Below are 144,179 nucleotides of genomic sequence, written 5' to 3'. Positions count from 1 at the left end.
CATAAACTGACTGACGCTACTCACATAAACTGACTGACGCTACTCACATAAACTGACTGACGCTACTCACATAAACTGACTAACACTACTACAAAAACTGAGGGGAAAAATTGTCTCCGACGAATCCGTTTAACACGGTGTCATGGACGCTGATTAGAAAGATAGAGTCCATTTGTTAATTTCCAAAAGATAAAAGAAATCTACCCAGTGGGTAAACGAGGGAGTTGTGGACATGACTTTACGTATGGACAAAATGTTTATGATAATATTAGCTGATATATGTTATGGGAGGAGGAAATACATAAATCTATAAAATGTTTTATATTTCTAGGAACCACCTGCAAGCTGTGCATCTATATGAGCAGCGTGATGTATGACCTGAAATGATCTACTTTCATTCATCATTCACCAGTCGCTGCATCTGTTAGTTTATTTACCGAGGGTTTCTCCCCAATAATGCCTGGGACTTGTGTGCACTTAATCGTCTGTACATCTGATATAAATATATCAATAAAAATGTTGCTTCCTCTTTTTTTATTGAAACTTGTTGCCTTTTCTTTTCTTTATGCCCATGATATCCTACAGTTCAGTTGGTACAATTTATAAAAAGTGAAAGTAGCTCCTAATCCCACATCATAACCTCGAGGCTGATCTCTGTACAGCAAGTATTATAAGAACGCTGTAACAATCATTATCATCGCATTGGCCTAATTTAAGCTTGTGTATCCGTTTTCAGTGATATTTAACATTAGATAAAGCATGTGTGTTTATATTGCATAATAAACGTACTTGGTAAACCCAGTAACCTCATTGTTCACATGACCTTTGCAACCCGAAGTGACTCAGCAAATTTACTATCGTGGTATGCGGAAACCGCACATTCTAGCAATCATTAGCGGTTGTGCAATACGCGCGTATAATCACGGAAGAGTTGTCGCCCGCTACAGCACCAGCAAGCATGGCTGCTACGTCTCCGCCTGGGACTTTCGCTCTCTGTGATGATCTCTTGTGGGTGAGTTTCCAGCTAGATTTACAGCATACACTGCGAAGACTGGTAGGGTGTCATATATTTACGTTACGGTTTATATCACTCCAATGACACTGAACGGGTGAGAGTTCACCGGCTATGCAATCGTTCAGGACTTTTTTTCAGGATTCAAAGCTGTTTTTGGGTGGCTTATTTTTATTTTGACAGAATTTATGGCCAAGACCTGTGACATAGGTACTGGATAATCTCAGGCAAAATTGTTTCACATGTTTTGTGAAAAGCTGATGTGAAGAAATATGTTTAATCTTTGTTTTCCTTTGTGTCCACTTGAACATCGTTCTGAAACATGTTCTATACACCCCGGATTTGAACCTTATGATTATGATTATGATTATGATACGGCAACAAGTATCCTTACTTCTAGTTTGAATCCCAGGGCTGGTGATGGCTAAAGTGATAAAAAGTGTCAAAATCGACCAAAAGTGGCTCCATTCTGTCGGGAAAAACCGCACTAAGAAATTCCCAAAAGAAGCCGATAAGCACCCTGCTGCCAACATCCAACCTACTTGACCGGCAGATGCATAGAAAAAAGATTGGAGTTTCCTGTCTCTTAGCGAAAGCAGAGCTGTCATTGGCTCACTCTTCAACTTGTTTAGCTTACTGATGTTCAGAATAATTAATGTCGGTCAGTGATCTGATAGTGCCGCTCAGCTGTTATGTCATTTGCCTTGTGTGTCCTGTGGAGCATTTATGTTTGCATAGACCGGTCACAACAACAACCTGTCAAGTATTGCAAGCAGTACATGTATTTCAGCGTTTCGCAAAATAACTCCTCACAGATTTAACTCACTGTGAGAGTAAAGAATGAGTCAAGCAATAAGATGGAGATAGATTTGTATCATGTTATATCCTCACTGATCATTTCTGATGTAAATAAACCACATATGATACTGTTAAGCGGATCATGCTCTCAAATGTTATACTTAAAGTGCATGGTATGTTTATGTATAGAATTGGCACCCATGTGCCCAACTGACACATAATTGATGTGTCAATGACTCAGTGCAGTGGTATAGAACAAACACATGGCTTTATCTATGGTTCGTCTATATGGAACAAATTTGAAATGATATATGATGGTTTAACTTTAAAATAGATCACAAATACACACATTAACTTTATAGGATCTGATTAATATTTTTGTACTTAAACATATTTTATTTTCCAAAACGACAATGAGATTGGGCACAAGTGCAACACTTATTGCCACTTTCCCACTATGTGTGTACATTCAGGGCTTCTTTTTGTCAATATCTAGAGATCAAGTAAACAATTTGATATCAAAATTAAGAATGAACAACCAGTTTCATTATCATTTCCTGCATTTGTTAAAAGTAAACCATCTACCGTATTCAACGTAATAAGCGCCCAGGGCGCTCTCTAAATTAGAAATAGGGGGCTCTTATCAGCTTATTAGAATATAATTTTGGTGAGATTAAAAACAAGGTTGAAAGATTGTTAATTTTGTGGTTAATGCTGACAGCCTGGAATGATATGAAAGAAGAATCTGTGTGTATTATACGATAGATATATTTTTGAGAATTAAATTGCCCATAATTAAGGGTGCATATAACAAACGAGTGCGTATTATACACGAATAAATAAGTCTTGTGTACATTGATCAATCAGAAAGGGTTTTAACTGGGATTGTTCACTAGCCATTATATTAGCAAATATTGCGGTGGGCGCTTATTACGTCAAATACGGTATATCACGAAAAACATGATAGAATAAGTTGGTTAATTAAGGGAATAATTCAACGTAAACAGCTCCAGAAAACCTTTTGAGCCATTGAGTTTTTACTCAAAGGTTTCTAATTCAATTGGCTTATGACATTTTTCATTGGGTAACCAATATTTTTTCATTCATCTATTCATCACTCTATTGTGTTTTTCTCAAAATGAGTAAACATTTTGAGATTTCCCCCAAAATGAAATAATGTTTTAGATGTATATAGATCTAATGGTTCTTAATATGGGCTTGACTCAGAAAGTAAATTAGCTCGTAATTGTGTTCTGGAAATTAGCTCTGTTGTACGCATGCTGAAAAATTTTCATTCAGTGTTTATGTGTGCTGTTTTTATACATTTGAGTTTTTCATTTAATGCATGCGTTTCTGTATGCAACTTAAATGAAAGTAATTGGGTTTTGAATATTTTTGGGGAGTATTTTATGCAAATACGCAGCTAATCTGTAGCTCTGTTACAGGCTGATTCAATTAGTAAACCCATCCTACCTACATTATCTTAGTACATGACCTGAGCTTTACGGTGCAGGAAGCTGAAAGTCAGTTCTCTAGCTGTAGACACTGTAGTTAATGACGTTGGTTACAAAAATACTCATAGAAATGGAAATTTATATTGGAAGCAGCAAAAATGTTCTTTGTCATTCTTAATAGCTGAATAGGGCTAGGGGGCACGAGTGGCCTAAGGCGCGGCGATTTGCTGTGCAGAGTTGTGTCCCTTGGGCACGCCAGAAACCTATGATTGTGGGTTCGAATCCTGGTTCGCCTCGATTTTGTTTCTAGGTTTGTCAGCACCATACCTGTGCTCGTGGGTTTCACCGAAGTGGTAAATGTCTGAGACCTGCATCAATTCGGGCTTTCCTCCCACATTAAGCTGACATGCCGTGATATAACTGGAATACTGTTAAAATGAGTGTTAAACCCAACCCACTCACTCACTGAATAGGGCTGTGTATTGTCATGAAAATACTGACTGATGTACTGTTAACGTTCCGCATGACTGTTGAAAATAAAAATGGATTAGGACCAGTAAGCATTCATTGATATTTATTAGGGCTGCAATGAATACCCTATGAGGCGAATACAGGGATAGGGTAATAAAGGGTAATGAATACGAATATTAATTCATGAATACAATAAGTCAGCAGTTGATGTATTATTTGTTATATTCAGTGAAACATTAACAACATAAATTATTTGACATGGTTTGTTCATTATCTATATTATACATTTATATGCCTTGTCCAGGTACTTCGTCTTAGTATCTGCTCAAATTCTCAATGACCAGTGACCAAATTCCTGTCAAATTAAATATTATAAGAGTGTTGTCTTTAAAGAAATCTATGCATATCATATGTTCTTATGGATGGTTTAGAAACAGGGTATGTAAATGCACATATTGCATAGTCATAAATATTCGATTCTAGTGGCCACCAATACCGAATTCAATTCATGAATGGATACGCTTCAATTCACCGAATACGCGAGTGGATTGTAACGGCCCTAATATTTATCATATGTTAATAGGTCCGGATGCAACATCAGATTTCAAGTCGTACGCAAATTTCAATGCTGCACTCAGATTACTGGGTGTTTAGGGGTTTATTTGCCATGTGTGAAAAGAACGGTAACTCTTCCTCAAAGGGACCTAATTCTTTATTGGCACCTTTACCTTGATTTCTGTGATGCCTTCAAATTACAAGGCATATTATTATCACACTCAAATCGCCATCCACCTTGTCATCACAAGGCAAGGGAGGTAACTGGTACTAACCCATGGTGTATTTTCAAATGACAGCAATATTACTAGTGCTAGAAAACTCTCAAAAAATGTTTATCTGTTTAAACTTTAATGCAATAAACTTTAGAAGTTCAAAAATGGAAAGTGTTCTACATTCATCTCTAATGTTATTTCTTTCCTTAAAACTTCTCCCATTTCAAAAATGGATTGTACCTTGAAGTTTGAATACTGCAGCCGATGACTGGATTCCCTTGTGATGTGATGATTTATCTGGATCCTCTGATGTCATATTGCAATGAACTTTACGGTATTTTGTAGATATACAAGGTGTTACGTGGTGATTATGTTCAAGCCTATGGCAAACCATAATGATACAAGAGAGTAGTGGTCGACATGACAAATGCCCAATAATTTGAGGATGGCACTGAAATTTATGTACACCTTGAAATCTGTGGTTATAAGGTTAATGGGGGGCATGGGTGGCCCAGTCGTCTTAGGTGTCGCGGTTCGCTGTGCAGAGTTGCGTCCCTAAAGCATGCCAGAAACCTATGATTGTGGGTTCGAATCTCGGTTCGCCCCGATTATGTTTCTAGGTTTGTCAGCACCATACCCGTGCTCGTGGGTTTCACCGAAGTGATAAATGTCTGAGACCTGCATCACTTCGAGCTTTCCTCCCACATTAAGCTGACACGCTGCGATATAACTGGAATACTGTTAAAAGCGGCGTTAAACCCAACTCACTCACTATAAGGTTAACGGTGGGATTTTGTTTTGTGTGTTTGTGACATATGGGCATACAGATATGATGAAGACTTTCCTGAGTTCAGTTCCTGTTTTGTTAGGCAGCAGTTATACAGGGGATATTTAGACCAGGAAATCACAGGAAGTATTACACAATACCCATAATGAATGAATGTGGGAGTAGTCCACCAAATGTGGCAGTATTCCAGCACTGCAATGGACTCCCAAAATGAGCTTCACATTTTGTACCCATAGGGAGATCTGAACCAGCATCTTTGTCATGACCAAAGATTTGTGTATATAACTGTAGGCCACCTCACTGGCACCCACATCAGATGAGAAAACTCACATACGTGGTAAATAATAAAATATGAGGCCACGATAATAGGTTCATGTTTAATTTATGGATTTTTGGTAAATAATTTTGAAGAATTTATAGTCCTGAGCCTGATGAATGATTATGACATCCATGTAAAACATGGTATTGGTGATGCTCAGCACCATTTTGTTAGTCTTAAGGTCTTTTCTTCATTATTAGTTGATTCACAAGAGGTGACTAATGACTAATGGTATCGGGTGGTCGTGTGACGTGTGGTCCAGTTGTCTAAGACGCTGCGATTCGTTGTGCAGAGTTGCGTCCCTTAGGCACGCCAGAAACCTATGATTGTCAGTTCGAATCCTGGTTCGCCCCGATTATGTTTCTATGTTTGTCAGCACCATACCCGACGACCCGTGCTCATGGGTTTCACCGAAGTGGTAAACATCTGACACCTGCATCACTTCAGGCTTTCCTCCCACATTAAGCTGACACGCCATGATATAACTGAAATACTGTTAAAACGGCATTAAAACCCAACTCACTAACCTAATTGCGTGGATCGGTGCTAATGGTGTCAATCACTGGTTCCAGACTTGATTATTTACAGACCACTGTCATATAGCTGGAATATTACTGAGTGCGGCGTTAAACAACAAACAAAACAAATCACAGAAATGGGAATTAAAACAAACTTAAGATTCTTCAGGTTTTTTTGTTGTTGTGAGAATATAATATTGTAGTCCATTGTGTTATGTAGCCGCTTCATTCACATGCACTTTTACTGGAGAGCATGCAAACATACAGAAAAAAACAGTGAGACTTGTAAGGTTCAGACATTTCTTACAGGGCCATGGTACTAGTGATGTCACACTGGACACAGTAGTAGTCGTTGCCTAGCAGTGGGCGATAAGTGTGGCAAACGTTACATTCTTAGAGCTACTTATAGATTAACATCACATGTTGTAATTGAAAATATTTAGAATATCAATTTTTTTGCATTTTGATATAATGTGACATGGAATGTAATGTTTTGTATAATAATTGCATTGAAAGTATAACTAAGTGCTGTTTGGAGTAACAGTGATAGTTTATTTGTTTCATGTTTAACACCATAATCAGCAATATTCCAGCTATATGATGGTGCTCTGCAATTAATCAAGTTCTGGACCAGGCAGCCAAGTGATTGACATCATGAGCATCAGTCTACGCAATCTGACAACCCGATCCTGTTTGTCACCTCGTATGACAAGCATGGGTTGCTAAAGGCCAATTCTAGACCAGATCTTCACAGGGCAGAGTACCATTGAGGCTATGATAGTATGGAGAATAGTATTTGGGCAAACAATGATGGGTCATTGAGCATTCACTGCTGGTAAAAGTCAGGCAAGGGAACAAGTTCTGAGTAATATTCAAAAGTGTTATATGCAAGCACAGCATTACTGTATTCGACGTTAAAAGCGCCCCGCTCTAATAAGCGCCCACGGCGATATTTGCTAATAAATTGGCTAGTGAACAATCCCAATTAGCACCCCTTCCGATTGATCAATGTGCACAAGACTTATATATTTGCGTATAATACGAAGTCGTGTGTTATATGCACCCTTTATTATGGGCAATTAAAATCTGGAAAAATATATCTGTCGTTTATAAACATTTCATATAAACCACAAAATTTATCCTTTAACTCTGTTTGTTTCACCAAAATAATATTCTAATAAGCATGATAAGAGCCCCCTATATCTAATTTTGAGAGCGCCCTGGGTGCTTATTACATCTAATACGGTAATTAAAAAAGCTTTGAGTTGGAATCATATTTTTTTAATTTATGTCTTCCTGATCATGCTGATTGTCATAAGCCAACATGGAAAGTGAATGTGGACAGTATTATCTTCCTTGTCATGTATCTGATCTGTGACATTGTGGGTAAATACAATTCTCTATTTCCTTTGTAAGCCATCATATACGTTGAATGATCCGACTTTTAAACCTCGGAATACACCATTCCTTCTGCTGATGCAGAATGCTGGAACCTCTTTGAAAACTATTCACATGAACTGAGGATAATTGTTTGTTTGTTAGTTGTTTAACTTCGCACTTAGCAATATTCCAGCTATATGAGGGCGGTCTGTAAGTAGTCGAGTCTGGACAGACAATCCAGTGATTGACAACATGAGCATCGATCCACGCAATTGGGATCGATGACATGCATCAACCAAGTCAGCGAGCCTGACCAGCCGATCCCGATTGTCTCTTCTTACGACAAGCATAGTTGCCTTTTATGGCAAGCATGGGTTGCTGAAGACCTATTCTATCCCGGATCTTCACGGGCCTAAGGATAATTGGAAACTTCTGGATCTGTTGGTACAAATTGAAAACTGTACAGATTAAAAATGCCGAAGCTGGTTCTAGAACAAACAGAAATTACATTACTAGGACATGGTGAGTGTGGTGATATATACATTGCCAGGACCAATGCATCCATGTTTTAATCAATAATGCTAATTGTCCTAGCCCAATACATATGTAAATTAATCTCAGCCATGCATGCCATGGAATGCACGGTGACAATAAACTGATATGACCACACCATTGCAGAGTGGAGATATCATGACCTGGTCACATTGCTGCGTGGGAATATAGTGACCTGGTCACACTGCAGAGCAAATATGTCGTGACCTGGTCACAATGCAGAGTAGAGATATTGTGACCTGGTGACACTGCAGAGTGGCGACATCATGACCTGGTCACACTGCAGAGTGGCGACAACATGACCTGGTCACACTGCAGAGTGGCGACATCATGACATGGTCACAGTGGGGATATCATGACCTGGTCACACTGCAGAGTGGCGACATCATGACCTGGTCACACTGCAGAGTGGCGACATCATGACCTGGTCACACTGCAAAGTGGCGACATCATGACCTGGTCACACTGCAGAGTGGCGACATCATGACCTGGTCACACTGCAGAGTGGCGACATCATGACCTGGTCACAGTGGGGATATCATGACCTGGTCACAGTGGGGATATCATGACCTGGTCACACTGCAGAGTGGCGACATCATGACCTGGTCACACTGCAGAGTGGCGACATCATGACCTGGTCACACTGCAGAGTGGCGACATCATGACCTGGTCACACTGCAGAGTGGCGACATCATGATCTGATCACAGTGGGGATAGGGGCGGTCGGGTAGCCTAGTGGTTAAAGCATTAGCTCGTCACGCCGAAGACCCGGGTTCGATTCCCGACAAGGGTACAATGTGTGAAGCCCATTTCTGGTGTCCCCCGCCGTGATATTGCTGGAATATTGCTAAAAGTGGCGTAAAACCATACTCACTTCACTTCACAGTGGGGATATCATGACCTGGTCACAGTGAGGATATCATGACCTGGTGACACTGCAGAGCAGCGATATCATGACCTGGTCACATTGCAGAGTAGGGATATTGTGACCTGTTTGCAATGCAGAGTGCTATTATCATATATTCACTCTACAGAAACTATGATGTCAAAAAACATGGAGTGATATCAATAATGGTGTCATGTGCTGAACAAACTAGCTTGTGTGTTATGAACAGATTATTTAAGATAATTGTATTTGGCAAGAAAGAATGAATGTGAATCTGGTGTAGGTCTTGAGATGATGTCCTGGCATTATGGAACAAACCAGAAACCTCAGTGGTTGAGACACCCATAGGACTACTTCAGGGTAATCCACGAAGATCCATGGTGAACAGGTCTTCAGCAACCCATGCTTGCTGTGAAAGGCGACTATGCTTGTCGTAAGAGGCAACTTACGAGATCGGGTGGTCAGGCTCGCTGACTTGGTTGATGCATTTCATCGTATCCCAATTGCTTAGATTGTTACTCATGATATCAATCACTGGATTTTCTGTTCCAGACTCGATTATTTACAGACCGCCATCATAAAGCTGGAATATTGCTGTGTGGTTTTAAACAAGCAAACAAAACTTCAAGGAAAGTCACTTTCTCTTATACTTATACTTTCTCTTATACTTTTGTTAATGTCTATCATTGTGTGTCCAGAGCAGGGAACACAGCATTTCGGGTCAAGATAAATGAGTTTCTTGCATATTGTCAAAGCTTAAGGAAACTATTCTGTGTTTGTGACAAATAGGGAAGTTGTGGGAGTCCGTGTTTACAGAATACAGTCAAGTCTCGTTAATCCGACAATTGGCTTTATCCGACACTAATGATGGGAACCGATTAAATGAGTGCTATTTAGACCCGTTAATCCGACAGTCTCTCACTCCAACTCTGACACACCTAATTTGCAACGAATTACCGAACTCACTCATTAATCAGTCTCGTTAATCTGACACAGTGATGAGCGTACTCTGTGGTTATCTGCCCGCGAGTACACAGCCCGTGTTTTGATGCAAGACGATTTGGCTGGTAGCTGCATATTACAACTGCTGCAGAGATAAACTTGCTTAACAATAAACAATTATGCTTTAAAAAAAGAAAACAGGATTAATCACATGTTGAGATTACCTCAATCTAAAAAAAAATCAGATACAAGTTCTCGCTATCGGCAAGGACATCCCATTACAGGTCACGCCAGAACAACCTTTTGCGAACTATGACCGACCAATGAAATGAATAAAGTCAACGTGAGCCACTTAGAGAGCAGCTTTCTTAATTAAGCTTTGCGGTAGCAGTTTCAAAGTTGCGACCTCCACTCCAGACGTTAAACTTTAGAGGTTGCATGATTAGAAAACATATTCCGCTGACAATGTAACATAACAATATAAATATTTATTTAATATTTTTTCATTATGTGTTTGAATCGTTATCTATCGAGTAGTTGACCGATTTGATCACAAACATGGATACTACTTAATTTTGGTTACCCGACATACTCGTTAATCCGACATGATCATTATGTCGGATTAACGGGACTTGACTGTACATGTACCATGTTATTTAGTAGACTGCCACAACAAGTAAAGCAAAATGAATGTCCTCTTGTTTTATGGATGAACCTGCCCAATTGCTCACCCAAATTAAATCTTTTTTTGTTGGTATTATATACCAATTAAGTCAACTAGTTTGCAGTAATATCTGGGTGACAGATGTATTAAAATAACCAGATTTCGTGTGATCATTCTTCGATCTTGGCCATGTTTATCATGATTTTGTTCACTTGTATACTTTCTTATTTACGAAGTAACTTCACTCATTACACTGTCAGGGATGTTCAGAGTGATTGGTTCACAACCTGTATATCTATTGATTATGGTTAAACCTCTTTTAAGAATCTTGCAATTCCATTGGTTAATCCGTACCACGTGTACTACTCATGTGACACCAAAGAGCACAGTCTGTTGCTCCAGAAACATCCTTGGGTGATTCTAGGAATCAAACCCATTAATGTGAAGCCCATTTCTGGTGTCCCCCGCCATGATATAGCTGTAATATTGCTAAAAGTGGTGTAAAACCATGCTCGCTCGCTCACTCACTCACTCACTCACTCACTCACTCACTCACTCACTCACTCACTCACTCACTCACTCACTCACTCACTCACTCAAACCCATGACCATAGGATTCTGTCACACCTAAGGGATGCTAAACTGCACAGCAAATTGCAGCATCTCAGATGAATGGGCATCTGTTGTCCCTATTTTTTTAGGACATTGACAATAAATTATTGTCATTAATATTCTGTTAGAATAAGTGAAATTGAGCAGAATCCTTGCTGTGATGACCAGTTTCATGTTATTCGTAAATTAAACTCTTTTCAACATGTTCAGTGTAATTATGAGCTATTCATCATGTTCATGTAGATGGTGATGTGTGATGGTGGTGCCATGTGCGGCTCTCACTGCACACTGACAACATCAACTTCACCATTGATTATATATGTGTCTCATAATGCACACACTAATGCATGAGTTTCCATTGAGAACCCAGGGATCATTATTGTGGTTTCCCAGATGTACAGACCCGTGAAGATTCCGGGGTAGAATAGGTCTTCAGCAACCCATGCTTGCTGTAAAAGGTGACTATGCTTGTCGTAAAAGGCGACTAACAGGATCGGGTGGTCAGGCTCGCTGACTTGGTTGACACATGTCATCGATCCAAATTGCGTGGATCGATGCTCATGATATTAATCACTGGATTGTCTGGTCCAGACTCGATTATTTACAGACCGCTGTCATATAGCTGGAATATTGCTGAGTGCGGCGTTAAACAAAAAAACCAAATCCCAGATGTACAACTGCACACATATTCATGTCATGCCAGATTACTTTATGCGAAAGGGATATGTTTTTCAATATGTCACATGGCTCGTGAAGATCCGGGGTAGAAGAGGTCTTCAGCAACCCATGCCTGCCGTAAAAGGCGACTATACTTGTCGTAAGACTCACTGACTTGGTTGATGCATGTCACTGATCCCAATTGCGTGGATCGATGCTCATGATGTCAATCACTGGATTGTCTGGTCCAGACTCGATTATTTACAGACCGCCGTCATATAGCTGGAATATTGCTGAGTGCGGCATTAAACAAAAAAACCAAATCCCAGATGTACAACTGCACACATATTCATGTCATGCCAGATTACTTTATGCGAAAGGGATATGTTTTTCAATATGTCACATGGCTCGTGAAGATCCGGGGTAGAAGAGGTCTTCAGCAACCCATGCTTGCCGTAAAAGGCGACTATACTTGTCCTAAGACTCACTGACTTGGTTGATGCATGTCATCGCATCCCAATTGCGTGGATTGATGCTCATGATATTAATCACTGGATTGTCTGGTCCAGACTCGATTATTTACAGACCACCGTCATGTAGCTGGAATATTGCTGAGTGCGGTGTTAAGCAACAAACAAACAAACAAATAGTATTAGACATCATTGATGGAAGTTAATGTGTTGAACCCTTAAAAAAATGGGAGTCTGTCATTTTCTGCAAGGTGGTTTTAGCTTTAATATACTAGATTGTGTTATTTATAGTATTTGGTTGGGAGAGGAGAATATTCAATCTCTTGTTTGTTATACTGCTCTTTTACAACTTTGAACATAAAACACAGGGGATGCATAATATTCAACCATTTGAAGGGGAAAAGATGGTAATAATAGTCTATGTATATAGTGCTGTTATCCATGCATAAGCATGCTCTAAGTCTTTAGAAATTACCGGTGACTGACTATAAAAGTCCAGGTTCCACCCTTGCCAAACAACGTTGGAATTTCTTGGCTCGATCATTCCGCCACCATTGGCAATTATGAGTTATATCCCTTCTATGTCCCTCCTATTGACCAATCAGATTCCACCTCTCATATCACATTTATTGAAATGAACATCCAAACTACGAACTCGATCCGTGTCTAGACTAAGGGTGAAACGATACACCGATATTCCGATGCATCGCGATACTTGACCAACGATAGGATATACGATAAACGTGGGCCCATTTATCGATACGCCACGATAAGGAACGCAAATCTCAAGTACAGCGTTTCCTCGGTATTGTGCCTTTCAATAAACCGCTAACTTGGTTATAGCGCGCGCTGACGCATGGCTCCCAAAAACGTACTTACATTTTTAATAAGCTTAGGTTTTACACCGACAGATGTTTTTCCCCATCTCATAAAACATTATCGGCTGATCACCGCAAGCACATAACACCGAAAATACCAGTCAGCAAATCCGAACTGAAGTACGCAATTCAATACCATTATTATACTATCTTGTTATTAAAAGGTGTTCATTGTATATCTGGACTTGTGTTTGTAATATATTTTATTAATTTTATTCAAAATTTCATTTAATATTGTTTTCATTAAGTTATGTGAAATAGTGTGTGAAGAGATACAGCAACCACGGTCAGATTACCGCTTTTGACGCATTGAAATGAACTTTAGTTGCTAGAGAATGGATACATATATTAAAAATGCCATACTTTGACTCGTTTAAAGTCATATTTGTTGCAATTTGGCTAATATATGTCAACATAACGTTATGGCAATCGAAATACATGTAGCACGGGAAGTCCCTAGAGTGAATGGTCAAATTGTTCCATACGTAAAAATATCCTGTAACAGCAATCACCAGTACCAAAATGCTACACTTGTTGTTCTTATAATTATAAATATATAATTATATAGTAAAAGCTGCAACTAAGGTAACACAATATTTGAATAAATTATTCCTGATAAAACAATAATTTCAGATACAATTTCTTCGACCATTGCATCAAAATTCTTTGAAGTTGTATCACTGGTGGAGTACATTAATTATTTTCTGGTGTTTGAACTTTTAATTGTTTTGAAGGAAAGTTGAACAACTTCAGTAGTCTTGTTATTATAAAATAATTTTGACTGTTCCAAAATCATGAAAGGTTCAATCTTAACATGCTTTAAGTCTTGTTTTTGTATCATTGCGTATCAAGATACGTATCGTATCGTGACCAGAATATCGAGATGCGTATCGTACTGTGACCTTCCTGTATCGTTGCAGCCCTAGTCTAGACTGACAAATGACAGTCTACAGCAAATTATAAATTAACCTTGGTGTCTATCTGACACATCTTTTTAATCACATTTTAATGATCAGCCGATTGATCAATGATGACTAACACTTGTAATCACCACAGGTTCATGAACAACTTTGGAAATCTCTCCCGTCAAGAGTCTTTATTATCAGAATGAATGCCTTAATAATTACTGTCATATATAATTTGACATAAACCAAGTCATGTTTATTGTCATTTGAAAATCGTAAATCAATCCATCACTTCGTGGGTGCTCCCCATTATGAGACCACAAGTTGGTCAATATCAAATGGTGACTTGTCAAGCTGCTCCATAAGTTTCAAAACTAATCAGTGATATGTAATCAGGTATGTATTTCTGGGTCCTTTTATGCAAATCACAAAGAGTCTAAGGTTTCCTTTGTGGTACAATAATGGCTGGTGATTAACTTTCAATCTTTGCGCTAAACAATTACTGAAGTTTTGTTTGTTTGTTTAACGCCGCACTCGGCAATATTCCAGCTATATGACACCGGTCTGTAAATAATCAAGTCTGGACAGGGACAAGCCAGTGATTGACATCATGAGCATCGATCTACGCAATTGGGATACGATAACATGCATTAACCAGGTCAGCAAGCCTGACCAGCCGATCCTGTTAGCCGCCTCTTACGACAAGCATAGTCTCTATTTACGGCAAGCATGGATGCTGAAGACCTATTCTACCCCGCATCTATCTGGTTTGCCATGTGACGTTAAATAATAACTCACTCACTCACTCTATCTGGTTTGATAGCCATTTGCAGAACCATCTGGTTGCTGGTTGGAAACAGCTTGTATTGTGATGACACTGCTCGACAGTGCTCAGTAGAAAGTAACTCTCAATGTTTCAGCCTCATTTACAGTTTCAACAAGGCAGCCCATGGTAATCACGGCAAGTGATAGAGTGTCCTCCAAATGTCAGACAGTGATGTTATGGCAACTTCGATACACCTTGACATTCACTGCAACCACATGTATTTAGTGTTTGCAACAACAGTTTAACTGATCAGATAGACAAGCACTGTGGAATATGTCAAAAGCAGACTTGTGTCGGACTGAAAGTTTCATCTTCCCGAGGCAAAAAAGTTACCGTATATGTCCGCAGGTAAGCCAAATTTTGAGGACCAGAAAAAAGATTCTGTAGAAAGGGGTCGGCTTATCGACGGGATACACTTTCATGATAGTATTTTTCAGATCTTGATCTGTCAGAAACATCTCCTGAATGACGGTCTGATAGATTACAACGTCCTGAAAGTTTGGAAGTTGCCACGACTACAGCCATTATTGTTATAAATGTTCAATAATGTTATTATAATACGCCAATGCTGTCATTATTAAAAACAAATTATGCATGTTGCTATTTACGATCATAAGTTTTCAATTGAATGTTCAAAGTGTATCGTTCTTCATAAAGTCCACGATCTTACACATAACAAGATAATCTACAGATATAATATATAATCCTCAGATGTAATCGCCAATAGCTATTACATACATTTTGCAAAGTGCATAAATTGATAGTGAACAAGTATCTACTTTTATTGAAAGAGGCAAATAAACAACAGAAACGGTGAGTTATTCCGTTCGCCATTTGCAAAAAAACCTGTGATCAGCTGTTTCCTGTGACGTCACAAACGTTGACCACTGCATGGGGGTATAAAAGTTGGTATGTTTTTACTGACTGACATTATCATCAGGAGTTTGAAATGAAAACGCCATGCTTACGAAGCTGCATTCAAACTGCGAGTCGTCGCTCTAGCTGAGACATTTTCTCACGAGCTCATAATTCTATATACACTGATTCACAAAATGGCGCTTCGTTGTTGATGGCAACATTACGATCATAATGAGATTAAAAAAAGACAACAGAAACAGTTTCTCACATTAGGGGAGTAAATCTTTATTAGAAATTATAATGACTTTTTCAATATCATTACAACGTTTTCCATCTTATATTATTGAATATCTGCTAATACCAGCACAGTCTTGCAGTCTGACTTCATGGTGTATCTTTGCCTTTCACTTCCTGGTTCGGCTTATCTGCGGGTCATATCATTTTCTTTCATATTTCAATGCTCAAGTTAATACCTCAGCTTATCTACGGGGTCGGCTTATCTATTACCCTGGTCAATGGATCAGTGTACACTCGATATTCACCCTCAGCTCCCTGGGGAGTATACGACCCAAGCTGTCTGTGAGGTGCAAGAAGGTTAACGATCACTTTACCATCTCATCCTACTGGGTACCCATTTACTGCTGGCGAACAGAGGCATACTTTGAACAAAGTCCCTTGTCTCAGGAAACACCACATGTGTTACATGTGCTTCAGGACAGGACCAAAGCCCTAGAAACTCTTAGGAGTAAATCTGGCGAACACGATCAACCATCTTTGCATGATGTGTGACCCATGAGCTCCATTAAGACTATCTATCCTCAATCCTCATCTTCCCTCATCTTTCCTCATCTTCCCTCATCTTCCATCATCTTTCCTCATCTTCCCTCATCTTCCCTCATCTTACCTCATCTTTCCTCATCTTCCCTCATCTTCCCTCATCATTCTTCATCTTTCCTCATCTTTCCTCATCTTCCCTCATCTTCCCTCATCTTTCCTCATCTTCACTCATCATTCTTCATCTTTCCTCATCTTTCTTCATCTTCCCTCATCTTTCCTCATCTTCCCTCATCTTCCCTCATCTTTCCTCATCTTCACTCATCTTCCCTCATCTTTCCTCATCTTCACTCATCTTCCCTCATCTTTCTTCATCTTCCTGCATCTTACCTCATCTTTCCTCATCTTCCCTCATCTTTCCTCATCTTTCCTCATCTTCCCTCATCTTTCCTCATCTTCACTCATCTTTCCTCATCTTCCCTCATCTTTCCTCATCTTCTCTCATCTTTCCTCATCTTCCCGCATCTTACCTCATCTTCCCTCATCTTTCCTCATCTTCACTCATCTTTCCTCATCTTCCCTCATCTTACCTCATCTTCCCTCATCTTTCTTCATCTTCCCTCATCTTACCTCATCATTCTTCATCTTTCCTCATCTTTCCTCATCTTTCTTCATCTTCCCTCATCTTCCCTCATCATTCTTCATCTTTCCTCATCTTTCCTCATCTTCCCTCATCTTCCCTCATCATTCTTCATCTTTCCTCATCTTCCCTCATCTTACCTCATCTTTCTTCATCTTCCCTCATCTTACCTCATCTTTCTTCAACTTCCCTCATCTTTCTTCATCTTCCCTCATCTTCCCTCATCTTTCCTCATCTTCCCTCATCTTTCCTCATCTTCCCGCATCTTTTCTCATCTTCCCTCATCTTTCCTCATCTTTCCTCATCTTCCCTCATCTTCCCTCATCTTTCCTTATCTTCACTCATCATTCTTCATCTTTCCTCATCTTTCTTCATCTTCCCTCATCTTTCCTCATCTTCCCTCATCTTTCCTCATCTTCACTCATCTTCCCTCATCTTTCCTCATCTTCACTCATCTTCCCTCATCTTTCTTCATCTTCCTGCATCTTACCTCATCTTTCCTCATCTTCCCTCATCTTTCCTCATCTTTCCTCATCTTCCCTCATCTTTCCTCATCTTCACTCATCTTTCCTCATCTTCCCTCATCTTTCCTCATCTTCTCTCATCTTTCCTCATCTTCCCGCATCTTACCTCATCTTCCCTCATCTTTCCTCATCTTCACTCATCTTTCCTCATCTTCCCTCATCTTCCCTCATCTTTCTTCATCTTCCCTCATCTTACCTCATCATTCTTCATCTTTCCTCATCTTTCCTCATCTTTCTTCATCTTCCCTCATCTTCCCTCATCATTCTTCATCTTTCCTCATCTTTCCTCATCTTCCCTCATCATTCTTCATCTTTCCTCATCTTCCCTCATCTTACCTCATCTTTCTTCATCTTCCCTCATCTTACCTCATCTTTCTTCAACTTCCCTCATCTTTCTTCATCTTCCCTCATCTTCCCTCATCTTTCCTCATCTTCCCTCATCTTTCCTCATCTTCCCGCATCTTTTCTCATCTTCCCTCATCTTTCCTCATCTTCCCTCATCTTTCCTCATCTTCCCTCATCTTTCCTCATCTTCCCGCATCTTACCTCATCTTTCCTCATCTTCCCTCATCTTTCCTCATCTTCCCTCATCTTCCTCATCTTCCCTCATCTTCACTCATCTTTCCTCATCTTCCCTCATCTTTCCTCATAGTTGTGACCCATGAGCTCCATTAAGACTATCTATCCTCAATCCTCATCTTCCCTCATCTTTCCTCATCTTCCCTCATCTTCCATCATCTTTCCTCATCTTCCCTCATCTTCCCTCATCTTACCTCATCTTTCCTCATCTTCCCTCATCTTCACTCATCTTTCCTCATCTTTCTTCATCTTCCCTCATCTTCACTCATCTTCCCTCATCTTCACTCATCTTACCTCATCTTTCCTCATCTTCACTCATCATTCTTCATCTTTCCTCATCTTTCTTCATCTTCCCTCATCTTTCCTCATCTTCCCTCATCTTCCCTCATCTTCCCGCATCTTACCTAATCTTTCCTCATCTTTCCTCATCTTCCCTCATCTTTCCTCATCTTCCCTCATCTTTCCTCATAGTTGTGACCCATGAGCTCCATTAAGACTATCTATCCTCAATCCTCATCTTCCCTCATCTTTCCTCATCTTCCCTCATCTTCCATCATCTTTCCTCATCTTCCCTCATCTTACCTCATCTTTCCTCATCTTCCCTCATCTTCACTCATCTTTCCTCATCTTTCTTCATCTTCCCTCATCTTCCCTCATCTTCACTCATCTTCCCTCATCTTCACTCATCATTCTTCATCTTTCCTCATCTTTCTTCATCTTCCCTCATCTTCCCTCATCTTCCTGCATCTTACCTCATCTTTCCTCATCTTCCCTCATCTTTCCTCATCTTCCCTCATCTTTCCTCATCTTCACTCATCTTTCCTCATCTTCCCTCATCTTTCCTCATCTTCTCTCATCTTTCCTCATCTTCCCGCATCTTACCTCATCTTCCCTCATCTTTCCTCATCTTCACTCATCTTTCCTCATCTTCCCTCATCTTACCTCATCTTTCCTCATCTTACCTCATCTTACCTCATCTTCCCTCATCTTTCCTCATCTTCACTCATCTTCACTCATCTTCCCTCATCTACAGCCGGGTGGCCTGGTGGACGTTAGAATTTACCTCGAGTAAACCCAAACCAGAAACATTAACCAATAAAACCCTAAAATAGGATTGTATTTGTTTGATTATTTGTAGTTTAACGCGCACTCAGCAATATTCCAACTATATGACGGCTGTCTGTAAATAATCGAGTCTGAACAAGACAATCCAGTGATTGACATCGTGAGCATTGATCCACGCAATTGGGATACGATGACATGCATCAACCAAGTCAGCGAGCATGACCACTTGATCCTGTTAGTCACCTCTTACGACAAGCACAGATGCATTTTACAGCAAGCATGGGTTGCTGAAGACCTATTCTACCCCGGATCTTCATGGGTCAAATAGGATTGGAATAGTGAGTGAGTATTTTTTTACGCCATTTTTAGCAATATTCCAGCAATATCACGGCGGGGGACACCAGAAATGGGCTTCACACATTGTACCCATGTCGGGAATCGACCCTGGGCCTTCGGGATGATGAGCAAACGCTTTAACCACTAGGCTACCAGACCTCCCCGGATTGTAATAAAAAGGTTGTGTGATATTGTGATGTAACAGTTATGAAGTGATATTTTCATTCCCTCTGTCTGATGTTATCTTCCATTTTGAAAAGTAAATATAAATTTCTAATTTAGGATTTAAACGAAAGAAACAAACTGTTTTTAAGTCCACTAGTCCTTATAATGATGACATATAGTGAAACCCTTAAAAAGGGAAAAATTACTACTGGTCCTTATGAATCCAGTTAGACAAGGACTATAGGACTAGTACCAATTTCTAACACTGGGATTTGTTAACTGATTTCTGGTGTGACCAGAATTATCAGTGCTTAAAGTTAACTGACTCTATCCTGCCAGCCTGACGTCAGTAGAAGTTGCTAGTGGAATGTAGGCCATGCTCACAAAAAGCCATATTATATTGTCAGTCACTTCAGTTTCAGGAGTGATTATACTGAGTAATTTCCACACAGATATTTGTGATTCAGCACACACTGTCGTCATCTTCCCGAGGCAAGGGAGTTCACTGACTATAAAAGTCCAGTTTCTACCCTTGCCGAACTAGGCTGCAATTGTGGAGTTAAATTTTGGCTGGACTAATGAGTCTATGCATAGTTCAATCAGAATGGCGTAACGAAATCAACATCCGGTTTGTAAACTGTAGTTCAGACTTTGCAAAACCTTTGTACTTAGCGTCAACAGATATTTTCCAAATCTTTTCCTGTTTTTAATCAAAGTGCTCACCTGATTTGATGACAGACTAACTACAGTCACATGACAAAATCGGGTAGATCTAAATAATAGTATTTGATTATTTAAAATATTTGGACCATGTCAGTGTTTTTGATAAGCCTGCATATAAAATCGGGTCCTTGCCATAACCCTAATTCTAAATGTATACAATTTAGGGTGTCACTAGATTCAACGCCTTTTGCAGCAAACTTCAAGGATTCCATTAATTTTGAACACTGCACATCCATGACACTTGGATAGAACAGTCCAATGTAAGTATTCCGCGGTAATAGCTGCAAGATTGTTGATGCAGCATTAAGCAATAATCACTCACTCACTCTGACATAAGAAAACATCATTATTTCTATTCGTTCGTGTGCATATTCTTTTGGCAAAATGTGTGTTTGTGTGTTGATTTAAAATTCATAGTCATAAAAGTAAATAAGTAAATATATATTTTAAAAAACTGTTTGCAAATGACATCCTATACCGTCGACATCAGAATCGTATCGTGTGTGTCACTTTGTATTGAAGATTGGCCACATACGTTTGTTTTTCAGTTTTTATGAAATCGTAATTGATTCTTTTAACATGTTTAATACCACTTTGGTGTCCTGTTACTCAAGATAAAACTTGTGATGAATAAGCCACTATACATTATATGATCAAAACATTGAAGCGATTATTTGTCCTTAACAGTGGTAATCTGTCATGTCAGCTGTTGTACGTCATAATGGCTTCACGTCCGAATTCATTAAACAATCATGAAAATAGCTTACACATCCTTTCGTAAAATCTATTCAATATATCAACATGTGTGTTTTCAACAAGAGTAAGCAATTTCAAACAAAACAGCAATACCCCCAGAGCGTTTCTAGTTTAAATAACTGACTAATGCTGCTCTCCCTTCCCATGTCCCCAGGAGAGTAATTATTGCTGAGTGTAAAACCAGTTTCTGATCATCCTGTGTGTAGGCGTGAAACATCCACAGGATTTTATACAGATTTACAACTGAGGGAGTAGCTGGCTTTCATTTCATCGGTATTTGTTAAAGGCTTGATATGTTTACATGCATAATTGTAACATGTTTAAGTGTCGACCCAGCTACCTGACTCAGTGTTGTGTATAGTTCGCGGAAACTATTTCCAGGGGCATATGTGCAGCAACGAAATTAATAAACAACTGCTGGCGACATGAGTATGGCAGTGATGAAATGTGTCAGCAGCTACTGTCAACAGGAGGGTGATTGGCATGTTGTGTATGCTGTTGTTCTGGTTCAACCTAACACTTACTTCTGGTTCATCCGATTAATTTTACTATACTGAATGTGAGAGTGATAGTTTTGCATTTTCATTATAAGTTACTCGGTATGTCTGTTTAGTGTTTATGAACTCCCCCAGATATTCCAAGTCAGGATAGGCCCCAGTAGCTGATGTGGGTTGGATGGTCAACATGTATGAAGATTCTAAGTGTGATTCGTATTGGTCACATGACCATAGACATTATAAAAGATTGACTCTACTGTTTGCACTAGCACCCTGGACAACTGGCAAAGAAAAACATGTTGCTTCTAGTGTTATAGTCCTGCACCATGACCGTGGAATATATTTATTTAATGAAAACAAATAAATCTAGAAACACATACAAAAGCAAGTCTAGCCAGCTCTAGCTAGCTCTATTCCACATATGAAATCAGCATAGGGACATATTTTTTTTTTAGAGTCAAGAAGGATATTGTGTAATATAAGATTTCAGAGACTAAATGTCTACTAGAGTGCAGACTATTTGCATATCATGTGATCATTGCCATGATAGTCTTGTTTCAGTAATGAATTCATGCCAGTACATGTTCATCATTTAATCATTATGTAAATATTACCACTTTACCATGGTTACTATTTAACCGATTTAAGTTGCGGATGCTCTTTTCAGAAATGAATATGAATGCTGATTGTGACTTGCATGGATTTGCCTGTGTCTATCTCTTTTCAAGTGCAGGTGACTCTCACTAATGATTTTGGGGGTCCAATGCATGGTCATGGGGTTAGAGACTGGCACCCTTCACTTGATTTCATAGAATCATTCTGATGCCATATCTTTGCACATGCTCAGAAGCCTTAAACTTATTTAAAATTGGGCTTTCATTGTAAGAGTAAACTGTAAGGTAAATCAGCCACTGACACCTTGAACTTGAAGTGTATTTCTTACCAGATTACCAATGTCACTTAATGACATGGCAGCATGAAATTTACTATTTTGACAAATTTAATGATTCAAACACAGCCTTATTTTTTTACGCTCCACAAGATTTTCCTGGATAACTAACACAACATTGTGTATTGGATGGCACTAGCTACGGTTGATTACACACAATCTGTCTGGACTTGTTACTGCCAGTGTGATCCTGCTGATACCGATCCTGCTGATACACTGATGGAGCCAGCAGAGTTGGAGAAGACATGCAATTGGAAAGCTGCGCAAATCTCGCCTCATTGATGTTGTTCTCAACTATTCATTTATCATTGTTTATAGCCTGTTTAAATGACTTCAGTGTGTCACCATGGCCGTTGAAAAGGTTCAGCTAGTGCTATTTGGCAAACCTCTTTTAAGTAAATAATTATTCCGTTGCAGCCATGACAATATCAAGGTGTGTTGGCGAACAAATGTTCATGGCTATGTTTTATTTCAGGATCCTGCCGTCTCGGTGAACACAACGGACCCCGACCTGACACAATGTTTCCAGAGAACCGTCCTCCTGTGGGTGCCGTGTGGCTTCCTGGCGCTCATCGCCCCTTACAGGATCTTCTCCCTCAGGAACAGCAGCAAGGGGCCCATATCATGGTGGGGCTACAATATTGCCAAACTTGTAAGTTTGCAGATCTTTGGGGTTGAAATATTTTCTGGTACAGCAAATTATATCACTGGGGGGCACGGGTGGCCCAGTCGTCTAAGGCGCCGCGATTCGCTGTGCAGAGTTGCGTCCCTTGGCCACGCCAGAAACCTATGATTGTGGGCTTGTATCCCAGTTCGCCCCGATTATGTTTCTAGGTTTGTCAGCACCATACCCGTGCTCGTGGGTTTCACCGAAGTGGTAAACGTCTGAGACCTGCATCACTTCGGGCTTTCCTCCCACATTAAGCTGACACGCCGCGATATAACTGGAATACTGTTAAAAGCGGCGTTAAACCCAACTCACTCACTCACACTCATATATCACTGGAGGCGCGGATGACTCAGTCGTCTAAGGCCTCCATAATTCGCTGTGCAGAGATGCGTCCCTGGACACACCAGACATTTATAATTGTAGGACGAATCCAGGTTCGCCCGGATTATGTTTCCAGGTTTGTCCGCACCATACCTGTGCTTGTTGGTTTCATTTAAAAGGGTCACGTGACCTTTTTCGATTTTATCATGTGTTTGATGTTTCTGCTAACCACTTAGCACTGCTCTTTGGACTTTTTTTTAATTGAACTTGTAGTACTTGCAGTACAATATACATTCTTTGTGATTCTTTTGTAATGTTTTGTAGGTATAGTTTTGAGAAAGATGAAATTATTATTATCAATTTTTTATAACATGTACCTGCAATCATGGTGAGGATAATATTTAACTTCAGATAGTTTTAATCACAGATAATGGCAATAAATTTGATGTTGTGAAATTGTAATTGCAGTCACCATGCAGTTGAATATTACAGGTCCTGGCCAGCTTGATCGGGGTCATCGCTTTGGCTGACATTTTCCGCAGTGTCCATGAGATGACGGACGGGAAGTCGGTTCCCCCTGTCTACTTCATATCCCCTCTTGTCTTATTTCTAACAATGGTAAGTATGGTTTCCATGGCAACAGTGATCATACCATGTAGAAATTTGATTGGGCAGTGGTTCATTGTGTCACACAGACAGTCTGGGTTTCGTTCTTCGATAGGCCGCCTATCATCACAAACATGAAACACATTTTTGGCTTCCTTTGTCGTAAGGTATTTGGGTATAAAACGAGGACTGGTCAACTTGGAGTATGTATACTGTTGGAGTTGGGTATCCTTGTTAACAGCAGCATGATAACTCCTCAGTAGGCTAGCTCTATTAATCCGGACTAGTACAAGCAGCCACACACACATGTGCATGCACGTCACTATAAAAGTGCAATAATCTTAAACGCGTTGTTAAACCTCACCTCACCTCACCTCACCTCACCTCACCTCACCTCACCTCACCTCACCTCACCTCACCTCACCTCACTACTTCTGAAAGCAGCTTTATACCCAACTCATTCACACTGATATTTCCAAGAATGGATGAAAGTTTTCGTACTCATATTCTTAAATATGTCTCACCATGATATATAGTCTTGCTTGGGCAACCTCATGAGAAGGTGAAGGACAATTGTGACGGTTTTAACAGTGTACTGTTCTCTGTTCCAGGTGTTGTTTTGCTTCCTAGTCCACTTTGAAAGAAAGAAAGGAATCCGAACATCCGGGTTTCTCTTCAACTTTTGGCTGCTGCTGCTCCTGGCAGCCATCTTGACGTATCAGTCGAATATACGACATGCAGTCAGTCAGGTGAGTCATAACCTGGCAGTACAATACATGATACACCTTCCCATGTATCCAATCAGGTTTTTTGTTTAGGCCAGCGTTGCTGCCTGTCTCAAAAGTATATTGACATTGTAAAATACTTAAGTTTATATCAATAATTTTCTGTACCACAGTCATTCAACATGAACTGTCATAGTTAGTTGTTAGCCATAATAGGCCTCCTGTTCCAATAAGCGCCTGTGACTTAAGTTTAGACCAAACTAAGTAATCTTTATGAGCACCCCCTACTAAGACTAAAAAGTTACATGATAGTCCATGTTTTCTGATGTATATGACAGAAAACAGTATGATACACATCTTAAAAATATATTCACAAATGACCTGCACATCAGATGGTCTACAAAATGATGATATTAACAGTTTTGCAATGTATTTTCTCCATAAAGACCCGAGGTCCCCCTCATTTCGAGCACAGGTCCCCTGGTGGGCAGTTCGTCACACCATCGACCAGGGTTTCCTGGTCAACCTGCCTCAATTACTAATGTTCCACCTTCATATGGCTACAACAACATTGTATGTTTTTCAGGGTGTAGATGACATGTTCCGGTTTGTGACGTATAAGATCTACTTCCCTCTAGTGATAGCCCAGTTGATACTAGCAGCTTGTGTAGATAGAACACCGGCTAATGCAGATGCCACAAAGAAGACGGCGGTATGTCATGTTGTCAAGTATGATCTTGGTGTACTTGATACTTTGTCATGTCAAGAATATATAATGGATCACCATCTTGTGCAATAATTCATTCACATTCACAGTGTTGAAATAACTGCCTGTCCGTAGCTGGTAACTTTTGTGTCAGGCTGCATGAAATCTTCCTCCACCTGCCGGGGCGGTCGGGTAGCCTAGTGGTTAAAGCGTTCGCTCGTCACGCCGAAGACCCGGGTTCGATTCCCGACATGGGTACAATGTGTGAAGCCCATTTCTGGTGTCCCCCGCCGTGATATTGCTGGAATATTGCTAAAAGCGGCGTAAAACCATACTCACTCACTCACTCCTCCACCTGCCTGACTGTCTGGCAGAAAGTTTAAAGATTATTTACGTATTCAATTTTATTATAAATTCTTGTAGATTCTCAAGTGATTGTTTGAATTATTTCAACTGAATCAAGATGTAATTTGTCTCTAATTGTTTTTGCAATTTTTCAATATTTATTATGTCTGAATGCAGGCAGGTAACTTTGAAGATGGGCAGGCAACACTTATTGGGCCCTGCCCGACTGTCTTGTTGGGTTTAAAAATATTTCAAACACTGCACATGAATGGAAAATGAGGTTAGTAAACATGGTAAATCATCGGTTATGCTGCGTAGTTTCTGGAGATCGATGAATGATATATTTTGTGTTGCAGAACCCATGCCCGGAGATGAATGTGTCCTTCCTGTCCCAGATCACCTTTTGGTGGTTCACAGGGTGAGTTGTAGTCATCACTCGGCCATCTCACCTTTTGGTGGTTCACAGGGTGAGTTGTAGTCATCACTCGGCCATCTCACCTTTTGGTGGTTCACAGGGTGAGTTGTAGTCATCACTCGGCCATCTCACCTTTTGGTGGTTCACAGGGTGAGTTGTAGTCATCACTCGGCCATCTCACCTTTTGGTGGTTCACAGGGTGAGTTGTAGTCATCACTCGGCCATCTCACCTTTTGGTGGTTCACAGGGTGAGTTGTAGTCATCACTCGGCCATCTCACCTTTTGGTGGTTCACAGGGTGAGTTGTAGTCATCACTCGGCCATCTCACCTTTTGGTGGTTCACAGGGTGAGTTGTAGTCATCACTCGGCCATCTCACCTTTTGGTGGTTCACAGGGTGAGTTGTAGTCATCACTCGGCCATCTCACCTTTTGGTGGTTCACAGGGTGAGTTGTAGTCATCACTCGGCCATCTCACCTTTTGGTGGTTCACAGGGTGAGTTGTAGTCATCACTTGGCCATCTCACCTTTTGGTGGTTCACAGGGTGAGTTGTAGTCATCACTCGGCCATCTCACCTTCACGTCAGTCGTCACACCATCACTCTGATTGAAGCTGATTGAGGATGTAATTTATTTGTTACGTGTCCTGAAATTCTAGTTATGATGTGAGAAACAGATTTTACAAATTGTCAGTGGGAAATACACTGTCATAGTTTGAAAATCATAGTGCCGTGATATAACTGAAATACTGATTGAGTGAATGAGTGAGTGAGTGAGTAAGGTTTTACGCCGCTTTAAGCAATATTCCAGCAATATCACGGCGGGGGACACCAGAAATGGGCTTCACACATTGTACCCATGTCGGGAATCGAACCCGGGTCTTCGGCGTGAAGAGCTAACGCTTTAACCACTAGGCTACCCGACCGCCCCGAAATACTGATTGAATGGTGTCAGCTGAAGTCCCTGTCAAGGGAATCCTGATTGATGTGTGGCTGCTGGTGTTGAAGTCCCTGGAGTGGGAATCCTGATTGATGTGTGGCAGCTGGTGTTGAAGTCCCTGGAGTGGGAATCCTGATTGATGTGTGGCTGCTGGTGTTGAAGTCCCTGACAAGGGAATCCTGATTGATGTGTGGCAGCTGGTGTTGAAGTCCCTGGAGTGGGAATCCTGATTGATGTGTGGCTGCTGGTGTTGAAGTTCCTCGAGTGGGAATCCTGATTGATGTGTGGCAGCTGGTGTTGAAGTCCCTGACATGGGAATCCTGTTTGATGTGTTGCTGCTGGTGTTGAAGTCCCTGACATGGGAATCCTGTTTGATGTGTTGCTGCTGGTGTTGAAGTCCCTGACATAGGAATCCTGATTGATGTGTGGCTGCTGGTGTTGAAGTCTCTGACATGGGAATCCTGTTTGATGTGTGGCTGCTGGTGTTGAAGTTCCTGGAGTGGGAATCCTGATTGATGTGTGGCTGCTGGTGTTGAAGTCTCTGACATGGGAATCCTGATTGATGTGTGGCTGCTGGTGTTGAAGTCTCTGACATGGGAATCCTGATTGATGTGTGGCTGCTGGTGTTGAAGTCTCTGACATGGGAATCCAGATTGATGTGTGGCTGCTGATGTCCCTGACATGGGAATCCTGATTGATGTGTGGCTGCTGGTGTCCCTGACAAGGGAATCCTGATTGATGTGTGGCTGCTGAAGTCCCTGACATGGGAATCCTGATTGATGTGTGGCTGCTGAAGTCCCTGACATGGGAATCCAGATTGATGTGTGGCTGCTGGTGTTGAAGTCTCTGACATGGGAATCCTGATTGATGTGTGGCTGCTGAAGTCCCTGACATGGGAATCCAGATTGATGTGTGGCTGCTGGTGTTGAAGTCTCTGACATGGGAATCCAGATTGATGTGTGGCTGCTGGTGTTGAAGTCTCTGACATGGGAATCCTGATTGATGTGTGGCTGCTGATGTCCCTGACATGGGAATCCTGATTGATGTGTGGCTGCTGAAGTCCCTGAAGTGGGAATCCAGATTGATGTGTGGCTGCTGGTGTTGAAGTCCCTGACATGGGAATCCTGATTGATGTGTGGCTGCTGAAGTCCCTGAAGTGGGAATCCAGATTGATGTGTGGCTGCTGGTGCTGAAGTCCCTGACATGGGAATCCTGATTGATGTGTGGCTGCTGGTGTTGAAGTCTCTGACATGGGAATCCAGATTGATGTGTGGCTGCTGAAGTCCCTGACATGGGAATCCTGATTGATGTGTGGCTGCTGGTGTTTTTCCACAGGCTTGTGATCCAGGGCTACAAGCGGGCGCTGGAGAGGAAGGACCTGTGGGCACTCAATGACGTCGACACCTCAGCCACTGTCTTCCCCAAGTTCCAGCAGCATTGGGACAAGGAGGTGGCCAAGGCAAAGGAGTAGGTGCCATATCCATCCATCCTGTCCATGTATCCATCTGTCAACCCACATATGCTTCCATATAATTATCTATCATTTCAATCAGTTTATCATTACTCCGTCACACCAATCCATCTATTCAGCAATCAATTCCCACTATTCATCCTTCCATCTATTCTCAGCAATTTTTTCCATCAATTCCCACTATATATTATCCATCAATTCCTGCGATTCCATCAATCGATTCCAACTATTCCATCCATCAATTCCCACTTTTTCATCCATCAATTCCCACTATTCCATCTATTCATCCATCAATTCCCACTATTCAATCCTTCCATCTATTCTCACAATTTTTCCCACTATATATTATTCATCAGTTGCCAACATTCCATCCATCATTTCCCACTATTCCATCCATCAATTCCTGCTATTCCATCCATCAGTTCCCACTATTCCATCCATCAGTTCCCACTATTCCATCCATCCGTGAATCCCATTCCATCTGTCCCATCTTGATCTTCACTAATTCAATCCATCTATGCCATCAAGCTATTGTCTGTTATGTGTACATGCTAATCAGATAACAGTACATGCTAAATGTGAGGTGGTATGAATATCTGTGTAACTGTTGCCCATTATTCACAGACATAATGCACGACTCATCAAACCTGTTAATGGTTTGAAGACTCGATACCAAGATGGTGAGGTGTACACGGAGGTCAACCCGGATGTCAAGGTCACAGATGGAAGCAATAAGGTCCTGAAGCCAAGGCTACTTCATAGTTTAGTGAAGAATTTCATGGGGTTCTTCTTGATGGCAGCAGGGTACAAACTCATCCACGACATCCTGCTGTTTGTCAACCCACAGCTGCTCAAGTAAGTGAAAAATGATGTGCATGGGTATACAAACTGAGCTGAATATTTGTACATCTTGAAATTAATATGTCAGCAAATTATTTTGAGTGTCCCTGGCCTAAAATGCATCATGAGATATAATTATAAAACGATATCACCAAGTCTGTCGACATAGACTTCTATTATGTGGGATGAGATGAGAGCAACTGATTGAATGATATCATTTGCTATCTTCACTAACATAACTTCAACTGCTTGACATGTGATACAACATCCATGAAATCAATGCAGGAAATTCCCAATATTGCATATGCTAATGAGGTAGCTTGGGTCACAGACAAAGATTGCCCAGGCTCCAAGTGTTGATGCGAGACCAGTCGGCTAGTAGCTGCATATTACAACGGCTGCAGAGATAAACTTGCTTAACAAAAAGCAATTAATGCTTTAGATATAGAAAACAGGATTAATTACATTCTTTGATTACCTCAATGTCATTAAAATCAGATACAAGTTCTCGCTGTCGTGTATGTCATTGTTTCTGCCCATGTGCAGTGAACCTGACATGACAATAACCTCCAATATGTCCGGATGAAAATATGTCACTTTTTTAATACGAGTAAGGGACACTCGCATTTTGACAATAGTTTCATGCTTACATTAATGTCACGATTTTCAGGTGAAAATTATGCAGACTTGGTGAAATGCTATAGGAACCATTTCTGCAGATTTGTTATTTCTCACATCTGACATTATTGTAGAAGGGTGAATTAGAGCTTCGATTTGTTTGACTTTACAGGGAGTCGTAGTCTTGTATGTCTTTCCAAGCAAAGGACGGGGGCACGGGTGGCCCAGTCGTCTAAGGCGCTGCGATTCGCTGTGCAGAGTTGCGTCCCCTGGACACGCCAGAAACCTATGATTGTGGGTTCGAATCCCGGTTCACCCCGATTATGTTTCTAGGTTTGTCAGCACCATACCCGTGCTCGTGGGTTTCACCGAAGTGGTAAACGTCTGAGACCTGCATCACTTCGGGCTTTCCTCCCACATTAAGCTGACACGCCGTGATATAACTGGAATAATGTTAAAAGCGGCGTTAAACCCAACTCACTCACTCACTCCAAGCAAAATATTCTTAGTCTGCTAACAATTCAGCAGTCATGTAATGGTTACCCTACACCTTGTTGACTGTGGCTAAAATTGGGAAGTAAGACTTAGATATATGGATGAACAGCTTCTTTATTACAAATAGGAGCGACATCAAAAGACTCCAACCATCAATCAACCGTGATCAAAGCTATTACATACCCCCTCCATACCATCAACTCATCAAATCAGTCTTAATCCTTTTGTTTGTACTACTGGCTTTGCCTGTTAAGATGTTAACCTTATATCACCCCTTTTTGGTGTACATAACAGGCTTCTCCACTCCAGTGTAACTACATCCCAATCTACTCAACTGTATAAACACTGCATCATGCCTGTGTATATGCTTGTCAGTCATACCCTGTACATCACTTGCTTGATAACGGTGTTAGAACTGACACCGAAACGTTGCTCCTAATTGTAATGAAGAAGTTGTTCACCCATATATCTTGTCCTTACTTAGTACTCCAACTTCTAAATGCCACTCAAGAAGTTAAGATTGGGAAGTCTCACTGTTGAAATGTTTGCTTGTTAATGAGAATAATCTGTTTTTGTTTCCCACATGCATTGCAATGTGTAAGGCCCATTCTTGGTGTCAGAAGGTGATGCTGTTTCGATGGAATCAACAGCAGACCCTCTCCACTGTGATGTATTGATAGCTGAAATAAGCTGTGCAGAGTTCTTGTAGAGTTCTTGTAGACACCTATGATCATTGGTTCGAATCACCGATTTGCCCCAATTATGATTCTAGGTTTGTCAGCACTGTACCCATGCATGCGAGTGTCACCAAAGTGGTTAACATCTAAGACCTGCATCATGTCAGGCTTTCCTCGCTCCCTCGCTCCCCTTGCTCGCTCACTCACCCACCCACTCACTCACTCACTCACTCACCCACCCACCCACCCACCCACTCACTCACTCACTCACTCACTCACTCACTCTTCCAGACTCCTCATCAACTTCACCAAGAACAAGGATGAGATGCTATGGAGAGGCTACCTGTATTCAGTGTTGCTTGTATTAGTGGCTCTAGTTCAGTCCCTCATCCTCCACCAGTACTTCCATGGCTGCCTTGTCCTGGGCATGAGGCTCAGGACCGTCATCATTGCTGCAGTGTACAGAAAGGTAAGTCCTTCTGAGGAATTCAAATGTGGTCGTCATTGCTGTGGAATCTGGAAAGGTAAGTCCTCATGATGAAGTCAATCATGGTCATTATGGCTGTGGAAACCGGAAAGGTAAGTCCTCATGATGAAGTCAATCATGGTCATCATGGCTGTGGAAACCGGAAAGGTAAGTCCTCATGATGAAGTCAAACATGGTCATTATGGCTGTGGAATCTGGAAAGGTAAGTCCTCATGATGAAGTCAATCATGGTCATCATGGCTGTGGAAACCGGAAAGGGAAGTCCTCATGATGAAGTCAAACATGGTCATTATGGCTGTGGAAACCGGAAAGGGAAGTCCTCATGATGAAGTCAAACATGGTCATTATGGCTGTGGAATCTGGAAAGGTAAGTCCTCATGATGAAGTCAATCATGGTCATTATGGCTGTGGAATCTGGAAAGGTAAGTCCTCATGATGAAGTCAATCATGGTCATTATGGCTGTGGAATCTGGAAAGGTAAGTCCTCATGATGAAGTCAATCATGGTCATTATGGCTGTGGAAACCGGAAAGGTAAGTCCTCATGATGAAGTCAAACATGGTCATTATGGCTGTGGAATCTGGAAAGGTAAGTCCTCATGATGAAGTCAATCATGGTCATCATGGCTGTGGAAACCGGAAAGGTAAGTCCTCATGATGAAGTCAATCATGGTCATCATGGCTGTGGAATCTGGAAAGGTAAGTCCTCATGATGAAGTCAATCATGGTCATCATGGCTGTGGAATCCGGAGAGGAAAGTCCTCATGATGAAGTCAAACGTGGTCATCATGGCTGTGGAAACCGGAAAGGGAAGTCCTCATGATGAAGTCAAACATGGTCATCATTGCTGTAGAATCCGGAGAGGTAAGTCCTTATGATGAAGTCAAACATGGTCATCATGGCTGTAGAATCCGGAGAGGTAAGTCCTCATGATGAAGTCAAACGTGGTCATAATGGCTGTAGAATCCGGAGAGGTAAGTCCTTATGATGAAGTCAAACATGGTCATCATGGCTGTGGAATCCGGAGAGGTAAGTCCTCATGATGAAGTCAAACGTGGTCATCATTGCTGTGGAATCCAGAAAGGCAAGTTCTCATGATGAAGTCAAACGTGGTCATCATGGCTGTGGAATCCGGAGAGAAAAAAGTGATTTCTGAGTACTTGAATATTTTTCTACTTGAGTGATGACTTGTGCCCAATTCATAAGACTCCCTCCTGGTTAGTTAGTTTCTCATGCAAGGAAAAATCAGCTGTTGGTCGTGCTACTAGACAGTGTAGGAGATTATTGTTCCTTTCAGACGTTGAAGTTGTCCAATTCTGCAAGGAAAACATCCACGGTCGGTGAAATCACAAACCTAATGTCTGTGGATGCTCAGCGGTTCATGGACCTGACGACCTACTTCCACATGATCTGGTCCGCCCCCTTCCAGATCTCCGTGTCTCTCTACTTCCTGTGGCAGACCCTGGGGCCGTCCATCATGGCAGGTGTGGGCGTCATGGTCCTCCTCATCCCCGTCAACGCTGTCATCGCCAACAAGACCAAGAACCTTCAGGTAGGAGGAACCACTGGGTTTTTCACAGGTTAACACAACCCAGTAGTGGGGGCACGGGTGGACCAGTCGTCTAAGGCGCCGCGATTCGTGTGCAGAGTTGCGTCCCTTGGGCACGCCAGAAACCTATGAATGTGGGTTCGAATCCCGGTTCGCCTTGATTATGTTTCTAGGTTTGTCAGCACCATACCCGTGCTCGTGGGTTTCACCGAAGTGGTAAACGTCTGAGACCTGCATCACTTCGGGCTTTCCTCCCACAATAAGCTGACATGCCGTGATATAACTGGAATACTGTTAAAAGCGGCGTTAAACCCAACTCACTCACTCACTCACTCAACCCAGTAGTCCATGACTAGTGAGTGAGTTCAAATCTGTTGTCGCAGCGGCAGTGTCTCAGCCACACAACAACCAAAACCAGTGAAATGTAAGGATTGGTGGTTTCTTTAAAAATTAAGGGGCGGTGGGGTAGCCAAGTGGTTAAAGCATTTACTCATCACGCTGAAGACCAGGTTTGATTCCCAACATGGGTATAATGTGTGAAGCCTGCTTTTGGTGTCCCCCGCCGTGATATTGCTGGAATATTGTTAAAATCGGCGTATAACCATATTCACTCACTCACTCACTTACTGACTCACTTTAAAAAATATAGTGATTTTGTGTAAACTATTGATCTGAGTGAGTGAGTGAGTTTGGTTTAACTTCTCTTTGAACAGTTATGTTATTTAAGGTCTAAGATGTTTACCACTTTGATGAAACCTATAATTACATGTATAAAGTGACAGACAGAGGAACATGGCCAGGGCAAACCTATCATCTTTGGCTTCTGGCATGCCTAGGGGAGACAACTCTGCACAACAAAACCTGGCACCTCAGACCACTGGGCCACCTGTGCCTCCAAACCACTCAGAGATAATTTAGATGATAAGTAGTCATGACAAGTAGTTTTGTTTTTTTTAAACTATAATAATATTATGTAAAGAATTAGTGTGAAATAGTTGTGGTACAGATGTATTTTACTGATGGTGTCACAGTGGTCTTAAGGTGCTGCTGTCAGCTGTGTGGAGTTCCCTCCCTTAGTCGTTCAAGTATCTGCTGATGATGGGTTTGAATCGAGATTTGTTTATTTGAATCCAGATTTGTTTATTTCAGTCCTTTTTTATTTAGTGCATAATAATTTTGGAGTTTTATTAAGTACTGGTTCCTTGTTTGCCTTTGTTGATATTTGTGTTTCTGTATTTTAGGTTCAACAAATGGCGTTGAAGGACAAGCGGATCAAACTGATGAATGAAGTCCTCAATGGAATCAAGGTGAGACTGCCCGGCTTAGTAACTGAACAAGAACCAGCTTTCTGTCATTAAATAAGTGTCCCGTGTAGATCCGGGGTAAAAAAGGTCTTCAGTAACCCATGTGTGCTGTAAGAGGCGACTATTCGTGTCGTGTCGTAAGAGGCGACTATTCGTGTCGTGTCGTAAGAGGCGACTATGTGTGTCGTGTTGTAAGAGGCGACTAACTGGATTGGGTGGTCAGGCTCACTGACTTGGTTAATGCATGTCATCATATCCCAATTGCGTGGATCGATGCTCATGATATTAATCACTGGATTGCCTGGTCCAGGCTCAATTATTTGCAGACCGCATAAAGCTGTAATATTGCTGAGTGCGGCATTAAACAACTAACGAACAAATCATTTAATAGGTAGTGCTTTGATGATTGCTTGTGGAGACAAGTCAACAGTGTTCATTCTAGGGGTAGGCATTGTGGTGGTCCAGTAGTTAAGGCGTTTTCTCGTCACACAAGTGAGCCGGGTTTGATCCCCACATGGTTACAATGGTGTCTATTGCACTCATAAACATCTCCTTTACCATAAAAAACATTCTTGAAACATTGTAAAAACTGTTTTAGCTCCTTTTATCCATCAAGTATATTTATCATCCCAAACTGGCTTCCACTGCAGATATCACTTGTAGTGTATGGGCTAATGTAAAAAATTAAAGGTTTAGGAAAGTTTTAATAGAATCTTCGCAACAAGATTTAAAACCATCAAAATATGTCTCTGTTTAAGAAAAATTATTTTGCAATGTTTCCAACGATATATGTGGTGGATATGTTACAATGGCTGTCATTTCTCATCTGTTATGTCATATTTCAAAATATGACTGTAAGTCTTGGTGTTATAAACTTTATATCATGATAAATTTGATAGCAAAAGACAGGTGAGATTCTTGATGTGTTTCCCGTGCAGGTGCTGAAGCTGTATGCATGGGAGCCATCGTTCCAGAAGAAGATCCTAGACATCCGGAACAAAGAGCTGGATGTGCTGAAGAAGTCGTCCTACCTGCAGGCGCTGTCTTCCTTCACCTGGACCACAGCCCCCTTCATGGTCAGTCCACATGCCGGAGTTACCTCCCTTAGTCTTGCACATGACAGCCACTTCAGCAAATCATATATATCTCTCTCTCCAGTGTTAGGTCGCCTATATCTGTGTGCAGGTTACTTACATGACTGCTAGGTGCTGTAAGAGGCAACTAACGGGATCGGGTGGTCAGACTCGCTGACTTGGTTGATGCATGTCATCGATCCCAAATTTGTGATCGATGCTCATGACAGTCACTGGATTGTCTGGTCAATATTTTTTACTGACCTCTGTCATATGGCTGGAATATTGCTGAGTGTGGCGTTAAAAAAGAAAGAAACAAACTAATCTGCTTAGTGAGACAGTTTATCCCACAGTGTGTTGCTTGTGGTAGATGTCTCCAGCTGACGTAAGTAAGGATAAGAATTTATAGATGAACAACTTCTGTATTACAATTAAGAGCTGACGAGTTCTAGCCTGTGTCAGTGATCCTCCGATTTCTGGTTAATGCTGCTTGTTAACCTTGCCCAGGTTTCCCTGACAACGTTTGCTGTCTATGTGATGTCGGACTCCAACAATGTCCTGGATGCGGAGAAGGCCTTTGTGTCGCTGTCACTGTTCAATATTCTCCGATTTCCTCTCTCCATGTTGCCCCAGGTCATCACCAACATCGTCCAGGTCAGTCATAGCACCAGAACATGTCAGTCATAGCAACAGAACATGTCAGTCATAGCACCAGAACATGTCAGTCATAGCAATAGAAGATGTCAGTCATAGCAACAGAACATGTCAGTCATAGCAACAGAACATGTCAGTCATAGCACCAGAACATGTCAGTCATAGCAATAGAAGATGTCAGTCATAGCAATAGAAGATGTCAGTCATAGCAACAGAACATGTCAGTCATAGCAACAGAACATGTCAGTCATAGCGGCAGAACATATCAGTCATAGCAACAGAACATGTCAGTCATAGCAACAGAACATGTCAGTCATAGCAACAGAACATGTCAGTCAAAGCAACAGAAGATGTCAGTCATAGCAACAGAACATGTGGGTCATAGCAACAGAACATGTCAGTCATAGCAACAGAACATGTCAGTCATAGCAACAGAACATGTCAGTCAAAGCAACAGAAGATGTCAGTCATAGCAACAGAACATGTGGGTCATAGCAACAGAACATGTCAGTCATAGCAACAGAACGTGTCAGTCATAGCAACAGAACATATCAGTCATAGCAACAGAACATGTCGGTCATCACAACACATGTCAGTCATAGCAACAATCCTGTCGGTTATAGCAACAGAACGTGTCAGTCATAGCAACAGAACGTGTCTGCCAGAGCAACAGAAGATGTCAGTCATAGCAACAGAACATATCAGTCATAGCAACAGAATATATCAGTCAGCAACAGAACGTGTCGGTCATAGCAACAGAATGTGTCGGTCATAGCAACACGTGTCAGTCAGAGCAACAATCCTGTTGGTTATAACAACAGAACGTGTCGGTCATAGCAACAGAACATGTCAGTCATAGCAACAGAATATGTTCCCCTCGTATCATGTCAGACTATTCCAGTGGCAAGTCATCTCTGTGATCTATAATTTAATGATCGTCATTCATTATCAGTGTTTTATGTTGAATTATCTCTTATATCACCATCAGTTAATGACATACTGTTCATTTCATGATCAAATGGTCTTCCCCTTATTGCTACCATATACATTAAGGTTGATAGAGTTATCTCCCCTCAAATTGTCAACACTTTAGTCTCTATGCTAGATAGTACTGGACCCACATTGTCTTATGTATTCAGCATTTACCCTGAGCTGGTAGCTCTGATTTTCCCTTGACAAGTGGGCTTTTGAAAAAGTATTGAATCAGTGAATGCGAATAATTCCTATTTGAATCTTTGAAGAATAGAAACAATTTACCATTTTAGACAAAGTGGTGTTTGCGACCTTTGTCTTTATTAAGGTGTGTCTTCCGAGTGGTGTGAATGTTTATTTAAATCAAGCTCCCCTGAATTACATATTCATATAAGGTGTAATGGCACCTGTAGACCTGAGCTACGGCAGTGATGTTGGTTGTAATGCTGTGGCTGTGTGTTGCTCCCCACAGGCCAGTGTGTCACTGAAGAGGCTGCAGCACTTCCTTCAACACGAGGAGCTGGACCCATCGGCTGTGCAGCAAAACCCCACAGACAGTGAGTCTTACAGTCTTATGTCTACAATGTGTTACACCACACACAGTGAGTCTTACAGTCTTATGTCTACAATGTGTTACACCACACACAGTGAGTCTTACAGTCTTATGTCTACAATGTGTTACACCACACACAGTGAGTCTTACAGTCTTATGTCTACAATGTGTTACACCACACACAGTGAGTCTTACAGTCTTATGTCTACAATGTGTTACACCACACACAGTGAGTCTTACAGTCTTATGTCTACAATGTGTTACACATGTACCACACACAGACAGTGAGTCTTACAGTCTTATGTCTACAATGTGTTACACATGTACCACACACAGTGAGTCTTACAGTCTTATGTCTACAATGTGTTACACATGTACCACCACACACAGTGAGTCTTACAGTCTTATGTCTACAATGTGTTACACATGTACCACCACACACAGTGAGTCTTACAGTCTTATGTCTACAATGTGTTATACCACACACAGTGAGTCTTACAGTCTTATGTCTACAATGTGTTATACCACACACAGTGAGTCTTACAGTCTTATGTCTACAATGTGTTACACATGTACCACACACAGACAGTGAGTCTTACAGTCTTATGTCTACAATGTGTTACACATGTACCACACACAGACAGTGAGTCTTACAGTCTTATGTCTACAATGTGTTATACCACACACAGTGAGTCTTACAGTCTTATGTCTACAATGTGTTACACCACACACAGTGAGTCTTACAGTCTTATGTCTACAATGTGTTACACATGTACCACTACACACAGTGAGTCTTACAGTCTTATGTCTACAATGTGTTACACATGTACCACACATAGTGAGTCTTACAGTCTTATGTCTACAATGTGTTACACATGTACCACCACACACAGTGAGTCTTACAGTCTTATGTCTACAATGTGTTACACATGTACCACCACACACAGTGAGTCTTACAGTCTTATGTCTACAATGTGTTACACCACACACAGTGAGTCTTACAGTCTTATGTCTACAATGTGTTACACCACACACAGTGAGTCTTACAGTCTTATGTCTACAATGTGTTACACCACACACAGTGAGTCTTACAGTCTTATGTCTACAATGTGTTACACCACAGACAGTGAGTCTTACAGTCTTATGTCTACAATGTGTTATACCACACACAGTGAGTCTTACAGTCTTATGTCTACAATGTGTTACACCACACACAGTGAGTCTTACAGTCTTATGTCTACAATGTGTTACACCACAGACAGTGAGTCTTACAGTCTTATGTCTACAATGTGTTACACCACACACAGTGAGTCTTACAGTCTTATGTCTACAATGTGTTATACCACACACAGTGAGTCTTACAGTCTTATGTCTACAATGTGTTATACCACACACAGTGAGTCTTACAGTCTTATGTCTACAATGTGTTACACATGTACCACACACAGACAGTGAGTCTTACAGTCTTATGTCTACAATGTGTTATACCACACACAGTGAGTCTTACAGTCTTATGTCTACAATGTGTTACACATGTACCACCACACACAGTGAGTCTTACAGTCTTATGTCTACAATGTGTTACACCACAGACAGTGAGTCTTACAGTCTTATGTCTACAATGTGTTACACATGTACCACCACACACAGTGATTCTTACAGTCTTATGTCTACAATGTGTTACACATGTACCACCACACACAGTGAGTCTTACAGTCTTATGTCTACAATGTGTTACACCACAGACAGTGAGTCTTACAGTCTTATGTCTACAATGTGTTATACCACACACAGTGAGTCTTACAGTCTTATGTCTACAATGTGTTACACATGTACCACACACAGACAGTGAGTCTTACAGTCTTATGTCTACAATGTGTTATACCACACACAGTGAGTCTTACAGTCTTATGTCTACAATGTGTTACACATGTACCACCACAGACAGTGAGTCTTACAGTCTTATGTCTACAATGTGTTATACCACACACAGTGAGTCTTACAGTCTTATGTCTACAATGTGTTATACCACACACAGTGAGTCTTACAGTCTTATGTCTACAATGTGTTACACATGTACCACCACACACAGTGAGTCTTACAGTCTTATGTCTACAATGTGTTACACATGTACCACACACAGTGAGTCTTACAGTCTTATGTCTACAATGTGTTACACCACACACAGTGAGTCTTACAGTCTTATGTCTACAATGTGTTACACATGTACCACCACACACAGTGAGTCTTACAGTCTTATGTCTACAATGTGTTACACATGTACCACCACACACAGTGAGTCTTACAGTCTTATGTCTACAATGTGTTACACCACACACAGTGAGTCTTACAGTCTTATGTCTACAATGTGTTACACATGTACCACCACACACAGTGAGTCTTACAGTCTTATGTCTACAATGTGTTACACCACACACAGTGAGTCTTACAGTCTTATGTCTACAATGTGTTACACATGTACCACCACACACAGTGAGTCTTACAGTCTTATGTCTACAATGTGTTACACCACACACAGTGAGTCTTATATCTACAATGTGTAACACATGTACCACCACACACAGTGAGTCTTACAGTCTTATGTCTACAATGTGTTACACATGTACCACACACAGACAGTGAGTCTTACAGTCTTATGTCTACAATGTGTTACACATGTACCACTACAGACAGTGAGTCTTACAGTCTTTTCTACAATGTGTTACACATGTACCACCACAGACAGTGAGTCTTACAGCCTTATGTCTACAATGTGTTACACATGTACCACCACAGACAGTGAGTCTTACAGTCTTTTCTACAATGTGTTACACATGTACCACCACACACAGTGAGTCTTACAGCCTTATGTCTACAATGTGTTACACATGTACCACCACAGACAGTGAGTCTTACAGTCTTTTCTACAATGTGTTACACATGTACCACCACACACAGTGAGTCTTACAGTCTTTTCTACAATGTGTTACACATGTACCACCACAGACAGTGAGTCGTATATCTACAATGTGTTAAACATGTACCATCACAGACAGTGAGTCTTACCACCATAGCATCTTTAACATAACTGGCTAAGTTCTGAAGACAGTTTACATCAGAAGAGTTTAACATTTTAACTACAGTCAAGTCTCTTATCTGACACTAATAATGGGAACTGATTAAATCAGTGCTATTTAGACCCGTTAATCAGACAGTCTAGCACTCCAACTCTGACCCACCTAATTTGCAACAATGTACCGAAATCACTCATTAATCAGTCTCGTTAATCCGACACAGTGATCAGCGTAGTACACAGCCAGTGTTTTGATGCGAGATGAGTCGCCTGGTAGTTGCATATTACAACGGCTGCAGAGATAAACTTACTTTACAATAAACAATTAATGCTTTAAATAAAGAAAACAGGATTAATCACATGCTTAGATTATCTCAATCACATTAAAGCCAGATACAAGTTCTCGCTATCGCTGAGAACATCCTGATACAGGTCACATCAGAACAACCTTTCGCGAACTGTGTCAGACCAATGAAATGACTAACAGTAAGTCAACGTTAGCTACTCGAAAGCAGCTTTCTTAGCTTTGCGGTACCAGTTTTTTCCATTCCAGGCAAAACTTTTTAAAGTATTTTGAATAAGTCATACATTCCCTAACAGTTTTTTTGTGTTAAGCTTTAGAGGTTGCATGATTAGAAAACATATGCTGCTGACAATGTAACATAACATTATGAATATTTCATTTTTCATATTTTTATGACATGTTTGTATCGTTATCTATTGTGTTGTTGTCCTATTTTTTATCACGAACATTGATACTACTTAATTTCGTTAATCCGACATAATCATTTGCAACCAACCATTTCATATTAACGGGACTTGACTGTAGTATGTCTTTACGATTATTACCAGAAATAAAGTCTAAATATGGGAAATATTTTGAGTGAATATGTTCATAAATAGGGCAAACAAGAATGAAAGCACTACACACTACAATTGACTACACTGTTTTTGTATTTATGGAGTTATAAACTTAAACCCTTTGTAAGAAACTGCTACATGGATTTGGGATTTTGTACTGTTTTTTTTATGTTCATATCATTATCTCCATAATCGCAAAAGTTTTGAAGTGAATTCTTACATATTAAAGACTTCCGGCCATGTTGATCATGTAGATTATACTTGATGTTCCAGAATTGGCTGTGAGTATTGACAATGGGGTGTTCACCTGGGACCCAGAGGCAGCCACTACCCTCAAAGGGTAAGTAGTGACTAGAGGCTCCTCACGGGAGAAGCAGCAGGATTGTCTCAGGTTGTCTGTTGTCACGGATGTCATATGTATCAGTATGTTTTAGGAATGTGTGATCAACAGGTGCTTGGGTTTGACCCTAATCCTGGTTCACACTGGTTCTTGATATGGTCATTGAAAAGTATCTCCAACTCACCATGAAAGATTTGTTAGGAAGTCTGTATACAGTAAACTATGGTTACATGTATAACGAACTCAAAGGGACCGTTGATTTTAAGCATATATATACAGCATATAAACAACAAATGACCGGGACTAAACAATAAGGTGGTTATATCGGTCAGTTCCTTATAAGGGCGGTCGTAAGAAACGTAGCTTACTGTATCTCTGTATTAGAGAGTGTGTTAACGTCCATCGCACCATTCCATTTGGCTCCTTTCTTTTGGTTCGTTTGGCTTACATATTTTTGTAACAGTCAGTGGTCAATCATCTTTTTGGAGTGATCTTGGGCGGTTGGGTAGCCTAGTGGTTAAAGTGTTCGCTTGTCACGCCGAAGACATGGGTGCAGTGTGTGAAGCCCATTTCTGGTGTCCCCCGCCGTGATATTGCTGGAATATTGCTAAAAGCGGCGTAAAAACCATACTCACTCACTTGGAGTGATCTCAGAACACAATTTTATGGAGGGGTAAAAAAAACAAAAGACCGAAATTGTTTTAAAAAGTCAGTATTTAATTCTCTTTCTTGATTGATCTACCCCCGACACATCATACAAAAAGACGTTAAAATATAGTACGTGGCCTGGCTGAATTAATGGGATAAAACAATGACTGGTTGGCTCGGAGTCGGTAAACTGTGTGGGGTATCCATGTTAAACTTCTGTTCAATAATCTTGAACTCAATATCAAACCGCATTTCACCTCTCCTCAACATTTGTCAGATCCATAGATTCAAGTAAATAAACAATTGTTGTTTGATTCCAGAATCAACTTCTCTGTGGAGGAGGGGTCCCTGGTGGCGGTGGTGGGGGTGGTAGGGGCAGGCAAGTCCTCCCTGCTGTCCGCTCTCCTGGGGGAGATGGACCGGATATCAGGCACGGTCAATGTCAAGGTCAGTGGCTTGCAGTGATAGTTGAATATTGCCATGACTCATAGACAAATCCTGCACGTTACACTATGCCCCTAAATTCTACAGGTGATAAAGAAAGACAAGTTCTATGGATGAACAACTTCTTTATTACAATTAGTGCGACGTTTCGGTGTAGATCCTAACACCTTTATCAAGCAAGTGATGGATAGTGCTGGACAACATAGGTATATAAACTTATTAACATCAATGTTTATACAGTAAATTGGAAGCCAAGGATTGACTAATGGGGTAGGGTAAACAACCACGGAAGCTGATTGGGATGATTGGAAGCCAGTGGATTAATTGGATGAATAGGGATTTGGCAATAATAAAGAAGTTGTTCATCCATAGAACTTGTCTTTCTTCATCACACCAACTTCTAAATGCCAGTGAAAGAAGTTCTACAGGTGATAGTATTGATATTACAAATCATGCATGTTACATTATTTATCCTGCCTGTGCCAAACAAAACTTTCAAGACTACTAGCCTGAATTTGGCTTTTACATCATTTTCAGGAGAATTTTGTGCTATCATGTGGACTATTATTAGCTGAGCTTACGAGACCAAACAGAATTTTACTAGACTCAGGCTTTGGACTAGTGTCTAAAGTTGCAGGCTGTTGATATCATAAGTTTTACAGTCGACAGTATTGATACAGCAAGTGTTGCATGCTACAGTGTAAAGATCCCAAACGATCCCACTAGCGTGTGAGGGAGGTTCACCATGTGTGTACATGTTCCAGGGGAGTGTTGCCTATGTGTCCCAGCAACCCTGGATACAGAATGCTACGCTGAAGGACAACGTCCTATTTGGGGAGACGTCTGATGATGAAGCATACAGAAAAGTGGTTGGGGCGTGTGCCCTGGACCCCGATATTGAGATGTTGCCGGCCGGTGACCAGACGGAGATTGGGGAGAAGGTGAGTGAATGGAAGACCAGTATTGTCCGGGAGCAACATTGTTTGTATGTAGAAGGGGTGCCACTATACAACTACCTCATGTATAGGTACTTATCTCGATTCATGAGCCACGATACCATACAAATTTGCTTTTAGCTAGTTTGACTTGCATGACAAGTTAATTTAGATTCAGTCTGTTGGCATATACAATCAGGTTTGACATTTTCTCTTTTGATTGGCAAAAGGCAAAAACGGAACACAAGCATAAATGGTTTTCAGTTCGGTTTTTGCAAAAGTTCAAAATCTTTTACCACTGCCACTGAATGTTGTAACTTGCACACAGACCACACAGACACAGGTACACCACTGACTTACAACAGATTGTCTTGTGTAACCGTCCTCTGACAACACAGACACAGACATACCATTGACTTACGCCAGATAGCCTTGTGTAACGTTCCTCTGACCACACTGACATAGGTACACCACTGACCTACGACAAATTGCCTTGTGTAACCGTCCTCTGACCGCACAGACAAGTAAACCACTGACCTACGACAAATTGCCTTGTGTAACCGTCCTCTGACCACACAGACAAGTAAACCACTGACCTACGACAAATTGCCTTGTGTAACCGTCCTCTGACCACACAGGACTCGGTACACCACTGACCTACGACAAATTGCCTTGTGTAACCGTCCTCTGACCACACAGACAAGTAAACCACTGACTTACGACAGATTGCCTTGTGTAAGGGTCCTCTGATCACACAAACACATGTAGGTACAATTGGATGCAGTATATTGTTTTCTGCAACCATTCTCTATAGTTGTGCTTTCTGGACACACTGTTGTGTGTTGTGTAAAACCCTGTGCCCACCACTGTGCCCACCACTGTGCCCACCTCTGTGCCCTGTTTCACCCTGTCCTGTCTATCCTGGTGGCAGGGCATCAACCTGAGCGGTGGACAGAAGCAGCGGGTTGCTATAGCCCGAGCCGTGTACCAGAACACCGATGTGTACTTGCTTGACGACCCCCTCAGCGCTGTTGACTCCCACGTTGGCAAACACATCTTCGACAATGTCTTAGGCCCAGATGGAATGCTTTCTGGCAAGGTAGGTATTACTAACCTGAAAGGTTTTTGTTTCTTTTTCTTTGAATTGCACATGCCAAGATTCGGGAAAAACACTTCATACTTCAGAAACAGTACTTCAAAAGATGACTCCCGTTATCTGTAACTCAGAACCAGTGCATATTTTATGATGACATCGGCTTTTTGTATGAAAGTTTATATTGCAAACTACAAAAAAATACTATGACTGATTTACCTTTTTCAGCCTTATGTTTGTCCATCCAATATCAATGTCGAGCGTGTTCAAGAGTGTTCTCGGTTTCAGACCAGAATCCTGGTTACCCACGGCATCAGCTACCTGCCAAGGGTGGACAAGATCGTGGTGCTGGTTGACGGGAAAGTGTCTGAGGTTGGGTCCTTCGGGGAGCTCATGGACCACGCAGGCGCCTTCGCGGAGTTCCTCAAGAACTACCTGACTGAGGAGCTTGGGGGGGATGACAAGGGGGAGGATCTCGGGGACATGGAAGGTAGGAACTCATACTCTTTGTAGTTAACTTTGTTGGAGATTCAGGGACATAATAGGTCCCCACTACCCCATGCTTCTAGAAAACACGTCCAGTGTTATGATGGAGTGGTTACAGTGTGTTACTGGGCTGACTGGGTCATCACACCCAAACGTCATGGATGAGTATTCATGTTATCAACCACTGGTTTGGATGGGTGGACTCCATAGCAACACTCACTACTATGGCTTGTACATTGCATTCTGAGAGGTATGAAGGGTTGCAGAAATCTTCTGAGCCTAGCTTTGATGGAATGCATTCATCATAATCCCTTCTGAGGTCCACACACTTCTGCCAATGATGCTGTTCTGACTGGATCCATCTGGTATAAAAGGCTTTCTCCTGATGGTGTAAAATGTCCCCCACAGCAGGACTGTTGTTAGTCTCTGGCTGATAGGGGGGAACCCAAGGCTCATCCATGGTTGAAAATCTCTCAAAATGAGCTTGAGAAATGATGAACCTGGAACGTTTCTGTTTCAGAAAGAAGCCTTGGAACCCATCGTGCTGAAACATGTGTCATGCCCAGTTCATTCCTCAAAATATTCTCAACTTTCTCCTGAGAAGTGCCTACTGTATTGGCATAATGTTTTTGTCAACATTTTCATTAGTGGTGGCAGTTGAAGGTCTTCCTGATCTTGGATCATCTTCAAGCACAATACCAGGTCGTTTGATGTCTGCAGAAATATGCTTTCTGGTTGTGTATTTGGTTCAAATGAAGCCTGTGAGTATGGAGAGTATGTACTTAATTCATGCAAACTGTTGACGGTGTACTGTACATCCTTTGTAGATGGGCTCACACCTCAAACGTCTTTGTGAATGTGTTGGCTGTGTCTTCTTTACAGATTTTCAGCCACCCCTCATGTGTATCTTAATTGCACTGGAATAACATACTCATGTTTGAATTTCAGATGTGAGTCTACGAGAAGAGATCTTGTCTCAACTTGGTTCAGTACTGGATGACACAAAGGATCTTCAGACGTAGGTTTGTTTCAGCAATTGTTGAAGTGTTGATGTCTTCTCTCCACTACACCTCACTATCACTTATGAAACGAATTTTACTGACGCTGTCAATGACATTAGATGACCTTTATTGCATAATTCGAAGTTGTATAATTTCATTTATGGCGACTTGATTCTGTTGCATAATTCTGTGACTTTGTTTACAGACAAGTTTCAAAGATATCGGAGCGTATTCGCACAGAATCGGATCACACACACGGCAGTAGCCATACCCTCAACTCCACTCACGATCTCCGACAGAAGTCTGACCACCATCTTGATGCCATCAGCAAAGTCAAGGTCAATGAGACTGAAGCAGATGGCAAGAAGCAGGAAGACAAACTGATACAGGCCGAGGGAGTGGAGACGGGCAGGGTAAGATGGTGGACATAGTGAGTTAGTGAGTATGGTTTTACGCCGCTTTTAGCAATATTCCAGCAATATAATGCCGGCGGACATCAGAAATGGGCTTCACACATTGTACCCATGTCGGGAATTGAACCAGGGTCTTCGGCATGACGAGCGAACGCTTTCACCACTAGGCTACCTGACCGCCTAGTGGACATAGAGTGGGTTCTTACTTGGAATGGGTTCAGTCATAATCAGCATATTTGTTTAGCCCAGTATTGATGTTATCTGGATGGTGCTCTTTCAACTGAAACTTAATATGAAGCCAGTTTATGCAGGGGTAGATTTCATGAGTTAACAGCTTATTTCATACTAGTTGCTCCTAACAGATATCAACATTTGTGGAAAAAAGTATTTTGTCCAGATTGTCTTGGGACTAGCAGACTAGTGTATGGCATGCCTAACCCGATGTGTGGCATTTTTGTTAAAGCCATCATCATGGGTACAAGTATATGGTCCAGTCTTGGTTTGCCTCCATGATGTGATGTGAATGGATGGTGTTATAAGAAGTGTGAAATCAGTAAAGTGGTTATTTTTCAAAATTTGTGTATATTTTCACAATAGTTTATTTTGTAAACCATGTTATGTACAGCAATATTTCTTGTTGCTTCATGGGTAGCCCAGTGGTAAAGGCGTTAGCTCGTCACACCGAAGACCTGGGTTCGAATCCCCAAATGGGTAAAATATGTGAAACCCACTCCTGGTGTCCCACGTCATGATGTTGCTGAAGTGTTGGTAAAATCCACGTAAAACCATACTCGCTTACTCACTCATTCGCTTCCTCACTCACCAAGATGACAAACTGTGAAATGACTGAAATGTCAGCAACATACACCCTTGGTCTTACTGGGTTAGAACTGGTCCCCACCAACCTATGTCGTAATGGCTGATTCAGTGGTCAGGCTCGCTGACTTGGTTGATGGCTTTTCATAGTACCCGAAGGTGTTGACCATTGTTGACAGTATTGATCACTGGTTTGTCTCATCCAGACGTGATTATTTTCAGGCCGTCATCCAATACTTGGAATATAACTGAGTGGGGTGTTAAACATGAAACATACAAAGAGTGGGGTGTTAAACATGAAACATACAAAGAGATGGGTGTTAAACATGAAACATACAAAGAGTGGGGTGTCAAACATGAAACATACAAAGAGTGGGGTGTTAAACATCAAACATACAAAGAGTGGGGTGTTAAACATGAAACATACCAAGAGTGGGGTGTTAAACATGAAACATACAAAGAGTGGGGTGTTAAACATGAAACATACAAAGAGTGGGGTGTCAAACATCAAACATACAAAGAGTGAGGTGTTAAACATCAAACATACAAAGATTGGGGTGTCAAACATGAAACATACAAAGAGTGGGGTGTTAAACATGAAACATACAAAGAGTGGGGTGTTAAGCATGAAACATACAAAGAGTGGGGTGTTAAACATGAAACATACAAAGAGTGGGGTGTTAAACATGAAACATACAAAGAGTGGGGTGTTAAGCATCAAACATACAAAGAGTGGGGTGTTAAGCATCAAACATACAAAGAGTGGGGTGTTAAACATGAAACATACAAAGAGTGGGGTGTCAAACATCAAACATACAAAGAGTGGGGTGTTAAGCATGAAACATACAAAGAGTGGGGTGTTAAACATGAAACATACAAAGAGGTGGGTGTTAAACATGAAACATACAAAGAGTGGGGTGTTAAGCATCAAACATATAAAGAGTGGGGTGTTAAGCATCAAACATACAAAGAGTGGGGTGTCAAACATCAAACATACAAAGAGTGGGGTGTTAAACATGAAACATACAAAGAGTGGGTGTTAGGCATCAAACATACAAAGAGTGGGGCGTTAAGCATGAAACATACAAAGAGTGGGGTGTTAAACATAAAACATACAAAGAGTGGGGTGTTAAGCATCAAACATACAAAGAGTGGGGTGTTAAGCATGAAACATACAAAGAGTGGGTGTTAAGCATCAAACATACAAAGAGTGGGGTGTCAAACATCAAACATACAAAGAGTGGGGTGTTAAACATGAAACATACAAAGAGTGGGGTGTTAAACATGAAACATACAAAGAGTGGGGTGTTAAACATGAAACATACAAAGAGTGGGGTGTTAAACATGAAACATACAAAGAGTGGGGTGTTAAGCATCAAACATACAAAGAGTGGGGTGTTAAACATGAAACATACAAAGAGTGGGGTGTCAAACATGAAACATACAAAGAGTGGGGTGTTAAGCATGAAACATACAAAGAGTGGGGTGTTAAACATGAAACATACAAAGAGTGGGGTGTTAAACATGAAATATACAAAGAGTGGGGTGTCAAACATGAAACATACAAAGAGTGGGGTGTTAAACATCAAACATACAAAGAGTGGGGTGTTAAACATGAAACATACCAAGAGTGGGGTGTTAAACATGAAACATACAAAGAGTGGGGTGTTAAACATGAAACATACAAAGAGTGGGGTGTCAAACATCAAACATACAAAGAGTGAGGTGTTAAACATCAAACATACAAAGATTGGGGTGTCAAACATGAAACATACAAAGAGTGGGGTGTTAAACATGAAACATACAAAGAGTGGGGTGTTAAGCATGAAACATACAAAGAGTGGGGTGTTAAACATGAAACATACAAAGAGTGGGGTGTTAAACATGAAACATACAAAGAGTGGGGTGTTAAGCATCAAACATACAAAGAGTGGGGTGTTAAGCATCAAACATACAAAGAGTGGGGTGTTAAACATGAAACATACAAAGAGTGGGGTGTCAAACATCAAACATACAAAGAGTGGGGTGTTAAGCATGAAACATACAAAGAGTGGGGTGTTAAACATGAAACATACAAAGAGGTGGGTGTTAAACATGAAACATACAAAGAGTGGGGTGTCAAACATGAAACATACAAAGAGTGGGGTGTTAAACATCAAACATACAAAGAGTGGGGTGTCAAACATGAAACATACAAAGAGTGGGGTGTTAAACATCAAACATACAAAGAGTGGGGTGTTAAACATGAAACATACCAAGAGTGGGGTGTTAAACATGAAACATACAAAGAGTGGGGTGTTAAACATGAAACATACAAAGAGTGGGGTGTTAAACATCAACCATACAAAGAGTGGGGTGTCAAACATGAAACATACAAAGAGTGGGGTGTTAAACATCAACCATACAAAGAGTGGGGTGTTAAACATGAAACATACAAAGAGTGGGGTGTCAAACATGAAACATACAAAGAGTGGGGTGTTAAACATCAAACATACAAAGAGACATAAACCCAGCTCAGTCACTCACTCTAAGTTGCCTTGTGTGTATAACCTCTGTCTCTGTCTTCAGGTGAAGTTAGGTGTGTTCATGGCCTACATCAAGGCTATTGGTCCCATCCTGTCAGCCATCATCCTTCTCTTCTACCTCCTGTACAATGCCGCCAGCATCGGCTCCAACGTCTGGCTCAGCGACTGGAGTAATGATGCCGAGAGGTTCAACCACACCAACACTGCACAACGGGACATGAGGCTAGGCGTGTATGCAGCTCTGGGATTTTCTCAAGGTACAATTCCATCTACCATAATGAGATCTGTGAATGTTCTGTGTTATGCTTGATCCCAGGAACCAAGGCTTGCCACAAGAGGCAATCAAGGGTCAGACTTGGTGACATGGTTGATGCGTGTTATCAGTACACAAAGGCATGGGATGTTACTCAGTCAAACTCGGGTTGTCTGAAACAGACTTGATTATGTACAAACTGCCTTCATACAGCTGGAATATTGCTGAGTGCAGCGTCAACAGAATGAATCTTAATGTGTTTTTGCATGATGTCCTGTTTCAGTGGTTTCTGTTTCTTACAGAATGTGGAAGGCTCAGGCGACCCAGTTGTCTGTGGTGCGTCCCTTGTGCACGCCAGAATCCTATAATTGTAGGTTTGAATCCTGGTTTGCCCTGAGATGTTTCTAGGTTTGTCTTCACCATACTCGTGGGTTTCACCAAAGTGGTAAACATTTAGGACCTGTATCACTTCAGGCTTTCCCCACACATCATGCTAAGGAATGCCAGGTGACATTTCAAGGTTTACCACATGACCTAACCATGTTATGTTTCAGGTGTCGCCATCTTTATTGCAAGCGTAGCACTCTACCTGGGCCATATCCGCGCTGGGCGGACACTGCATAGTGCTATGCTGGACAATGTATTCTCCTCCCCAATGTCCTTCTTTGATACTACTCCGCTCGGGCGTGTTCTCAATCGTTTTGCAAAGGATGTGGATGTTGTAGACATTTTATTGGCACCAACGACATTTTACCTCATCACCAGCATCATTGCTGTATTGGCAGTCATTATTATCATCAGCACGACGACACCATTGTTCCTCTGTGTGATGATTCCTCTCATGTTCCTCTACATGATAGTGCAGGTCAGGTGACATCCGATGACAGTGATTGGCTGAGAGGTGTAAATTGAAGTCATTAGCCTGTTTGTGATAGCTAACCTTGTAAGATTCACACACTTTCCATATGATCGAAATTGGTCAAATTTCTTCTTACAACATGACTTTGGTGTTCAACAGTCTAAAAATCTGATCATTTTTGTGTGATCAGTGAGTTTGTACTGTGATGACCAACAATCAGGGTTGCCTAAAAGTTGGCCAGGCCGGGCCAAGGCTGGCTAGCGTTATTATTGGCCACTTACTCTATTATCGACAATTGTACCTACATATTATTTATTCACAATATACACATGACATTAATGAGCCATCACGAACCACAAACATGCAACAGAAGTAAGTTATTGTGAGTAAATCGCTTGAAATCCGGAAGTTGAGCAGTTGGTGTGTGTGGCTGATCTAGGTTACATGTAAAAGAGGATTCGTAAACAACATAGGATTTGAATTGTATCATATACTTCCAACTATAGTAATATAAATTTTCATCTGTCCACATAGCTGTATCTAACTATATACGAAGATAAGATGACATTATATATGGCATTCAGCTCCTGTAAGCAAGAAAGTTAAAGAAAGCCATTTCATTTTCCTCTCACATCTCAATGATGGGAATCTCAAGTGTTTGGTCCAATTTGGTGTATGATGTATCATGAAATGTGTTATCTACAGAACAAGTTTTAATCTACCCAAACGAAGTAGACTTTAATTCGTATATAAGAAGGACTCGTTCATCAAAGTGAAACCTTATTTCCTCTATATTCGCAACATGGCCCCCGCAGTGTTTCTCACCTAAATCAACTTACACCTTACAGCTGCATCATGGAATGGGTTTTAATATAAAGAAGACTATTTAATGTACCTAAATGCCGCTTTATAGTGTCACAGATTGTAGCATTTATACAAACATGTTGGTTATGTTAATTATCAACACAATGACGTATAACATGAAATATGGAATGTATACCTCAATTTTTATATGCATGTGAATATACGAGGTAGTGATTCCACAAAAGGATTGCAAAAGGGTTTAGTATTACCCGCTGGCCCGGCCCGGCCCGACCTGACCCGACCTGACTTTACTTGGCCCAACTTATATACACTAGCAATCCCCAGCATATACACTTTTGGTGTTTTACAGATTCATCCGCTGTGTGAATTTAGCAACAGTCTATTCACAGGCTCTTTAATAGACTAATTGAAACCTTTAGTCGAACATCTCATAGCAAGGGATAAGTGGGGGAGCTCAGTGGTCAGGTTTTCTTTCGTAAAGCAGGACTTGGTTTGATTCCCAACGTGGGTACAATGTGTGAAGTCAATCTTCAAAATCCTCTGATATGTCTAATACTGCAACAAATGGCATGGCTAATTAATTACTCACCCACTCACTGTCAATACAGGACTACAGATATACCTTGAATGCTGACAGTGCTATATGCAGGCATCAATTTACACCTCTCTCAATGGCTGTCATGTATAGTTGTGTGAAGTGTGGCACCCTCCTGTGCTAGACAGTGAATAACTGCTTCATGCATTAGGTCACTAATTATGCTTTGTGCACAAGTCGGCTTCAGATTTAATGCTAGTTATGTTTAAAGTTTACAGTTAACACCAGGTGTGATGTAGGATAATAGATCACGAAGGGGCACAGGCTTGTGGGTTTCATCATGTTGCTGCATCAGTTCGGGCATTCCGCCCAGATCAAGCTGACACACCATGATATAACTGAAATACCATTCAAACTCACTGTGTCACTTCAAAGAAGCATTGTGTCATGTTATATTTATCATTCCAAACTGTCTTCCTCAGGAGATATCTCCTGGGTGAGGTCAAGCAATATGTCCTGACTGGGTCAAGCAATATGTCCTGGGTGAGGTCAAGCAATATGTCCTGGGTGAGGTCAAGCAATATGTCCTGGGTGATGTCAAGCAATATGTCCTGGGTGATGTCAAGCAATATGTCCTGACTGGGTCAAGCAATGTGTCCTGGGTGATGTCATGCAATATGTCCTGGTTGATGTCATGCAATATGTCCTGGGTGATGTCATGCAATATGTCCTGGTTGATGTCATGCAATATGTCCTGGTTGATGTCATGCAATATGTCCTGGGTGATGTCAAGCAATATGTCCTGGGTGATGTCAAACAATGTGTCCTGGGTGAGGTCAAGCAATATCTAATGGGTGAGGTCAAGCAATATCTCCTGGGTGATGGCAAGCACTATGTCCTGACTGGGTCAAGCAATGTGTCCTGGGTGAGGTAAAGCAATGTGTCCTGGGTGAGGTCAAGCAATATCTCCTGGGTGAGGTCAAGCAATATCTCCTGGGTGATGTCAAGCAATATGTCCTGACTGGGTCAAGCAATGTGTCCTGGGTGATGTCAAGCAATATCTCCTGGGTGAGGTCAAGCAATATCTCCAGGGTGAGGTCAAGCAATGTGTCCTGGGTGAGGTCAAGCAATGTGTCCTGGGTGAGGTCAAGCAATATCTCCTGGGTGAGGTCAAGCAATATCTCCTTGGTGAGGTCAAGCAATATCTCCTGGGTGAGGTCAAGCAATATCTCCTGGGTGATGTCAAGCAATATGTCCTGACTGGGTCAAGCAATGTGTCCTGGGTGATGTCAAGCAATATCTCCTGGGTGAGGTCAAGCAATATCTCCAGGGTGAGGTCAAGCAATGTGTCCTGGGTGAGGTCAAGCAATGTGTCCTGGGTGAGGTCAAGCAATATCTCCTGGGTGAGGTCAAGCAATATCTCCTGGGTGAGGTCAAGCAATATCATCCTGGGTGAGGTCAAGCAATGTGTCCTGGGTGAGGTCAAGCAATATCTCCTGGGAGAGGTCAAGCAATGTGTCCTGGGTGTGGTCAAGCAATTTCTCCTGGGTGAGGTCAAGGAATATCTCCTGGGTGAGGTCAAGGAATGTGTCCTGGGTGAGGTCAAGCAATATCTCCTGGGTCCTGAATCTGTCCTGAATTTTTCGTATATTTGTTACAAATATGCAACTCATATACGAAAATACAATTTCCTCTTTAATTCATATAAATGATAAGCCAATCTGTCCAATTATGACAGCCCACTTTTATTACGGAAGTTGCTGTAGTCGAAATAGAAAATAAGCTATAAAATTATTAACTGAGTTGCGGAATCCAATGGTTGTATGGTACATATCATCAGTCTTTGATGTCTCGAACACAGAAGATTCTAACAAAATACTAATTATTCCCCCGGCATATAATGCAGGGGGATATAGCGATCAGCCAGTCTGTCTGTCTGTCCGTCCGTCCGCCTGTCTGTCTGTCTGTCCGTAATCATTTCCTTTTCCGGGGCAGAACTCGAAAACCATTCAGTGCATTTGGTCGAAACTTGGCAAATCTATCAGTCACATACTGAAGTGGTGCCTTTTGATATTTTGGGATTTTTCGAATTTGTATTTTTAAAAATTTATATGGAAAGAAGTTGGACATAGACTCGATTTGGGATGGGGTTTGTTTCTGGGGCAGAATTCGAAAACCATTCAGTATGTTTGATCGAAACTTGAAAAATGTATCAGTCACGGGCTGAAGTGGTGCCTTTTGCTTTTTTGTAATTAAAATTTTTTTTCATTACAAATCTTTATGGAAAGAAGTTGGACAAGGACACAATTGCTAGTTTCACTTGTTTTTGGTTTATGGAGAGTAACTCGAAAACCGTTCATCAACAAAACTTGGCAGATATATCAAACAGATCCTGATGATGGTGTCTTTTGTTATTTGCAGATTTTAATTTTTCTTGATTTCCATGTCAACAACTTTGATTTTGACTGTTCATATTGGTGTGTACCTGACATAGAAATACAAAGTTCTGAATCCCAATTCCATGGTATTGTTTTGATAGCTCAATAACTACTCTTGTATACGGACAGACAGATTAGAGAGAAATACTCTCATCAAGATGGACTTAATGTGACAGTCAGATGATTTGTGCTTTCGAATATTTGGGGGCCGGGGGTTAGTCATCTTCTGATGACTCTTGTTTTAGTTTGGGAAATTAGGCAGCTATGCCAGGCGTCCCAGGTGACATTTTAAGGTTTACAACATGACAGTACCATGTTATGTTTCAGGTGTCGCCGTTCTTATAGCAAGCGTAGGGCTTTACCTTGGCCATATCCGCGCTGGGCAGACACTGCATAGTGCTATGCTGGACAATGTATTCTCCTCCCCAATGTCATTCTTTGATACTACTCCGCTCGGGCGTGTTCTCAATCGTTTTGCAAAGGATGTGGATGTTGTAGACATTTTACTGGCACCAACGACCTCTGACCTCGTCACCAGAATCATTGCTGTATTGGCAGTCATTATTATAATCAGCACGACGACACCATTGTTCCTCTGTGTGATGGTTCCTCTCATGTTCCTCTACACGATAGTGCAGGTCAGGTGACATGAGGTGTCAGTGATTGGCTGAGAGGTTTACATTGATAGACTGCCAATTTTGAACTCTTCAAGTTCACTTTGATTTTGCACTTGGATTGATAGTTCAATGGAGAATATTGTGACATGATTAACTTTATTTTCGGTCTTTGCCAAAAACTTTTGAGTCCATGAGCCTGAACTTTGCTTTCAGCATAATTTTTTGTACTTGGTAATGTAACCGTATGGACCTTTGTTAGCTGTTGAAACTAGACCAAACAGAATTTTACCAGACTCTGGCCTTAGTCTCAGGCTGCATTTTGTAAGATTCACACACTTTCCAGTTGTTCGAAATTGGGATAATTTACTTTAAAAATGTGACTTTGGAGTTCAACAGTCTGAAAATCTCTGTGATTTAATCAAAATCGTGTGTGATCAAGAATTTTATACTGTGATGGCCAACAATCAGCTGATGGCATTTCACAGATTTATACGCTGTGTGAATTGAACAACAGTCTATTCACAGGCTTTTTGATTGACTTGGTCAGGTGTTCTATCGTAAAGCCGGACTGGGTTTGATCCTAATATGGTACAATGAGTGAAGCCAATCTTCAAAATCCCCTGATATGTCTAATATTGCAACAACAGTTATGGAAGATTTATTACTCCTCAACTCAATGTCAACCCGGGGGCGGTTGGGTAGCCTAGTGGTTAAAGCGTTCGCTCGTCACGCCGAAGACCCGGCTTCGATTCCCGACATGGGTACAATGTGTAAAGCCCATTTCTGGTGTCCCCCGCCGTGATATTGCTGGAATATTGCTAAAAGCGGCGTAAAACCATACTCACTCACTCACTCACTGCCAACCCGACACAACAGATATACCTTGGTGCTGACAGTGCTATATGCAGGCATCAGTGTACACCTCTCCCAATGGCTGACATACATGTATGGTTGTGGGAAGTGTGGCGCCCTCCTCAGTCCCCGCGCTAGACAGTCTACAGCTGCTTCATGCATTAAATCAGTAATAACGCTAGTATGTATCCCAGCTCACTGACTCACTTCTAATGAAACATTGTGTTGTTATACCAAGACTTGTCCTCCAAAACTGGCTTTGTCTTTGGATATATTGCTTTCCAGACCATTGTGATGCCATGAGCTACCATGACATTACAATTAAATGACATCACTAATCTCTCTTCCTTGAGCTCAATAAACCCAACTCACTCACTCATGCACGTTATCTGTGTGTATATTTATGCATTCATTTCATAGCTTCTATCCCTGTCTATGCCTAAAGCTGCCAATGGTTATTAAGCCCTAGAATCACAGAATGTATCGTGTAACTAGAGATTACTACACGAGTGGCTGTCAAATGCAATTTTTCTTACGAGTTGCAGTAATCTGTTTCTTACACATCCTAAAAATCTAGTTTGAATAAGCCAAAAAACAACAAACCCACTGCCCTCCGGCAGTTTATTTTCAGAAGTCATTGCTTGAGAACCATTTCTTTTCTTTTTTTCAGCCATACTTATCATACTTAGTGTGACCTTCCACAAAAATGTTTCATTTATATCTGTGGACTATAAAGCAATGTTGATAATGGATAATCAAAGAAGATTATTATGCACCCTAAGTCCATAATGTTTCAACACTGATTTTGGTGAATTTAGACTGAAGCACGAGAGACTTATAATCAGGAAAGTGGCCAACCATTTAATCTCTGACCTTTGGTCATCACCATGGAGTAGCCAATCAGTGACCTGGAATTCAATTTCAGACATGTTTGATACAAGTTATCTCAGATGGGTTTCTCCCTAACAGGTGTGTTAGAATCTGCTATGGTGGATGTGTACATATTTTCTTGAGAACAGTGCACACCCGAGTATAATGCGCACCCCCCTCTAGTGGATTCAGTATTTTTTATTTTATTTTTTTCGAATATTATGCGCAGAAAAAAAAATTACACTGTACCCCTCCCGTGAATTCAGGTAAACGAACGGGTGATAAAAAACTTGGTCAGTAGAAATTTGAAATTTGAGATATGTTGCTAAAACCTCTTTCCTGATACAAAGTGATAGACCAGTAGCTCCTTGTCTGATATGCGAACATATGCTTTCCCTCACCAGGATTTAGAGTCTGTGGATACTGATGATATTTGATTTGCTTACACCAGTTGATGTAGCACCCAAAGTATCTGTGGTGTCCCGTTGTGATATGGCTGCAGTGCGGATCGAGACTGCTAGATCTCACTCATTATCTCTTGCTCACACATCCATTATGGCCGGAGCAGAGACAAGAGTTTGTACAACTTCTCTTGAGGAAACATCACCTATTGGTGGATTTCATTGAAGAATGTCTCATAAGGATTAAGTTTCCAACAGGAAGATCAGGATCAGGGGGCGGTTGCGTAGCCCAGTGGTTAAAGGGTTGGCTCGTCACGCTGAAGACCCAGGTTCGATTCCCCACATGGGTATAATGTGTGAACCCCATATTCCGGTGTCCCCGGCCATGATATTGCTGGAATATTGCTAAAAGTGGCATAAAACCATACTTATTCACTCACTCAGGATCAGAATGTGACCATGTCAAGAACACTGATACTGTTCTGTTTCAGCTTAAAGTTACCAAGTCAAGAATATGATGATCCACTTGTTATTTTAAGTACATTGTGATGCTGCTTTCCTAGTATTCTTCAGGCTGACAACTATTCATGATGAGTTTGTGCGGTAATTTCACGTGAGATCTGACAGCTTCATACCGATTTCATCACCATTTTTTGAGGTGTGACTGTTTCTTTGCTGTGGTAAAATATCATTTTCCGAGGCTGTTATAAGACGAAGTATGAGGTAAACACTATCCCCATCTTCCTGTCTCCCCAGGGCTGCTGATAATGGCATGTGCGCTGGCGACACAGATTTCGGGAATTGCTGCCTCTCGGAACCTGCATCATGAAGTGATCGTGTCTCTGCTCAACACCCCTCTTTCATACTTTGACCAGACCCCAATCGGCCGAATTATGAACAGATGTTCTGATGACATTGCTGAGATCGACCTTGTAATGCCCTTCACAATAAGGTCAATGTTCAATGTCATATTGGGCGCTGTTGGAATGTGTGGCATCATCTTGTACACGACACCCCTCGTGGCTGTGGCCATCCCAGTCCTTGTCATTGTCTATGTCCCCATCCAGGTAGGACAGAGTTATATGTGCATGTGGTCAACATGTTGAGTCAAGATGATTGCAGGGCTGGTTGGTTGGGCTGTAACACTAGCTAGAGCTGTCTCGGTGTTGTAGGTTGGACATTACATTGATGGATCCAGTAATTACTCCCTTGTGTCCGGTCACTTTGGGTTAGATTGTGTAAAATCGGATATTATTGCCTATGTTTTTGACTAACTTGGAGCCCGAGGATGCTTGTGTTTCCTTATTGTGGTAACGGAAACTGTTTGGGGGGATTATATTGTTCATGGTCATTTATGAATCTATGAGTTCTTGGGGAACGAACATCTGACAAAGGAAAATGTTTAGGGTGAAAGACTTTATTCTTGTAAATACTGCGCTTGACTGGTGCTCATTCTTTTCCTAACCCATGCCTTTGTAACCAGGGGCTTCTTTTATGAATTCAGTATCACGACTACTAAACATAATGCTTAACACTTCTGAAGTTGTGAAATGTGAAAAGCTCTGTCTGAAGGATGTGGAGAAAATACAAGATGAAAATGAGGAATAGGCAATATTTGTAATCAAGATTATGGTTGTAAAATGTTTTGACAAATTGAAAGCTTTATTATGAATGCTGCCGTGGTAAATCAGAGGTTTTAAATCACAATAACAACCTACAAAACAGCAGCTTTAACGAAGGTATTACAGTGGAAACTAATATTCAAAATGTGAGATCGGTATTTATGAAAAATTACTTATTTTATCTCACTGTCCTTCAGGAAAAAGACTGTCATATTAGAATATATTTTTGGTGTAAAAAAGAGTTGAAAGATAAATTTCGTGGTTTATGCTGACAGAATGAAATATTTATATACAACAGATATATTATTCCAGAATTTAATTGCCCACTATTAATGGTGCATATAACACACGAGTGCGTATTATACGTGAATAAATAAATCTTGTGTACATTGATCAATCGGAAGGGGTGCTAATTGGGATTGTTCACTTGTCAGTATATTAGCAAATATCGCCATGGGCGCTTATTAGAACGGGGCACTTATTACGTCGAATACGGTAAATGTAATAATTAATAGTATTTAGCTTTTTATAGTATTTTCACCACATTCGGATAAAACATTTATCTATAACAAAACATGATATCTATATGAATGTAAGCAGTTAGCATGCAGTCAATTCACTTTGTTTTTTCATATCAATGACTTTATCATTTTAAGCTTCTCTGCTTGATATCAGCAATAATATACGTTGCTTAGATGCTGCCATGAGCAACATTTGTAGTTCCTTGTGCACATCCACCACACCTCGGGCAACACTGGCCCAATCATCTTAAGCCTATTGCTGTGCAACTCTTATTCAGCATGCCAGAATCCTGTGATTGTGGTTCAAATCCTATTTTTGTCCTGATCATGATATATTGTTCGACAGCAGCATACTCACGTTCATGGGTTTCCCTGAAATGCTACCCGTGAAGATCCGGGGTAGAATAGGTCTTGAGCAACCCATGCTTGCCATAAAAAGCGACTATGCTTGTTGTAAGAGGCGAATTGCAGGTCATAGATCCCAATTGCGTGGATCGATGCTCATGATATTAATCACTGGATTGTCTGGTCCAGACTTGATTATTTACAGACTGCCGTGATATAGCTGGAATATTGCTGAGTGCGGCGTTAAACAACGAACCAACCAACCAACCCTGAAATGGCATCCTGCATCATTTCAGGTTTTCTTCCACATTAAGGTGATGTACAGTGATATAAATTAAATACTGTTCAAAGCACCTTAAAAGCTTTATAACCTTGGGAATTCTGTTTGGGCATGAGGTCAAGGTCACAGGATAAGTCACAAGACATAAGTTGCACGATGTTTGTGGTTACACTTTCTCAAATAGTACCATGAAACTTTGTATATTTCTTGTCAAGGATAGGTCCTGCTTTGAAAAGTTTTAAGGTCAGTGTAAGGTCAAGGTAACATTATGTTTGTGAAACAAGTTGCATCAGATTCTAATGCATCATGACGTCTACAGGCAAAGACTTCATCCGACTTCATAAGTGTCAATGACATGCCTTTCAAAGATCAAGATCATCCAAGGTCAATAAGAAATTTGTTACCGGTAATAGTGTGGGTAATATTTATGGCTAGTTATATTTGTACTGCACCTGTTAGCTTTGGATATTTTTCATTCCTAAGAACTCGTGACTGTTTCAACATGTCACACAAGTACTTGGTCCTTGCATAGTTTAGACATTTGCTCAATATTTGGAACACAGGTCATAAGACCTCCTGAATGTTCCTTCATATCATTGTGTGATCCGAGTCTCTTTGTGAATTCCAATAAACATCAGCATATGCTGACAATAAGAATATGTCCATATCATCTAACTTATCCATGGGGACTCTAGGTTAGAATAGGTCCCAAGCAACCTATGCTAGTCGTAAGAGGTGACTTACGTATCCATGGGAACTCTAGGTTAGAATAGGTCCCAAGCAACCTATGCTAGTCGTAAGAGTTGACTTACGTATCCATGGGAACTCTAGGTTAGAATAGGTCCCAAGCAACCTATGCTGGTCGTAAGAGGTGACTTACGTATCCATGGGGACTTTAGGTTAGAATTGGTCCCAAGCTACCTATACTGGTTGTAAGAGGCAGCTTAACGTATCCATGGGGGCTGTAGGTTAGAATTGGTCCCAAGCAACCTATACTGGTTGTAAGAGGTGACTTACGTATCCATGGGGACTTTAGGTTAGAATTGGTCCCAAGCTACCTATACTGGTCGTAAGAGGCAGCTTAACGTATCCATGGGTGCTCTAGGTTAGAATTGGCCCCAAGCAACCTATACTGGTTGTAAGAGGTGACTTACGTATCCATGGGGGCTCTAGGTTTGAATTGGTCCCAAGCAACCTATACTGGTCGTAAGAGGTGACTTACGTATCCATGGGGGCTCTAGGTTAGAATTGGTCCCAAGCAACCTATACTGGTCGTAAGAGGTGACTTACGTATCCATGGGGACTTTAGGTTAGAATTGGTCCCAAGCAACCTATACTAGTCGTAAGAGGTGACTTACGTATCCATGGGGACTCTAGGTTAGAATTGGTCCCAAGCAACCTATACTGGTCGTAAGAGGTGACTTACGTATCCATGGGGACTTTAGGTTAGAATTGGTCCCAAGCAACCTATGCTGGTCGTAAGAGGCAGCTTAACAGATCCATGGGAATTGCTGGTTAGAATACATCCCGGCAATCTATGTTTGTTGTAACAGGGGACTCATAGGATCAGGTGCTCAGCCTGGTGATTTAGTCGATAGTGTGTCATCATACCCAATGATGTGGATTGATGCTCATGATGTCAATGACTGTGTTGCTTGGTCCTTAACTCAATTATTTACCATTGCTGAGTACAGTTCAACAAATAAAGAAAAGATTATTGGACCTGTGAACATAAGACATTACTCTGTTAACATTGCCTCCATCTTTAATTTCTGCAGGTCTCTTCATATTTTTTGGAACACTGATTCGTACAATTGGGGCAAGAGATGCATCCAAAATTCTGCATTTGAGTTTCCTAAAGAACATCTTGAAATCACCCATGAGCTTCTTTGATACCACCCCACTGGGTCGAATTGTGAACCGATTCAGCAAAGACGTGGACGGCATTGACGTGACGATCCCCTCGGTTGTCCACATGTGGCTGTACTGCCTTCTGCACGTGTTCAGCACCCTGGTGGTCATATCCATCAGCACCCCGCTGTTTCTCGTTGTCATCGTCCCTCTGATGTTTCTCTATTACTTTGTACAGGTAATTGGTTGTATGGAAAGTAGTTTCGATTGTTTAAGGTGGCTTCTCTAATCATTATGGTTGCATTTTTGATTGAGTTTGTACATTTGTTTTAATGCCATGGTGCATGGTTGTTGTGTTTTTATTATTTGTGCATGGCTTATTCATATTTTTTTTGGTCTTGTTCACATTTTCTTTGCTTTTCATTTTGTTTTTTGTTTGCGTATTTTCTAACAATTACTTCACTTCACTTCAGTTATTAGATTGAATAACCTGTAAAATGTTACATGTAGTTTGCTGAGTACACTAAGTGTATCTGTGTACATGTATATAATATGCTGACATTTCTTGCCACACGCTGCATACACAGAAATAACGATGCCAATCTCCATGTTTAGTGTCTTGTGGGTTATGGGTTGCACTGTTTCGTGGTTAAGGTGTCCACTCATCCCCCCAAATACAAGGGTACCCCACAGGGGCACAATGTGTGGTTAAGGCCCCATCTCATCCCCCCAAACACCAGGGTACCCCACAGGGGCACAATGTGTGGTTAAGGCCACATCTCATCCCCCCAAACACCAGGGTACCCCACAGGGGCACAATGTGTGGTTATGGCCACATCTCATCCCCCCAAATACAAGGGTACCCCACAGGGGCACAATGTGTGGTTAAAGCCACATCTCATCCCCCCAAATACAAGGGTACCCCACAGGGACACAATGTGTGGTTAAGGCCCCATCTCATCCCCCCAAACACCAGGGTACCCCACAGGGGCACAATGTGTGGTTAAGGCCACATCTCATCCCCCCCAAACACCAGGGTACCCCACAGGGGCACAATGTGTGGTTAAAGCCACATCTCATCCCCCCAAATACAAGGGTACCCCACAGGGGCACAATGTGTGGTTAAGGCCACATCTCATCCCCCCAAATACAAGGGTACCCCACAGGGGCACAATGTGTGGTTAAGGCCACATCTCATCACCTGAAACACCAGGGTACCCCACATTGACACAATGTGTGGTTAAGGCCACATCTCATCCCCCCAAACACAAGGGTACCCCACAGGGGCACAATGTGTGGTTAAGGCCACATCTCATCCCCCCAAACACCAGGGTACCCCACAGGGGCACAATGTGTGGTTAAGGCCCCATCTCATCCCCCCAAACACCAGGGTACCCCACAGGGGCACAATGTGTGGTTAAGGCCACATCTCATCCCCCCAAACACCAGGGTACCCCACAGGGGCACAATGTGTGGTTAAAGCCACATCTCATCCCCCCAAACACCAGGGTACCCCACAGGGACACAATGTGTGGTTAAGGCCACATCTCATCCCCCCAAACACAAGGGTACCCCACAGGGGCACAATGTGTGGTTAAGGCCACATCTCATCACCTGAAACACCAGGGTACCCCACATTGACACAATGTGTTGTTCATCCACAATATAAGCAAATAATGAGATAGATTATAGATTGCCAAATATGAATAAACAGATTGCCACTCACTCCCTAACTGCATTTATCATCTTAAAACCACATTGTCTATTTTCTACTCTCCTACACAGCCTGTATCTAATGTGAAGTTGCCCTCTGCACCAAGTCCATGGATGTCCCATGATGCATCTTGCCTCCGCCGGCATCCTCCATAGCAGGACTATGTAGGTCAAGGTGACAGAACATGTCCAGAAATCTGGAACTTATGTTAACGGAATCGTATTACTCTTCATTAATGGAAAATTAAGATCTCTTTTCAACAAAATTACATCTGTTCACCAATCATAATGCTTGTAAGCACTTCTGTTAATCTGAAATTATCATCCACCCAGAGATAATTTTTTGCCGATATGTTTTAGGGATAGATAAAATTATTCATTGAATTACATCCTCGTACTCGATACGTATTTGGCGTATTGTTACCAGTTGTTACTTTCTGTGTTCGTTCGTACTAACAAGGTCCCTCAAGCTTGGTGTGTTTGTTCTTGTCGTTGTCAGTACTTTATATGTTTGTACACACTACGTTCCTCCATCACCCATACATACATGCAGCCACTTCGCGGTGTTAGAATGACGTGTGTCAATTTTTGGTCAACTATTAAAATGAGGTCGCTTATGACTCGCAGAAGTCAAGCGGGACCTTTTCTGTGCAGGAACATTATTTAAACTATGCCGTTGCCTGATCATGAGACAATGTGAAGAGCTGATGGCCGCAAGGCTGAGGCACTCAAGGCATGTGTCTAGACCTGCTCGACCGCCTCCGTAGCCTAGTGGTAGAGCATCCGCCTGGAGAGCGGAAGGTCCGGGGTTCGATCCCTGACCGCGTCATACCCAAAGACTCTAAAAGATGGTACTTGTTGTTACCCTGTCTGGCGCTCGGCATTAAGAGGCTAAAACAAGGACTGGTCCGCTCGGAGTCAGTATACTGTGTCTGAGTGGGGTATTCATGTTAAACTGCGGCATGGTATCTCAGTGAGCTAGCACTATAAATCGGCATCAGTCTGGATTAGTACAAGCAGCCACACAAACACACACACATACATGCACGTCGCTATATAAGTGCAATAATCTTGGACCCGACGTTAAACCCCATTTCACCTCACCTCTACTCCTGCTCAGAGGCCAATATTCGGCCCCCCTCATGATAATATCAATACAACTAGTAACTAGTGTTATGGCTTGGTCACGGTGACTTGAATTTCACTGATAACAGGACCAAAAGGAAGCTGCTTTAATGCATAGTTCTATATTATTGCAGTGAATATAATCTCAGTATTCAATGTTAGCAGACATCTCAATTTAAGAAAGTTAAAAAGTTTTTAAAAAAATTGAAAAGATTAACAATTTTTTCCCAATTTGCCTGGCAGGGGCACTTAGTTGCACTTAGTTGAGGGTCCTAGACAAATCACAGGATGTAACCTGTGTGCTGATTGGTCAGAATACGTGTTAGTTTTACTTGTGCTGGAAACAGGCTGTGGCTGAAACGCGAAGCTAACGTATGTATTCATAGGTATTAGGGGGCGGTCGGGTAGCCTAGTGGTTAAAGCGTTCGCTCGTCACGCCGAAGACCTGGGTTCAAATCCCGACATGGGTACAATGTGTGAAGCCCATTTCTGGTGTCCCCCGCCGTGATATTGCTGGAATATTGCTAAAAGCGGCGTAAAACCAAACTCACTCACTCACTCTTAGGTATTGGAGGCATGTTGTGTATGCAGAATCTGTGTCAGTTCAGCTCTTGTTTGCTGTATACTTTTTCACTCTTTGTGTCAGAGTGGCATTCTACGAGATCAATGTGAAACGAATTACAAGACTGAATGGATGAGCAGCTTCACAGCCATTTTGATCTTTCGGAATTGTTTCTGAAGCAATTGGTGAGATGCGTGTACTCACAAAGATCGTGATAGGTGTGACTGAACTTGGTTGAAGAATTTATTTATTGTGTACATGGTTCAGGATAAATGCGTTAAAAACATCTAGCGAAACAATACAAGCGTAACAATAAGTCCACAACCCTACAACCCTGTTGCTGTAATACAGACACCATTGTTGTTGATTGTGTTTCGATGTGTTGTGACCTTGTCCATCATGGTCGGTGTCATGTTGTCATGGTGTCAGCTTCAGAAAGTCAAATTAGTTTGAGGTTACGGAGTGTTGATAGATGAGAAGACCTCTGTGTTGCATGTTGTATATCAGCCTTCATGTATCACTGGGTATTTCCTTGTGCTTCCATAGTCTCTTGCTGGCCTTCCATGGTGAATGAACAACTTGCTTCTGTAGCTGCTGCTTGTTTTCTGTATATTCCAGCCTTTTTGTATATTGCCTTATCTGCAGATCTACTGCACCTTTTACTAACACATCCAACTAGTCTTATAAAGACTTAACAAACATTTTCCTTTGTCATATGGTTTTGATAAGTAATTTTGAACAATTACCAGAGCTTGCCGTTATTCTTATAAACTGCAGACTGCAATCATCTTTTCATTGTCTTTTCAAAATGTTTAGTGTGTGAATTAGTTGATTTGTTACTGCATAAATATTTATATTGATTGTGGAATTCTAGCCGTTATTCAAAGAGGTTGTTATTTTTTAAATTCAAGCAATTGAAGAATATGTGTTTTAAGTGGTTACTCTCAAAAAATGAATCGTATTCTGAGAATAATTATTATTGTAACTTAAATTGGATGTCTATCACTGTAAGTCATTATACATGTGTGTTTCGACCTCAGAGATTTTATGTGGCATCGTCCCGGCAACTGAAGCGCTTGGAGTCAGTTAGCCGTTCCCCCATCTACTCCCACTTCGGGGAGACGATCACAGGAGCTGTGACCATCCGAGCCTTCGGACGGCAGAGTTGCTTCATACACGAATCCCAAAATAAAGTGGATGAGAACCAGATTTCCTATTACCCGAGTATCGTCTCCAACAGGTGAGATGTGAAACTAGCGATAAAAATTGGCACTAGTCCTATAGTCCTTGCCAAACTGCCCAATAGTAAGTATCATAAAGACTAATTGAATTTGCCATTTTTAAGGGTTTTGCTTTTTGTTATCATTATAAGGACTAGTAGACTAAAAATGTTAGTTTCTTTTGCTGGAAACAATGTACTCATATTGTCAGCACTGAATTATGATTCCCCCCCCCCCTTCTTTGCACAGAACACTATTGAACCAATGATTGGTGTGATGCCTGGGTTTGATTCTCCACATGAGGACTTGTGATTAACCTTCGTGGTGACAGCCATATGGTTATTACAATACTAACCCTAGTAATGTGTTGGTGTACCGCTTGCTGCAAGAGTCCAGTTGTGTTTGGGTGGTTACAGTGAACAATGTCACTGATAGTGTGTGCCCTGACAGTATGGTTGTGCTTAGGCCATCAACCATGTTTTTGTGACCCGTGAAGATCCTGGGTAGAATAGGTCTCCAGCAACCCATGCTTGCCGTAAAAGGCAACTATGCTTGTCGTAAGAGGCTACGAACGGGATCGGGTGGTCAGGCTCGCTGACTTGGTTGATGCATGTCATCGATCCCAATTATGTGGATCGATGCTCATGATATTAATCACTGGATTGTCTGGTCCAGACTCGATTATTTACAGACCGCTGTCATATAGCTTGAATATTGCTGAGTGCGGCGTTAAACAACAAACCAAACAAAAAGAACATGTTTTTGTGTGGCTAGATTTGACTCTCAATATTGAAACAATTCACATTCAGTTTTTTCTCTCCTTGACGATAGTGATTTATGTCGTCATTAATGTGTCTTGGAAAGTGTTCATTTTATTACCTGGGACAAGAGTACACTATTAATGGTGCTTATTTCAGCCAAATAGTTTAATTAAGAATCCCAGCGGTCTAGTCTCTAAGGTAAGCATTCCCTTGTTTAGTTATTATCATTGGACGATGAGGTTTGACTGAGTAACGTAATGTGAGACTGCTGTTCTTCTGACAGATGGCTTGCAATTCGCCTGGAGTTTGTGGGCAACTGTATCATCTTCTTTGCATCGCTGTTTGCTGTTCTGGGTCGGGACAGTCTCAACCCGGGTATTGTTGGACTGTCGATCTCGTATGCCATGAATGTAAGTACTGCAGAACAACCAATTGTAGCAAGACTTTTAACACTGTCTCAGGGCATAGCATCTCAGGGCATAGCTGTTGAGGACATAGCAGGCCAGGGCATAGAATCTCAGCCATATCATTTCAGGGCATGGCAGCACAGAGCATAGCTGCACAGAACATATCCGTTTTCGGGCATAGCAGCTCAGGGCAAGCTGTTGAGTGCTCGGGATAGCTGCTAAGGGCATAGCAGCTCAGAGCATAGCTTTTCAAGGCATAGCTGCTCAGGACATATTAGCTCAGGGCAAAGCAGATCAGGGCATAATTGCTCAGGACATAGCTGCTCAGGACATAGCTGCTCAGGGTATAGCTGCTCAGGACATAGCTGCTCAGGGTATAGCTGCTCAGGGCATAGCAGGTCAGGGAATAGCTCAAAGCATCGCTGCTCAGGGCATAGCTGCTCAGGGCATAGCTGCTCAGGGTATAGCTGCTCAGGGCATAGCAGGTCAGGGCATAGCTCAAAGCATCGCCGCTCAGGGCATAGCTGCTCAGGGTATAGCTGCTCAGGGCATAGCTGCTCAGGGTATAGCTCAAAGCATCGCTGCTCAGGGCATAGCTGCTCAGGGTATAGCTGCTCAGGGCATAGCTGCTCAGGGCATAGCAGCTCAGGGCATAAAGGCTCAGGGCATAGCTCAAAGCATCGCTGCTCAGGGCATAGCTGCTCAGGGCATAGAGGCTCAGGGCATAGCAGCTCAGGGCATAGCAGGTCAGGGCATAGCTCAAACATCGCTGCTCAGGGCATAGCTGCTCAGGACATAGCTACTCAGGGCATAGGTGTTGAGGACTAGCAGGCCAGGGCATAGAATCTCAGCCATATCATTTCAGGGCATGGCAGCACTGAGCATGGCTGTACAGAACATATCCATTTTTGGGCATAGCAGTTCAGGACATAGCAGTTCAAGGCATAGCAGTTCAGGGCATAGCAGCTCAGAGCATAGCAGTTCAGGGCATAGCAGCTCAGAGCATAGCTGTTCAGGGCATGGCAGCTCAGGACATGGCAGCTCAGAGCATAGCAGTTCAGGGCATAGCAGCTCAGAGCATAGCTGTTCAGGGCATAGCTGCTCAGGACATAGCAGTTCAAGGCATAGCAGCTCAGAGCATAGCTGTTCAGGACATGGCAGTTCAGGACATGGCAGTTCAGGACATGGCGGTTCAGGGCATAGTGGTTCAGGGCATAGTGGTTCAGGGCATAGTGGTTCAGGGTAAACTGCTCAAGAAGTAACATGACATGTTTTTCTTATGCTTAGAAACCTCATTTTGTTTCAACACACATACTACTATGTTGTAAAGGCCATGACCCATTACACATTCTGACTTCAGTATGCACCAGCATATTGTATGGGCTATTATTGTTATGTACACAGGTGACACAGACCCTAAACTGGATGGTGAGGATGACGTGCGAGCTGGAGACGAACATTGTGGCCGTTGAGAGAATCAAGGAATACACAGAGACCCCAACTGAGGTGAGACCACAGTCAACTTTGTGTAATAGTTATCATATAACATCAATAGTAATCATATAACATCAATAGTAATCATATAACATCGATAGTAATCATACAACATCAATATTAATCATATTGCATCAATAGTAATCATATTGCATCAATAGTAATAATATAACATCAATTGTAATAATATTACATCAATAGTAATATTACATCAGTAGTGATCATATTGCATCAATAGTGATCATATTGCATCAATAGTGATCATATTGCATCAATAGTAATCATATGACATCAATAGTAATAATGTAACATCAATAGTAATAATAATACATCAATAGTATCATATATAACATCAATAGTAATAATATTGCATCAATAGTAATCATATAACATCAATAGTAATAATATTGCATCAATAGTAATCATCTTACATCAATAGCAATCATCTTACATCAATAGTAATAATATTGCATCAATAGTAATCATCTTACATCAATAGCAATCATTTAAGAAATAGTACAAGAATGGCACTCTTGAGATGGAAATTTTATACGTGAGTCTCATGTGTGATTAGCTCCCCTGACTTTAAGGGTTACATGAGCTTGTCATCTCTGAGTTCCTCTTGATGTTTACTGTGGGAACTTTCACTTTCACATTAAATTTGTATCAAGTCCTATGATGCTGATATTTTGTGTAATGATCCCAACTGTGTCTCCAATAGTTGTTCGCTGATCAACCCTTATACATAATCACTGTGGCAGCCATATTAGGATGTTATTTTGCCCGCATTACTCATCCATGTCTGCATGAACCATGAGTAGTATTTGTCCTATCCTTGTAAGTGTTTCGTAGAATCTTACATCGTCTGACTTCGTCTTTGTGACAGTGTATGTTCTTTCGTTGTCAACTCAACTGGGTCTTGTGTATTTCAGGCTCCATGGGAGATAGAAGACAAGAAGCCGGACAGTAACTGGCCAGTCTCTGGGAAGGTGACCTTTGACAACTATCAGACACGCTACAGAGATGGCCTTGACCTTGTCTTGAAGGGAATCGACTGCAGTGTCAACAGTGGGGAGAGGGTGAGATACTTAGTGGCATGGTGTCCTTGGTTACCTCAGTAAGGATAAGATATATGGATGAACATCTTCTCTCTTACAATTAGGAGCGACATTTCAGTGTAGGTTCTAACGCTGTTAGGAAGCAAGTGATGTGCAGAGTATGGTTGACAAGAATGTTTCAATGTATAAATATGATTTGTAGTGCAACCTTCGACTGTCTCAAAATAGACATTCATTGGAACCAGGAAAAAATGTTGGTTAAAATAATATGTATCTATGTCATAGTATTCAAACAGTTTGTTGTGTATAATGTTGGTTTAGACAGAATGTAAGGCCATTTAGTTGTCTCCCTCAAAACCTATTATACCTGTGTCTGTAGGATTCAAGTGAGACCTGTGAAGATCGGGGGTAGAATAGGTCTTCATGAACCCATGCTTGCTCTAAAAGGCGACTATGCTTGTCGTAAGAGGTGACTAACAGGATCGGGTGGTAAGGCTCGCTGACTTGGTTGATGCGTGTCATCGTATTCCAGTTACGTGGATTGATGCTTATGATTTCAATCTCTGGATTGTCTGGTCAAAACTCTATTATTGACAGACCGCCGTCATATAGCTGGAATTTTGCTGAGTGTGGTGCAGGGCTCTCGATAACTTTTTGAGCAATTGAGTTTTTACTCGAAGGTTTTTATTTTCATTGGGTTATTACAATTTTCATTGGGTAACCAATATTTATTACTCATCTCTTCATTACTCTATTGGGTTTTACCCAAAATGAGTACACATTTTGAGATTTTCCACCCAAAGATACGGTTTTAGATGTATGTAACGGTTCTAAATATAGGCTTGACTCAGATTGTAACTTTGCTCATAACTGTGTTTCGGAAATTAACTCTGCTGTACGCATGCTGAAAAAGCTTTATTGGGTATTGACACATCGTGTTTTTATACATTTGAGTTTTTCATTTAATGCATGAGTTTCTGTAAGCAAGTTAATTGAAAGTAATTGGGTTTTGAATGTTTTTGGGAGGTATTTTACGCAAATACGCAGCTTATCTGTAGCTGTGGCAGCATTAAACCAGAAACAAACATACAAACAAACAAACAAACAACATACATGTGAGGAAGCAGAGACACAACAGTGGCAAACGTAATACTGTTACAGTCTAACACCGTGGTGTCAAACTTTGATGTGTAGAACTAACAGCTGTCTCGAAGTAAAAGCTTGGTCCTTGCGTATTCCTCCTTATCAATCATTTTTAGTTGTGTTGAACCTCGGATAAGTCAAAGAATTTACTTATTTCCCTTCAACTCGACACAATGGTGTTTGACTATCTCCATGTGAAACATGGCTGAATCCTGAACCTATTTCTTTGTTCTTAGGTCGGCATCGTGGGCAGAACAGGGGCAGGTAAATCTTCCCTGACGCTTGCATTGTTCCGTATCATTGAGTCTGCAGGTGGCAGTATCAACATTGATGGTATTGACATTGCCAAGATTGGCCTACACGATCTCCGATCTAAACTGACCATCATTCCTCAGGTATGTGTTCTCTTTATCACCATTAAGACATGGCTGACAGACGGCCATCTTGGAATTTCCATTTTCACCTGTTATTCTACAGTCCTCCGTATGGCAATGTGTGATATGTATGCACAAAGCCTATAATATATGCAACACTTGTATCACCTGTGAATCCTCTTCACACACATTAATGTGGAATTGCTAGTTGTATCAATCACTGTATGTCATTTTTTTTTAATTGCCAGTTGTATCAATCATTGGATGTAATTTTTTCAATTGCCACTTGTATCAATCATTGGATGTAAATTGTTTTAATTGCCACTTGTATCAATCATTGGATGTAATTTTTTCAATTGCCACTTGTATCAATCATTGGATGTAATATTTTTTATTTGCCACTTGTATCAATCATTGGATGTAAAAAAAATTAATTGCCAGTTGTATCAATCTTTGGAGCTAATTTTAAAATTGCCACTTGTATCAATCGTTTAATGTATTTTTTTAAATTGCCACTTGTATCAATCATTGGATGTAATTTTTTTAATTGCCACTTGTATCAATCATTGGATGTAAGCTTTTGTAATTGCCACTTGTATCAGTCATTGGATGTAAGCTTTTTAAATTGCCACTTGTATCAGTCATTGGATGTAATTTTTTAAATTGCCACTTGTATCAATCGTTGGATGTAATTTTTTAAATTGCCACTGGTATCAATCATTTGACGTAAGTTTTTTTAATTGCCAGTTGTATCAATCATTGGATGTAACCTTTTGTTATTGCTAGTAGTGTCAATCATTGGACGTAATTTTTTTATTTCCCAGGACCCTGTCCTGTTTTCCGGGTCTCTCCGCATGAACCTTGACCCCTTTGACCAGTTCAAGGACGAGGATGTCTGGCGGGCCCTGGAACATGCACATCTAAAGAACTACATAACCTCACTTCCAGAACAACTTCAGTACGAGTGTACCGAGGGAGGGGACAATCTCAGGTGGGGCAGAAAGTACACTCCCATAAATGTTTTCATACTACTATTGTAAACTGATTTGACAGATATAATAGTCTGGAACCAGCAAATATCTACTTACCTGTTGTTTTTTCTACTTACGATTTCTACTACGTTTACAGCTCATTTAAATATTGTGAACTTATGTTATGGTCTTGGTCTGTTCACAAACCGTCCATCCTTTTATCCTCTCTGTTAGACCCCAAGTTAAAACTCCTCTTCTGAAAAAATAATACCATGTCTACATATCATAGTAGCTGTAGAGTTGAGTGATTGAGATGCCACTGACAACAACTGTTTGTTATGGTAGTGTTGGACAGCGACAGTTGGTGTGTCTGGCCAGAGCGCTGTTACGGAAGACCAAGATCCTTATCCTGGACGAAGCCACAGCCGCTGTTGATCTGGAGACGGATGATCTGATCCAAGCCACGATACGTACAGAGTTCGCGGAGTGTACCGTGCTCACGATCGCCCATAGACTCAACACCATTCTGGACTATAATCGGTGAGTGGTGTATATCAGTAGTAGGCAGCCATAGCTGACAACAGTACCGAGGTTTTTTCGCATTTGCTACGTATTACGATCTAAAACTATCATTTCAAAGCTTTTTTTGAATTTGTAATTTCCTCACAATTTACGAAAATATTAACATTAAAAAAATTCACTTCAGCAAAATTGAGATTTTCCCCCAATTTGCCTGCCAAAGGCACTTTGTTTAGAGTCCTTGATAATTACCTGTATAAAAAGAAGACTTTTCCTGAAGACCAGTTGGTTTTACATTCTTTTAGTCTTAACAATGTTTTAAGGTGCCATCATGTTTTCTCAGAATCATGGTTCTGGATGCTGGAAAGATCCGAGAGTACGAGAATCCTCAGGTCCTTCTGCAGGACACCGACTCTATATTTTACGGAATGGCTAAAGATGCAGGTCTGGTATTATGAAGAAGCTGAGTGTCTGAGTGTCTGTCCAACTGGTTCACAGAGGTGCCAAAAGAGTTCTTCGTCTGTGAGGAGGAGGAAGATGTTGAAGAGGTGTTTCAGAAGCGGCGCACGACTGCCGAGTGGCCAGGCTAGGGCTATGTAGTTGGTTCAGAAAACATTGACAAACAATTCCCTGGACCGGTTTCAGCAGCCTGCTTGTTTTCATGAAATAACCTGGCATGTGTCACACTGGTCAAGATGACCTACATTTCAATGGAGTCTTGCATGTTGTGCAAGTTGTGTGGAGGACTTGAAATGGAAGCGAATCGGCTTCCTCCTTCGTTCCTGGTGATTGGTACTTACCAACTTTCAAAAGGGAAGGCACAACAATTCATTGACTGATACGGGTTCCATAAGTTGGAAGTTTATTTCAGTTTTTTTAAATTTATCACCAGTACGCAAGGAACTTGAAGCCAGTAGGTCTTGCTCATTGGTAGAAAAGGGTTCTTTTCAAGTCTGCAGGTGGCCCTTCAGGGCATTAGCAGGATAGTCATTTTAAAGATAAGGAAAGATTTCTCAGTAGCATGTGTTTTGAGGGAGTAACTAGTGTGTATGCTTTGCTGTGATTTTGGAATGGTTTTAACTCCCTTACTGTTGCAGAATAAGGGCTATAACAATGCATTTTGCATCAGCATGATACCTGGTATTTTTAGCACTGTACCCATGCTAGTGGGTTTCATCAAAATTATCATCCTCACCAAGCCATGACAAGACTACACTTGCCTGCAAACAGTACATGCTCGGGCTGGGATTAGTTCAAATTTACTGCCGGGGTACCTCGAGAGTTTAGTACTAAATATCCGATTGACAATTTTTTTACCAGAACCCTGGCATAAGTTGACTGAAGCTTAATCTTAGACATATAATAGTCAGAAAAAGATGTGAACATTAGCAACTGCTCGTGTTACCATGGAGTTTTATTTTTTTTGTCATTAAACAACATATCACGTGACTAACATCAGGTCCAAGTAGTCCCATGGTACCCAGGTCCTACTGACGGTCTACCCGACCCAAGTACCCAAGTTACCAGTCCAGCTAATCCATTTAAGGTGTAGGCTATGGAACAGTGTGAAGTCAGATGGTGGTAACTGACCAATCGGCACTGAGAATCACTAAAATGCACATCTGGTCACTGACCAATCAGCACTGAGAATCACTAAAATACACGTGGTAACTGACCAATCAGCACTGAGAATCACTATAATGCACATGTGCAAATATCAAAAAGTTACTATTTGATTTCTTTTTATATCATTGTATCAAAAGAAATGTGTGTATTGAAGGTACTCGGCTTCTGTAAGTTCTGTACCTATGGTGTATTGTTGGAGTCTGGTCAGTTAGAACATTCTTGTGTCATTTACGCTATGGGACATTATTCGCCAGAGGGAATCTTGTGTGGTGTTTTATAATGCACCTGAGCAGAGTACTTAATCTGATAATCGTATATTTTGTGATAATCCAAATGTTGTGCTCAAAATAGTTTTTGTCACCATTGAAAGTACAAATTTAGCAGTACTGTTGTGTATTTATTGCTATGTCAGGACAGTTCCGAGTTCTATGTGTGACACCGATACAGACATGACATGTATGACTGACAAGCTGTGTGCAGACCTGTACCAGGAAACACATCCCATCAAGCATGCCTTGCAGTGATGTTTTAATTGATTGTATGTTTACTTGCAGAGTCTTCCTCGTTGACACAATATTTAAGAAAAAAACGACAAGTGCACTCCGAATGGTATAATCTCCAAGCAGTGTTTAATTGTACGATAAACAGCGACCACGAGTCGTTTATTTCTTTTTTGAGATATCAACATTATGTACAGCCTCTTTAAGGACCTCAGAAATGTCGCACAAGTCTATTTTATGAACGGGTGAGTTATGTTTGGTATTTCCTGCATATTCTCACAATCCTCACGTCGATTATCTGTACCTTTTCTCCTAATACTGTTTGTAATATGTCTCCCACTTTTGGATGCGATTGTTTGGCCACTGCGTTTATCTGCTACATCAGCCCAGCTACATCTGTGGGGAACAACTTAAAAGACACTTCGGACTTCCTCTCAAAAAAACATTGTTGAATATATGACATCAAGCTGAGAGCGCATATTCGAATCTCCAGAAATGAAATCATGATAGAACAATGTTTTTATCGTGAAATAAACCATGCTTTGTTCTTCATTATTCTTTGCTATATATCTCGTAGCTATCTTATGTTACTTGGTAATGAAATGATTAGCAGAAATAGGAAAGTTACATTTGTATAACATTCATGTAAGGCTAAAAAAATTAATAGTCTTGGTTCTCAGGCACTGCCAGCATCATTTTAAAGTGTGTCGCACGTTTAGTTTTTTTCTCACATTTTTAATAAGATAAAAAAATCCTAATACTTAAAAACAATGCGATCCAATAGAGCATGCAATTCGCATCTTGTGTTATGGTAAGGGCGGCAATAGGAGTTTGTATGCTTGTTTTTTTCCCAGGTTAATGGTAAAATATTTTTATTTGGTTACATACTAGTTTGAACAAGCAAAAAAAAAAAAAACCATTGCCTGCCTGCATGATATTTTCAAAAGTCATTTTCTGAGAACCAATTCTTTTATTTTTTTTAAACCTAATGAACTCAATGGTTTTTGAGAAACTCATCAAATGGAAAAGGTCAAATGTTTTTTTCTGTGTGTTCAACATTAACTCAGTGTTTATGTCCAAGGACTTGTTGAAGATGCTGTAGACTGTAGTAGACATTGCAGTGTAGATGCTATAGCCAGTTTGTAGACATAGCTGTTGTAGATGCTGTAGACATTGCTGCTGTTGATGCTGTAGACATTGCTGCTGTTGATGCTTTGGAACGGTAATATTAATGGTGCCATTGTGTACAGGCCCAGTGGGCTCTGATCCATTTGTCAAAATTGGAGGTTGATGTCATGACGATTGACCGTCTTGAATTGATGAAACTGATCAAAACATGTGCTTCATAAAAGTACCATTGAACAAAAAGTGTTGTGCAATAGCCATGTTGTTCATTTCATGATGATTATTTATTATATTTAGATGTTATATTTTATGTGTTGAACAATGGGAGAGTCCAAAGTTTGGATTAACCCACAAAATACAAATATACATACACAGTTTGTCATCGTACCGAAATGTTTTAAGACTTATGTATACTTGTTTTTATTTACCTACAATTTGAGATTGACTTATACTGATTTATACTGAGGCTGGGGAGGTGGTGAATCAAATCTTGGTAGTGGCTCATCTTTTCTGTCATGTTGGCATAAAGCTTGACAAAAACACAAACTGCTTTAGGATTTCAATTGGAAAAGAGGTGGGTCTCTAAAAAAACATATTATTAAGGGTCGGTGGGGTAGCCTAGTGGTTAAAGCATTCGCTCGTCCTGCTGAAGACCCAGGTTTGATTCCCAACATAGGTACAGTGTGTGAAGCCCATTTTCCGGTGTCCCCCGCCCTGATATTGCTGGAATATTGCTAAAAGAGGCGTAAAACCATAATCACTCACTGAAAACATATTACCTTTTGTTTGCTGTGTACTTGTATCAGCTGGAAGGACAGCCATGACTGAGTGGAATTCATGTGATTTAAGAAAAGATCTCGAGGCCCAGTATGGATTGCATATAAATAACCTTGGTGATGATCATACTAAAGAATTATAATTTGTTCAGGTGATTTAGAACATTTTGTGCAAAGGTTGTATATTTTCATGTACAAAGTTTTATTATGTTTTTATTTCATGTTTTAGACAATGTGCTGTAGCGACAATGATCAATTTCTCCTTCTAGTCAAGGACATCTTTGTAGTCATGGTTTCCATGTAATCCAGGGCACGACTGTGCTGTGCCATGTTTGACTATTGGAATCTCACAACTCATGCATGACAAATAGAACACTACCTCTTCTAGGAAGACATTCTATATTTTCTACATTTGGATTTTCAGCTCTCATCACTGGTGTGATGTTTTGAGAAATATGAACCTGTGGTCCTTTGTAATTGACTCATGTAGCATACAGTCAATCAAACTTAAGAAGATTTGTGGCATTTGTTTTTGATAATCATTTCCTTTGAACTTCCGACATTAAAAGAGTGAATGAGTGAATATTGCTTAATGTGCATAGGGAATTAAACAGGTATTCATTGTCAATGCTTTCTATAAATGAACAGTTAAATGTGAAACTAAAGTCTGTATTTAAACTTTTTGAGCTGTATACATATATTAGTGTGTGTTATAAATGTGTGATTACTGATGATGTTGCCATTCACTGTGTGCCTTCTGTTAATGGACAGTCATTGTTGATTTCCTCATCTAGGAACTGTGGTTTTGTACTCAGTATGCTTGTCTGCTATTAGACAAGATGTATCTAGCCGTCTTGCTCTCCATTGAACATGGACTTCAGGGTGCTGTTACCATGGTTACAGCGAAACCCTGTTAGTCCCCAAGTCGTCTGGTGGAGAACTGTTGGGAACATCTATATGTAAGACAGATGGCTCGTTACAGTGATTCATAAACCTGGACAGAGGTGGGGCAGCCTAGTGGTTAAAGTGTTTGTTCCTCACGTCGAAGGCCTGGGTTTGTTTCCCAATTGGGTAGGATGTGTGAAGCCCATTTCCATTGTCCCCTGACAGGATGTTGGACATGGTTTAAAGCGGTGCAAAACACCGACTCACTGTCACTAGGAATCTGAAGATAAACATGGTTTAAAGCGGTGCAAAACACCGACTCACTGTCACTGGGAATCTGAAGATAAACATGGTTTAAAGCGGTGCAAAACACCGACTCACTGTCACTGGGAATCTGAAGATAAACATGGTTTCAATGTCCAAACATCAGCTTTGAATACAAGTACTTATGGTTAGAAGTGTCAAATATGGATGTGCTGTATATTTTGATTGTTACTTTTGATTGTTGACTTTTACTTTCGATTGTTGACTGTATGTGTGTAAGTAATATAACGGTATGCTGCATTTATGTTCTTCATGCTGCATTTATGTTCATGCTGCACTTATGTTCCCCTGTTCCCAGGAAGTGGTATGGACGAGGCCTTCAATTACAGCGGCTTATATAACAGAATGTCTTCATAATTCAAGGGTAGATCTTATCCACCAGCTCCCTGGTTTTGACCGTAATACATTTAGCAACAATTGACAAATAACTCTGTGCCTTGTATTGTGTGCATCGTGTCATTTTAGCATTGGAAGACTGTACATAAATAGATATTTTATGTAGAAGATTTTGATTTTATGGATTGTATGTAACAGACATGGTTTTGAAAATAGTGTCAACTTTTAGTTTTAATGGCTTAATATTTTCATTAGCCATGCTGCCAAGTTAATTATAGTGCTCAAGGTTTTGGAGGTATTTGATTTTTGCACATACTCATACAGTATGGTGTAGCTTGTGTTTAATTTGAAATGAAAAACCAGTATGATTTGCTAAATTCATGCAACCATGTTTGGATCAAAGGGCTATAAGTGCTGCAAGTGCCCTGTGAAGAGTTGCCTTCCTTAGCTGTGACAGGATCTGCTTGCCATGGGTATGAATTAAGATTTCACCCTCATACTTATCCTTGGTCTGTGAGCTCCACACCAAGCGGGTTACATTAAGATGGCACACAGCTGACCTCGGGAACAAGGGACTTGCCTCCATATTTAGCTGGGATAGGACTGAATACTGTTCAAAACAGCATAACTCGTAATAATGGTCATATAAATAATGCAACAAATCCACACATTAAATCATGTTCAAAGTGCTCATTATTACCCTGGTCAATGGATTAATATGCACTCAATCATTCTCAGCACCCTGGGGAGCATACTCGCATACTGCATCCATGTAGAGGTTATCACTGCTTCTTTAAAAATCTTTCAAAATGAACTTTACTAAATACTATATTTTGCTCAAATATATATGAAATTGTAGTTCAGTAATATAATGAGCTGTTCGACAAGGGTCATTTTTCAGCTGTTGATGTAAGTCCTCACTAAAAGTCCATATTGCCATGTTAATATCAGATTTTGGTATATTTGTTCTTTAATGCTACAACTTAATCCATGGTCGAAATATTTCTTTTGAATTTGTATAATGTTAGCCAATAATACAAACCTATTGAAATTTAATATCTGAATATTGATATAAGGTACACAACATGTAGGCAAATTAAAGAGATGTAGGGCTTATGTTGCCAGCATTTTAAGATTCTCTATGTATATCTTCATACAAAGTCACAATGCCTGCACTTCACACAGCAGGAAAATATATTGGCTCCAATTTATTCCATTTGTAAATCAGACTTATATGACAAACTGTTTTTATCAACATTTAAGACACTGAGATAAGAGAGGTAAGCTTCATTCCAGCTGCGTTCATAGTGATCAGTGAGCTTCTAAAACATGAAAATGCTGGCAGTGACAGCTGCTGCCAGATTCACATTTGTTTCTGATAGGTATGTGTAGTTAGGAACAGCAGGGATGCTATGCTTTTCAGCAAAGCTAATACCGTAATTCCTCAAATAGATGCTGCTTTGGATACACATAGGGTGTAACAGATTCGCGATATGAATAAACGCCTGCCTTGATTAGATGCCAGGTCTAAACATATATTCCTTTAGGTACTCAATATAGTGATATTGAAACAAAAACTGTTATACAAAAAAATGAGAACATTACACGACACTTTCATGGAAATTAAAAGGCTTTATCATAAATGAACAATAGATGCCTGCCTTGAATAGGCGCCAAAATAGATTCAAGGATTTAGGGTAAGTTTTTCTGTGAAATACTCCGAAGCAGCTACAACGCTCCTCACTTATTCTAACATCAGTTTATATTTATTGTTGCTGCTCTTATGCACAAAATGAGCTATTGTTCTGTTTGTCCCGCAACAGCTGTTGTGTTGACATGGACGTTTTCCCAGTGTTAACTGATTTATCATGCCACTTGCCCGATGTTAAGTACTGTAGTCCTAAAGTTGTATGGTCTTGCATTACTGGTACCTTTTGTATTGAGTCTAGTCGTTTGTGCAAGTAGTTTTAGTTTTGCAAGGGAAGACTTGTGGTTTTAGATATTTATTGCCAACAGAATATATAAACACAGTAAACATTTTTGGTCTTGTTAAGCAATACTAGCTAAAACTGAATAAGTTTTACACTAGACCTCTGGACTAGTCTTTAAAAAAACAAAAAACACCTGAATTTCTATGGCTGCAGCAGTTTTCTATTGGGTCACAGACTTATTCAGGGGGGATGCTGCAGGAGGCCCAGTCATCTGAGGCGCCACAATTCACTGTCAAAGTTGTGTCCCCTAGGCAACCAGAAACCTGTGGCTGCTGGTTCTGTGAGCCAATCTAGTAAAACAATGTTGGCCTTTTCAGTAAAACCACCTGATCCAACCAAAGTAGACAACATAGATATCTTTTTTTAATGGATTTTTAGCCCAAAAATTCAGGTTGGTAGGTAAAAAAAAAGGTTCCAATCTTTATATTTTATTTTTTCCCAAAAAAATGTAAGTGAAAAAAATATATTGGGGCCTGTAGTTTTGAAAATGCTGGTAAATTTTCAACAGGTTTTAATTATTGTATTTTATATAATTTATTTATATAGATCATGTAGATAGTTACAGTAAATGAGTTGCTGTTCATTTCTTCTCTTTTTTTCACATTTCAATATTTTGTAGTCGGTGGATTGTAAACCAATTTTAATGAAAAGTCTGGCCTAAGCAATGACAAAAGATATCATGATCAGTGATGAGGAAGAGGCTTAATAGCTGTTATACAGTATTGAATATAAAGTTAGTATATGTTGTTTAAAGACCTCCGAAGTTAAGTAAATAAGAACTTTAAAATAATCCCAGTTTTGAACAAGAGAACAAATATTTTCCCAATTCGCTTCCTAAGGGCTTAGTTTGGAATCCTAGATAAATTCCTGTCCTGATGAAAAGAAGCTGAACACCGAATGTTCTGGTCTTTATTGGCTCCCAATGGAAAAAGTATTGTGTCAGCACATATTGTCAGTTGTTCAGTACGATAGGTAATATTTTGTTTAAATAAACTTTCATTTTGTGGGCAGCATCTTTTTCTGCATCTTTATAAAAGATTATTTTATCAACCTTGAAATAAAGTATTGAGTAGGTATCGACATTAATGTCCGGTTTAAGCCTTGTACATGACATGTATCTGTTTGATGTTATGTTACAAAATAATGAATGTAGTAATGTACTCTTCACATTTTATTCAAATAAAATATTTTCTAAAAATGTGATCGATTGTTGTGGTTGAGGGGCAGCCCATCTCATGCTGGGTGTGGAGTGTGGGTGTGGGGTGTGTGCAGGTAGGTATTTTTGATTTACACATAATGTTTTCAGTGACAAACAAACAAACAGCCAGACATACAACCTTTTTGCTGGGACAACCAAAGGAATGCCAACTGGAGATCCACCTCAGCCTTACCATGGAAACCTGATATACAAGGCGGGGCGGTCGGGTAGCCTAGTGGTTAAAGCGCTCGCTAGTCACGCCGAAGACCCGGGTTCGATTCCCGACATGGGTACAATGTGTGAAGCCCATTTCTGGTGTCCCCCGCCGTGATATTGCTGGAATATTGCTAAAAGCGGCATAAAACCAAACTCACTCACTCACTGATATACAAGGGGTGGCTGAGAAGTTCTGAAGGATGTATAGTACACCCATTACAGTTTGCATGTATTAAGTACTAGGGCTGGGACGAGTCGAAACTTAGTACCTGTATACCCACCTCACTATTACCTGACTCTACCCGGGTACCCGCTGAAGGTCTCAAGAGTTGGGTACAAAATGTTCGATTGGGAATAGTTTGACCGTAGCCCTGGACAAAATGTACTTAGATACGTGTATGAAACAATCTGGTCATGCATACACTGACGTTGACTGAAGTTTCATCTATATTCACACCTATAAAGGCCCTAAGGAATGGGTGCATAGTCAGAAAGAAATGTGAACATTAGTGACTTGTATTGTAACCATAGAGTTCTAGATGATTTTTGTCATTACAAAATATATCACGTGACAAACCACGGGCCCTGGTTGTCCTGTTGGTACCCTGGTCCTTCTCTGTAACCCGACCCAGGTACCCAGGTTATCCGTCCCAGACTTTTGAGTACACTACTGTCCATGCTTGCTGGCTGCATTTGAACCAAATACCTAGCCATTCCATTATAGTTGGGCTCAGATCTTTTCAGACACACCTCGTACTCAGGTCTGGGTAAGACAAACCAGTGCTTCACAGCATGAGCAAAAACAGGATATAATCCCTGTGCGAATAAACTAGACCATTTCAGATTTAAGTAGTGACTGTTTTTACCCTATCTGCCATTGTTGTTTGTTTTAACAGAAATATGCTCAGACTTCAAATGTTATAAACACAGGATTGCATTCAGTTGCCAATAGTAAGATAAGTGATTGTCCCACTCTGCCCCGGCAGTGCCCCAGTGCACTTGGACAGGGGGTGGACTGGGACCAAAATAAATGTTTAACTGGTAATATTTTGGTTAATACCCTTTGTAGCAACGGGGCGGTCGGGTAGCCTGGTGGTTAAAGCGTTCGCTCGTCACGCTGAAAACCCGGGTTCGATTCCCGACATGGGTACAATGTGTGAAGCCCATTTCTGGTGTCCCCCGCCGTGATATTGCTGGAATATTGCTAAAAGCGGCGTAAAATCAAACTCACTCACTCACTCACTTTGTAGCAAGCATGGAAAGTGGCGTCTGAATTGGATTAACCAAAGTTAGAACTACAATTTGAGACAATGTCAAACTGGTTTCCGTCACTTTCAGAACCAATGAAGGGTGTAAAACAAGAGATATTGTTTTTTAGAAATTCGTCTTTTCCAAGTGAACATTGGATGGGGGAAGGTTTATATGTTATAGCTCACTTGGAAAAATGATCAAGCCAGTCAGGCAATGTATGTAAAGTGTTAGTGTTAATCCTTCACCAACCACATATAATTCGTTAGCATGCTCAGATTATTCGATCTTGATTGACTATAGTATAAGGATCTATACCGAAAAGTTGCTATATTAATACATTAAAGAAGTTGTTCAGCATAGATTGTGTCTACTTTGTCAACTTCTAAGAATTGGTTTATCAAACAATTCAGTCAGGCTATCTGGGTTTGATTTTCACTAACCATAAATAAGAGAAAGGGCTACCGCGCAGGTTGTTATTTTGCACACTGGATACAGTGACACACATTCAGCTTCATGTTAGTGAGTGTATGTGGTTTCACACACCAGCAATATTCAAGCTATATAACAGGACCTGTAAATAATCAATAACCGACAATCCACATGTCACTCAAAATGACACACAATCAGCTTCGTTACACTTAAGGGGCGGTCGGGTAGCCTAGTGGTTAAAGCGTTCGCTCGTCACGCCGACATGGGTACAATGTGTGAAGCCCATTTGTGGTGTCCCCCGCCATGATATTGCTGGAATAATGCTAAAAACGGCGTAAAACCATACTCACTCACTTGTTACACTTAACCAATCAATCCTGATCTTTGCTAAAAACTCATAAAACCTATTCAGCCCTGGAATACACACAAGATAGGTGGACAAAATAGCATGTATTTTTATTTACCTCAATCACATATTGATGACAAACAGTTATATGTCTATGAAAGCTTTATTCACAAAAAAAGCAATTGTGTTTCAGGAAACTATCATAATTTGCACATGTATATTTACGACCTGAATTTGAGCAATGCATAAGTGGACACATTGTAATGATTTCAGGCGATGAGCTGATCACATGCTTTCCTACAATAACATGCTTTCATGCATCCCACCACGTAAAGGAGTGTTTGATCACATGCTTTCATGCATCCCACCACGTAAAGGAGTGTTTGATCACATGCTTTCATGCATCCCACCACGTAAAGGAGTGTTTGATCACATGCTTTCATGCATCCCACCACGTAAAGGAGTGTTTGATCACCTGCTTTCATGCATCCCACCACGTAAAGGAGTGTTTGATCACATGCTTTCATGCATCCCACCACGTAAAGGAGTGTTTGATCACATGCTTTCATGCATCCCACCAGGTAAAGGAGTGTTTGATCACCTGCTTTCATGCATCCCACCACGTTAAGGTGTTTGATCACATGCTTTCATGCATCCCACCATGTAAAGGAGTGTTTGATCACATGCTTTCATGCATCCTACCACGTAAAGGAGTGTTTGATCACATGCTTTCATGCATCCCACCACGTAAAGGAGTGTTTGATCACATGCTTTCATGCATCCCACCACGTAAAGGAGTGTTTGATCACATGCTTTCATGCATCCCACCACGTAAAGGAGTGTTTGATCACATGCTTTCATGCATCCCACCACGTAAAGGAGTGTTTGATCACATGCTTTCATGCATTTGTTTTTTATTTAACGCCGCTCTCGGCAATGTTCCAGCCACATGGCAACGATCTGTAAGTAGTTGAGTCTGGATCGGGCAAACTAGTGATTGATACAATGACACACAATCAACCAAGTCACCAGGCCTGTCAACATGGTCCAACTATTTTTTCATATTTTACTAATTTGTTCTGGCCTTTTCTGTATCTTTGGTAATCCATGAACTGGATGCAGGGTGAGGTAAAATTTGGGTTTAATGCCACATTCAAGATTCTTCCACTTCTAAAACAACATGCATGCATGTACATTTATATGTGTCTTAGTGGCTGCTTGTAGTAGTCCGGACTAAAATACCGGTTTTATAGTACCAGCTCATGAGATACTATGTCACAATTTAATATGGGTACCCCACTTAGACACAAGTACTGACTCCAGGCTGACCAGTCCTTGTTTTATCCCATTAATGCTGAGCGCCAGGCAGGGTAACAACAAGTACCATCTTTTAAAAGTCTTTTGGTACAATGCGGCCGGGGTCGAGCCCACAACCTCCCTCTCTCTGGGCAGGTGCTCTATCTGCTAGACCACGGAGCTGGTAGGAAGACACACCTATGTACATCATAATGAGGGAGTCCACCTCATACACACAAGGACGGGGAACAATATAAATGTTTCGAATGTGTTCCAAAATCACTATCAAGTTATGTCAACAAGTCTTCTTGTTGAAAAAGGATTACAAAAATAACATTTTCACACAAAATATGCACCTGAGTGGTCATATGTGGTGAATTGGTCTCATTTATTTATTTGGTAAAAACAATATAGAAAATAACCTCAAGGTAAGGGGCACACTGTCTAGCTGTCTCCGAGCAGTGTATTAGGAACCAGATATATGACCTTTTGAAACAGTGTAACCGATCCAGTCATAGGTCACTGAACACAGTGAGCGATGCTGCACAGGCCTCCGAACACAGTGAGAGATCCTAGGTAAGGCCTCCGAACACAGTGAGAGATCCTACATAAGACCTAGGATCACAGTGAGAGATCCTACATCATGTACAAAAGACCTCCGAACTCACTGAGAGATCCCACATAAGGCCCCTGAACACATTGAGAGATCCTACATAAGAGCTCTGAACACACAGAGATCCTACATAAGACCTCCGAACACACAGAGATCCTACATAAGACCTCCGAACACACAGAGATCCTACATAAGGCCCCCGAACACAGTGAGAGATCCTACATAAGTGCTCTGAACACAGTGAGAGATCCTACATAAGAGCTCCGAACACAGTGAGAGATCCTACATAAGACCTCCCAGCAGTTGGAGTTGTGACATAGGACCTCCAACACAGTATTCATCGTTAAACAGGTATAATCATTATAATGGTGGGGCTATCTTGGTTCTATCATCAACACAGACAAGCAGCATGTCGCACATCATCAATCAGTAACAACCATTCTGACTCACATGACAGACAGCCACATCCTAAAGCATCAGCAGTCATAAGCATTTTGATTTTATTGTCCTCCATAGAGCACTATAAAAGTGACCCCTTTGGAGATAATTCATGGTCCCTGTTTGCAGAAAAAGCACCATAGTTTGGTCCCAGCCAGATTATCATCGGCCCGGTACTTTGTGCACAGCAGTCAACAAGGACTATGAACATGTGGAGCCCTGGCAGGGTAGTGCAGACCAGTCATGTCTGCTTGTAGTGATGTGTTCTCGCCTGCCATGTTTCTCTTCAGCAGCCATGTTTGTATGAGTGAGTGAGTGAGTTGGGTTTAACGCCGCTTTTAACAGTATTCCAGTTATATCGCGGCGTGTCAGCTTAATGTGGGAGGAAAGCCCGAAGTGATGCAGGTCTCAGACGTTTACCACTTCGGTGAAACCTACGAGCACGGGTATGGTGCTGACAAACCTAGAAACATAATTGGGGCGAACCGGGATTCGAACCCACAATCATAGGTTTCTGGCGTGCCCAAGGGACGCAACTCTGCACAGCAAATCGCGGCGCCTTAGACGACTGGGCCACCCGTGCCCCCCATGTTTGTATGAGAAAATGTCATGTTATAAATCTGACCATCATCTGGATGTCAAGGGAAACTTTGCTATCAAGAGTATTAACACAGAGGGACTGCCATAAACAATTCACATGAAGTCCATTGGCCAATTATGAGTGAGTGAGTATTGTCTTATGCCGCTTTAAGCAATATTCCAGCAATATCACGGCGTGGCACACCGGAAAATGGGCTTAACACGTTGTACCCATGTGGGGAATCAAACCCGGGTCTTCGGTGTGACGAGCCGATGGTCAATTATGAGATAAACATACTTTGAAACAACCAAGAAATGAGATTCATCTGTAATATTTGTAGAGTCATGTTATTTTTTTTTTATGTCAACTTGGGTGCCACTTTGACTGATGTGACATTATGTCAACGTCCACTTTCCGTCAGAAACACACAAAGTCATGTGATAGCATGACGATCATGGCAATCAGACATGAAATTTGAGACAATCATGGTGACAAGACATGAAACTTGAGATTCAACATAAGCCTCCAGTACACCATTATGACCGTGTAAGAATGTCTCAACCCATTGTCTTATGTTTACTGTTGGTCATCAATTAACTCCACACAGCTCTGTTCCACAAAACTCTGAATGATTGTCACAGCACTGGAAGGCACACCTTCCCTGTGAAGAGTTCGGAGATGATCGTGAAGAAGATGGCCATGATGAAGAGAACATATGATGATCCAACTTGCGTGTGATTGGGCAGCTTGTAGGGTTGGCCTCCGATCTCGTCGATATGGAAACCCACAGGGAACACAATGGCAGCAAGGCAAAACAAGGTCACTGAAAGTAAATGAAGAAATTGAGTACAATATTCAGCACTGCATCTAGGCAAGGGTAGACATAAATAAAAATATAAATTCTTAAAAATCACTAAATAGCAACAGGTACTGCTTGACAACATGGTCTTTGTGTGTGCAGCGTGTCATAAAAGAATACCAATTATTTTTAGAGATATGGTCCTGACAAAAAACACCATGAACAGAGTCAAAATCAAACTTGTTGCCATGGAAATGTAAAATAAAAAATTCTAAACATCCCTTAATTGCAAAAGGCAACAGTTGACAGCATAGTCTTTGTGTGTGCAAAGTTTCATGAAATAATGCCTATCAGTTTCAGAGATAAGGTCCGGACAAACACACCAATATGAACAGAGTGAAAGTAAACCTTTTTTAAATGGAATCGAAAAAAATAAAAATTCTAAAAATAGTAAAGGACACCACTTTATCCCCTGATTAATATATCTACAAAGTTTGGGTGAAAAACCTTGAATACTTTTTGAGCTCTGCTCCAGAAACAACACCTACCCAGGTTTCAGCTAAAAAGAAATTCTTCAAATTCCTAACAAAAGGCACCACTTCAGCCCCTGATTAATACATGTATTAAGTGTGGATGAAAAATCTTAGTTCTGCTCTGGAAATGACACCCACCTCCATTTCAGCTAAGTGTAACTTGTTTCCATGGAAACAGGGAAAAACTTTTTGGAAAAATTCCTAAATAGCAAAATTATGCTTAAATATTAGGGGTGATAGCAAGGTCAAGATATATGTATCTGACTACATATAGGTCACGATATGATATATATCGTGATATGCATATTTACATCAAATTTACACCTCTTTACTGTAAATATTTTTAGAGCAGGTTGAAAAGGAAAAGCTAGCTGCAGACACATGTTGAAATGGTTTGTAGAAGATATTTTAGTAGTGAACTTGGAATGCTAATTACAACACATTTTGTGATGTTTGACCAACTAAATTGGTGGGGTGTCATTAAACAAGTAGTAAGCAATATATTTTAGCAAGTGTATCGTCTTGTATCGTTACAGAAAAGGATATATTGTGTTTTTTATCATTGCATGAAAACTTACGAGGCACCAGTACACCAGTGTATCATTTCACCCCCACAAAATATGCCCAGCAAAAACTTACTTCCAATGAATGCCAGCCATCTTGAGTAGCGAACTGTTGCCCTCCGCCAGTGGGAGGCAAATAGAAGGGCACATGTGGCAGTCAGGCACAGAATCCCACCCACGATACAAATAAATGAGAACATCCACTCAGTTGATAGTCGGGGCGATGTGCAGATCTCCGGTCGGCCATGAATCATTTGACACTGTCGAGTGAGACCAAGTCTCATATTTCCTAAAAGTACAAAAAGAAAAGATTTGCTTGAAACACTTTGTCATGAATTGAGCAAATCTATATCACTGTATATTCTGTCCAAAAGAACAAAGAAACCTAACATTTATATGAAAATTATGCTCTCTATGGTGCAAGTGTATCTGATATATAAACTCTTTTACTTAAACAATCACCCCAGATAGTTGCTGATTTTGTTGAGGAATATTCACTAACTGAGGAAAAAAAAGAAGAAAGTTTGGCTGTTTGAATCATTGAAACATGTTTTAAAAAGGTTGAGCAAACTACCATTAATTGTGAGACTGAGTACAAACAGACAGACTTGACAGACTTTGCAGGTCATGTCTATTGACATTTCCATAACAAGAATTGTATTGTCATTTAACATCTACGTATCATTGTTTAACTTACCAGCAACACTGGTTACAATCCAATCAGGATTGGCGAGACTTCCAATTGCAAAGACATCAGCTGTGAAAAACAGTATCCCAGACAAAGCTGTCAGTTTGTCCATTATTCGCTCTAGGTCTCCGCACTAACGACAAACTGACAGACTCTGACGACTCTCGATCCGACCCTGATCTGTTTGAGTGTTTCTCTGTTCAATTCTAATCAGCTGATTCCACGCAGCTGAAATGGGCTACAGCCTGCTCCTCTTTAATTAATTACACACAAAATCGTCAATTTTAATTACGTCCATTCCCACACGTCATATATTTTGACATATGACCAATATCAACTAGCGTGAACTCGTTTTCCCGTCGTCTGAGATGAACAAAACAAAACGTCACTCACGGATCATAAGAAAACTTCAGTTCCGGTTATACGACCTTCACCTTACATGTCACATGTCCCGGATGTTTAGGAATAAATGGAGGACCATTTTCAGTGGGATATTGAGTAAAACGATTTAGCCCTTTTAATATGTACACATATTTCGACACTTATGAGTCGTAAAAGGACACTGTAAACGAAATTATTTTTTTTTCAAACACCAAGAGTTCTATGCAAGCCTCTACTCATTCGGAAAGAAACCTTTTACTAAAGTAATATGAGGACTACACGGGTGTATGGTCTAGGTACACGAAAACGTACCGGTGAGTTGAGGAGCTTGGGTTGATAGTATAAACTGATAAAGTGTGTCAGTTGTCACCGGTGGGTAACACGTTAAAAATAGGGTGACCTGCCCTACCATGAACATATGGGGATATCCGGTTCCTGTTTCAATCAGGTTATGTTCGTCTGCTGTGGCTCCTAAAGTTGAACTTGAGCTGAAAAATGGAGTGACGAAAATGGTCCAAGCAGGGGCTTTGTCGAAGCTCTTCTCGTATTCCAACCTCGTACACGCTGTTTCAGGTGCCGTGGTAAGTTGACATCTTCGTGTTTTGTTGTTTTTGACATCTTCGTGTTTTGATATTTTTACTATTATTCTGTTGAACCCCACCCGTCATCAGTCGGAATCCATATGCTTACATTATAAACCCTCGTGCTCAACTTATATCCTCTCCTTGGACCACCGCTGTTAGCATTACCTCAAGTATGTTCCATGATCAATTAAGAGTTTGTGTGAATTTTAAAGTTTATGCTCATGTATACCCATACATTGAAACAGTTCTGTATCATGTTTATTATTCTTGTTGGTTGATATAATATACAATACATTGTCTCCTTTTTTGATAAATGCTCAAATAAGTACTAACAGCTCATACACTTACATATTAATTAGGTCCGTATCAGTAACAGAAGTTCTCTAATAATTGTAAATTCATATTAATTTGACAGTTGTTCCACTACTATTAACATGGTACCCATATCCCTATTACCTGATCCAACCCGACCTAGGTACCCACTGTAGGTCTTGATTGATGGGTACAAAATGTCTGATTGGGAATTGTTTTCCCGCAGCCCTGGCAAAAACTAATGAGAAATATGTATCAAACGATCAGATCATGCGTACACTGAAGTCGACTGAAGCTTTGTCTCTACTGAAACATTTACAAGTCAAAAGGAATGCGAACATTAGCGACTTGTAGTGTAACTGAGCTATCGTGAGTTTTTATCATTAAACAGTATATCACGTGACTAACCACAGGTCCAGGTAGTGCTGTGGGTACCTGTTGTAAGATGTATTAACAATCTTATTTCGTTTATATGTAAATCACGTTTCGTCTAAAGTGCCAATGCCACTTTTGTACTAACTGTTTTTGGCGCTAGTAATAAAGCTAGTAATAAAAGCATGGCGACCATCGCCTATGAACCAAAACATGTCATCGTTTACCGTTCATCAAGCTTATAAACAAGCAACTATCATAACAGTACCCGGGTCCTATTCAGTACCGACCTGCGTACCCAAGTTACCCAGCTCTATTCACCTGCAAATAAGTTAAACATGTAAAACATGAGAGGTCACGGGTGGTCCAGTCGTCTAAGGTGCCGCGATTCGCTAGGCAGAGTTGCGTCCCTTAGGCATGCCATAAACCTATGATTGTTGGGTCGAATCCCGTGCTCGTTTCACCGAAGTGGTAAACGTCTGAGACCTGCATCACTTCAGGTTTACCTCCCACATTACGCTGACACGCCGTGATATAACTGGAATAATGTTAAAAGCGGCGTTTATCCCAACTCACTCACTCACTCACTCACTCACTCACTCACTCACTCACTCACTCACTCACTCACTTTAAAACATGAAATGTGGTGTAATCTTTTACCCCCAGTGTTATGATAGTTATAAGTATTATTAGAAGTCCTAATCTAGTGTATAAGTAGAACCCCAGTTGTGTTATTCAGATATACATGATATAGCCTTGACTGTTCCGGGTACCGGGTCTATATTACACCAGTCTGTGTGACTACCAATAGAAACCTGCCACGGAATAGTTTCACAGACCATTGAATTGCCTGTATAAATACAATGTTATACATTATATGTACATAAATTTGAATTACAAACCTTTAATATAAATAATAATCCATACTTTTCAATATGTATTTTGTGGAAAATGTATGAATTTTGAGAAAGTGTTAAAAATGTTAACACAACCAATGATGGTGCTGAGTCATGAAGGTAAAATGTTGGGGAGAATTGATTATACTATGACAGCATTTGGTATACTATTGACAAAGACACCTGTAGCATGTGTATAGCATGGGATTAAACTTTGATGTAATATCTTTGATTTCTGTTATATCCATGGTACTAACAATTACTATTATATATCACATTGTTGTAGACCAGGTAGATGAAATAAGGAATATTTTGGACTTGTTTAACATATTTATAGGTACATCCTAAAAATTTAACATGTTTAGTTTGACTGAACATTAAGGTGTTGTCCTAGGCCTGCATGATGTTAAGATTTACTGGGTCCATAGACATGAAAGAATTGCGTGAATTAAATACCATAGCAGCAAGCCTCAAGAATCCTAGCCCCTGCCCCCTATTGTGCTGTTGGTGGGTACTGATTGTGAGGTGATTTACAAACTGAAATGCAGAGGATAGAACAGGACTGAATTATGAAGTCAGTAAATGACCACACAAGTTTATGAATAAATTAACAAAAGCTAGTTTGGAACACACAGGGCTAGGTTTACAATGACACAAGGCAATATGATGGGTAGCAGGAGCAGTAAGTAGCAGACTCTATGATATGTTAACTAGTGTACTCATCAATGTCCAGAACTTGTACTGTCAAGTGTCTGAAAGATGCCTGTGCTCCAGAGTGTTCTTGGAAGCTGGCAGAAAATTTGGTGTTTTCAGACAGGTATCCAGTCCACATTTGTCAAGTAGATAAGATGTAAGTCAGGTCGTAAGAGGCCTTGAATCTCCACTGCACTGTTCTCATATCAGTATACCCATTCTTCTGGAATCTGGTCCATCTTGAAATGTCTCAAACGATCAAGTCCGGTGTGTTTGTCAATAACCAAGGGAGACAACTGTATGTCACACTTCTTTTACAGTCTGGCCACTGGAGCTCTCAAGATTTTAAACCATTTGCTGCCCTGCTCAATCACTACAAATAAACTTACATCATCTTCACTGCGACATAACAATAGTCTTCTTTTATCTTCAGGGAAGTGTGGTGGCTATAACTGTCTTCTTCCCCTTGGACACCGCTCGGACTCGACTTCAAAGTAGGTTATATGTGATATACTATATAGTTATTTCTATTAGTATTGTGTTTGTTTGTTGTTTAACGCCGCACTTAGCAATATTCCAGCTATATGATGGTGGTCTGTAGATGATCGAGTCTGGACCAGACAATCCAGTGATTGACATCATGAGCATCCATCCACGCAAATGGGATACGATGACATGCATGAACCAAGTCAGCGAGTCCCGTTAGTTGCCTTTACTACAAGCATAGTCACCTTTTACAGCAAGCATTGGTTGCTGAAGACTATTCTACCCTGGATCTGCACTGGTCTATTAGTATTGTGACCTGATCTTGGTAAACGTTTATCAGTTATAACAGTAATGTTCATACATATTTATTTGGCTCTGTATGCACCCCTGTGGCATCCTCATGATGCTAAATTATTACCCCGGTCAACGGATCTATGGTGCAACAAAAGCTGTGTGTTTAGTGCTGGAAGATTTTGCATTCATATAACCATCTCATGAAATCCAGGTTCCCACTTGTTGCTAGGTGACCATTAACCCAATGTTGTGTAGACATATCAGCATGTATGAGCTCAATATGCTTACGGCAGCTCCATGGTCTAGTGGTAGAGATTTTGCCAGGAGAGTGGAAGGTCCGGGGTTGGATCCCCGGCCGTGTCATACCAAAAGAAGTAAAAAGATGGTACTTGTTGCTACCCTGCCTGGCGCTCAGCATTAAGGGGCTAAAACAAGGACACACAAGAGTGGGGCTAAGAATCTATTTCCTGTTTCAGTCACAAGAAGTCCCTCCTAGTTTTAACTTTTACCCCAGTTTTAGCATGTTAGTTTGGATTTATGAAAATTAACATGCATTATCTCTTGTATTTGTAGTTGATGATCAGCGAGAGTCCAAGCACACGCCACAAGTGATAAGTGATATTGTGAAAGAAGAGGGACTGTAAGTTCTTAATACACTCTCCTGAACGAAAGCTATCCCTGTTATAAAGTGGTTTTAACTTCCCGATAATGGAAGTTCGCTCAAAAGCAGTCTCCTAACTGGAGTTCTAAGGACGTCTTCGTCCCACAACAATAAATTTCAACTAAAATGTTACACTGTTCAACGTAGTGGTCTGTCACATACAGAGCATGAAAAGAACAAGATTTACAAAAAAGAATATGCGCAAGTGGTATAGTGTTTGGGCGAGCACTTCCATGCTAATCAATGTGTGTATTTGGATGAGCTATACCAAACCAAACCCAGAACAACTGTTTCCTTCTGTTCAAATTACTTAAGGGGGCACAGGTGGCCTAGTCGTCTAAGGTGCCGCGATTCGCTGTGCAGAGTTACGTCTCTTGGGCACGCCAGCAACCTATGATTGTGGGTTTGAATCGGTTTGCCCCGATTATGTTTCTAGGTTTGTCAGCACCGTGCTCATGCTCGTGGGTTTCAATGAAGTGGTAAACGTCTGAGACCTGCATCACTTCGGGCTGTCGTCCCACATTAAGCTGATACACCGCGATATAACTGGAATACTGTGGAATACTCACTCACTCAAATTACCTAAATAAACTGCAGGCCGTAAGGACCTGCTGAAATCAGCCCAAGAGCAAATCTGTCGACCTTGGGCCTATAGACCGATGTCTATTTCGAACATTGCTTGTGCTCATGTGTGCTTATGGAGCTGTTCTGAATTATTAGGATAATTTGGACCTGATCATGCAGATTGTGTCAATTTCTGTGTGTATAATGAAAACAATAAATTTGTCCAGATTTTTGTAAGGATATATATAAGAGGTGGTTTGAGCTGTTGAGTAATTCATTTGTATCCATGTTCTGGCGTGTAGATTAGTTGTAGGATATTCTTCTTTTGCCTAGAGGTAATATGATAAAGGTTCTTTAATAAGAAATTCTGAACATAGTTGTGAAGGATCAGTGGGGTCAGTGAGAAGTTTATTTCTGCTTATCCTGCTCATTAGGGCTGTAACCATGGTAACGATTCACCGATACCTACGATGTCAGCGATACTTAGGCACAGATGATACTAATCTTGCCAGTTTCTGGAGTCTCAATACGTTATAAATAGAACACAAACTGATTGAGTTACCTCCCATAACAGTGGAAGTGGCACTGTAAGCGCCACCTGTAAACATGGAGGAACACAAGCACATGGTAGTCATATTGGATACACACTTAAGTCTTCAATTGGATGTATTTTGGGTTTGAAAAGTCCCCAAACAGAAAAAAAGGTATGCTGATTGTGTGAAGCAGTTATTTTAGTGATTTCATCGTGGTATCATCAGCCTGTACCATGATACGTAAAATTATTCACGAGATCTCAGGCGGTACTGCTTGTGCTATGTTTCAGCCATGGCATATACCGAGGGTGGTTCTCCGTCGTGTCTTCCCTGTGCCTGTCTAACTTTGTGTACTTCTACACATACAATGGCTTGAAGAGTGTTTTCATTGGACCAGGAGAGAAAGCTGCACCTAGCAAGGATCTACTCCTTGGCTTTGTGTCGGGTGAGTGAGTTTGGTTTTACACCGCTTGTTGCTATAGTCTCGTGGGGAACACTAGAAATTGGCTTCACACATTGTATCCATGTTGGGAACAAAACCTGCACCTTCAGCGTGTCGAGTGAATGCTTTAACCACAAGGCTACCCCACCGCTGTTTGTGTCAGGTGAAGTGAATATCATCATTGGAGAACATACTGCTTGTGCCTTCAAAGGAGTGGACAGAGACAGTGTGGTGATGGGACCTGAATGGGCTGTGACAGTATGGTGATGTGACCTGTGTTATATTTATTTCAGCAATTTTAATGTAAAATTCCTCATTTATGTTATATTTTACTGGTCAAAACTGTATGGTAATTGCCAATAAAAAAGCCCACTCATGTCACTGTAACTGTCATACCTTGTTAGGTGAGTCTCATGTAAGTCAATATCACTGGCAGAATGTACAAGGTCTATCACAGTAACTGTAAGACCCTTCAGCATGTTCAGTTGAGTTTCCGTTTGAAGTGGAAGTCTTTTTGACATCTCCCTTTTTGTTTGTCTGTCCTTTTTGACGGGATCTTATGTGACATAAAGGTAGCAAGTGCCCTTGTTACAAAACTATGGCTGAAATACTGCCGATGTGACTTCAAATTTGAACAAACTCACTCCCTCAACTCACTCAAGTTATCAAAGACATAAAACCAGCCATGACGTCAAATAGAATGGTGTTATTTTTTTGTATTTCATTACATTTGATGATAAGGCTAGTGTTCCATTAATGAGGGTGCAACATTAGTCAAATTACACTTACACATTCAGGAGAATGTTGGAATCTAAGGACTAAGTTATAGGTTAGATAGGGCCATCCATTTCTCTATCACCTTTTTTTGATGAAGTACGATTTCATCATTTCGTATGGGTTTTTTTAATAACTAAACGTATACAGTTTCAATATCGATATTTGTGTTGGAATAGTTTGGTTCCTCGTGAACAAAACACCACAAAAATATATTGTCCTCACCCACAGCTAATTCTGACCAAGTGACCTGAGTTACAATAAACAAGTACTAAGCATAGCGGAGTTATTCCCCCTTTTCTTTGTACGTGTGTAACCTCTTTGTCGCCTTTTGACGTCATAGAGAAAAATCAGTTTTCGTCATTTACGGCATGCTATTTTGGCATACGCATATAACTCCATTTGATATATAGTTATGTCGTTCAGATATTAGGCAGTATTTTGTTTGCTCACAGTTTCTGTAAAGCTTCTAAATAAAAAATATCGTCGCCCAGTACTTTTGTCGGTGTACGATATAAAGCGGAGAAATTTACTGTCAACGCAGAATAAATTCTTGGACAACACTTAGATGTGTCTTTTTTTAAAACCGGTTTAATATTTGCAGTAAAATTTACACCATCAAATAGGAAATTTAACATTCTCCACCTCTGTGTAATTTTAAAGCCAGAGGTAGATCCAGTGGCGCGTGAGTGCAATTCTTGCACAACCTTCACTATTCAGATCTTTGGAAAAAGTGCGTCAGAAAAAAAAATCTCGGCATCCAGAGGTTTAAGACTGAAGGGGAAAGATTGATCTACAGCATGGAGTAGAAGGTCACAAGCATAAGATTCCCAGCACTAATCAGAGTAAATTGAAGAATATTATTACAATAAACTTAAATATTAAATCTTTGAAAGGCATTTAGAAGTGATAAACATAAGCATGATAAGGAAGAGAATTTATTGATGTCAACTTCTTTCTTAAGAGGAATATAATGTTTCAGAGTATATACTTACTCCTTCATCAGGTGTATCACATACTTCATCATTTACCTGATGAAGGAGTAAGCATATACTCTATAATGTTGTGTTCCTCATAGTAAAGAAGTTGCCATCCATAAATCTTCTTCCTTAAGTTATATCGTAGATTTTATGTGTATTTATATAGTGTATCTTTTTGTGTTTCAGGAATTGTGAATGTTTTAGCGACGACTCCCCTGTGGGTTGTCAACACACGTATAAAGCTTCAGGGGGCCAAACTCCACACCAAGAAGTACGAGGAGCACACAACACAGCACTACAAGGGCATCTGGGGTAAGTGCCGGGGCTGTAGTGACAAAGCCGTCTCCAACACATTGTGGAAAATCCGGGGTACAATGGTACCCAAGGATTGTCTTATGAGCTCAGTAAAACATAGGATCAGCATGATCAGGTGGTAATAATATTGTTGGCTATAATGAACAGTACAGTACATTACAAGCATATATCATAGTTTATAAAATAAAACATCTACTGTTAGTGAGGAGAGGTCAGGTAGCCTAGTGGTTAAAGCATTAGCTCACACCGAGGACCCGGATTCGATTCCCGACATGGGTACAATGTGTGAAGCCCATTTCTGGTGTCCCCTGCCGTGATATTGCTTGAATATTGCTAAAAGCGGCGTAAAACCATACTCACTCACTCTACTGTTAGCTTCTTTACAAATCAATAATTGGTGATCATTGTGACAAAAATGCTTGCAATAATTTAGAAAGGCTAAATAGCAATTATTACACATCCGGGTAAGTCCATCAGCAATGGACATGAGGACCATTTATGTTTCACGGTGAGCCAGTTACCATGGTTACAGTTCTGCAAACAGTTCCACTGTGTATGAGCTCTTTGTATAATAAGTCATACACCCTGACATTGTACTTATTGTGTGTTTGTAGGGTAGCACAGGTGGTCCATCATCTGCCTGAGGCAAGAGAGTTAACTGACTATAAAAGTCCAATTTCCTCCCTTGCCGAACTAGGCTGGAATTTTGGAGTTATATTTTTGCTGGACTAACAAGACTATGCATAGTCCAATCAAAATCAAGTTACGAAATCAACATCCGTTTTGTGAACTGCCATGACGATTTCGGTCAACCGCAGGTTTTGCAAAGCATGTGTACTGTCAGTATATATATATTCCAAACCTTTTCATGTTTTATATCAAAGTGCTCACCTGATTTGATGCTCTTCGCGAAGTAAGACCCATTTAATTACAATAAAGAACTTGATTATTGATCAGATCGTCTTGACTGGATGCCGCCATCATGTTTGAAGCAAATACAAGTGATATGAGGTGGAATCTGATTGGTCAAAAGGAGGGACATAAAAGGGACATAACTTGTAATAGCCACTGATGGCGCTTTTATTGAGCCCAGGAATCCCAGCCTAGTTCCGCAAGGGTGGAAACTGGACTTTTAAAGTCAGTTAACTCCCTTGCCTCAGGAAGATGGTGGTCCATTGGCTAGTCTGTAGTAAGCTGCTGTGCAGAGTTGCATTGTTTAGCTGCCAGACTTTGTTCACGATTATTCCTGCTTTTCAGTTGAAAGTCTAGGGTTTTGTCAAAGTGGTGATGGTATACCCCCTGTTAGGGCTGGCTAAAAATATAGATAACTGGAATTATCGTCGATGGGAAGACATAATAACAATTATCGGTATGAAATTGTTGTCATCTAAAATAATAACATAACTATTGTAATGAAATAAATTTTAGGTGTACCGAAACTGACTTGTTATTGTCAATAATGTCAGTTATCAAAGATGAAAAGCAACAGTTTTTGTTATATCTCAAATGTCCACAAAGTAATCTATGCATAAATGTGTCACTGCTCACCAAATATGTTGATTTCTTTCGGGACTTTCTTGCGTATATGGTTAAAGTTACTTCTTTGATATTTATCCATAATTAATCGATATTTAGTGATTATCAATCTCTATAATCTATATCAATAGCCAGCCCTACCCACTGTCTTACTTTTAAATTGCCACTCCCTTTAGTATGACACCATGATATCACTGAAATACTGTTCAGGATCACTTGTTTATTTGTAGACTGCCTGACAAAGATTGTGAAGACTGAGGGTGTGTCGGGACTGTGGAATGGCACGACGCCCTCATTGTTACTGGCTTCCAACCCAGCTATACAGTTCATGGTGTATGAGTTCGTCAAGCGATACTTCCAGAAGCTCTTCAAAACACCTGTAAGTTGTCTGTGAGAGGTGGTCGGCTGTAAAAAATATGATGTTTCTTCTGGCTTTTGAAATATTCAGCTGTCTAGAGCGAAAGGAGGTCGAGTGTGGGGTAATAGTTTGTAGATGAAATCATCCCAACAGAGATATTGTACATGTGACAGGGGTATCAGTGAGGGAATGTTGTTAGTCAGCTTTACTCCAGGTTTATCATGCTGGCCTGTAAAATGTCAGGCCAGTTGAACCGGTGGTTGATGTGATGAACACTTGGGTACCATGACCATCAATCAGCCAAGTTAAAGAGTCTGACCATCTGATTGAAATTACATGTAGAAACTCCAGGAAATGGTTTCAGAGGGCATTGAGTACTTTTTTATGAGGGCTGGTGGGGAATCCTGGTGGTTAAAGTGCTTGCTTGCTTGTCATGCAAGGTCAGGGGCGGTCGGGTAGCCGAGTGTTTAAAGCGTTTGCTCGTCATGCCGAAGACCCGGGTTCGATTCCCGACATGGGTACAATGTGTGAAGCTTATTTCTGTGTCCCCCGCCGTGATATTGCTGGAATATTGCTAAAAGCGGCGTAAAACCAAACTCACTCACTCACTCACTCATGCAAGGTCAGGGTTCATTTTCAAACATGGGTACAATGTGTAAAGTTTATTTCTGATGTACCCGTGTTGATATTGCTGGAATATTCATACAGGTGGCATAAAACCCCACTCACCCAACATCTTTTCAGAAACAACTTACAAATTCCATTTATGCCTTTGTCCTATTATTCATATTTGGACAATGAAAATGTATTGAAGTTGTGTTGCTATGGTTACAGGAGCTGAGTGGTTTCCTGTACTTTTTGATTGGAGCGATAGCGAAAGCAGCAGCCACAGTTTTCACCTACCCTCTGCAGGTGATCCAGTCACGCCTCAGGGTAAGATCTCCGCCTTGGGGTAAGACCTTAGTCTCAGGGTAAGATCTCAGTCTTGGGGTAAGACCTTAGTCTCAGGGTAAGATCTCAGTCTCAGGGTATGATCTCAGTCTTGGGGTAAGATACTTGTCTCGGGGTAATATCTCAGTTTTGGGGCAAGATTCAGTCCTTGGGTATGATCTCAGCCTCGGGGTAATATCTCAGCCTCCATGAAAGATCTCAGTCTCAAGTTTTCAATCTCTAGGTTAAGTTTTCTGTTGTGCAGTAATCTGTCCCTCTCTGGGTGAGCCATCAATGTCTCTGTAAGTTCTAACTCCTCACCAGTCTGATCAACCAACTAGATATCTTCATGTTTACGCTTTAGCAAATCCCAGCTCTGTTACAGATGGAGTGTTTGAATTAAAGTGTAACAACAATAGTAACAGATATCAGTTGTAAACATGTCAATGTTTTGTAACACAGACAGGTAAATCTAGAAGTTGTTTCTACCTACAGGCTGGATTTTGCAAGCTGGAATCCACACAGTCTATTCTCCAAAACCTTCATCATCTCGTCAGGTATGTGGAGATATGGTGATAAACAGCACTTTTATATCATCTGCCCTACAAATATACTTATACTCAGTTAAGGAAGTCTGCCTTTGTAAGTTTGTATTCACAGTGCAACTCTTAACTGTCCTAACAATGATGTAATCTGACATTATTCTTTGTCGGATGCACTAAGCAGTATTCCTGCTATATGACAGCAGACTGTAAACAATAGAGTACGATCAGACAATCCTGTGATTGATGTTATGATCAACAATCCATGCTGTCAGGGTACCAAGTGTTCAAGCCTGACCACCGGATCCATTTAGTCACCTTCTATGACAAGCATGGCTGCTGGCGACCGGTATGAAGCAGAGTAACTGAAATCAAGGATTAACAGTTAATTGTCAAAGACACAGCGTTTTATCTATCAACTAATAAGCAAATTAACTCCTACTTGCCCACATACAGCTTATAACAAATGTAAATGGGAGTTCTTTAAAGTATTATGCATATTGTCATCCATTTACCATATTTGCTGAAACATTAGCGTGATTAGTAATGTTTTATTTTTGAATTAGGTTTTGTCCTTTTGCAGTCAAGCATTTAGAAACAACTCTTCTGTGTAGCTTTAAATATAAATCATCAATGGTTTGAGAGGAGTTCCCCCATGAATATCCGAGTTGAAATTGTTTTTCAGCATTCTATGCTTGTGAGAGGCAGCTAGTGGGTTTGGGTGGTCAGACTCGCTGACTTGGTTGTTCCATGTCATTGTATCCAAATCACGTAGATCAATGCTCAGTATGTCAATCAATGAATTGTCTGGTCCAGAATCGATTATTTACAGACTGCCGCCATATAGTTGACTCATGTTGAACAATAAACAAAAAAAACACAGGAATTACTTCCCTTTCCAATCACCCCTACAGTATGCATGGAATTGTTTTGTGAGCCACAATATTATATTTTTTGGCAGCAGAAAATACCCCATGTTTGATCACAGCAAATGAAGCTGGCATTTGCCTGAGTTTCACAAGGATATTAACCTGGGTTACTTGTGAATTGCAAACCCATTTATCAAAGAGGGGCCTGTATGGGCCCAGTCATCTTGGTTGACGCAATTTTATGTGCAGAGTTGCGTCCCTTAGGCTTGCCAGAAATGTATGGTCATTTGTTCGAATCCCCATTCGACCTGATTATGTTTAGTGATAAACATCTAAGACCTACATCACTTCAGGCTTTCACATCACGTGATATTACTGAAATACAGTTCGAAGTAGTGCTAAACCGAACTCCCGCACTCATTTAGGAAAGGCGACTATGTTTGTCGTAAGAGGCGACTGACGGGATCGGGTGGTCAAGGCTTGCTGACTTGGTTGATGCATGTCATCGATCCGAATTGTGTGGATAGATGTTCATGATGTCAATCACTGGATTGTCTGGTCCAGACTCGATTATTTACAGATCACTGTCATATAGCTGGAATATTGCTAGGTGCGGCGTTAAACAACAAACAAACAAAACAAACAAAACTTTAGGAAAGTATGTGTTGTAGTTATAAGAAACCAGCTTTGTTGTGTTCCAGGACTCAGGGTATTCAGGCGTTGTACAAGGGGATGGAGACCAAGTTGGTACAGACGGTGCTCACAGCAGCTCTCATGTTCCTCACTTACGAGAAAATAGCAGCTTTTATATTCCGCCTAATGGGCATGGCTCCAACCATGCCGAAAAGATGATGACGTCGGACCTTAGCAAACAACACAACTTTAGTGGATTGATTTGCCATATACTGTTCTTATTATACAGAATTTTATTCCATTTTACTAATCTGTTTATATATTTTAGATGAATTAACATTAAATAATTATTTAGCTCATATTTGTGGACTTGGTTCAAGTATTTTAAGGAGAAGGTTTAATTCATGTTTGCCGATTTCCACTTCTACCTCTGAAGCAAAGAGTTTTGAGTCCTTCCCAACATTTCTGGGCCAATTGTCAGCATACTGATTAAATTGGCACTGAAGGACAGACTTTGATTCCTTGTTTTATGGTAAACCTGCTTATACATGTTTTTGAAGGTTTTAACCAAAAATTAAACAAAAATATGTCTAAATTGTTTTAAAGCAAATGCAAGTGATACGAGAGGTGGAATCTGATTGGTTCATAGGAGAGGCATAGAAGGGACCTGACGCGTAACAGCCACATGTGGCGCTATGATCGAGCCCGGGAATTCCAGCCTAGTTCGGCAAGGGTGGAAACTGGACTTTTAAAGTCAATTAACTCTCTTGCCTCGGGAAGATGACAGATGACATCCTTACCTTGTCAGCTAGCTGATGGGGTTAATCTCTTTGGTCATATGGACAAGGTGTCCAACTCGGATCAGGAGGTGGTCGCTTCACTCAGTTTGCTGGATCAGGCAGTGGAACAGTAACCAATATTTAGGGTGTAAAACCATTTGATGAGCAGAACCCACTTGCACAAAGCAGACTTAGCGCTATCACTGCTTTAACTTCCATACTTTAACAACCCACCTGTAGTGTGTGAGGACAAGGGATAGAGGTTGTTGATCATGAACACTTTTGAATGTGTCTAACAATAATTTCTCAAATGTTGAAGTGTTGAACATATCATTACTGTTTATAACAGACTTATTTATTGTCCCATTGTTTACAGTGTTCCGGAGTACTATTTCTTGCCATTGTGTGTGCGCAACATGTCATTGATCTCAGGTAGGTCAGTCATCCTTGTGTGATGCATATTGGATGTGTAAAGTTAAGAAACTTGAGAACTCTCCAAATCCCCTAAATATTTTACAGTATTGAAATGTGAAATGGGAGGTTTATCTTGTCAAAATGTTAAACATCTTAAATTCCACATTTATAAATAAATAAATACCAAACTGACGAGGATGGAGTAAATAATATATGTGCTGTACAGCATTGTGAAGAATATAACATACCGTATTCGACGTTATTACCGCCCAGGGCGCTCTCAAAATTAGAAATAGGGGGCTCTTATTGGAATATTATTTTGGTGGAAAAAACAGAGTTGAAAGATACATTTCGTGGTTTATGCTGACGGCCTGAACTGTTTATATACGAGAAATATATTTTTCCAGAATTTAATTGCCCATAATTAATGGTGCATATAACACACGAGTGCGTATTATACACGAATAAATAAGTCTTGTGTACATTGATCAATCGGAAGGAATGCTAATTGGGATTGTTCACTTGCCAATATATTAGCCAATATCGCAGTGGGCGCTTATTAGAGCGGGGCGCTTATTACGTCGAATACGGTAATTCTAATCCACTGATGAAATTAGATGCCACAGTAGAATGAATTATATTGGTCCTGATGTCAGTATAGTTATATATACTATTCCACTGAGATGTGAGTTATAACATAGAAATCATCCATGTAGGTTTCCTATAGCTTTACACCCACTGATGAACTTTTGACCATCAGTAAATATGACTCTTGTATACATGTATAATTGTGTTAGTTTTTCTTCACTGTAACTGCTCTGTATATACTGTATTTCCTCTATTAGACGCCTGGTCTCCAATACACGTCAGCCTATAATTGATGCTGGGTCATATGCTCTTTCCAAAAGTTAGATTGTTTGTTTGTTTGTTTGTTTGTTTGTTGTTTAACGGTTCACTCAACATATCCCAGCTATATGAGGGTGGTTAGTAAATAATCAAGTCTGGACCAGACAATTCAGTAATTGTCATCATGAGCATCGTTCCACGCAATTGGGATACGATGACATGCATCAACCAAGTCAGCGAGCTTGACCACCCATCTCTTTTGTCGCCTCTCACAACAAGCACAGTTGCCTTTTACTTCAAGTATGGGTGTCTGAAGACCTATTCAACCCTGGATCTTCATGGGTCCCATAACTTAGAAGCTGTATTAGATATTAGGTGAATTATAATGACCATTTCCTGTGGGTCAACACCTTGCATGAAAGTAATAGACACCAGGGCATTTAATAGAGGAAATGCAGTACCACTAATGTTTCTGCTGCAAGACCATCCACCTGTAGTCTAGTGACATTTACATGGTACTCAGTACCCCGTACTCATGTCGAGAGTCCTGTATCCCTCAGAAGTACTTTATATGGTACATGGTGCTCAAAACAACATCGGAGAACTGTACATCAATCTTATTCATCCTCAGTTATCTGGTACATAATTATATCTCCTTTCACTAATAATGATAAACAGCTTGTACCCATTCACCGCCATAGTTTTGCTTGAGAAGTGGCATCGTGAGATCCATGTTTCTTATCACCAAATTAGCACACAACTTCTTTCGCTCATGAGCGTAATCTGATTGGGAGGCTGTTTTTAAAGTTGTTACATTCAATATATGCTCAATACAAAGCCATGGTGTTGAATGGGTGGTGAGAGTAGTCTGATTGGAAGGCTGTTTTTAGAGTTGTTACATTCAATATATGCTCAATACAAAGCCAAAGAATGGGTACTGGGTAGGTATGTTATAGAATTGAGATATAACATACTGGGTTATAGAGGATGCTGTCTTGTTCTGATATTTACCTGTTACATGTATCCTGGATCTGACCAGTATCTCATGTCTATTTATGATCAATATCAATAAAGTTTTAGTTTTACAGAGATCACTTTCCAGTCATGTCTTTTTTAGGTCACAAGGACCTTTTTTTTACAATTATGAAAAAGATCTTAAGGAACTTCTTCTTAGAAACCAGGTTGTCTATGAATCTGAGACGTTGACATGATGTGTAGCAACACAATCACATTCAGGTTTGTTCATTCCTTTTGAGTAAAAACTTGACTTTTGTAAAATATATTTAGTACAAACTGACTCTTTAAAAATCTTTAAGAAATAACGCCCAGAGAGCTGTGAGGGACCTTCATCAGACTAGTTTTTGTGGCATGGAATTGAAAAATGTAATTATTTTTCTGTCATCAAGATTGAAACGACAACTTCTTCAATGGTGGAATTAATTTGCTAAGCATAATTTTTTACAGTCCAATCGTGTTAGGGGCCTGTAGGATATGTTGACTGCATTGGAACTACTTGGTGTTTTGATAGAAAATCGTGCATCATAAATATATTCTCAGAAACCACTTGACTAATAAAGCTGAACTTAATATACTTGTTCCCACCAATGGTGACACCTGAATTTGCTGAAGAGATTTGAATCAGAATTTCAGTATGGCTGCCGTGGCTACTTATGGCCATTTTGAAATGAAACGCATTTTTACATAATGAGACCATCTCATCCACGAAGTTTTTGGAAAGAAGATTTACAAATAGATAATGAAATCCAATTTGATTCCTGGAACCAAAAGTAAGATACATCCACGCAAAATTTTAGCTGGATCCATCAAGCCATTTCGGAGATTATGGACGACGACGACGGACAGACGGTTTGCGAGATTTCAGGCCAAATGAACTAAAATGAAATTGTTGCTATCATTTTTGAAACTGGATTAAGCTATAGTATTTAGAAACAGAATCATATGTACGTAGGTAATGTTATTTCCACTTACGGAACAACGGATCCACACGCACATTCTTCACAAAAGAAGCTGCTCATCATCTCGTCAGGTGTCGGATCCTATCAAGGCTTGATTATTGTTACACTGGTTGTCCATCTGAGGAAGAATTCAATATGAGATCTTGACTATCGCCTACAGATGTGTGAAAGCCATTGCCCCATCATATCTTACCGATCTCATCACACCATCTGCACCAACCAGACAGTTACAAAAAGGGGGCACGGGTGGCCCAGTCGTCTAAGGCGCCACGATACGCTGTGCAGAGTCGCGTCCCTTGGGCACGCCAGAATCCTATGATTGTGATTGGTTCGAATCCCGGTACGCCCCGATTATGTTTCTAGGTTTATCAGCACCATACCCTTGCTCGTGGGTTTCACCGAAGTGGTAGACGTCTGAGACCTACATACTTGCCGTAAAAGGCGACTATGCTTGTCGTAAAAGGCGACTAACGGGATCGGGCGGACAGGTTCGCCTACTTGGTTGATACATGTCATCGATTCCAATTTCGTGGATCGATGCTCATGATGTCAATCACTGGATTGTCTGGTCCAGACTCGATTATTTACAGACCGCCGTTATATAGCTGGAATATTGCTGAGTGCGGCGTTAAACAACAAACAAACCAACCAACCAACTACATCACTTCGGGCTTTCCTCCCACATTAAGCTGACACGCCGTGATATAACTAGAAGACTGTTCAAAGCGGCGTTAAACCCAACTCACTCACTCACTCACTCAGTTACGAAGACTGACAGTTCCAAGAATCCAAAAGTTTCTTTCTTACTATGCAGTAGTACTTTGGAACAAATTGCCACTGGATCTCAAGACATCACCCTCTCTACTTGATTTAAAATCTGGACTGAAGACACACCACATATCAGTGACTTTCAATTACACCACAGAACTATATATATGTATATGTATATTATTATTTACAGATTAAAATAAATAAATGCAGCAAAGAGGGTTTGGGTGATCCTGGCACAGTCAGGCTCGTTAGGCTCATCATCAGCTCAGGGCCCTTGCCCCCTCTACACGCAGCTAGGACAACGAAAGGGATTTCTCCAAGGAAGCGCTGCCTAGGCGCACCCACCCAGAACTGTTCGAAGAATATGAAGACTCCCCAACGCTGCATCCTTTTGCATTACCCAGATTTTCAGAAGGGCTGTATACCTGGTAGCAACCCGGTCACTCTCCCAATGTCAGTCAACACATTGGGAGGTACCAAACCTAAGGCACCGAGAACAATGGGAAGTCGGACAACTTGGTACTTGGGATGCAAGCTTCACTTTTCGAAAGCGAGGTCCGCATATAACCATGTCCCCCCCAAAAAAAGAAGGGACAGAAAATTCGATGTTATAAATGATTTCATTGGATTTATAAAAAAATGACAAGATCAGGTTTGCTGGCCTGGATAGGTCTGAGACCGTATAAGGCCCTATTCCAAAGAATTTTGTATTGATAATTTTCCATGACACCCTCTATATATTCTGGGTCGTACCATGGATGGACCTCTGTGTCAAAACCACAAGCATGGCGAAGGCGGTAATAAGCGATCGAGCCACTCCAACATGTCGCTTAAGATGTTGTGTTTGTGCCAAAGCTGGGCATCCACTGACAATGTTTTGGACAGTCTCATAATATTCATTGTATATTCTTCATTTCATATTTACATTTTGATGCAAAATCACACATTGACGGTTTCGAGTGGGAAGGGACTGGTCCTTAACGGCACACAGAAAGCTTTCTGTTTCACTTTTCAGGCCAGTCGACTTCATCTAAGCAAAGGAGTCTTCTCAACACACTGTACATAAACTCAATGCAGTGGTCGTTCAGATAGCCTCTGCTTGAATAATCGGGCCGATATGTCACTCAATTCTGTACCCTCCAGAAGTACCGAACCATCAACAAAATCAACACTGACATTGAGATATGTGCCACATCCTAAGCTCGTTTACGGAAACTGTGGAATGCCTTGTTTTCTTCATAAGTCTTGACATGCTTCACAAAATTATTGTTATTTTAGATATTTATATAAAACGTTCACCCACAAGACCTCAATGATTGGCATAAAAGCTTAATCGGCACCAAATATAGTATTTGTGTCACGGAAAGTAACTGTTTACTGACTGTAAACCAATTCACAAAAGGAAATACCACATAAAAGCCCAGTTATAGCGTTTATGTACTTTATTTTAGTTGAAGGACATTCACGTTTAAAATCTGTTTGAGTTTGTAAGTTGACATCAGTATAGTGAAGTCCTCAGCCGAAGATGGACCCAGTGTTTGTAGTGGGGCCGACCTGGAAAGGATAACAATGATAGACTTGATGCTTCGTCGAATGTACGAGGCAAATATTACACGAAGGATCATGCCAGAGAAGAGATGCTATTTAACCAGCTGCTTTGATTTCGCCCGTCTTTTTACAATGTTCTGTTTAATGAGGCGTCCGCCAACCGATAGACTGGATACGATTTACCGACCATGTTCGCTAGTATCCATTCCTACTTTAGTCTGCGATTGTGGCCATCATGTCCAAGCCACAGACTGCCCAATGGGATGGCCCAGTTGTAAATGGCCTGGAATTCGCTGTGTAGCGCTGCGTCCCTTGGCCGTGGTCGTGGTTTCGAATCCCAAATTCGCTGTGCTTATTATAACTGGTCAGTCAGAACCATACCATTGGTTCGTACAGTAGTACACGTCTACAGCCTGCCACAACGTGAGGCAACTGAACTAATATTGAAAACAACTCGCTCATAACCTCTATCAAATGTGAGCTGAAGAAAGAAAAATGCAGAGAGAAATTGGCAAAAGGGCAACGGTAAATAAACGTGTACCCATTGCTTTGACAGAGCTATTGTTGCAGGCCGGGGAAAGGTGAGGTGAAATTGGGTTTAACGTCGCGCCCAAGATTATTGCACTTATATAGTTACGTGCATGCACGTGTGTGTGTGGCTGCTTGTACTAGTCCGGACTGATGCCGATTATAGTGCTAGCCCACTGAGATACCATGCCGCGGTTTAACATGACACAGACACAGACACACTCAGACACAGGATACTGACTCCGAGCCGACCAGTCCTTGTTTTAGCCCCTTAATACCGAGCACCAGACAGGGTAACAACAAGTACTATCTTTTAACGTCTTTTGGTATGACGCGGCAGGGATCGAACCCCGGACCTTCCGCTCTCCGGGCGGACGCTCTACCACTAGACCACGGAGGCGGTCGGCAGGGGAAAAACTGAATTCAGAAACATTCTCTAATGTCATGGCTTATGTCATATTAATGCGATATAACTGCAATCCCAATGAGTGCAGCGTTAAACCCAACTCAAACAAAATCTGTCAGCGCACAGAAAGAAATTGACACCGATGACTACATTGATTTAAACGTGCTCGTATTTACCACTAGCGGGGCTTTGCTGCAGGCGTTGGGAACGTTGAAGACTGTAGCGTCTTTTATGCCGTTGCTGATGTCGTAGAAACGGTTTGAGATAAGGTAATAGTCTGAAACATTGCTTTAATTGTTACGAGGTGTATCGCATATATTATTTACAAGGACATTTCTCACATCTATTCCCCAGAACACGTCATGTTAAGTTTAGTTGATCTGGTAAAATACTACGCTTATCTCTTCATGTTATGTCCCGCAACAGATATTTTAAAGATGTGACGTTACGAGAGTACCCGACCGCGACAACACGATTCTGCAAGGTTACAACTGCAATGCCTTCCTTCTAGGTACACAGCTACACACTAATCTCCTCGGGTACCTCTGCAACACACTCCTACCAGAATACCCGCACCGATATATCACGACTCTGCTCGGGCACCACTACAATGCTATCTTTCCAGGGTATCCGCAATGCTACAACCTTGCTCTGCACCGTTACACCCGATACCATACCCGATTTAGATACTTCATTTAGGACTATGCATGATGACATGCATCAACCAAGTCAGCGAGCCTGACCACCCGATCCCGTTAGTCGCCTCTTACGACAAGCATATTTGCCGTTTACGGCAAGCATGGTTTGCTGAAGACCTATTCTACCCCGGATCTTCACGGGTCAAATGCCAAATCAAATCCAACGGGCAAATAAACAGAAGCCAAACAAGTGGCCACAACGCGCACACCCCCTCCCCTAAATAATTCTCCAATAATTTCCCGCATAATAATTATATCATTATTTCTTACCATAATTTATCTCTATCACGTGACGGGGCGGTCGGGTAGCCTAGTGGTTAAAGCGTTCGCTCGTCACGCTGAAGACCCGGGTTAGATTCCCGACATGGGTACAATGTGTGAAGCCCATTGCTGGTGTCCCCCGCCGTGATATTGCTGGAATATTGCTAAAAACGGCGTAAAACCTTACTCACTCACTCACTCTATCACGTGACCATAAGTGGTTTTTTCACTGACCTACTATAAAATGATAGGAAGTACTTTATCTTTTAATATGAACTTGTGTACATGTGAACTGTGACATATATTCGTTTGTTACCGTTTCCAGTTTTTCCGTACGTCTCCTGTCTGATTGGCTCACACGTGTCTGACGTCATGTCCACAATGGCGGTAACGTCTTTGGCAATGTCGACGATGCGGTAGGAGTTGTAGGTGACCTTGTTTTCAGCCCTCAAAATGCGACCCCATCAAGGTAGCGGTGTCTGTGAAGTAAAAAAGACAAAAAGTCACCTGGTGGTGGTCATTACTCGTTATAAACTATAGCTGTATCACTGATCATTCGCCGTCATAGCAAACTCATACCATGCTTGTCACGTCACTGTTGATGTTCGTACTTCACTGTCTGGAACAACATGTTTACTGTCGACCATCGGGTTGCCTTATGCATATCACAGTTTAATATCATGTGTTTACTGAGGACCAACAGTTTGCCTTGTGGATATATCACTGTGTTATATCTGGTGTTTACTGAGGACCAACAGTTTGCCTTGTGGATATATCACTGTGTTATATCTGGTGTTTACTGGCGACCAACAGTTTGCCTTGTGGATATATCACTGTGTTATATCTGGTGTTTACTGAGGACCAACAGTTTGCCTTGTGGATATATCACTGTGTTATATCTGGTGTTTACTGGCGACCAACGGTTTGCCTTGTGGATATATGACTGTGTTATATCTGGTGTTTACATGACGACCAACAGTTTGCCTTGTGGATATATCACTGTGTTATATCTGGTGTTTACTGAGGACCAACAGTTTGCCTTGTGGATATATGACTGTGTTATATCTGGTGTTTACTGACGACCAACAGTTTGCCTTGTGGATATATCACTGTGTTATATCTGGTGTTTGCTGAGGACCAACAGTTTGCCTTGTGGATATATGACTGTGTTATATCTGGTGTTTACTGACGACCAACAGTTTGCCTTGTGGATATATCACTGTGTTATATCTGGTGTTTACTGAGGACCAACAGTTTGCCTTGTGGATATATGACTGTGTTATATCTGGTGTTTACTGACGACCAACAGTTTGCCTTGTGGATATATCACTGTGTTATATCTGGTGTTTGCTGAGGACCAACAGTTTGCCTTGTGGATATATGACTGTGTTATATCTGGTGTTTACTGACGACCAACAGTTTGCCTTGTGGATATATCACTGTGTTATATCTGGTGTTTACTGAGGACCAACAGTTTGCCTTGTGGATATATCACTGTGTTATATCTGGTGTTTACTGAGGATCAACAGTTTGCCTTGTGGATACATCACTGTGTAATATCTGCTGTTTACTGGCGACCAACAGTTTGCCTTGTGGATATATGACTGTGTTATATCTGGTGTTTACTGAGGACCAACAGTTTGCCTTGTGGTTACATCACAGTGTAATATCTAGTGTTTACATGACGACCAACAGTTTGCCTTAGAGATATATGACTGTGGAATATCTAGTGTTTACTGACCGCCAACAGTTTGCCTTAGAGATATATCACTGTGGAACATCTAGTGTTTACTGGCGACCAACATATGCTCTACATATAGCTCGACGTACCCGGTATACAACCGCCAGGGAACGTGCCGTGGAGCTGTTTGCGACTACACGCCCCCGTCTCCTGGAGGGTATACTCCGTCATCTTCACAGTATGATAATATGTGAAATTGACTCAGGTGTCCACGGTGACATCTCAACTTCAACAGAACATATCTATAAACGCATTTAGAAAATATATCTATTTTCGTATTTTCAAATATCACATATTTTTTTATGTGCCTATCACAAGTGTATAATAACATATTATTATTTCATGCAAAGATGTGAGGTGAGGTGAAATTGGGCTTAACGTCGGGTCCAAGATTATTGCACTGATATAGCGACGTGCATGCACGTGTGTGTGTGTGTGTGGCTGCTTGTACTAGTCCGGACTGATGCCGATTTATAGTGCTAGCTCACTGAGATACCATGCCGCAGTTTAACATGAATACCCCACTCAGACACAGTATACTGACTCCGAGCCGACCAGTCCTTGTTTTAGCCCTTTAATGCCGAGCGCCAGACAGGGTAACAACAAGTACCATCTTTTAACGTCTTTTGGTATGACGTGGTCGGGGATCGAACCCCGGACCTTCCGATTTCCGGGCGGACGCTCTACCACTAGACCACGGAGGCGGTCTCATGCAAAGATATCTTTAAATCAATTTGTGAAAATGTCCGTGTAGAGGAAAACAACCTGCCTTATCCCAGAGCCGGATAACCTTGACATTCACATTGTATCCATTTGCCGTGACGTTTTCGTCAAAGGCCATTCTCTGGTTGGTGGCATCAAAGTGAAGTTTAATTTCAATCTGAAAGAAGAAGCTTATCTCACAAAATAGCAACACAAAAAGTATCAAAACTTGAACGGTCACTCAGGACTACGGGCAGTTTTCGTGGGTAATTAACATTATCCGTTTTTCACCGTGCCAATCACCTTGGCCTCCACGCCCTCCCACTGGCGAGGGATGCAGCAGATATTAGCGCCCAGAACGGCGGGAACGAGCACGATGGCAAGACTTACAAACATGTTGGCGATAACTAAGTTTGGAACTAGCGTGTATGGGTCATATATATACCCTACGTCTCTCCCACAATCAGCAATAAGGATTGCGAAATATATGCACCTCCTACGTTGCTAGCCAGGTCATGTGTTATTATAATTGGCCCTAAACTCAAGAACATGTATTAGTTTCTACTGATAGACATGTCATCCGCCATTTTCCTGGAGGTCATTTCTGAAGTATTTTGATCGTCACTATAACCCCATCTTCCCGAGGCAAGTGAGTTAACTGACTATAAAAGTCCAGTTTCCACCCTTGCCGAACTAGGCTGGTATTGTGGAGTTACAAATTTGGCTGGACTAACTAGTCTATGCATAGTCCAATCAAAATCGCGCACCGAAATCGAAATCCGGTCCGTAAAATGTCGTGCAGATTTCTGTCGATTGCAGGATTTGCAAAGCATGTGCACCGCCAACTCGTTGTCAACAGATATTTTCCAAGTCTTTTTATGTTTTTAATCAAGGTGCTCACGTGATTTGATGCTCTTCGCTATGAAAGATATAGATCTTGATGTCGATCAGATCGTCTTGACTGGGAGCCGCAATTTGGTTTGAAGCAAATGCAAGTGATACGAGAGGTGGAATCTGATTGGTCCATATGAGAGGCTTAGAAGGGACATAACTCGTAATAACCACTGGTGGCGCTACGGTCGAGCCCAGAAATTCCAACCTAGTTGGGCAAGGGTGGAAACTGGACTTTTAAGTCAGTTAACTCCCTTGCCTCGGGAAGATGCTATAACCCTGATGTCATGCATCTAACCAATAATGACGTCTTCTGACGATTATTTCTAGACCTGTGCGCATTTTCCCCATTTATATATATCCTACGATAAGCATTGAGAAGTCCACGAACTTGGAGAAACAGGTACTTTGCTAGCAAGGCCAGTCGGTAATGTGTATGACTTTTTAATGTATTTGTAAAACATAACTCACGGAAGAATGAAATACTGAATTCCTGAAGTCCATCAGGGTAAGTTTTGGGGTCAGTATGTTCTCGGTACAGTCTGTGCCTGTATGTTGTATGAAGAATTTCTGGTGAAAAATACTGCTTCGGGAAAACATATGCTGTGTCACACCACTCGAGGAGATAAGGATGTTTTTAACAAGATCAACCAAAAGTTTCAGGAATTTTCCTGAAGCAGAGAATGAGTATCAAAAGCAGTTAGTAGCTGCGACATACACGTACGTAGTGTCAATCGTACGTAGTGTCAGTCTCATAGTCAGGAGATATCTCATATGTGATGGATTCTTGATGATGGATTTGTGGGTGGTGTTGAAACCACTTCAGCATATGGACGCTGGTTTGGATGATGATTTGGGTGGGTGGAGGCTGAGATGGAGTTGATAGAGGGGAATGGTGGGACATGGAAATCATCACTGACAGGTTCTATGATCTGTGGTGGATATGGAATGCGAGAATTTGTATTAGCGTTACCTGATCTTCAATCACATATTCTTGCAGCATGAGAGACCGGTTGATGTCCTAAAGCCATTGCAGAGCATGATGATCAGTGAAGACTTTAAACTTTTGAGATGTGAGATACACCCTGAAGGTTCTAATGCCTTCTAATACAGCCAACCATTCTACCTGAGTGATGCCCCATTATCCTGTTTAATTGGCTTCATGTCCCATTGGCTTCCACCTATGTGTTCTCTGTCCATCATGGGGTGATGATGGGGCCATGATGGATGCTGTGGGTACTATTCGTTGACAATGAAGTAGGACAGGTTTATCACTCGGTTTGCGAGACCGCGTTCATGATCTACCTTTGGCGCTTTGGAGGAGACATTAGGCTCCTTGAAGTTGGAGTGCCCCAAGGCCAGGTGTGATTGACATGGTGTGACTTGAGAAAGTCTAAACCAAGAATGATGGTATGATGTAATGATGTGAAGTCATGAAAATCTTGTGAATAGGAAGCATGGCTGATGTTAAGTTATAGAGTGACCAACTAAGCAGAGATACAGCCCATTCCCTTAAGTAAACTAGAATTGAAAAGCACAATCAAAGCCTCCATAGCCCAAAGATGGCAATCCCAGTGGGACGCAAGTAAGATCCACCAAAAGCAATACTCATACTCAAATGAAAGGAAACATGTAATTGCCATCTCACGCCTCAGACTCGGTTATAAAAAGCACTATGACAAGGTTTGTCCATCTTGCAATCAACCTGAATCCAATGCTCAATAGCTACTAAAATGTCAAGACCATGCCCCAGCCTGGGATCGGTTAAAATAAGAATCGCAGTTAGATCCGCAATCTGTTGTAGATCTCCTAAAGCCAAGAGATGCAATAGCGAAGGCCAAACTAACTCTATTTCTGAGATATGGACAGCTACTCGAACGTATATAAACTGAGCAGCCAGAGATAAAAATGAAATTATATCAATAGAATATTCCTTGAATACCAAACTCGCAATAGATATGTGTACCCTGCACACATTCATGAGTCCAAAAGAGGGACAGGTCAGCTGAAATTGCTCAGGCAGAAGGCGACCTCTTAAACACTTTTAAAAGCAACAACATCATCAGTCAGGGAGATGTGCTCAAATCATTGTCAGAAGCAGACGGATTGTACGGCTGATCGTGGCTCCAGCTATGACCGCCGCCTCACCAACGACCACGTCGACGATGAAGTATCACCGTCCGACTTCCTGCCTATGTGCAAGTGACAGAGCGGATCTCCACACCAGGAACATATTGGCCACTCGGTCCCGGTGTGCTTCTGTCACACGTTAACCATTGCCTGTACCATTTCAACCGATATTCCCTATCATAAAGGCCTCACCAAATTCATAAAATAATAAAACTCGGAAAATAATCTTTTATAGAATGTGAATCAATTGATAGAAGAAATCACCTAAGCATAATGGTAGTGTATCTGTACTTTATTTCTTCTGGAGTACATTTACGTTCAAAAATGGGTTTGTAGGTTGACATCAGTGTGGTTAAGTCTTTTCTCAGCCGAAGAATGATCCAGCGTGTCCAGCGGGGCTGCCCTGAAATATATAGAAATAATGGACTCAATGATGAGTCGAATGTATGGGGAAAATATTACATGAAGGGTCATGCCCGAGAAGAGATGATATTTAGCCAGATGCTTTGATTGTGCCCAGACGTTTTTTTCCAATATACTGTTTTAATGTGACGCCGTTGTTGCGGGCTGGTGGAACATTGAAATCCGAAGCATCTCTTATGTCATAGCTTATGTCATAATAACAGGTATAACTGAAATCCTATTTAAAGCACACAAACTCGCACAAGATCAATGTAATGTGCTGAACGTCATGATCAACACTCAGAAAGAAATTGGCAACGTTGACTACATTGATTAAACTTTGTTCGTAATTACCACGAATGGGGCGTTGTTGCATGCGGGGGGAACGTTGAAGACTGTAGCGTTTTTGATGCCGCCGCTGATGTCGTAGTAACGGTTTGAGATAAGGTAATAGTCTGAAACATAGGTTTAATTGTTACGAGTGGTTTCACATATATTATTTACAAGGACATTTATAATATCAGTTCCCTAGTACACGTCATATAAAGTTAATGTTTAAAAATATTCTCTTCAAAAAGAGTAGAGGACATTCGGAAATGACTTTAAATGTCCAAAAGAAGAAAAACAGAAGGATAAACTTCCAGATGTGTAAGAGATTTAGTTTCTAGTAAAAGTTGTATGCAAATAATGAACATGTTGGAAACACATTACAAACGCTAGTGAAGTATGGCACCAAAAATTCTGACCGCCAACTGAAACATTTCAGAATTGACGTTTTTGGATCAGTAGTGCGTTATATCGCCACGATTTGACAAACACTCATTCAATCGACGAGGCATACTGCATATAAGTCTCCCTAGGACGAACTGAGGAGTCTGCCCCACTCCTCTTGCAGCGCCTGACCATGTTCATCCAACGTGGTCGGCGGTCTGTGACGCTAACACACACGTGTTCCTATCACGTTCCAGACGTGTTCAATGGGGGAATGGTCTGGGCTCATTGCCGGCCGATATTGTACTGCTGGATATTGTGCTGCTGAAGGTGTGCATTGACGATTCATGCCAGTGAGCATGGGAGTTGTCGTCCTGAAAGACAAAATGTTGACCCACACGCCTTGCAAACGGGACAACGGGTTGTCCAGCCAGTATGTTGTACCGAGAGTACTGTCCAGTGACCCTTCCTTGCACAATAAGGAGTGGGGTTTGCTCAGTCATGTTGCTGCTTTCCCACACCATGACCGATCCACCGCCAAATCTGTAATGTGGTCTCAGGTTGACATTATCTTGACCCTCATTTCGACTTCGCCAGACACGACCAGTTCATCAGGGAAGTGCAAAGTGAAACTTGAGTCATCTCAAAACATCGGGCACGGGTGGCGCAGTGATTCGCTGTGCAGAGTGGCGTCCCTTGGGCACGCCAGAAACCTATGATTGTGGATTCGAATCCCGGTTCGCCCCGATTATGTTTCTAGGTTTGTCAGCACCATACCCGTGCTCGTGGGTTTCACCGAAGTGGTAAACGTCTAAGACCTTCATCACTTCGGTCTTTCTTCCCACATTAAGCTGACAAGCCGTGATATAACTGGAATGTTGTTAAAAGCGGCGTTAAACCCAACTCACTCACTCACTCATCTAAAAACATGACATGTGACCAGCGATGATTGTGTAACCACTGACGTCTGTTGGCAATATGACGTTTTATAAGAGGAGGAACAACAGGTGGCCGCTGAGCATGGAGACGTGCTGCATGTAGACGTTCTCTAATCCTCTGACCCGTAACTCGTACTCCAATAGCCTGATGAAAGTTTGCGGCACCTGGATTCCCTGTTGGAGCTCGATCTCGTAGATTTGATCATGCACTCTTGTCGTTGACATGGGGCGCCCTGGACGAGGTATATCGTCAACATTTTGCTTTTATGGGTACGTGTTGCATTGTCAGCTGATCAAAGACATTGAACGTATTGGCCACTGCTCGCTGACTTCTGCCAGTTTCCAGCAAACCAAGAGTCCTTAGAAGCTCCTCGTGTTGCAGACGCCACATCGCTAGTTAATACACAAACAGTGAATGAATTCCAGTAAACCACAACTGTATGAATAGCAGAATCAATACGATTGACAGAAATAATGGTTCACAGAGGTTCCTTCCGTGAAAGAGTCAAAATCAGGAATTACGCACGTGCGTGGCGCTACTGCGTGAGACATGTGCAAACTATAAGATGTGTTTTGGTGTTAAGTTTTACAGACATTAATGTTCTTGCAAAACATTTTGTCGTCAACAATTATCATTTTGTTTTTATATTTGGCATCAATATTTATTATTTATGCTCCCCTACTTTTAAAGAGTATAGTCCCGCAGAAGATATTTGAAGTTGTGACCTTACCAGGGTAGCCGTACCGCTGCAACATTACTCTACTAGGGTACCTTTGAAACGCTTTCCTACCAGGGTACCTGCACCGCTAAAACACGGCTCTGCTAGGGTACCTTTGCAACACTATCCTACCAGGGTACCCGCACCGCTAAAACACGGCTCTGCTAGGGTACCTTTGCAACGCTATCCTACCAGGGTACCCGCACCGCTAAAACACGGCTCTGCTAGGGTACCTTTGCAACACTTTCCTACCAGGGTACCTGCACCGCTAAAACACGGCACTGCTAGGGTACCTTTGCAACACTATCCTACCAGGGTACCCGCACCGCTAAAACACGGCTCTGCTAGGGTACCTTTGCAACGCTATCCTACCAGGGTAACCGGAATTTTACAATATTGTCCTTCACCCTTACACCCCATAATCGTTTCCCATACTTCAATTACGAGTTATACATTACTATAGGAATTATATGACCATTTGGCGTAAATACAATTTCTCCCGGATGATAACTTTTGTTTCCTCCACACTTGTTAAGCCATCCCAATATTACCATGTGCCCAAAAAAATCCAACGGTCAAATTGACAATATAATAATAATAAAAAGAAGCTAAACATCTGGCCATAACTGCCCCTCCCCAACCGCAACCCTAAATAATTCTCCAATATTTCTGCATTATAATTCTCTCATCATTTCTCACCATAATTCCTCTCTATCACGTGACCATAAGTGGTTTTTTACTGACTTACTATAAAATGATAGGAAGTACTTTATGTTTTAATATAATCTTGTGTGCATGTTAACTGTGACATATATTCGTTTGTTACCATTTCCAGTTTTTCCGTACGTCTCCTGTCTGATTGGCTCACACGTGTCTGACGTCATGTCCACAATGGCGGTAACGCCTTTGGCAGTGTCGACGATGCGGTAGGAGTTGTAGGTGACCTTGTTTTTAACAGAGCCCTCGAAATGCGACCCAATCAAGGTAGCGGTGTCTGTGAACATAACAAGCCGACTATGACTCCCAATCGTTGAAGACATAGCCATGATACAAGAGACTAGGTGGGAACAGTGTGACGATGGGTCTTATCCACAGTTCTTGTGAGCCCTAAAATGGTTCATTAGTGAGTGAGTGTGGTTTTACGCCGCTTTTAGCAATATTCCAGCGATATCACGACGGGAACACAAGAGTGAGTGAGTGAGTATGGTTTTACGCCGCGTTTAGCAATATTCCAGCAATATCACGGCGGGGGGACACCAGAAATGGGCTTCACACATTGTGCCCATGTCGGGAATCGAACCCGGGTCTTCGGCATGACGAGCGAACGCTTTAACCACTAGGCTACCCGACCGCCCCTGGAACACCAGAAACTGGCTTCACACATTGTACACATATAAGGAATCGAACCCGAGTTTTCCGCGTGACGAGCGAACGCTTTAACTACTAAGCTACCCCACTACCCTTAATGTTCTGTTCATTACGATAACAGCAACTATTGATCAAATGTTTTTTTCCAGTTTTTGGATGTACACATTGACATGCTTCTCTTGACTTTTTAATTACGTGAAACTGTCCGTGTTGTACGTTTCTTAAACTCACACAAAAATTTAAAAAAAGTAAAATAGACATAATAGTCACCTGATGGTGGAGAAATGGACATACCTCGTCATAAAATTCATCTATCTAATGAAAGCAAACAGATACAAGACGACTGGCCTGCTGACCTTAAAACATCCGTCTGCTGGTTGTGACGTCACTTGCATGTCACGTCACAATTGTTCGTATTTCACTGTCTGGTACATGATGGTAAGTGATCCCATGACGACCATCTGTTTGCCTTGTGGATACATCACTGTGTAATATCTGGTGTTTACTGACGACCATCTGTTTGCCTTGTTGATACTTCACTGTGTAATATCTGGTGTTTACTGGCGACCATCAGTTTGCATTATGGATACTTCACTGTGTAATATCTGGTATTTACTGACGACCATCTGTTTGCATTATGGATACTTCACTGTGTAATATCTGGTATTTACTGATGACCATCTGTTTGCCTTGTTGATACTTCACTGTGTAATATCTGGTGTTTACTGGCGACCATCAGTTTGCATTATGGATACTTCACTGTGTAATATCTGGTATTTACTGACGACCATCTGTTTGCCTTGTTGATACTTCACTGTGTAATATCTGGTGTTTACTGGCGACCATCAGTTTGCATTATGGATACTTCACTGTGTAATATCTGGTGTTTACTGGCGACCAACAGTTTGCCTTGTGGATACATCACTGTGTAATATCTGGTATTTACTGAGGACCAACGGTTTGCCTTGTGGATATATGACTGTGTAATATCTGGTATTTACTGGCGACCATCAGTTTGCATTATGGATACTTCACTGTGTAATATCTGGTGTTTACTGGCGACCATCAGTTTGCATTATGGATACTTCACTGTGTAATATCTGGTGTTTACTGGCGACCATCAGTTTGCATTATGGATACTTCACTGTGTAATATCTGGTGTTTTTTGGGGACCAAGATATGATCTACATGAAGATCAACTTACCCGGTATACAACCGCCAGGGAACGGGCCGCTGAGGTGTTTGCGAGTACACGTCCCTGTCTGCTGGATCACATACTCCGTCAGCTTCAAAGTATAATGATATAAGATATTGAGTCAGGTCGTGTCCACTGTAACTTCTCAACACAGTTGATTAGTTCACTCCAACAGAATATGTTTATATAGGCGTTTAGACAATACATCTTTGTACGCATTTACAAATAATAATAATAATAATATTATTATTATTATTTAACCTTTTATGTGTTTATCAATCTACAGCATTACATATTAAGGTGTCATGTAAAGATGTCTTTAAAAATTAATTTGTGAAAATGACTAGAGGAAAAGAACCCACCTTATCCCACAGCTGGATGACCTTGACATTGACAGTGTATCCATTTGCCGTGACCTTTTCGTCAAAGGCCAGTCTCTTGTTGGTGGCATCAAAGTGCACATTAATTTCTGTCTGAAAGAAGACAATTTTCTTACAAATAAAAGCAAAAATTTAAGTATCAGTATTACTTAAAGGGTAAAACTGGCTTTGCATTTTTTAGAAATATATATTGCTTGTTTTTGAAAACATTTAAGATATACCTGACGAGACTAAATCCAAAATATTAGCACATCATACAACAAATATCAACATATCATGTTGCTAAACCATACAACACTTATCAGCATATCATTCTGCTAAACCAATAGCCCAATATTCAGGTCGTAATTTACGTGAAATCGCACAGTACATTATGTCTCTAAATCGTTTCATTAATGTGCATGTTTTCTTGATGTAATTTCAATTACATACACTACAAAACTATAAAGACGAAGACGAAATATTCAGATCATTGGTAGTATATAGCTGACATTTGCATTTTGAAATTGCTGCGTTAATTTAAAAACTTGATGATTTGTTGGTGATGTTTCAAAAAGAATATAAACATATAATTCCCCAATGAGTGATATTTATAAAGCTGAAAGTTGTGGGCTAGAAATACACAGGGTACAATATATATTTATTAACATTTAATTAAGATTAAATTTAAGTTAAGATTTAATTTGTACCACTTTTGAAAAGATAATTTCAGCAAAAAATGAAACTTTAATTAAGTATAAAATGCATGAACTTTACGTGACATGTATGTTAATACATTACCACAGACATAATGACCCTGAACAGACACAAGATGTCAGTTCGAACACGTGGTCTAGTGGCATCTATGTTGTACACGTCCAGATTCTCAAAGACTTTCCAAATATGACATAAATAAATAATACAAATCGTAAATAACATTGGAAATTTTTTTATTTTGATATTCATGATAAAAGTGTACGAATCGCCGAAAACTGGTGTGCATCAGATGCTCTCATACAGCTTGTGTATACAAGCGAAGCAAGGGTTGTGGCACATTATACCAGCTGTATGGTTACATCCTTAAATATCCCTTCAAAAATAACTTTGACCAACTAGAACTCTCACAACTCAATAGACAACATTCCTCGTGATGCTTTATGTAACACACCTTCTATTTTGACGGTGGGCGGTCGGGTAGCCTAGTGGTTAAAGCGTTCGCTCGTCACACCGAAGACCCGGGTTCGATTCCCGACATGGGTACAATGTGTGAAGCCCATTTCTGGTGTCCCCCGCCGTGATATTGCTGGAATATTGCTAAAAGCGGCGTAAAAACATACTCACTCACTCACTCTATTTTGACGGTAAATATGTCAGCAGAACATTATTACCACTCAAAGGCGTGTATCTATACACGTCTTTGCACCACTGTAACGTCAAGTTTACGTATATTGTAAACACATTTCCAACGATGATTATCTCGACATTGCCGTGCAGCTGACACAGATAATTGTTTAAAATAGCAGATATATGTTCGAACTTGACAACAACCTGATTGGATTGGCTCTGGTTGGCAGACATATTATCCTGCACAATTTTATTTTGTGGAACATTGCATTAGGGACAACGGAAATGTACGTGACCATGGACACATCATGAGCCAATGTCAATTCCAAGCGTAACGCAGTTTTTGTAATCATTAACGTTAGCGCATAAAGCTCCTATTATCAATACAACTGCTTCAAGTAATTTACCCAAAGTGAGTCAAATATAAGCGACAGCAATTGTTACACTTTAACTGAGAACTTTCATGGATGGAGTAACGTAAGAAAATGTAAATACCTCTGATATTAGTGGCGTTCCTCCGTTTTTCACCGTGCCAATCACCTGGGCCTCCACGCCCTCCCACTGGCGAGGGGTACAGCAGATATTAGCGCCCAGAACAGCGGGAACGAGCACAACAGCAAGACTCACAAACAACATGATGGCGATGACTTACTTTGGAGCTGGCGTACATGGGTCGCATTAAATATACCCTACGTGTCGACCCCAATCAGTGATAAGGATTGTGAAATATGTGAACTTGCTACGTTGCTAGCCAGGTCATATGTTATTATAATTGACCCTTAGCTCAAGAACATGTGTTAGTTTCTATTGATAGACAAGTTGTCCGCTATCTTCTTAGAGTCTCATCTCTGGAGTATTTAGACCTTTCACAACAACCCTGATGTCATGCTTCTAACCAATAATGTTGTCTACTGACGACTGTTTCACAACCTGTATACACTGTCCTCCTTTATAACTGTTCTGTGATAAACTTTGTGAAATCCATGAACTTGGCGATACTGGTACGTTGCTAGCCAGGTCATTTAGTAACGTGTATGACGTTTCGAGTATTTCTGAAAAATGACTGAATGGAGGATTAAAAACGTAATTCCTAAATCCCACCATATTCAGTGTTGGGGTCAGACGGTGCAGTAGGGTCAGATTTTAGGGGTGGAGTTAACTCCTTACACCGTTCAGGCTGCGATGTTGTTTGAGAAATTTTATAATATTTGTTACAGTTCAAATAATGTCTCGGGAAAACACATGCTGTGTCACAGCACTCGAAGAGATACGCCATGTTATTTACAAGATTGACCAAAGATTACAGGAATTTTCTTAAAGAAGTGAATGACTACTAGAAATCAATAGTTGCGACATACGTGGTGTCAACTAAACGACTTTTTTTCTAACCGTTATTATGACATAATCTTTGACATAAGTGACGTATCTGGTTTCAGAATTCCTCCTGCCCATGGCGCTTTCACGATAATAACGGACACCGTTTATTTACTGTTGCCCCTCATGCACACTGTTGATTGACGCATAATCAGCCCAGTTGCACTACGTTGCGCCAGCTGAATAAGGAAATATATTACAACGCCAGAAACTAGTCTCAATTATCCAACGAAACAGATTCCACGGGACGTAAAAGCAAAATAGCTTTGAAAATTACATGTATGGATCACTGAAAATCAGCGACAACACCATGTGTCCGCGAACAGGGTAACATACCCTCCCTACCGTTAGCGCCTTCCGCTCACAAAACGTGTACAAAACACGCTTAAACGCCTCAGGCTGAAGACGTTTACCACTCTGTTGAGACCAAGGAGCACGGGTTTGTTACTGTTATAATCGTGGCGAATTTGGGATTCAAACCCACGTACATAGGATCATTGCACGACTGAGGGACGCAACGCTGCACAGCGAATTCCAGATTATTTACCACTTCACTGGATAGTGAGTGAGTGTGAGTGAGTTTGGTTTAACGCCGCTTTTAACATATCCCAGTTATATCGCGGTGTGTCAGCTTGATGTAGGAGGAAAGCCCGAAGTGATGCAGGTCTCAGACGTTTACCACTTCGGTGAAACCCATGAGCACGGGCATGGTGCTGACAAACCTAGAAACATAATCGGGGTGAACCGGGATTCGAACCCACAATCATAGGTTTCTGGCGTGCCCAAGGGACGCAACTCTGCACAGCGAATCGCGGTGCCTTAGACGACTGGGCCACCCGTGCCCCCCTTAACTTGATAGTTTATGGCCTCGACATGGAGGCCACACTCATCTAGAATCATGTAGAAATGGCCGGATGTGAATTATGTATTGTTTCCTGTATGTTGCGGACACATCATTAAACGACACATTGCCAAACGTAGGGACATATTTCGAACAAAAAGAAAATTGCTATTATTCACTGAATGATTTTGTTTTCGTGACTACTGAGTTATACACTGAGGTATCACTAACAGCGGCCATATTGAACTTCATTTTTGATGCTTTGAACAAATTTAAACCTACGCATGGCAACAAACATCCACGCACAATTTCAACTGGATCCATAAAGTCAATTCAGAAAAGTAGAAATGTAAAAGTTAATCGACTACTACGACGACCGGAAGTTTTGCGAGGACATACGCTAAATCGTTTTTATCATACGTATACGCTATGGTATTTAGAAACAGAAGCCTTAACAGATAAGACCTCAAATCATAATTAGCATAAAGGCCTCACCAAATTAATTATTTGTTTCTCGGAAAATACTCTTTTACAGAATTTAGACCAATTGACAGAAGACATTACCCACGTATAAAAGCACCATGGCCCTGCATGTGTACTTTCTTTGTTCTGAAGCACATTTACGTTTGAAAATGTGCTTTGGTTATAAGGATGACATCAGTATGATGATGTCATTCCTCAGCAGCAGTAAATGTTTAAATGTCAGGGCGTATGGTAGCCTAGTAGCGTTTGCTCGCCACGCCGAAGATCCGGGTTCGATTCCTCACATGGGTTAAATCTGTGGAACTCATCTGTGGTGTCTCCGGCAGTGTTATTGCTGTAATATGTAACGTGTGAAAACGTACTCACTCTCTCACACATCAATTCTGCTCGTAAAAATCTACTAATAGGATCGAGTGATCAGACTTGCTGACTTGATTGATGCATGTCATCGGATCTCAGTTGCCTAGATCGATGCTCATGTTATCAGTCACTGGGTTGTCTGGTCCAGATTTGATTATTTACAGACCGCCGTCATACAGCTTAGGTATTCCGGAACACGGGTATGCGGCTTCAAACAACAAACAAATGCAAAAATTGCATTGCTCCCTGCCCAGAAATAAATCCTTTACCAAACTATCAACCTCCAAACCCAAACACATTTTCAAACGTAAATGCACTTCAAAAGAAATAAGGTACATGTACACTACCATAGGAAATAAAGGTAATTCCCTTTTACAATTTGAGCACGTTCAACAGAGGAAGAAATGGCCTACTTGGTGTTGCCTTAATGCTAAATCGTATTTTGAGGCATTGTCTACGAACATAATTGTTTCCCAATGAAAAACTTTTTCGGGCTTCTACATTGATAGGAACAAATTGTTTTTATTGCCATGCAGGTCATCAAGTGTAACCTGATTTCGACCTGATTTCGACAAGGCCGTTATCTGAAACTCACCTCCAAATGAAACGCGAACCATGGAAACATGTAGAGAACTCAAGTATGTACGTTGATAAGATCTGTACCACTTGGTGACAAAACTAACAACCAAGTCAAGTGTTACCACAGTATCTTTATGCTGCACGGATTTTCCAGACTTCACATGCTAATCCCGCACGAGACAAATGGTGCATCATGGATCTATTACGTCACATTTGATACGTTCATAAGCGTCGATTCACACAACAAACCAGAAAGTTCGTTTGTGCGTCGAACCAATCTAATATCTCTTGAATATGAGTAATTCGTCACATATTAACCAACATGTATGACATTAGCGTTTCCTTTGTCGGTGAGTATATATGTTTTATCACGAACCGTAGGCGATATGATTGTTCCACTGCATACATGGGCGAGGCCCTATCAATTATGAATCAGTTCATTGAAGAAATTGTTAGTTATCCGACTTAAGATTATTATCTAGCAGCTTTAGACATTACATGGTTGATATAAGAAACGTACTAACGCCATGGATTCAACCTTGCGCTACGACGATCGTAACTCCGATACCATACCCTAGCTATAGACGACCGATAGTGAAAGTCAAAGAATATTTATTGCAAGAAGGCCTCTGGCCCATACGCAAATATACATTATGGTTACAATGGGGAGAACGTAAAGGTAGTATACAATATATACAATAGGCTTTCAACCATTGACACCGGGTGTTATACGCGTAATATAGAAACTGTGTTATCAAATGGTTTAATTCCTCCAAATTTGATAACAAGGGAACGATGCCTCACATTTAGGTAACATTCTCAGATCAGTTTCCCCAAGTGCCCAACAATATTTCAAATTTCAGGATCCACCAACAGTTTCATTATCCTGTACGAACACAATTTCATCCAAGTTGTTCTATTATAGGAACGTGTTCCAGAACGTGAAAATTGCAGTTCATTATGTAAATTCCACTCGCCATACAGCTACCAACATATTGGTCATTTAATTACAGCTGACTTCTCTATTGTTGACAATACCAACCTTCGTTAGTTATTCAAATGTGAACCAAAATATCGCGAGCATCCTCACAACTTTAAAATTAGTATGGATGCTGTCGAAGCGAAAGATTAACCCAAAGAGAAAAGGAACCTTTTGATTGTCACTCAGAGTGAGTTAAATCAGTGTGTGTTGTTGTCATTGGTAGAAGAACAAACTGAAAAAAGGGAAACAGAATTGAAATACACCAATTCTGTCCCACCCAGCTGCCATTTAAAGTCTGGCTACCCTACGTGAGTGAGTGAGTGAGTGTGGTTTTACGCCGCTTTAAGCAATATTCCAGCAATATCACGGCGGGGGACACCAGAAATGGGCTTCACACATTGTACCCATGTCGGGAATCGAACCCGTGTCTTCGGCGTGACGAGCTAACGCTTTAACCACTAGGCTACCCGACCGCCCCTGCCCTACATGAAAAGTTCGAAGTTGTTCCCACTGACAAGGCCTCATATAACAACCATTATATACTGAACAACAAAAGTTCCTGTGACATTGAATAAGATTTAATGCAAAGTTATGTTTTTAACCAAATCTGAAACAATTTCGGTTTGCAACAGATAAAAAGACTCCTGTGTTCAAATGGTTTAATTTGCCATACTGACTTCAGAAAATGCGTGATTTCATAAAAAAAACATGAACATGCCTACATGTCAATTTACAAATCTAAAGCGTGTGTGTCCACCTCTGGTTGCGATGCAAGCAACAAATCTTCGTTTCATGGAATGAACCAGGCGTCGCACATATCCTGTGGGATATCTGTCCATATCTGCTGGAGCATGTTTCGATGTTCCTGGAGTGTCTGTCGAACACGTGGTTGACGTCGAAGGTGCCGATCCATCTCATCCCACATGTGCTCTATTGATGAGAGATCAGGGGAGCGAGCCGGCCAGGGGATGACATTCACGTTGGTTTGTTGAAGAGAATCCTGAACAAGTCGAGCAATATGAGGCCGGACGTTGTCATGTTGAAAGGTAATGCCTGGGCCATGACGACGCAAAAACGGTAGATAAACAGGGCCGATGATCTCGTCGCGGTAGCGCTGTCCATTGAAATTTCCCTCTACCACTATCAAACGGGTCCTCTGTCTTGCTGTAATCCCACCCCATGCCATAACGCTGCCGCCCCCGAACCGATCTTCTTCCATGACACAATGATTGACGGAACGTTCACCTCGACGTCGGTACACTCGAATCCGTCCATCGCTGTGGCTGAGGTGAAAACGAGACTCGTCAGTGAATAGAACTTGTCCCCACTGCATGGCCGTCCAGCGTAGGCGCTGTCTGCACCACTGTAGACGTGCTTGTCGGTGGTTTCCTGTCAAAATGGGACGTCTGGCGGGTCTCTTGGCGACAATCTCTGCACATCTGAGGCGACGACGTACGGTTTGTGAAGATATTCGTCGAAGGCCAGTGATGCTTCTTGCAGTCACTGTTGCTGGCTGGAATCGATTTCGTAGGTGTGTTGTTCGAATCCATTATTGGTTACGCGTGGCCTGCCACTCCGAGGATGGTCTCTGACTGCATTCGTCTGTTGCCGACGTTGCCATAAACCCCAAATGGTGTTTCTGTGGACGTTAAATTGTCTTGCAACATCACGTTGACTCGATCCTGCTACCAATGGCTCGCAGACGCTCATTTTCGGACAGGCGTGGCATTTCGTAATGTTGCATAATTGCGTAATTTTGATGTTTTTCTCAGTGGTTGTTGTCAGCACGATGCTAAACAATGCATATAGAATCCCGTCAACGCACATGTTTTTATACCCATTCTTGGGTAGTGAAATGCATGGGACTTGCATAAAAGTCAACTTTTGCATGGAATGCATGCTTTTCTTGTAGCAGTTGCGTTTTTGTGACTTGATTCCATACATGTACTACAATATTGAAAACCAAACTTGACTTGTTTGAAAAATTACACTTAAATATTGGTGTCACAGGAACTTTTGTTGTTGAGTATATGTAAGCATCACTACTTTAATTGTTTGATAAAAAAACTTAAGTGACTTATCAAATAATGCCACTATTAACTGAGGATGAAACCTGAAAAACCAATGCATCAGTACTATCAACTTTTGACTCGACTCTAAAACCTGAAGACATGTCCATTCCTTTTTGTACTGGATTTCACAGCTTCATAATAATCCGTACAAAGGGAGATATATTACTGGGTCCAGCAAATGTACCACCCAATCGCAGTTTCAAAGATTAAACATAATCCTGAATGCAATCAAGGAAGGACTTTCTTTATATTCACAGAAAGTATTTGAGACAAGTGGGATTAATTACATGTGAATTGTAAATAAACAGCCAATGTCCTTCCCCATATTCAACCACCTGAACTAGAAATAAAAGACACCAGTGAGACCAATACATCTATTTCATATTTATATCTATGCATAAAGATTAGGAGTGACAAAAAAATCGCCACAAGACTGTATGACTAGAGGGTTGACTTCAACTTTCCAATAGTAAACATTCATCTTTCAATTTGCCTTGAGGTAGCCTAGTGGTTAAAGCGTTCGCTCGTCACGCCTAAGCCTCGGGTTCGATTGCTCACATTGGTACAAAACGTGAAGCCTATTTCTAATGTATCCTCCGTGATCACACTCACTCACTAAGCTATCCAGTAGTCAATTTTCGAGCAATATTCTAGCAGCTCCAGCCTTTTCACAACATTTGAGGTACAATCGAACGTGCCCCGTCTACCAGGATTTCAAAGAGCGTCATGCAACTCTTGCTCAGAAGTTGTTTGATCAAGGATTACAACATTCAAGGGCTCAGTATAGCTTTCAAAAGTTTTATGGTATACATGTGGAGGACATTTCCAAATTTGACGCATCTGTGACAAAAATGATGTCGGATACAATTCCCTATTTTGATTTGTACCATGTTACATTGTTTTTCAGGTGAACATTTCACTTGACTTTGCATGTGTTTGTGACGGGTGCCACCGACGGGTCAGGATACAACCAGCTTTTCACGAACACCTGGTATCATCACTGTTTGATAGTGATTCATGAACACATGCTGAGGATATAGTCGGAATCGTACAAATCGTGGCAGTATTACGCACTACTGTTCCAAAAACGTCAATTGTGAGATTTCGCATGTTACTCCTCTCTTCCTCCAAGGGGGGCACGGGTGGCCCAGTCGTCTAAGGCAACGCGATTCGCTGTGCAGAGTTGCGTCCCTTAGGCACGCCAGAAACCTATGATTGTGGGTTCGAATCCCGGTTCGCCCCGATTATGTTTCTAGGTTTGTCAGCACCATACCCGTGCTCGTGGGTTTCACAGAAGTGGTAAACGTCTGAGACCTGCATCACTTCGGGCTTTCCTCCCACATTAAGCTGACACGCCGTGGTATAACTGGAATACTGTTAAAAGCGGCGTATAACCCAACCTACTCACTCACTCTTCCTTCAAGATCGTTGGCAGTCATAACATCTACTGTCATTGAACTACCGGTTGTAATGTGTTCCCAATTCGTTCATCATTATCATATAACTATTTCAAGAAACTAAATCTCTTATAAATTTGGAAATTTACCTTCTTTTTAAAAGAGTATATCAATATTTCTCGAGTTTCACTTCTATCTTTTCTGTATCATGTATCGCCGTGACCAACTACTTGGTGGATTGAATGTGGCACTTCTTCTTCTTCTTCTTCTTCTTCTTCTTCTTCTTCTTCTTATTGTTATTATTATTAAACGTTCACAGATAATTTCAAATCACGACTGGCATAAAGGCCTCATTGTCAAAAGAATATTTATTTGTTTCACGGAAAATAACCTTTAACAGAATGAAAGAAAGGAAAAGCCTAGCATAATGGTTCAATGGTTGTGTATGTGTACTTTATTTTAGTTGAAGTACATTTACGTTTGAAACTGTGTTTGGGTTTGGAGGTTGACATCAGTATGGTGAAATCATTCCTCAGCCGAAGATGGATCCAATGTTTGAAGCGGGGCCGCCCTGGAAATCAGAAGCATCTCTTGTGTCATAGCTTATGTCATAAGACAAGGTACAACTGAAATCCTAGTTAAAGCACACAAACTCGCACAAGATCAATGTAATGTGCTGAACGTCATGATCAACGCTCAGAAAGAAATGAGCACTGATGACTTCATTGAATAAAACTTGGTCGTAATTACCATGAAGTAGGAGTTATTGCAGGCGGCGGGAACGTTGAAGACTGTATCGTTTTTGATGCCGTCGACGATGTCGTAGTAACGGGTTGAGATAAGGGAATATTCTGAAAAATTGGTTTAATTGTTACGATGTGTATCGCACATGTTTGTACCTGTACATTTCTTACATCCATGTCCCTGTACACTGCATGTTAAGTTTGGTAAATCTGGTAAAATACTACGCTTACCGCTTCCTGTTGTGTTCCGCAGCAGACATTTTAAAGATGTGACGTTGCCAGTGTACCCGCTCGCCACACCACAACGCCCCCGCAACAACTATATCCTACACCCTTCCACACGATACCCGTTTTTCATACTTCATTCACGAGTAACAGTTAGATGAAGGAATTATATGATCCTTGCCGTTAATCCAATTCCTCCCGGATTATAACTTTTGTTTCCTCTACACCGCTTTACCCATCCCGATACTAACGAGTGCCTAAATCAAAATCCAGCCGGCAAATCGACAACATATAAAGAAGAAGAGGAAGCCAAACAAGTGACCATAACCCCCCCCCCCCCCCCTAAATTCTCCAATCGTTTCCTGCTATAATTCCATTCTATCACGTGACCATAATCGGTTTCTTACTGACCTACCATAAAATTATTAGAAATAATTTATTCTATAAATTCAAACTTGTGTACATATTAACTGTGACATATTATCGTTTGTTACCACGTCCAATTAACCCGTATGTCTCCTGTCTGATTGGTTCACACGTGTCTGACGTCATGTCCACATTGACGGTGAAGCCTTTGGCAGCGTTGGCCATGCGGTAGGAGTTGTAGGTGACCTTGTTTTTAACTGAGCCCTCGAAATGTGGTCCAGACAAGGTAGCGGTGTCTGTGAACATAACAAGCCTTTCAATTGTTGAAGAATTGCCATGATATATGCGACTACGTAGGAACAGTGTGACGATTGGCTTTATCCATAGTTCTTGTGATGCCCTGCGATGATTTAAGAGTATGTGAGTGAGTATTGTTTTACGCCGCTCTTTGCAATAATCCAGAAATATCATGATCGGAACATCAGAAATGGGCTTCACACATTGTCCCATGTGAAAATAGATCCCGGGTCAACGGTGTGACGAGTGAACGCTTCAACCACTAAGCTACCCCACCACCCTTAATGTTAAGTTAATTACAATGACAGCAACTACGCATCAAATGGGTTTTTTTCAGTTTCATTGCGTGTACAAATTCATATGCTTTGTGTGACATTGTTATTTCACATGAAACTGTCCGTGTTACACGTTTCGACAGCTGACTCAAACGTTTGAAAAGAGTAAAAGAGACACAATAGTCACCTGCTGGTGGAAACGATGGACATACCTCGTCATACATTTCAGGTATCTAATAATGGCAAACCGATACAAGTCGACTGACCTGCCTACCTTAAAACATTCATTTAAGGTCATAACTCGTTATAAACATTAGTTGTATCACTAACCAGTCACCGTCATCGCAAGCCCATGCATTATGACGTCCGTGTGTTTGTAATGACGTCACTTGCTTGTCACTGAGTCTGGTCCATGGTGGTTACTGACGACCCATAGTCTGTTTTGTGGTTATATCACTGTGTAATAATTTGTGTTCATTGACGACCACCTGTTTGCCTTTGTTATATCTAGTGTGAATGACGACCATCAGTTTGCCTCATGGATAAAACCACTGTGTTACATCTGGTGTTTGCTGAGGACCAACAGTTTGCCTTGTGGATATATCACTGTGTTACATCTGGTGTTTGCTGACGACCAACAGTTTGCCTTGTGGATATATCACTGTGTTACATCTGGTGTTTGCTGACGACCAACAGTTTGCCTTGTGGATACATCACTGTATAATATCTGGTGTTTACTGGCGACCAACAGTTTGCCTTGTGGATATATGACTGTGTAATATCTGGTGTTTACTGGCGACCAACAGTTTGCCTTGTGGATATATGACGGTTTAATATCTGGTGTTTACTGGCGACCAACAGTTTGCTTTGTGATTATATCACTGTGTAATATCTGGTGTTTTTTGGCGACTAACATATGCTCTACAAATAGATCAACTTACCCGGGATACAACCATCAGGGAACGGACCGGTGAGGTGTTTACGAAGACACGTCCCACTCTGCTGGATCATGTACTCCACCATCTTCACAGTATAACATATGATATTATGGATGATATATCCACTGTATCATCTCAACACAGGCGACTGGTGCACTCCAACAGAATCTATACATTCACATACATACGCATCTATATATATTATTTAACTGTGTATGTGCTTATCAACCTTTTTGGATCACATATTACTATTTCATGTTAAGCTGTATATTAACTTATGAAAATGACTGCAGGAAAACAACGTACCTTATCCCACAGCTGGATGATCTTGAAATTGGCAGTAGACCCGTCTATTGTTAACTTTTCGTCAAAGGCCATTCTCTTGTTGGTGGCATCAAAGTGCACTTTAACTTCAGCCTGGAAGAAGACAATTTTCTCACAAAATACCAACACACATAACAGCAAAAAAAATATAGTGTTATTCATACGGGCAGTGCTTATTGATGAATTAGCATCAGAACAATGTAACTACCTCTGATATTTGTAGCGTTCCTCCTTTTTGCCCCGTGCCAATCACCCGGGCCTCCATGCCCTCCCACTGGCGAGGGGGACAGCAGATATAAGCGCCCAGAACAGCGGGAACGAGCACGACAGCAATACTGACAAACAACATGGTGACAATGACTTACTTTGGAGTTGTACGCGAGCGTGCATAGGTCGCATTTATATATACCCTACGTGTCAACCCCGAACAGTGATAAGGATTGTGAAAAATATGCACTTACAACGTTGCTAGCCAGGTCATATGTTATTATAATTGACCCCTATCGCTAGAACATGACATTGTGTCAGTTTCTATTGACAGAAAAGTTTGTCCGCCATTTCCCTGGAGCCTCATTTCTGGAGATGTTGGACCTTTCACTCTAATCCCTGATGTCCTACATCTAAACAATAATGACTTCTGACGATTGTTTCACTACATGTGTGCATTATTCCAATATTGTCATATCCCACGATAAACAGTGTGAAATCCTTGACACAGGTACGTTGGTAGCCAGGTCATTTGGTAATGTGTAGGTCTTGCAGTGTACATGTACATTAACATTAACTCACTTGATGCAAACGAGAAAAGTAACATACTAAACGGCAACGTGTAAACATAAATAGAGAGACATAACCCTTTATATATTCGGTATAAATCTCTGTACAAAGCAGAGCCAACAGTACGATTCCGACTATATCATGAGCATATGTTTATGAATCAATGTCAAAGAGTGAGTGAGTGAGTGAGTATGGTTTTACGCCGCTTTTAGCAATATTCCAGCAATATCACGGCGGGGGACACCAGAAATGGGCTTCACACATTGTACCCATTTCGGGAATCGAACCCGGGTCTTTGGCGTGACGAGCGAACGCTTTAACCACTAGGCTACCCGACCGCCCCTCACTGTCAAAGAGGGTGACACCAGTTGTTCGTGAAAAGGTGAGCGTATCCTGCCCCATCGGTGGCGCCCGTCATAAACACCTGCAAAGGCAAGTCAACTGTTCACCTACATACGGTATAGTACAAGTCACAATAGGGAATTGCATCGGACATAATTTTTGTCACCGATGCGTCAAATTTTGAGATGTCCTCCACATGCCTACCACAAAACTTTTTCAAAGCTTTACTAAGGCCTTGAATGCTGTTACCCCGATCAAACAACTTCTGAGCAGAAGTCGTTTGACGCAGTTTGAAATCTTGGTTAAAAGAGCATGTCCGATTGCATCTGAAAGGTTGTGACATGTAAACACCAAAGGATGGAGCTGCTGGAATATTGCTCAGCATGAAAGGAAAGTTGACTATTGGAAAGTTGAAGTCATCCCTCTTGTCATACAGTCTTGTGGAGAGTGTTTTGTCACTCCGAATCTTTATGCATAGATCTAAATATGAAACAGATGAGGCGGTCTCACTGGTCTCCTTTATTTCTAGTTCATGTGGGTAATCAGTGGAAGGGAATTATCTATTTGATTGTTATTGAACTATATCAGATCACTGACATAAAATCCCAATAGTCCAACATCAATTAAGTTAGCACTGGGTCAAGAAGACATGGTGCGTATCTTGTTATGTTTGCACTGTCAGGTTCACTAACTATATAAAAGGCTCAAATCTCACTTCTCCTGAAGGTGCAACCATATCTGCAGCAAGAACTGGTTGAACACCCTAAACAGATGGAGAAAACTCTCTCGTCTGTTTTCCACCTTACTGTTAAAGTATTCAATGAAAGAGTTGAAAATATCCCTTTTGCACTCATGTTCGGGCAATTTTGGGTCTTCTTTACTGCAACGTACTCAGGGTCGAATGGCACCGTTGAGGATTTTATGTCAATATCTTCTTCTGACATGACTCAGACTTGACCTTACGAAGCACTTTGTTGAGAGTGTTTCTGGCACTTCTGTAGATATCGCTAGTCGTAATTTACGCCAATAATGTTCGGCTTGACGACACAACGTTAAGCCAATATAACTCATTCATCATACCAGTCAGAACTCATTCAAATACCAACTTTCTTTTTAGAGACCTGTGAAGATCCTGGGTAGAATAGGTCTTCAGCAATCCATGCTTGCCTTAAAAGGCGACTATGCTTGTCGTAAGAGGCGACTAACGAGATCGGGTGGTCAGGCTCGCTGACTTGGTGTACGCATGCCATCGTATCCCAACTGCGTGGATCGATGCTTATGATGTCAATCACAGGATTGTCTGGTCCAGACTCGATTATTTACAAGCCGCCGTCATATAGCTGGAATATTGCTGAGTGTGGCGTTAAACAACAAACAACATGATGGTCCAGAAGATCAGTCAGTATACAGTTCTGACGGCTCAATGACATCAGTTGGTGGACCACCCAAAATGCTAGACTCCAGAAGATCCGTTCAGAAATGATCACTGTTGATTGCTTTTGTATTTCGACAAATTGCCTCAACTTTCTGTTTTCATTTGCTGTCCAACGTCCAGACCATGTTGATAAGAAAATGGTCGGATATGTGTAGTTCTTCTTCATGAACATCTGAGATGAAGGGACCGCCTCCGTGGTCTTGTGGTAGAGCGTCCGCCAGGAGAACGGAAGGTCCGGGGTTCGATTCCCCGCCGCGTCATACAAAAAGACGTTAAAATATGGTACTTGCTGTTACCCTGTCTGGCGCTCGGCATGAAGGGGCTAAAACAAGGACTGGTCGGCTCGGAGTCAGTATACTATGTATGAGCGGGGTATTCATGTTAAACATGTTAAATATGTCAAAATGAACATTAACATTAAAGTCACCAAGGAAAAGGCAATTTTTCCAACACTATTAGAGAATAATTTCAATAAATCACCTTAGAAATCAGAAATCCATAATGCAATCAAGGAAGGACTTTCTTCATATTCACAGAAAGTATTTGAGACAAGTGGAATTAATACCATGTGGGTTTTGAAAAACAAAAAGGATATTAATTTTGCTTCACCTTTTAAAATCTCAGAATGGAACCAAGTGAAATTCTGTCAGAAAATTTGATTTTTCAACTTTGTACGCCGTTATACCACATGATAAACTTAAGGAAAAACTTCATTTCTTGATCCATGGTGCTTTTTTCACCAAGCGTGGTGACCATAGATACATTTACATATCTATCGCCAGAGATTCAGGTCAATTTGTTAACAAGGGTCATCAGAAGATGACAAATCCCCCCGGCAGCGAAACATTAGAAAGAACACATCATCTGACTGTTACAGGAAGTCCAACTTGATGAGAAAATGTCTAACTAATCTCTCTTTCCGTAATCAAGAGTGGTTATTGAGCTATCAAAATAGTACTATGGTATTGGGAACTGTGTATTTCTATACCAAATACACATCTGGATGATCAGAGTGAAAGTCAAACTTTTCGCCGTGGAAACGGAACAAATCAAAACTCTAAAAACTCCTGCATAGCAAAAGGCACCAATTGACAACCTGGTCTTTGTGTGGTCAAAGTGTCATAAAAAAATACCTATTTAGAGTTTTTTGAGATATGGTCCGGACAGACACACCACTGTGAACAGAGTATAAGTCAAACTTGTTGCTATGAAAACTGAAAAAATAAAATAATTTAAAATTCCTAAATAGAAAAGGCACTAGTTGACAACCTGGTATTTGTGTGTGCAAAGTTTCATGAAAGAATACCTTTACATTTTTAGAGAAAAAAGTTCCGGAAGAAAACGATTACAGACGGACGGACGGATCGACGAACGAACGGACGGACAGACAAACAGGGGGCGGTAAAAATGAAAACAAATACCATTTGAAGTTTACTGAGAAAACAATGTGTGAAATTGATAACATCTATGTAAAATTTGTGGGTAAGACATTTTGGCAACAAGTAGGCATCCCCATGGACACCAATTGCGCTCCCCTTCTTGCTGATCTGTTTCTTAATGCATATGAATAGGAATTTCTGTTCCAATTTGCAAAATCAAAACAAGTTAATTTGGCCAAGACGTTTAACTTAAACTTCAGGTATATCGATGATCTGAGATCGTCAATAACAATCAAATAGCCACTTACCTGTCAGTGAGTGAGAGAGTGAGTTTGGTTTTACGCCGCTTTTAGCAATATTCCAGCAATATCACGGCGGGGGACACCAGAAATGGGCTTCACACATTGTACCCATGTCGGGATTCGAACCCGGGTCTTCGGCGTGACGAGCGAACGCTTTAACCACTAGGCCACCCGACCGCCCCTTACCTGTCAGTGATTTACCCACATGAACTAGAAACAAGAGAGAACAGTGAGACCGCCTCATCTGTTTTGGCGTATTGGCGAAGTTAAAACAACGTTTTGGCCAATAAGTTTAACATGAGCTTCAGGTATATCAATGATATCCAATATCTTTCCACTGATGTACTAACATGAACTAGAAATATGAGAGATCAGTGAGACATCCTCATCTATGCATAAGGATCCAGTGTGACAAAATACTCCACACTGCAGTATGACAACGGGGGATGACTTATCAACTTTCCTTTTATATCGATCAATTTTCCTGCAACAGCAGCCTTTGGTGTTTACATTGCCCAACTTTTGCGTATAAATAGTGGTAGCTCCATTCTGTCACTCAGATTACCTGACAAAAGATTGTTCACAATAAGCCCCTGCCAACAGATATGACATAACTAGAGTTTATCCCTACCACTCATATATGTGTGTTTATCAGTTGATGGTGTCCAGGATATAGAACAATCAATTGTTCCTGTTTGGAATTTATCTTTTCTGGAGCAGTTACTAAATCAATATGTGAGTCATAAATCCGATTTGGTGAAAGCATTACACGTTGTGTTTCATAATATTCAACACAGGCTGAATGGATAATTTCCCAAACTTTCATTTAATAACAAAATGAGTTATTTGGTTGGTTGGTTTGCTGTTTAACGCCGCACTCAGCAATATTCCAGCTATATGACGGCGGTCTTTAAATAATCGAGTCTGGACCAGACAATTAAGTGATTAATATCATGAGCATCGATCCACGCAATTGGGATCGATGACATGTATCAACAAAGTCAGCGAGCCTGACCACCCGATCCCGTTAGTCGCCTTTTACGACAAGCATAGTCACCTTTTACTGCAAGCATGGGTTGCTGAAGACCTATTCTACTACCCCGGAATCTTCACGGGTCCTAATGAGTTATTTACTCAGCATAGCAAGAACGTAGTAATTAACGACGATGTCACTATTGGAACACACGACTATTGAAGACAATAATCATATTTATCAGTTAAGTGTAAACTAAAATTATTAATCCGTTCCTGTCTGATTTGCTACATATTTGTTTGAATTAGTAACCTACCATCTTCTGAGATAAAATAATAACTACTATTGGCATGTCAGACACGTTTACATGGTTCGTGTTTGACATATTTGACAGTGATATGTCGCTTGACATCCATACCACCTATCGACTTCGTAATAAATAAATAAATACTAATTAGATCACAACAATAGATGGGTAAACATCCATTTTTAAAATAGTCACAGTTGAAAGAAAACATGTGCCTCTACATATGACTGCCAATCTAACATTGCAATGGGTAATAGCTTCCGATCGGTCATGGAGAACGGAGCCCATAAATTATCATGTAGCGCATTTCCCCGAAGAACCCGGGGGACATAATTGATAAATATGTGTATTAAATACATTGATCAAGCCGCATAAACAACAGTTATGAACATTTCATGCTGAAAGAACAACATTGGCATTGGATTTTGTGTTGGAATTTTTTTAATGGAGGTAAGATAACACCCGCCATTACTACCCATGTAAATATTGATATGTTCACCGTCTTTAAATTGTGCTAAACTGAAACAACCCCAGTGCTTCGAATGGATCTTCTAATTGTAACTCATTAGCGAGGTGGAAAATATCCACCTCGGAACATTTCAAGTTCTCCTTCAATGCAAGTTCCGAAGCCCACTTTTCCTTTCTACAAGCCATTCCCTGTGTCAACATTCCCGTGTCGAACGCTCCAGTTGATGAGGAAAATATCCACCTCGGAACATTCCAAGTTCTCCTTCAATGCAAGTTCCGAAGCCCACTTTTCCTTTCTACAAGCCATTCCCTGTGTCAACATTCCCGTGTCAAACGCTCCAGTTGATGAGGAAAATATCCACCTCGGAACATTCCAAGTTCTCCTTCAATGCAAGTTCCGAAGCCCACTTTTCCTTTCTACAAGCCATTCCCTGTGTCAACATTCCCGTGTCAAACGCTCCAGTTGATGAGGAAAATATCCACCTCGGAACATTCCAAGTTCTCCTTCAATGCAAGATCCGAAGCCCACTTTTCCTTACTACAAGCCATTCCCTGTGTCAACATTCCCGTGTCGAACGCTCCAGTTGATGAGGAAAATATCCACCTCGGAACATTCCAAGTTCTCCTTCAATGCAAGTTCCGAAGCCCACTTTTCCTTTCTACAAGCCAGTCCTCGTGTCAACATTCCCGTGTCGAACGCTCCAGTTGATGAGGAAAATATCCACCTCGGAACATTCCAAGTTCTCCTTCAATGCAAGTTCCGAAGCCCACTTTTCCTTTCTACAAGCCATTCCCTGTGTCAACATTCCCGTGTCGAACGCTCCAGTTGATGAGGAAAATATCCACCTCGGAACATTCCAAGTTCTCCTTCAATGCAAGTTCCGAAGCCCACTTTTCCTTTCTACAAGCCATTCCCTGTGTCAACATTCCCGTGTCAAACGCTCCAGTTGATGAGGAAAATATCCACCTCGGAACATTCCAAGTTCTCCTTCAATGCAAGTTCCGAAGCCCACTTTTCCTTTCTACAAGCCATTCCCTGTGTCAACATTCCCGTGTCGAACGCTCCAGTTGATGAGGAAAATATCCACCTCGGAACATTCCAAGTTCTCCTTCAATGCAAGTTCCGAAGCCGACTTTTCCTTTCTACAAGCCATTCCCTGTGTCAACATTCCCGTGTCGAACGCTCCAGTTGATGAGGAAAATATCCACCTCGGAACATTCCAAGTTCTCCTTCAATGCAAGTTCCGAAGCCCACTTTTCCTTTCTACAAGCCATTCCCTGTGTCAACATTCCCGTGTCGAACGCTCCAGTTGATGAGGAAAATATCCACCTCGGAACATTCCAAGTTCTCCTTCAATGCAAGTTCCGAAGCCCACTTTTCCTTTCTACAAGCCATTCCCTGTGTCAACATTCCCGTGTCGAACGCTCCAGTTGATGAGGATATTATCCACCTCGGAACATTCCAAGTTCTCCTTCAATGCAAGTTCCAAAGCCCACTTTTCCTTTCTACAAGCCAGTCCTCGTGTCAACATTCCCGTGTCGAACGCTCCAGTTGATGAGGAAAATATCCACCTCGGAACATTCCAAGTTCTCCTTCAATGCAAGTTCCGAAGCCCACTTTTCCTTTCTACAAGCCAGTCCCCGTGTCAACATTCCCGTGTCGAACGCTCCAGTTGATGAGGAAAGTGGTGAACTGACAGTCACTATCATGCTGACCGCCTCCGTGGTCTAGTGGTAGAGCGTCCGCCCGGAGAGCGGAAGGTCCGGGGTTTCGATCCCCGACCGCGTCATACCAAAAGACGTTAAAAGATGGTACTTGTTGTTACCCTGTCTGGCGCTTGGCATTAAGGGGCTAAAACAAGGACTGGTCGGCTCGGAGTCAGTATACTGTGTCAGAGTGTGATATTCATGTTAAACTGCGGCATAGTAACTCAGTGAGCTAGCACTATAAATCGGCATCAGTCCGGACTAGTACAAGCAGCCATACAAATACACACACGTACATGCACGTCGCTATATAAGTGCAATAATCTTGGACGCGACGTTAAACCCCTTTTCACCTCACCTCACTGTCATGCTGGCCTATATATCGCCTGGTGTTCTCTAAAATCA

The 144,179-nt window shown here is 41.1% G+C and overlaps 5 protein-coding genes across 7 annotated transcripts; 2 read left to right on the top strand and 3 right to left on the bottom strand.

Moving 5' to 3' along the window:
- The first annotated feature begins 903 nt into the window (after window positions 1-903).
- Window positions 904-82,111, top strand: LOC124124063 (multidrug resistance-associated protein 1-like). Of its 3 annotated transcripts, none has more exons than XM_048392366.1 (31): window positions 904-1,012; window positions 23,243-23,419; window positions 24,251-24,376; window positions 24,976-25,113; window positions 25,676-25,801; window positions 26,497-26,558; window positions 28,827-28,958; window positions 29,587-29,817; window positions 31,884-32,061; window positions 33,375-33,629; window positions 34,868-34,933; window positions 35,869-36,006; window positions 36,511-36,657; window positions 38,102-38,186; window positions 42,390-42,456; window positions 43,425-43,551; window positions 44,313-44,489; window positions 45,415-45,582; window positions 45,865-46,066; window positions 47,011-47,080; window positions 47,269-47,476; window positions 50,861-51,074; window positions 63,014-63,324; window positions 67,527-67,726; window positions 68,751-68,877; window positions 70,279-70,380; window positions 71,301-71,447; window positions 72,806-72,964; window positions 73,768-73,934; window positions 74,260-74,454; window positions 74,777-82,111. In XM_048392366.1, the coding sequence occupies exons 1-31, from the start codon at window positions 959-961 to the stop codon at window positions 74,889-74,891; spliced, it is 4,671 nt and encodes a 1,556-aa protein (XP_048248323.1). In that variant the 5' UTR covers window positions 904-958; the 3' UTR covers window positions 74,892-82,111. The 3 variants fall into 3 exon arrangements, with proteins under 3 accessions (XP_048248323.1, XP_048248324.1, XP_048248325.1); XM_048392367.1 differs by lacking the exon at window positions 63,014-63,324 and adding an exon at window positions 59,224-59,534; XM_048392368.1 differs by lacking the exon at window positions 63,014-63,324 and adding an exon at window positions 51,625-51,935.
- Window positions 82,112-85,585: 3,474 nt separating this feature from the next.
- Window positions 85,586-91,402, bottom strand: LOC124125783 (uncharacterized protein C16orf52 homolog A-like). The gene is made up of 3 exons (XM_046489145.2): window positions 90,956-91,402; window positions 90,335-90,547; window positions 85,586-89,186 (listed from the first exon to the last, which is right to left on the bottom strand). The coding sequence occupies exons 1-3, from the start codon at window positions 91,056-91,058 to the stop codon at window positions 88,999-89,001; spliced, it is 504 nt and encodes a 167-aa protein (XP_046345101.1). The 5' UTR covers window positions 91,059-91,402; the 3' UTR covers window positions 85,586-88,998.
- Window positions 91,403-91,579: 177 nt separating this feature from the next.
- LOC124125782 (peroxisomal membrane protein PMP34-like) lies at window positions 91,580-107,234 on the top strand. The gene is made up of 9 exons (XM_046489143.2): window positions 91,580-91,908; window positions 94,618-94,678; window positions 95,538-95,604; window positions 97,013-97,167; window positions 99,105-99,230; window positions 101,000-101,148; window positions 101,962-102,060; window positions 102,553-102,614; window positions 104,170-107,234. Exons 1-9 carry the CDS (start codon window positions 91,738-91,740, stop codon window positions 104,318-104,320), a joined length of 1,041 nt encoding a protein of 346 aa, XP_046345099.2. The 5' UTR covers window positions 91,580-91,737; the 3' UTR covers window positions 104,321-107,234.
- Window positions 107,235-118,066: 10,832 nt separating this feature from the next.
- On the bottom strand, window positions 118,067-125,535 carry LOC124125777. The gene is made up of 6 exons (XM_046489138.2): window positions 125,324-125,535; window positions 123,488-123,598; window positions 123,135-123,216; window positions 121,389-121,556; window positions 118,549-118,649; window positions 118,067-118,195 (listed from the first exon to the last, which is right to left on the bottom strand). The coding sequence occupies exons 1-6, from the start codon at window positions 125,462-125,464 to the stop codon at window positions 118,157-118,159; spliced, it is 642 nt and encodes a 213-aa protein (XP_046345094.1). The 5' UTR covers window positions 125,465-125,535; the 3' UTR covers window positions 118,067-118,156.
- A 7,806-nt stretch (window positions 125,536-133,341) lies between these two features.
- Window positions 133,342-136,481, bottom strand: LOC124125779 (ependymin-related protein 1-like). The gene is made up of 6 exons (XM_046489140.2): window positions 136,293-136,481; window positions 136,067-136,177; window positions 135,764-135,845; window positions 134,379-134,546; window positions 133,667-133,767; window positions 133,342-133,487 (listed from the first exon to the last, which is right to left on the bottom strand). Exons 1-6 carry the CDS (start codon window positions 136,431-136,433, stop codon window positions 133,449-133,451), a joined length of 642 nt encoding a protein of 213 aa, XP_046345096.2. The 5' UTR covers window positions 136,434-136,481; the 3' UTR covers window positions 133,342-133,448.
- Between the last annotated feature and the right edge of the window lie 7,698 nt (window positions 136,482-144,179).

This window comes from Haliotis rufescens, unplaced genomic scaffold (genome assembly GCF_023055435.1).
Source record: "Haliotis rufescens isolate VD_foot unplaced genomic scaffold, xgHalRufe1.0.p SCAF_11, whole genome shotgun sequence".
In the NCBI taxonomy this organism is placed as follows: domain Eukaryota; kingdom Metazoa; phylum Mollusca; class Gastropoda; order Lepetellida; family Haliotidae; genus Haliotis; species Haliotis rufescens.
Note: the sequence above shows the minus strand (reverse complement) of the source record. Positions and strands in the feature narration are given on the sequence as shown.

What these genes read in the sequence shown, in the direction of transcription:
- LOC124124063 (XM_048392366.1), top strand. Translation starts at nt 959, where the DNA reads ATGGCTGCTACGTCTCCGCCTGGGACTTTCGCTCTCTGTGATGATCTC. An exon ending in ACAAGACCAAGAACCTTCAG is followed by an intron (nt 33,630 to 34,867) that starts GTAGGAGGAACC and finishes TCTGTATTTTAG; the next exon opens with GTTCAACAAATGGCGTTGAA. An exon ending in GGACCACAGCCCCCTTCATG is followed by an intron (nt 36,007 to 36,510) that starts GTCAGTCCACAT and finishes AACCTTGCCCAG; the next exon opens with GTTTCCCTGACAACGTTTGC.
- LOC124125783 (XM_046489145.2), bottom strand. Translation starts at nt 91,058, where the DNA reads ATGGACAAACTGACAGCTTTGTCTGGGATACTGTTTTTCACAGCTGAT. An exon ending in GATTGTAACCAGTGTTGCTG is followed by an intron (nt 90,548 to 90,955) that starts GTAAGTTAAACA and finishes TTGTACTTTTAG; the next exon opens with GAAATATGAGACTTGGTCTC. An exon ending in ATGGCTGGCATTCATTGGAA is followed by an intron (nt 89,187 to 90,334) that starts GTAAGTTTTTGC and finishes ATTTACTTTCAG; the next exon opens with TGACCTTGTTTTGCCTTGCT.
- LOC124125782 (XM_046489143.2), top strand. Translation starts at nt 91,738, where the DNA reads ATGAACATATGGGGATATCCGGTTCCTGTTTCAATCAGGTTATGTTCG. An exon ending in ACTCCTTGGCTTTGTGTCGG is followed by an intron (nt 97,168 to 99,104) that starts GTGAGTGAGTTT and finishes TTTGTGTTTCAG; the next exon opens with GAATTGTGAATGTTTTAGCG. An exon ending in TGATCCAGTCACGCCTCAGG is followed by an intron (nt 102,061 to 102,552) that starts GTAAGATCTCCG and finishes TTCTACCTACAG; the next exon opens with GCTGGATTTTGCAAGCTGGA.
- LOC124125777 (XM_046489138.2), bottom strand. Translation starts at nt 125,464, where the DNA reads ATGTTGTTTGTGAGTCTTGCTGTTGTGCTCGTTCCCGCTGTTCTGGGC. An exon ending in TCATCCAGCTGTGGGATAAG is followed by an intron (nt 123,217 to 123,487) that starts GTGGGTTCTTTT and finishes TATACTTTGAAG; the next exon opens with CTGACGGAGTATGTGATCCA. An exon ending in GTACGGAAAAACTGGAAATG is followed by an intron (nt 118,650 to 121,388) that starts GTAACAAACGAA and finishes CCTATGTTTCAG; the next exon opens with ACTATTACCTTATCTCAAAC.
- LOC124125779 (XM_046489140.2), bottom strand. Translation starts at nt 136,433, where the DNA reads ATGTTGTTTGTCAGTATTGCTGTCGTGCTCGTTCCCGCTGTTCTGGGC. An exon ending in GAACGCTACAAATATCAGAG is followed by an intron (nt 136,178 to 136,292) that starts GTAGTTACATTG and finishes GTCTTCTTCCAG; the next exon opens with GCTGAAGTTAAAGTGCACTT. An exon ending in GCAATAACTCCTACTTCATG is followed by an intron (nt 133,488 to 133,666) that starts GTAATTACGACC and finishes TCTGATTTCCAG; the next exon opens with GGCGGCCCCGCTTCAAACAT.